The 144,179-nt window shown below is 45.0% G+C and overlaps 1 protein-coding gene across 1 annotated transcript; it reads right to left on the bottom strand.

Annotated features, from left to right (window-relative positions):
* Nucleotides 1-6,925: 6,925 nt before the first annotated feature.
* On the bottom strand, nucleotides 6,926-94,908 carry CLNK (cytokine dependent hematopoietic cell linker). The gene is made up of 12 exons (XM_038744933.1): nucleotides 94,773-94,908; nucleotides 94,699-94,724; nucleotides 94,486-94,505; nucleotides 86,771-86,881; nucleotides 81,198-81,225; nucleotides 76,877-76,895; nucleotides 63,123-63,189; nucleotides 61,907-61,947; nucleotides 51,001-51,122; nucleotides 31,461-31,538; nucleotides 21,704-21,859; nucleotides 6,926-7,081 (listed from the first exon to the last, which is right to left on the bottom strand). Exons 1-12 carry the CDS (start codon nucleotides 94,906-94,908, stop codon nucleotides 6,926-6,928), a joined length of 960 nt encoding a protein of 319 aa, XP_038600861.1.
* Nucleotides 94,909-144,179: the final 49,271 nt, after the last annotated feature.

The following is a 144,179-nucleotide window of genomic DNA, read 5'->3' on the forward strand; positions in this document are numbered from 1 at the left end:
AAGGGTAATCATCATCATCATCATCAATCGTATTTATTGAGCACTTTACTAAGCGCTTGGGAAGTACAAGTTGGCAACATATAGAGACAGTCCCTACCCAACAGTGGGCTCACAGTCTAAAAGGGGGAGACAGAGAACAAAACCAAACATACTAACAAAATAAAATAAATAGAATGGATATGTACAGTAAAATAAATAAATAAATAGAGTAATAAATATGTACAAACATATATGCATATATACAGGTGCTGTGGGGAAGGGAAGGAGGTAAGACGGGGGGGATGGAGAGGGGGACGAGGGGAAGAGGAAGGAAGGGGCTCAGTCTGGGAAGGCCTCCTGAACATTTATGAATCTGGGCAATGTACGACCTTTTTAGTATGTACACATTATGGAAACAGCTTTTAAAGTTTTATTGGAACATTCAAAAAGACGTCTTTACAGAGGAAAGAACTCAATGCTCTGCTTAGTTCATAAATGAAATCAGATTAAAGAAACAAAAATCATTTCTTCTCTCCACTGAAAATAACCTTTTCCTAATTTTGGCCTTTTTCCCTTTGGCAGACATTCTTTCTCTCCTCTCGAACCTCAAGCCCTCCTGATTGTGTTTCGTAATTTCCCTGTCTGTGTTTAGCCAGAAACAATGACCCTGACAACAGAGCATTGGAAACATTTGATCGCTCTCTTTGCTGGCTGTTTTGATTATTGCAGAAGTTGTATCAAGATGCCTTTGACATTTCCTAAATTTCTCTGCCCCAGGAGAGGCGATTGACGGCGAAATCTACAATCTAGAGAACTGGGACTACGAAAACGATGAGGTAAAGTTACACAATTTTCCTTTTCAGAGTTTCCAGGTTGAGAACCCGAACCTAGCTAGCAGATCTACATTTAACTGGGCAGAAACGGGAGAGAGTCTATAAGAACACCTTGTATCCTCCTCAGCGCTTAGAACAGTGCTTTGCACATAGTAAGTGCTTAACAAATACCATTATTATTATTATTATATAGGGCTCAGAATCTAAGGGTGGTAGGTACCTCCTTTCCCTCCCCACAGCACCTGTATATATGTTTGTATATATTTATTACTCTATTTACTTGTACATATTTATTTTAGAGAAGCAGCCTGGCTCATTGGAAAGAGCCCGGGCTTTGGAGTCAGAGGTCATGGGTTCAAATCTCGGCTCCGCCAATTGTCAGCTGTGTGACTTGGGGCAAGTCACTTCACTTCTCTGGGCCTCAGTTACCTCATCTGTAAAATGGGGATTAAGACTGTGAACCCCAGTGGGACAACCTTATCACCTTGTATCCTCCCCAGCACTTAGAACAGTGCTTTGCACATAGTAAGTGCTTAACAAATGCCATCATCATCATATTTACTATTCTATTTATTTTATTTTGTTAATATGTTTTGTTGTCTGTCTCCCCCTTCTAGACTGTGAGCCCGCTGTTGGGTAGGGACCGTCTCTATATGTTGCCAACTTGGACTTCCCAAGTGCTTAGTACAGTGCTCTGCACACAGTAAGCGCTCAATAAGTACGATTGAATGAATGAAGGAATGAACCCACATCTCACTCTCTTTTGGGTCTGACCGGAAAGTGGCTGTGGTGATAACTTGAGCTAATTAAAAACGTATTTTCAAAAAAGCTTTTGGCGGAACAGTTTCCTCATGGGGCCGGGGAGTTGTTTCAAGCAAGGGGCAGCCTTGGAAGTGGAATCTCGATGAGAATGTTTACTTGGATTGCTCTGTAATGTTGTGGGCCGCTGAGGAGTCGATCTGTTGTAATGAATGAGCTCAAAGGAGCACTGGAGGTGATCCTCTGGTGGAGCCACACTGGTTCACTTGGTTTCAACTTTTGGGTCCCTGTGGGGGAGCATTTTACAAGAGGGGTACCATTGTTGGCACTTGTAAATGATCGCTGTTGCCACTGGTGACTTATCTTTCCTTGAAAAGTTCCTAAACAATGAATAAGTGTGTATAAAGTAGCCGTCGTTGGAAGTTAAAAAGTTGAAACTTAACTGTAGAAATAAGTGACTGACATTGCCTGTTCATCAAGACAGAACAAAACCAAAACCAGACTGCGAGCCCACTGTTGGGTAGGGACTGTCTCTATACGTTGCCAACTTGTACTTCCCAAGCGCTTAGTACAGTGCTCTGCGCACAGTAAGCGCTCAATAAATACGATTGATGATGATGATGATCTAAACAGAGCTTTGGTAGAAACATAATGAAAAATAACGCTGAGCTTAAATTTGATACACAGTGTGCTCAGTATTTCGTATTGGCTCAGTATTTTTTTTATATAGCTGATAAAGCATTACAGAATGAAGCTGTACATTGCATAGTAATAATAATAACACTAATAATTATGATAGTGGTATTTATTAAGCACTTACAATATGCTAAGCCCTGGATAATCAGATCCAGCGCTTAGAACACTGCTTTGCACTTAACAAATGCCATCATTATTATTATCAGGCGCAGTTCTTTTACAGCATGTGGATCACAGTCTAAGTAGGAAGGAGCACAGGTGTTTTATCCCCATTTACAGAAGAGGAAACTGAGGCACAGAGAAATCGAGTGACTTACCCAGTTGTCATACAGCAAGCAGCCCTGTGCTATTTCCACTAGCCACTCTGAATAAGGGGATTTATTAAACTGAAGTACCCTCTGCTAACTGGATCATTTTCTTAAATGATGATGATGAGGACGGTATTTGTTAGTCCCTACTATGCATCAAGCAAGGTTCTAAGCGCTGGGGTAGCTACAAGATAATCAGGTTGGAGACAGTCCCCGTCCCACATGGGACTCACAGTCTTAATCCCCATTTTATAGATGAGGTAACTGAAGCACTGAAAAATGAAGTGATTTGTCCAAGGTCACACAGTATACAAACGGCAGAGCCAGGATTGGAACCCATGGAGGGAGAACAAGCGAATGAGCAAGGGTTGGAAGCAGAAAAGTCAAAAAAGTCTATTTTGATCCAAACAATTGTTTGTTCACTTAATTTTTTTCATCAATTTGTCCTTCCATTCTGTGTGGGATAGGGCTGTGTCTGATCTGTTTACATTATACTTTCTACCCTAGGGCTCAGTACAGTGTTTGACACATCGTAAGTGCTTAACAAATACAATTATTGTCCTTTCACACTCTTGCTATTACCTTTAGGTTCTTTAGTCTTTAGGTTCCTCCTTCTCCTCCCATTATTTGTAAACCCCGGCCCCGCCACTTGTCCGCTATGTGGCCTTGGGCAAGTCACTTTACTTCTCAGTGCCTCAGTTACCTCATCTGTAAAATGGGGATTAAGATTGTGAGCCCCATGCAGGACAGGGACTTGTCCAACCTGATTTGCTTGTAACCACCCCAGAACTTAGTGCAGTGCCTGGCACATAGTAAGTGCTTAACAAATACCACAATTATTATTATTATTATTATTAATAAATGCTATGTGTCTACTGGTCTCTCCCAATTAACTGTAAGCTCCTTGAGAGTAGGGGCTGTGTTACCTTAATATTTTTGTACTCTTTCATCAATCGTATTTATTGAGCACTTACTGTGTGCAGAGCACTGTACTAAGCGCTTAGTACAGTTTTCTGCACCCAGGAGGCATTCAATTCACAGGAGGAGTTCAAGAAACACTATTTATTTGTCAATCAAACACCCTCTGTGTTTACCTTAAAGAGATATTGTATAAGAGAGTCAGGCTTTCAACATATCTTGGGACAGAGGCCTGGGATACAGGACACCTGGGTTCTAGTCTAGGAAGAGAAGCAGCATGGCTCAATGGGAAGAGCACAGGCTTGGGTGTCAGAGGTCATGGGTTCAAATCCTGGCTCTGCCAATTGTCAGCTGTGTGACCTCGGGCAAGTCACTTAACTTCTCTGTGCCTCAGTTCCTTCATCTGTAAAATGGGGATTAAGATCGTGAGCCCCACGTGGGACAACCTGATCACTTTGTATCCTCCCCAGAGCTTAGAACAGTGCTTTGCACATAGTAAGTGCTTAACAAATGCCATTATTTTTATTATTATTATTAGTCTCAGCTTTGCCACTGCCTGCTGTGTGACTTGGGGTGGGCCACCTGACCTCTCCAGGCCTCAGTTTCCTTCTCTGGACATAAGACTCTATGTATTTATTTATTTATTTACTCTATTTTACTTGTACATATTTATTGTATTTATCTTATTTTGTTAATATGTTTTGTTTTGTTGTCTGTCTCCCCCTTCTAGACTGTGAGCCCGCTGTTGGGTAGGGACCGTCTCTATATGTTGCCAACTTGTACTTCCCAAGCGCTTAGTACAGTGCTCTGCACACAGTAAGCGCTCAATAAATATGATTGAATGAATGAATGAATGAATGGGAAATTACATTCGTTAGACTTTCACCTACTGTAAACAGTCTGAGTTGGAGTCACACCAACTAACATGTATTCTGAGCCAAGTAATTGGCATGGTATCATAAATAAAATAAGTCATTTTGCTAAAGCCTGATTTCATGCCTCATGGGATCAAGGTAATGATGATTCTGCAGTAAATGTTAATATGATCTGTAATTCTATTTATTTTGATGCTATTGACGCCTGTCTACTTGTTTTGTTTTGTTGTCTGTCTCCCCCTTCTAGACTGTGAGCCCGTTGTTGGGTAGGGATTGTCTCTATCTGTTGCCGAACTGGACTTTCCAAGCGCTTAGTACAGTGCTCTGCACACAGTAAGCGCTCAATAAATATGATTGAATGAATGAATGAAAAGACAGATTGTGAGCCTTGTAAGGGACAGGGACTCTGTCCAACTGATTACCTCATACTTACCCTAGCTCTTCGAATGTAATAAGGTTTTAATTAAAGCCATTATGATTATTTCTTTAATGCATCATCAAGTGATTAAATTTATATGCTTTTTTAGGAAAAATGTGAGAATATTTTTTACATGGTATGTGACAGAGTGGCAACTAAAAGTTGGGATTGTTCTCTAGCATGATTCTCAGGTGTGAAAAGATATCATCATGGGAGGGCTTCTTGTTTCCTTTAAACTTCAGTGAGGCCACGGAAAAAGCTTGAATTTCCATGGGCATCATAATAATTGTTACCTTTGTTAAGCGCTTACTAAGTGCCAGGCACTGCACTAAGCGTTGGGATGGATATAGACAGTCCCTGTCCCATGTGGGGCACACAGTCCCAATCCCCATTTTACCGATGAGGGAACTGAGGCCCAGAGAAGTGAGGTGGCTTGCCCAAGGTCACAAAGCAGACAAGTGGCAGAGCTAGGATTAGAACCCATGACCCGGCCTGGGCTCTATCCACTACTCCATGCTGCTTCTCCATGCCCTTGGCTGGTTGGCACACACTGGCCTCTCTTCACCAACAATGAGTAGTGGATGGGGAGGAATGGGGCACCTTTTCCTTCTTGCCCCTGCCTTCTTCCAGTGATTGTGGTATTTGTTACGTGCCTACTAGTTGCCAAGCACTGTACTAAGTGCTGGGGTGGATTCAAGATCATCAGGTCCCACATGGGGCTCACAGTCAAAGTAGGACGGAGAACAAGTCTTGAATCCCCATCCTGCAGATGAGGGAACTGAGGCACAGAGAAGTTAAGTGACGTGACGACGGTCACACTGCAGTAAGTGGCGGAGCCAAGATTAAAACTCAGGTCCTCTGGTTCCCAGGCTTGGGCTTTTTCCGCTAGTCCGTGTGTCTTCTTAGTCAATGAGGGAGGGAGGGGCAGGTGTTGACTGGTGCTGTATCTTGCCCCTCAGCTCACCAATAACTCTGCCCCAGAACCCCTTTGGCCACTGAGAACCGCAGGGATAATGGGGTTGATTATGTTCATTGATAATGATAATGATTGATAATTGATTATTATCAATAATTAATTCATTCATTGGTATTGAACGAAATGAACGAGGCCCTCCCTCTGCCCATCCGCCAAGCTAGCTCTCTTCCTCCCTTCAAGGCCCTGCTGAGAGCTCACCTCCTCCAGGAGGCCTTCCCAGACTGAGCCCCTTCCTTCCTCTCCCCCTCGTCCCCCTCTCCATCCCCCCCATCTTACCTCCTTCCCTTCCCCACAGCACCTGTATATATGTTTGTACATATTTATTACTCTATTTTACTTGCACATATCTATTCTATTTATTTTATTTTGTTAGTATGTTTGGTTTTGTTCTCTGTCTTCCCCTTTTAGACTGTGAGCCCACTTTTAGGTAGGGACTGTCTCTATATGTTGCCAACTTGTACTTCCCAAGCACTTAGTACAGTGCTCTGCACACAATAACTGCTCAATAAATACGACTGATTGATTGATTGATTGGGGTAAACGACTATGACAGGATTGGGTTGCTGCCATGATTGGAGTCTTACTCAGACACAAGTATAGCAACGCCACAGTCTCCCCGCCAAGAGGGCCGTGCCTTCCACTCTCAGGATCCCCCGCCTCACTTCCACTCTGGTCACTGTCTTTCGCCGAGCCTGATGGCTTCTCGATGACAGGCTGATTTTCTGGGCCTTCTTCCCTTCATCGGCGGATTTGGGCCGTGGTGATTTTAGTGAATCTGACGTTGAGGGTCTCAAATCCAACCCCACCAATTACTTCTTAGCCCTGTTCAAAACACAACTGAGGACTGACAATGTTGATTCTTCAGTTTCATTTCTTTTGTAGTCTTCAGAAGCCATATTTTCTAGGAGAAATTTGAGTGGTTTTTCTAGTTCTGAAACATGCCTTTCATTCCAAATGGTACTGTAGAAAGCAGTCTTTTGAAGAATATAAACAGTTTCCCTTTTAGACTGTGAGCCCACTGTTAGGTAGGGACTGTCTCTATATGTTGCCAACTTGTACTTCCCAAGCGCTTAGTACAGTGCCCTGCACACAGTAAGCGCTCAATAAATACGATTGATTGATTGATTGATTTAACAAAAACATCATTTTACATTTACCGCACTCTAATGAGAACTATGAAAGTGAGGATGTTTTCTGAAAGGCAGCAGATGTGTTAGGTAGCATTGTTCTCTGTTGTTTCCTGTTTTATCTTTTCCATCAATGAGTGTAATGGGAGAATATCTGTAGTGCTCAATGATATCTTCCACTGAATCAAATTTCTGAAAGACAGAAAAAATTCCATTGATTCTTAAAACACACATTTTGGGGGATTTCAGAGATGAAGTAAACAATTTAGGACACGAACATGATTTTAAATGAAGAATATATATTTCTCAATAGACTAACAAAAGTTTCAATCAAGAAAAGAATGTAAGGGAATGGAGTGGTTACTTGTTGGGGAAGAAATGGCGTCTCAGATTTGTTAGAGAACCTCTAACAGTGTGAACCTCAAAACATATTTCTCTTACTTGCACTGATCCAATGGACTGGAACTCCCTTCCTCCCAAAACCTGAACTCCAAAGCCCTCCCAAAATCCTTCCTCCTCTAACAAGCTACCTCGAACACTTAACATATTTATTTCTATCCATCCTCAGCATTTTCAAATATATGTTAGTCAATTTTTTTTAATGGTACTTGTTAAAATCTTACTATATGGCAGCGCTGTACTAAGCGCTGGGCTAGATGCAAGTGAATCAGGTTGGACACAGACCATGTCCCATATTGAGCTCATAATCTTAGTCCCTGGTCAACAGATGAGGTTACTGAGGCACAGAGAAGTGAAGTGACTTGCCCAAGGTCACACAGCAGAAAAGTGCCTGAACTGGGATTAGAACCCGGGTCTTTCTGACTCCTAGGCCTCTGGTCTAACCACTAGGCCACGCTGCTTCTCAACTGCAAGTTCAAATTGTTCTGATTACTTTATTTGAAAATATTTTCATGTCTGTCTTCCCAATTAGTCAGTGAGCCAGTCAATCATATTTATTGAGTGCTTACTCTGTACAGAGCAGTGTACTAAGTGCATGGGAGAGTACAGTATAATAATGTAGCAGACAAGTTCCCTGCCGAGGAGTTTACAGTCTAGAGGAGAAGACAGACATTAATATAAATAAAGTTTAAGCTCCTAGTAAGCAGGGAATATGTCACTTCTGTTCACATCCTACTAGACTGTAAACTCACTGTGGTCAGGGAATATGACTACTAATTCTGTTCATTCATTCATTCATTCATTCAATCGTATTTATTGAGCGCTTACTGTGTGCAGAGCACTGTACTAAGCGCTTAGGAAGAACAATATAGAGACGGTCCCTACCCAACAATGGCCTCACAATCTAGAAGGGGGAGACAGACAACAAAACAAAATATTTGGACAGGTGTCAAGTCATCAGAATAAATAGAAATAAAGCTAGATGCACATCATTAAGAAAATAAATAGAATAGTAAATATGTACAAGTAAAATAAATAGAGTAATAAAACTATACAAACATAATAATAAAGGCATTTATTATGCACTTACTATGTGCAAAGCACTGTTCTAAGCGCTGGAGAGGTTACAAGATGATCAGGTTGTCCCACGGCAGGCTCACAGTCTTAATTCCCATTTTACAGATGAGGTAACTGAGGCACAGAGAAGTTAAGTGACTTGCCCAAAGTCACACAGCTGACAATTGGCGGGGCCGGGACTTGAACTCATGACCTCTGACTCCAAAGCCCATGCTCTTTCCACTGAGCCATGCTGCTTCTCTTAAATACAGGTGCTGTGGGGAGGGGAAGGAGGTAGGGCGGGGGAGATGGGGAGGAGGAGAGGAAGGAGGGGGCTCAGTGTGGGAAGGCCTCCTGGAGGAGGTGAGCTCTCAGTAGGGCTTTGAAGGGAGGAAGAGAGCTAGCTTGGTGGATGTGCGGAGGGAGGGCATTCCAGGCCAGAGTGATGATGTGGGCTGGGGGTCGACGGCGGGACAGGTGAGAACGAGGCACGGTGAGGAGGTTAACGGCAGAGGAGCAGAGGGTGCGGGCTGGGCTGGAGAAGGAGAGAAGGGAGGTGAGGTAGGAGGGGGCGAGGGGATTGGCAGCCTTGAAGCCCAGGGTAAGCAGTTTTTTCCTGATGCGTAGGTTGACTGGTAGCCACTGGAGATTTTTGAGGAGGGGAGTAACATGCCCAGAGTGTTTCTGCACAAAGATGATCCGGGCAGCAGCGTGAAGTATAGACTGAAGTGGGGAGAGACAGGAGGATGGGAGATCAGAGAGGAGGCCGATGCAGTAATCCAGTTGGGATAGGATGAGAGATTGAACCAGCAGGGTAGCGGTTTGGATGGAGAGGAAAGGGCAGACCTTGGCGGTTTTGAGGAGGTGAGACCAGCAGGTTTTGGTGATGGATTGGATGTTAGGGGTGAATGAGAGAGCAGAGTCGAGGATGACACCAAGGTTGCGGGCTTGTGGGACAGGAAGAATGGTAGTGCCGTCTACAGTGATGAGAAAGTCAGGGAGAGGGCAGGGTTTGGGAGGGAAGATAAGGAGTTCAGTCTTGGACATACTGAGTTTTAGATGGCGAGCAGACATCCAGACGGAAGATGTCCTGAAGGCAGGAGGAGACACGAGCCTGAAGGGAGGGAGAGAGAGCAGGGGCAGAGATGTAGATTTTGGTGTCATCTGCGTAGAGATGATAGTTGAAGCTGTGGGAGCGAATGAGTTCACCAAGAGAGTAAGTGTAGATAGAGAAAAGGAGGGGACCAAGAACTGACCCTTGAGGAACCCCTACAGTAAGGGGATGGGAGGGGGAGGAGGAGCCCACAAAAGCGACTGAGAATGAACGGCCGGAGAGATAAGAGGAGAACCAGGAGAGGACGGAGTCTGTGAAGCCAAGGTTGGATAGCATTTTGAGGAGAAGGGGGTGCTCCACAGTGTCGAAGGCAGCTGAGAGGTCGAGGAGGATTAGGATAGAGTATGAGCTGTTGGATTTGGCAAGCAGGAGGTCATTGGTGACCTTTGAGAGGGCAGTTTCCGTGGAACGTAGGGGACGAAAGCCAGATTGGAGGGGGTCGAGGAGAGAGTTGGCTTTGAGGAGAGAGTTGGCATTGATTATTAAAAAGCATCAATTGATTCTACCTGTCTGCTAACAGAGTTTTGCAGCCAGGAGGGTGATACATTGCCGGTCTCCTGTGCAACTCGGACTGATTTATCAGATCACCTTGTATTTAACATGGAGCTTAACACAGTGCATTGGCATAGATTTAGTGCTTAATATTTCTTGCTGACTCCCTGCCTCCTGTCTCTCCCCACGCCAGTCCATACTTCACTTTGCTGCCTGGATCATTTGTCTGCAAAAACGTTCAGTCTATGTTTCCCCATTCCTCAAGAACTTTCAGCGGTTGCCCATCCACCTCCACCTGAAACAGAAACTCCTTTCTATAGGTTTTAAAGCACTCAATCACCTTATCCCCCCCCACCTCACCTTAATACTCTCCTACCAAAACCATTTCCGTATTTTTATGGAGAAAACTCTGGGGATCCACTACCGGAATGATTGCACATGGAGGTTTGGCGTTCTGGAAGAGATGTGTCCGTGGTGTCACCATGGGTTGGATGACTCCACAGCATAAGCCAAGGCAAGGTCTGAACAAATACCATAGTTATTATTCCTCATGCCTTGATTTCTGTCTCCAGACATTAGATCTTGCCTTATTCACACTTACATGTGCACTTGGAAAAACATTCCCTGATTTCCCAATAATGTTGTAGCATCATGGGAGAACAGATGAGACTTTAGATTCCTGTCCAAAAGGACTGTGTAGGATCTTGGCAGCCCTGATGATCAACACAAGTTCCCAGGAGTTTTTAGCTCTAACACCTTTCTTCTTGGCAATGACAATTGTGGTGGTATCTTAGGAGTCTTCAGTGTACCAGAGGTTGAGGAAAATTCTATACCTTTAGCTCTGAATTAAAGTCCCTTCTTGCTTGTAAATCTCAGCTATGTGCTCAGTAGGCCCTCAGACAATCAATCAATCAGTGGTATTCATTGAGCGCTTCCTGTGGGCAGAGCACTGTACTAAACACTTCATTACCACATCTACAGATCCAGGTCCTAACCATTTCTTCACAGCTTGGACTATGGTAGTGACTTCCTCAAAAACTCAAGCAAAGGCCATGCTGTTCCATTCTGGGAGGTTTTCTGTGGTGGAAAACAGGTTTAGAAATTCACTGAGGCATTACTCCCTTGACTTCCATCTTGTCTCTGATGAGGGTAGAGTCTTAACCATTCTCCAACTGTGCACTGCAAATAGGAAAGGGGTCTTGCAGATAGCTTCTTTGGAGGGGAGCCAAAGTCTCAATCCAGTGAAGAACAACAACAACATAATAATAATAATAATGGCATTTATTAAGCGCTTACTATGTGCAAAGCACTGTTCTAAGCGCTGGGGAGGTTACAAGGAGATCCGGTTGCCCCATGGGGGGTTCACAGTCTTAATCCCCATTTTACAGATTAGGGAACTGAGGCACAGTTAAGTGACTTGCCCAAAGTCACACAGCTGAAAATTGGCAGAGCTGGGATTCAAACCCATGACCCCTGACTCCAAAGCCCGTGCTCTTTCCACTGAGTCACGCTGTTTCTCTGCATAGCTCTGCTCTGCATAGCTCTGCATCTCTTTACCCCTTGATGTATCAACCCTGATTCTGTTGCTTATTCTGGTTTGCAACATTACAGCATATGTAGGATTCTTTATTCAACAAATCATGACCAACAGAAGGTGTTGACGGGGCATTCCTAAAACTCCGTGCTCTTTCCATCAAGCCATGCTGTTTCTAATCATATGAATAATAATATCTTGTCTTGTCTTATGCCATCGACTTGTCTTATGCCATCGACTCATCGTCGACCCATAGCAACGCCATGAACACATCTCTCCCAGAACGCCGAACTTCCATCTGCAATCATTGTGGTAGAGGATACATAGAGTTTTCTTGGTAAAAATACAGAAGTGGTTTACCACTGCCTCCTTCCGCACAGTAAATTTGAGTCTTTGCCGCTGCTGCCCAGCCCAGCTGAGTTTTGACTTGTAGCAGATGTCCCTCCACTCGCTAGCCACTGGCCAAGCTAGGAATGGAATGGATATAGTAACAATAATAATATTTGTTAAGCACTTACTCTGTGCCAAACACTGTTCTAAGTGCTGGGGTACATACAAGGTAGTCAGGTTGTCATTCATTCATTCATTTATTCATTCAATCGTATTTATTGAGCACTTACTGTGTGCAGAGCACTGTACTAAGCGCTTGGGAAGTACAAGTTGGCAACATATAGAGATGGTCCTTACCCAACAGCGGGCTTACATCTAGAAGGGAGAGACAGACAACGAAACAAAACATATTAACAAAATAAAATGAATAGAATAAATATGTACAAGTAAAATAAATAGAGTAATAAATACGTACAAACATATATACATATATACAGGTGCTGTGGGGAGGGGAAGGAGGTAAGGCAGGGGGATGGGAAGGGGGAGGAGGGGGAGAGGAAGGAGGGGGCTCAGTCCGGGAAGGCCTCCTGGAGGAGGTGAGCTCTCAGTAGGGCTTTGAAGGGAAGAAGAGAGCTAGCTTGGCAGATGTGCGGAGGGAGGGAATTCCGGGCCAGGGGAAGGACGTGGGCTGGGGGTCGATGGTGGGACAGGCGAGAACGAGGCACAGTGAGGAGGTTAGCAGCAGAAGAGCGGAGGGTGCGGGCTGGGCTGGAGAAGGAGAGAAGGGAGGTGAGGTAGGAGGGGGACGAGGGGATGGACAGCCTTGAAGCCGAGGGTGAGGAGTTTTTGCCTGATGTGTACGTTGATTGGTAGCCACTGGAGATTTTTGAGGAGAGGAGTAACACGCCCAGAGCGTTTCTGCACAAAGACGATCCTGGTAGTAGCATGAAGTATGGATTGAAGTGAGAAGGGAGAGAAGGATGGGAGATAGGAGAGGAGGCTGATGCAGTAATCCAGTCGGGATAGGATGAGAGAATGAACAAGCAGGGTAACAGTTTGGATGGAGAGGAAAGGGCAGATCTTGGCAATGTTGCGGAGGTGAGACTGGCAGGTTTTAGTGACGGCTTGGATGTGAGGGGTGAATGAGAGAGCGGAGTCAAGGATGACACCAAGGTTGCGGGCTTGTGAGACGGGAAGGATGGTAGTGCTGTCAACAGTGATGGGAAAGTCAGGGGGAGGGCAGGGTTTGGGAGGGAAGATAAGGTGTTCAGTCTTGGACATGTTGAGTTTTAGATGGTGGGCAGACATCTAGATGGAGATGTCCTGAAGGCAGGAGGAGACCCGAGCCTGGAGGGAGGGAGAAAGAGCAGGGGCAGAGATGTAGATCTGGGGGTCATCAGCGTAGAGATGATAGTTGAAGCCGTGGGAGTGAATGAGGTCACCAAGGGAGTAAGTGTAGATCGAGAACAGAAGGGGACCAAGCACTGAACCTTGGGGAACCCCGACAGTAAGGGGATGGGAGGGGGAGGAGGAGCCTGCAAAAGAGACTGAAAATGAACAACCGGAGAGATAAGAGGAGAACCAGGAGAGGACGGAGTCTGTGAAGCCAAGGTCAGATAGCGTGTTGAGGAGAAGGGGGTGGTCCACAGTGTCAAAGGCAGCTGAGAGGTCCAGGAGGATTAGGATAGAGTAGGAGCCGTTGGATTTGGCAAGCAGGAGGTCATTGGTGACCTTTGAGAGGGCAGTTTCCGTGGAATGTAGGGGACAGAAGCCAGATTGGAGGGGGTCGAGGAGACAGTTGGCATTGAGGAATTTGAGGCAGTGCGTGTAGATGACTCGTTCAAGGAGTTTGAAAGGAATGGTAGGAAGGAGATGGGGCGATAACTAGAAGGTGAGGTGGGATCAAGAGAGGGTTTTTTTAGGATGGGAGAGACATGGGCATGTTTGAAGGCAGAGGGGAAGGAACCAGTGGAGAGTGAGCAGTTGAAGATGAAAGTTAAGGAGGGGAGAAGGGACGGAGTGAGAGATTTCATAAGATGAGAGGGAATGGGGTCAGAAGCACAGGTGGAGGGAGTAGCACTTGAGAGGAAGCAGGAGAGCTCCTCTGAGGATACTGGTGGGAGAGTAGCAGAGAGGGTTGAGAGCCAGGGGGTTGGAGTAGTTGGGGGAGTGACTTTGGGGAGCTCAGACCTGATGGATTTAATTTTATTAATGAAGTAGGAGGCCAGATTGTTGGGGGTGAGAGAAGGAGGAGGGGGAGGAACAGGGGGACTGAGAAGGGATGATGGGCATGGATGTCAATTAGGGAGGAGAAATTGTTTTGTCTGGCAGAGGAGAGGGCAGAGGTAACGCAGGAAAGGATAAACTTGAAGTGAACGAGGTTGCCCCACGTGGGGCTCACAGGCTTAATCCCCATTTTACAGATGAGGAAACTGAGGCACAGAGAAGTGAAGTGGCCTGCCCAAGGTCACACAACAGACAAGTTTGAGAGCTGGGATTAGAACCAACGGCCTCAGACTCCCAAGCCCGTGCTCTTGTCACTAAGCCATGATCAATCAATCAATCAATCAATTGTATTTATTGAGCGCTTACTGTGTGCAGAGCACTGTACTAAGCACTTGGGAAGTACAAGTTGGCAACATATAGAGACAGTCCCTACCCAGCAGTGGGCTCACAGTCTAAAAGGGGGAGACAGAGAACAAAACCAAACATACTAACAAAATAAAATGAATAGAATAGATATGTACAAATAAAATAAATAAATAAATAAATAGAGCAATAAATATGTACAAACATATATACATATATACAGGTGCTGTGGGGAAGGGAAGGAGGTAAGATGGGGGGATGGAGAGGGGGACGAGGGGGAGAGGAAGGAAGAGGCTCAGTCTGGGAAGGCCTCCTGGAGGAGGTCAGCTCTCAGTAGAGCCTTGAAGGGAGAAAGACAGCTAGCTTGGCGGATGGGCAGAGGGAAGGCATCCCAGGCCCGGGGGATGACGTGGGCCGGGGGTCGATGGCGGGACAGGCGAGAACGAGGTACGGTGAGGAGATTAGCGGCAGGGGAGCGGAGGGTGCGGGCTGGGCTGGAGAAGGAGAGAAGGGAGGTGAGGTAGGAGGGGGCAAGGTGATGGACAGCCTTGAAGCCCAGGGTGAGTAGTTTCTGCCTGATGTGCAGATTGATTGGTAGCCACTGGAGATTTTTGAGGAGGGGAGTAACATGCCCAGAGCGTTTCTGGACAAAGATAATCCGGGCAGCAGCATGAAGTATGGATTGAAGTGGGGAGAGACACGAGGATGGGAGATCAGAGAGAAGGCTGATGCAGTAGTCCAGACGGGATAGGATGAGAGCTTGAACGAGCAGGGTAGCGGTTTGGATGGAGAGGAAAGGGCGGATCTTGGCAATGTTGAGGTCAGATAGCGTGTTGAGGAGAAGGGGGTGGTCCACAGTGTTGAAGGCAGTTGAGAGGTCGAGGAGGATTAGGATAGAGTAGGAGCCGTTGGATTTGGCAAGCAGGAGGTCATTGGTGACCTTTGAGAGGGCAGTTTCCGTGGAATGTAGGGGACGGAAGCCAGACTGGAGGGGGTCGAGGAGAGAGTTGGTGTTGAGGAATTCGAGGCAGTGTGTTTAGACAACTCGTTCAAGGAGTTTGGAAAGGAATGGTAGGAGGGAGATGGGGTGATAACTAGAAGGTGAGGTGGGGTCAAGAGAGGGTTTTCTTAGGATGGGAGAGACATGGGCATGTTTGAAGGCAAAGGGGAAGGAACCAGTGGAGAGTGAATGGTTGAAGATGGAAGTTAAGGAGGGGAGAAGTTAAGGAGGGGAAAAGGGATGGAGCGAGAGATTTCATGAGGCATTTCATGATATGCCTCTTCCTAAGTCTCCCTCCCATAGTCAAGACTGGTAGAGTACTGGGAACTCTCCTGGTGTGACCCTGAGAGGGGCAATAATAACATCATTATACCCAATATTAATAATGATAATGATGGCATTTATTAAGCGCTTTCTAAGAGAAGCAGTGTGGATCAGTGGAAAGATCACGGGCTTTGGAGTCAGAGATCAAGCGCTAGGGAGGTTACAAGGTGATCAGGTTGTCAATCAATCAATCATATTTATTGAGCGCTTACTGTGTGCAGAGCACTGTACTAAGCACTTGGGAAGTACAAGTTGGCAACATATAGAGACAGTCCCTACCCAGCAGTGGGCTCACAGTCTAAAAGGGAGAGACAGAACAAAACCAAACATACTAACAAAATAAAATAAAGTCTTAATTCTCATTTTACAGATGAGGGAACTGAGGCACAGAGAAGTGAAGTGACTTGCCCAAAGTCCCACAGCTGACAGTTGTCAGAGCTGGGATTTGAACCCATGACCTCTGACTCCAAAGCCCATGCTCTTTTCACTGAGCCATGCTGCTTGGTATGTATAAAGCATACTGTGAGCCCACTTCTAGACTGTGAGCCCACTGTTGGGTAAGGACCGTCTCTATGTGTTGCCAACTTGTACTTCCCAATCACTTAGTACAGTGCTCTGCACACAGTAAGCGCTCAATAAATACGATTGAATGAATGAATGAACATGGAGTGTGAAGCAGTTGTAATAAGTGCTAGTGAGAGTATAGCTGGAAGAAGGCACACCCTCGCTGTCCTTCAGAAACTTGATGATGATGATTGAGGTATTTGTTAAGCACTTAACTATGTGCCAGACTCTGTACTAAGCACTGGGGTGGATACAAGCAGATCGAGTTGAACACAGTCCCTGTCCTTTATGGAGCTCACAGTCTCAAGCCCCATTTTGCCAATGCGGTAACTGAGGCCCAAAAAGTGAAGTGACTTGCCCAAGGTCACACAATAGGAAAGTTACAATCTAATGGGATGGACAGTTGGATGAAAATATTTCCCAGAGTTGAAGCAGAAGCAAAAACAAGGAAATAGACAGAAGTGGCTCCAGTGGCTATCAGTCAACCTACGCATCAGGCAAAAACTCCTCACCCTGGGCTTCAAGGCTGTCCATCCCCTCGCCCCCTCCTACCTCACCTCCCTTCTGTCCTTCTCCAGCCCAGCCCACACCCTCCGCTCCTCTGCCACCGCTAACCTCCTCATTGTGCCCCTTTCTCGCCTGTCTAGCCGTCGACCCCCAGCCCACGTCGTCCCCCTGGCCTGGAATGCCCTCCCTCTGCACATCCGCCAAGCTAGCTCTCTTCCTCCCTTCAAAGCCCTACTGAGAGCTCACCTCCTCCAGGAGGCCTTCCCACACTGAGCCCCCTCCTTCCTCTTCCCCTCTTCCCCCTCCCCATCCCCCCGCCTTACCTCCTTCCCCTCCCCACAGCACCTGTATATATGTTTGTATGTATTTATTACTCTATTTATTAATTTTATTTGTACATATTTATTCTATTTATTTTATTCTGTTACTATGTTTTGTTTTGTTGTCTGTCTCCCCCTTCTAGACTGTGAGCCCACTGTTGGGTAGGGACCGTCTCTATATGTTGCCAACTTGTACTTCCCAATCAATCAATCAATCAATCAATAGTATTTATTGAGCACTTACTGTGTGCAGAGCACTGTACTAAGCACTTGGGAAGTACAAGTTGGCAACATATAGAGACGGTCCCTACCCAACAGCGGGCTCACAATCTAGAAGGGGGAGACAGAGAACAAAACAAAACATATTAACAAAATAAAATAAATAGAATAGATATGTACAAGTAAAATAAATAAATAAATAGAGTAATAAATACGTACAAACATACGTTTGTACATACAAAAATCCTGTTACTACTTCTTTAAAGTCAAGAAAAAAATTAGGGGAATAGCATGATTTTGCGTCTCTTCCTTTACTAGACGAAGCAGCATGGCATAGTGGATAGAGCACGGGTCTGAGTCAGGAGGTCATGGATTCTAATCCCGGCTCTGCTTGGCTGCTGTGTGACCTTGGGCAAGTCACCTCACTTCTGGGCCTCAGTTCCCTCATCTGTAAAATGGGGATTGAGATTGTGAGTCCCACGTGGGACAGGGACTCTGTGTAACGTGATTTGCTTGTGTCTACCCCAGTGCTTAGTAAAGTGCCTGGCACGGAGTAAGCGCATAACAGATACCGTTGTAATTATTACTTTGAAATAGCTTAGTACAGTGCTCTGCACACAGTAAGCGCTCAATAAATATGATTGAATGAATGAATGAAGTAGCAAGACTTTTAATGTTCACTGGAAAAGGAATTTAGAGATTTTTACAATGAACAGAAATGGAAAAAAAAAAAATGACTGGTAGTGAACCAAAGACCCCAGTTTTTTGTCATTATTCCTGGCTTTTTCAAGTGTGAAGGAAAGAGGAGCAAGAGATCATCTCTGTGAACAGTTCTGTGTTCACCTATATTTCAGAAAGCCAAATGTTCTCGCTTGATATTAATCTTCTATGAACAAAAGCCTGCTTTATATTCAAACTCCTCCTTTTTGTCTAGGATTATGCCGAAATAATGAATTAAATGTTAATTGTTTTTAACCATCTATTAAATGGATAGTGCTAGTAGAAAAGGGTAATTTTAACAGGTAGCAGCAGCCAGGAATGTTCAATTAGTCATCCTGTCATTTCTCATTATTTGACTCTAGTGTTTGGCCCTGTAGTAGAAATTTCACCCTAAGGAGTTTTGAATATAAAAAATAAGAATTTAATCATAATGTTTAAAGAAAATCTCTCCATCTTTCCAGTGGATAGCAAATGATGTCTTAAGACTCAGATGCTGGTTGGTATTTTTCTGTTTGGTTTATTAATTTAATAATAATAATAATAATAATGGCATTTATTAAGCACTTACTATGCACTGTTCTAAGCGCTGGGAAGGTTACAAGGTAATCAGGTTGTCCCACAGGGGGCTCACAGTCTTAATCCCTATTTTACAGATGAGGTAACTGAGGCACAGAGAAGTTAAGTGACTTGCCCAAAGTCACACAGCTGACAGTTGGCGGAGCCAGGGTTTGAACTCATGACCTCTGACTCCAAAGCCTGTTCCTTTAAATTTCCAAGAATATTTACCTACTCTATTCAAAAATTCTAAAGGCATTCAGTAACATTTGAGTTTTAAATATATGTTTCCTAGGAAAAGAACCATATAGTCCAGCAAAATAAGTACATTTTGCTTCTAATTAACTCTGACTTTTGAAGTCACAGTACTATCATCATCGATAGTATTTATTGAGCACTTATTGTATGCAGAGCACTGTACTAAAAAAAACGCTTGGGAGATTACATACAATAGAGTTGATAGATATGTTCCCTGCCTATAATGAGCTTATCATGAATGAGATTATCATGGAGAAAATGTAACAGTCTCCACTCAAGAAAAATCCTCTCTCAATTTCTCCCCACCAGGTTAATTCATTTACTGAATTTGTCTCATTCATTCATTCAATCGTATTTATTGAGCGCTTACTGTGTGCAAAGCACTGTACTGAGTGCTTGGGAGTGTACAGTATAACAATAAATAGACACATTCCCTGCCCATAACAGGCTTACATGGCTTTAAAGTGCCTGTCTTACCCTCCCTTTGTTCAGATAAGCACTTTCAGTTGACCCCAAGCACTTGTTTAGTGTTCTGCTATTTTAGACAACTCGGATGGCACCCTTTCTGCCACAGAACCAGTTCTCCTTTAAAAAAGGCTGCTTCTGTAGGTCACACTACAGACCTAGAAATTTTCGATTTGGAATGAAATGTGATGCTTCCTTATAGCCAATCTCTATCAAACTCCTAAGAGTCACAGTAGATTTCTTTAAACTCTACTTTCAATTTCTTTGTATCTGTGCATCGTTGAAATTCTGCCTATGTAGCAGAATTTGGATACCTGGATCAGTGTAGAAAATAGAAATCTCGTGTGTGTGTGTGTGTGTGTGTGTGTGTGTGTGTTTTGTGTGTGTATGTTTGTGTGTATGTATGGTTTCATAGAAGCAGCGTGGCTCAATGGAAAGAGCACGGGCTTGGGAGTCAGAGGTCATAGGTTCAAATCCCAGCTCCGCCGCTTGTCAGCTGTGTGACTTTGGGCTAGTCACTTCACTTCTCTGTGCCTCAGTTACCTCATCTGTAAAATGGGGATTAAGATTGTGAGCCCCACGTGGGACAACTGGATCACCTTGTATTCTCCCCAGTGCTAAGAACAGTGCTTTGCACATAGTAAGTGCTTAACAAATACAAAAATTATTATTATTATTATTATTATTGGGATAAGTAGTTCAAAACTTTGGTTTTTTTGAAATTCATCAGTTCATTAACGCCTTTGGTCCTGACTGCATTTGTAAATCACATTATTTTCTTAGTGAAGTAGCTAAAATTTCATATATTTCCTTCACGAGTGTCCCACTCTGCTAACCCCTACAAACCCATCAGTCATTTTTAGCACTTGGGAACCTATTTGTAGCTATACTCCGCACTTTTGTATATATATTGATCCAGTTTTACACTTAATTTTATCTTGAATATTTGTGAATCATTTTACATCTGTCTCCCCTGTAGGCTCCTTGTGGGCAGGGAATATGGGTCACTTCTTTACGTTGTGCTTTCCAAGAGCCTCGAATAAACTGTATATGAAATTTTAGTGAACAAGGCAAGGCATTGCACCTAGTGGGAAGTCAATACATGCTGTTACTATTAGAGATTTGTTCACTTTTCTTCATTTCCTAGACCTTTTAAAAGGCTAATCCCCTTCTGTGGGCTTCTCCAACTAATCCCTCATCTCCCCTACGCCCTCTCCTTTTCCCATCTATGCACTTGGATCTCTATTCTTTAAGCACTTGATATTCACTCTACCCTCTTCTCCCCCGGCACTTACGTACATATCTACAATTTATTTTAATGTCCGTCTCCTCATCCAGACTCTAAACTCTGTATGAATAAGGAGCATGTCTGTAGACTGTCTTGTATCATACTCTCCCAAGCACTTAGTACAGTGCTTTGCACACAATAAGTATTAATACATACCACTGAAGATCATGATTTTAGAGAAGCAGCGTCGCTCAGTGGAAAGAGCACAGGCTTTGGAGTCAGAGATCATGGGTTCAAATCGCAGCTCTGCCAATTGTCAGCTGTGTGACTTTGGGCAAATCTCTTAACTTCTCTGTGCCTCAGTTACCTCATCTGGAAAATGGGGATTAAGACTGTGAGCCCCATGTGGGACAACCTGATCACCTTTGTAACCTCCCCAGCGCTTAGAACAGTGCTCTACACATAGTAGGTGCTTAATAAATGCCATTATTATTATTATTATTTCCCAGGTAGAAATTGAGCCAATAGGTTAGTTCCCTTTGGATGTATCCATTTCAGTATCAGCCTAAGTAGAAGGTCCAGATCAAACCTATAAATGCTGTCTTCTTTAACTCTGAGTCAAGAGCGCACTTGTCCAGATCACTGTTTTCTATTTTGGGCCAGGGAAAAACTTTAAAATTTATGATGCCCAGGTTATTTGACTTTAAATTTCTGTCGATTGAAATCTATAAAGCTTTCTTACTCTGCCTATGAGCCCGGAAGCCCTAGATGGTTTCAGGACACTTTCTTAAACCCGCAAAAGTTGAAGGTTTAGCGAAATGCGAGAAACTGTCTTTCATTTTCATTTGTAACGAACAACCATACAGAGATCATTGACTAGGGTTCCATTTAAAACTAATTATAGCCCTGAAATTAAACCATGCTTGAGAGAAGTGGTTCTTTTTAAAACAAATGACTAATAACAAAGCTATTAGAATGACTTGGGTACAGCTTTGCAGAGCGCAATGTAATGATCCCAAGTGAAGCTGAGACAAATCATCCAACACATTATTTTTATGTTTGAGCATGCATAATGAATTACCGCTATATTCCGGGTAAGAGTAAGCAATAGAGTAAACTGAGCAATGGTATTTCACTTACCTCATCTCCTCTGAGCCCTGTGCCTAGGGCATACTGTTGGCTTCTCTCCAGAAAATGGATTTTGATATTGTAAACCTTGTTTTGATAAAGTAGGGCCAAAACGTAGGGCTCCGTCACTGACTTCTTTGAATAGTCTCTGACTAAAAATGTCCCATCCTGTGGTTTAATGAGTGACAACATTAATCAATCAATTAATCAATTGTATTTATTGAGCACTTACTGTGTGCAGAGCACTGTACTAAGTGCTGGGAAGTACATGTTGGCAACATATAGAGACGGTCCCTACCCAACAGTGGGCTCACAGTCGATTTAATAATTCCGTATTCTACACCGAGATGCAAATGACTCCCTCATAGACTGCAGATATAATGATAATCCATTTGAAAGTTCTAATCCTTTGGAAGACACAAATATTTTTACTCAGCCCCTTTTATTCCATGAAATAGATTCTGAACTGGGTTTGAGTGATACTCAGTTGTTTTATTTATTTTGGGGGGGTGGTGTAATCTTAAATAATAGTCATCGATGAGAAAAGTAAGAATATTTGAAAAGGGAAAAAGATGGTTCTCAAGATGAGCCATTGATCCCAACTAGAGTATTTCAGGAAAAATGCATTTATTCAAATGATTCCCAAATGTCTGCTGTCATGTAGAGTTAACCAGAGTCTTCACACACCCATGTTTAATTTTAACAACAACAACCTGGAACTTTTTCTACCATGGTAGAGAAAGTGATCTCCTCGAGAGAGACGTCAAGGTTCACACTAGTTTTCTTCATGTATTGTATTATATATTTATTTCCTGTGATGTCTTATCATGATTACTTTTCCAGGGAGTCCTCCTTGACTAATCTCTCATCTCCCCATCCTATTCTCCCTCTCTACTGTATCACCTCTGGACTTGAGTCCGTATCCCCTAAGCACCTAGATCCTCACCTTGCCCCCCACCTCCACAGCACTTACGTACATATATTTATACTTATTTGGCTCCCCTACCTATACTTTATTTTAATAACCAGCTCCCTGCCTAGATTGCAAGGTTTTTGAGGTCAGGGATTTTGTGTCCTTATTCTATAGTACACATTGATTCTTTTGAAATGTGGTGATGGAGAAGGCTTTTGCGAATACCATGGACTTCCTGAAAGACAAACAAATGGAATTTAGAGCAAATTAAACCGAAGTGGTCTTTGGAAGGCCAAATGACTCGACTTAGGTTAGCATATGTTGGACACATCACTGGGAGGACTAATTCTCTGGGGAAGACACTAATGCTAAGAAAAGTTCAGGGAAAACGTGGAAGAGGCAGACTGGCAGCTAGATGGATAGAGACCATAGCAACGATAATGGAAGAACCATTAGAAAGGTTGCAGATTATGGCAGAAGACAGGACGTTCTGGAGAAAATATATCTACGGATTTGCTATGAATCAGAAACTACTCCACGGCACTTAATAATAATAATAACAACTCTGTAGTACTCTCCCAAGCCTTAATACAGTGCTTTGATACAGTAAGTGTTCAACAGATACCATCAATTGATTGTTTGATTGTTTAGAAATCACCGCACTTACTGCCTGTGTTACTGATAGTCCCAGGCATTGCAGTATTCCACAGGGATTCTTTTCATCATCGTTATCATCAAAGGTATTTTTTTGTGTGCTTACTGTATGCAGAGCACTGTACTAAGTGCTTGGGAGAATTCATTACAATACAGTCGGTAAATATAATAATAATTGTGGTATTTATTAAGCACTTACTAAGTGCCAAGCATGTTCCTTGTCCACAAGGAGCTTAGAATCAAGGGAGGGAAACAGACATTAATATACAAAAATTATGTGTAATTGTTAGATTTGTACATGAGGTCAACAGTTTATTGCAGTTTTGACAAACCTGGCATTTGCCAGGTATGGCGGTCATTAAAAAGAATCAGTGCTATTCATTGAGCACTTACCGTGGGCAGAACATTGTACTAAACGCTCAGAAGAGCACAATATAACAGAATTAGTAGATATATTCTCTGCCCAGAATAAGAAGAAAATTGAAGGTCAAGAAATAAGAAGGAGATCCTTGTTGTCCGGTTATTGTTGTCCAGCTCCAATTATTCCAGGGAGCCTGTAATTTTACTCCTGTGATCACCACTTCACCGTTAGATTGTATTTTGAATAAGATACTTTGGGAATCATAAGGCATCAGCTTTATAGGAAACACAGAAGCTAAATTTAGTGTTTCTGAAGGGAAGGGTTTGCTAGAAACAGTGTAACCTCACTGCTTATCCAAAGACAATCTTTGAATGATTATTCTAACAGATATTATCCTTTGAAAATCTTCCTTCCATTCATTCATGTTTCCTTTTTAGCCCTTACCAGGTTCTGATTCTGAGAGAAGTAATTGTTCTGCCACATTAATATATTTCCAAATGGTTATGAAAAATAGTTCTTTCACACTCAGGTAACCCTGGGGGTAACCCAGTTCTCCTGAGAACTGTATTCTTATTTATATTGAGTTTTCCTGAGCCTTTCTCACCTACATACGAAGATGATTGATTTTACGAAGATGATTGATTTTATGGGATTATGATTCAGCAGACTGACGGCAAGAGATTATATTCTGTTTTGGGCAGGTGGCTAATATTCTCCAGATACTGATAAGACTGTAACGTTTACATGTCCCCTTGTTGTTTTCATTCTTTTCCACCAATTGGAAAAGACATTTCATGTTGTTCCTTGCAGTTTATTGTTTAGGTTTCCAATTTCCCTTCCCACCTTCCTTACAGTCCCAGTCCACCCCTCTCCCCACTTCCCGGTCTCCCTCAAGGTTTTGTTTTAACCTCCTGCCTTCTGGGATTAAAGGGGAAGGGAAGTTTAGCATTTCCCCAAATGCTATCTAATTGCCCCTTGGAGGGTACAACCTCAAAGGGGATTTTGTAGGAGGAATGCTTAGTGCCTGGACCACCTGTGACCAGAATTTTATGAAGCACAGGAATTGTTTAAAGGATTGGGGGATGCGGAAAGACACGACCCAGGCAAGGCAGCCACTAGAAATAAAGGCTTTTCCCCTCCCACACTCTTCAGAAATTGCTTCACAGCATGTGCCATTCCTTGTTTCCTGCTTCCAGTGACCATATTTTCCCCCCGCCTAAAGAGGGACCAGGTAGGAACCAGGGGTCAAGATTAGGTGGTTGTGGGGGAAGAAGGTAGGAAAGAGAGAAAGGTGGACAGAGGGAGAAAGAAGGAAAGGTAAGTGAGAGAAAGGGAGGCAGGTGGGGTAACTGACACTCACAGAAGAAATAAAGTCCTCTAGAATGTAAACTCGCTGTGGGCAGGGAACGTGCCTGTTTATTGTTATATCGGACTCTCCCAAGTGCTGAGTACAGTATTTTGCACCCCGTAAATGCTCAATAAATATTCATTCATTCATTCAATCGTATTTATTGAGCGCTTACAGTGTGCAGGGCACTGTACTCGGTGCTTGGGAAGTATAAGTTGGCAACATATAAAGACGGTCCCTACCCAACAATGGGCTCACAGTCTAGACGGGGAGACAGACAACAAAACAAAATGTGTAGACAGGTGTCAAAGTCATCAGAACAAATAGAATTAAATATGACTGACTGGCTGACAAAATAGAAATGCACACAGAGTTATGTATTCCCCAAGGAAGTCTTTGCTCCAGAAGAGGTCAGAAGGGATACAGGAAGTAATAATAATAATAATAATGGTATTTGTTAAGGGCGTACTGTCAATCAATCAATCAATCAATCGTATTCATTGAGCGCTTACTGTGTGCAGAGCACTGTACTAAGCGCTTGGGAAGTACAAGTTGGCAACATATAGAGACAGTCCCTACCCAACAGTGGGCTCACAGTCTAGAAGGGGGAGACAGAGAACAAGCGCTGGGGAGGTTACAAGGTGATCAGGTTGTCCCACAGGGAGCTCACAGTTTTAATCCCCATTTTACAGATGAGGTAACTAAAGCCCAGAGAAGCCAAGTGACTTGCCCAAAGTCACACAGCTGACAATTGGTGGAGCCGGGATTTGAACCCATGACCTCTGACTCCAAAGCCTGTGCTCTTTCCACTGAGCCACGCTGTGTGGCATTCCCCTGGGGCAGCTCTGCCTTTGACTGGTCACCTGTTCTGAGAGGAGCCCTTACTGCTGTGCTCACAGTCGTCTTGGGCATTTGGTCCCTGGGATTTCCTGGCCCCTGGTGGACCGCTCCGAAGGCACCGGGATGGCTTCAAGGCAGCGGCCCAGGGCGCGGCACCCGACAGGACAACTGTAGGTGACTGTCACACCTGCCCACAGTCAGACCCTCCCTGGTTCCCCTCTGGACTGTAAGCTCGTTGTGGGCAGGAAACGTGTCTACCACATTCTGTTATATTGCTCTCGCCCAAGCACTTAGTACGGTGCTCTGCACACAGGAAGCGCTCAGTAAATGTGACTGATTGATTCCTCTGGTCCTAATCCGGTTGGCAGATGGGGGTCAGGATTTGAGGGCTGTCCCACCCAATGTGGGACGTCTGGTCACCGTAGGTGTGTGCCGTCGGTAGAAATGGGAAACGGGGAAATAGAGGATGGGCCTGAGAGGCAGAAGGACCCGGGTTCTAATCCCGGCTCTGCCATTTGTCTGCTGTGTGACATTCATTCATTCAATTGTATTTATTGAGTGCTTACTGTGTGCGGAGCACTGTACTAAGCGCTTGGGAAGTACAAGTTGGAAACATATAGAGACGGTCCCTACCCAACAGTGGGCTCACAGTCTAGAAGTCTGTTCCAAGACTGTTCCAAGAAGTGACTTAGGCAAGTCACTTCACTTCTCTGGGTCTCAGTTACTTCATTTGGAAAATGGGGATTAAGACTGTGAGCCCAGTGGGACAGGGATTGTGTCCAACTTGATTACCTTATATCCATCCCAGTGCTTAGTACAGTTCCTGGCACATAGTAAAAGCTTAACAAATACCACAAATATCATTATTATTATTAGTAGTAGTAGTAGTAAATGAGAATAATAATACTAATGATGGTTTTTGTTCATTCATTCATTCATTCAATCGTATTTATTGAGCGCTTACTGTGTGCAGAGCACTGTACTAAGCACTTGGGAAGTACAAGTTGGCAACATATAGAGACGGTCCCTACCCAACAGCGGGCTCACAATCTAGAAGGGGGAGACAGACAACATAACAAAACATGTGGACAGGTGTCAAGTTGTCAGAACAAATAGAATTTGTTAAGCACTTACTATGTGCCAGGCTCTGTACTAAGTGCAAATTGGGTTGGACACAGTCTCTGTCCCATGTGGGACTCATGTTCTGAATCCCCATTTTACAGATGAGGGAACTGAGGCCCAGAGAAGTGAATTGACTTGCCCAAGGTCACACAGCGGACAAAAGGAGAAACTGGAATTAGAACCCTTAACCTGGAAAGAGCAAGAGCAGGGGAAAGTGCTCAGTGGAAAGAGCATGGGCTTGGGAGCCAGAGGTCATTTATTCTAATCCTGGCTTCGCCATTTGTCAGCCGTGTGACTTTGGGCAAGTCACTTAACTTCTCTGGGCCTCAGTTACCTCATGGGATTAAGACTGTGAGCCTCACGTGGGACAACCTGATCACCTTGTATCCCCCCCAACGCTTAGAACAGTGCTTTGCACATAGTAAGTGCTTAATAAATGCCATCATCATTATTATTATCATTATGACCTTCTGATTCCCAGGCCCGTGCTCTAATAATAATAATAATAATAATAATTGCATTTATTAAGCACTATGTGCAAAGCACTGTTCTAAGCGCTGGGGAGGTTACAAGGTAATCAGGCTCACAGTCTTAATCCCCATTTTCCAGATGAGGTACCTGAGGCACAGAGAAGTTAAGTGATTTGCCCAAAGTCACACAGCTGACAATTGGCGGAGCAGGGATTTGAACCCATGACCTCTGACTCCACAGCCTGTGCTCTTTCCCTGTATATATGTATATATGTTTGTACATATTTATTACTCTATTTATTTATTTATTTATTTTACTTGTACATATCTATTCTGTTTATTTTATTTTGTTAGTATGTTTGGTTTTGTTCTCTGTCTCCCCCTTTTAGACTGTGAGCCCACTGTTGGGTAGGGACTGTCTCTATATGTTGCCAACTTGTACTTCCCAAGCGCTTAGTACAGTGCTCTGCACACAGTAAGCGCTCAATAAATACGATTGATTGATTGATTGATTGATTTCCACTGAGCCACACTGCTTCTCTATCCACTACACCAGAAACGGCACTGTGGCCCTTTAAGGGGCACGGAGAAGCCTTGAAAGGAAGTAATGAAGGCAGTTAGGTTCCCAGATGTGTTTCATTAGATCCACTCTAATTTCATAGATTTGGGTTCTCCACTCTGTTTTTTCTTTGAACCTGGCCCTGCATCTTTAGTTTTCGCTCCCCAAAGATGTTTGTTGTTTTAAATATTGACTGAATTGGTACGTCATCATCCCTACCTAAGAGCTTTAGGATGGGCAATTTCTACCAACTCTCTTATACTGTACTCTCCCAAGTGCTTAGTACAGTGTTCTGCACACGGTAAGTGCTCAATAAATACAATCGATTGATTGATTGATGGGCTCTTGACAGGTCTCTACTAAGGAGTAAGAAGATAGAATAAGTAAGAATATCTATAATTCTATTTATTTACATTGATGCTATTGATGCCTGTCCATTTGCTTTGTTTTGTTTTGTTGTCTGTCTCCCCCCGTCTAGACTGTGAGCCCGTTGGGTAGGGATTGTCTCTATTGGTTGTGGAATTGTACTTTTCAAGTGCTTAGTACAGTACTCTGCACACAGTAAGCGCTCAATAAATATTGAATGAATGAATGAAAGACAGAAAGGATAATAAAGTGGGACTCTGGTATAGAGGGAGAAAATAAGCAGAGGAAGGGAGAGATAATGAAGGAAACTTTTCTTTGTTCACCTTTGTCTTTTATGTTGTTTTGTATTTATGTGATTTCACTTTCCTACTATGTCTGTCTTCAAGTCCTTCACCATCTAAAAGTTAGACTGTGAGTTCCTGGAAGGCCAAGAAGTGTGTCTAACTCTTGACTGGGTAAATTTTTCTCAGCATTGAACTTTGTGCATAGTAAGCACTTAATAAATGCCTTTATTTATTTGAAACAGACTAATCCCTTTATTTTCCCTATAGTAAGCGCTTAATAAATGCCATTATTAACTACTCCTTTGACTATGTGCCCTTTAAGTACTTTGATCCTTACTTCAGCTCCTCAGTAGTTATATTTTTATACTCTACTATCTCCCCTATCCTTAATCTACTTTAATCTCTGTCTCCCGTACTATTCATTCATTCATTCAGTCGTATTTATTGAGCGCTTACTGTGTGCAGAGCACTGTACTAAGCACTTGGGAAGTACAAGTTGGCAAAATATAGAGACGGTCCCTACCCAACAGCAGGCTCACAGTCTAGAAGGGGGGGGACAGACAACAAAACAAAACATAGTAACAAAATAAAATAAATAGAATAAATATGTACAAGTAAAATAAATAGAGTAATACATACGTACAAACATATATACATATATACAGGTGCTGTGGGGAGGGGAAGGAGGTAAGGCAGGGGGGATGGGGAGGGGGAGGAGGGGAAGAGGAAGGAGGGGGCTCAGTCTGGGAAGGCCTCCTGGAGGAGGTGAGCTCTCAGTAGGGCTTTGAAGGGAGGAAGAGAGCTAGCTTGGTGGATGTGCGGAGGGAGGGCATTCCAGGCCAGGGGGAGGACATGGGCCGGGGGTCGACGGTGGGACAGGCGAGAACAAGGCACAGTGAGGAGGTTAGCGGCAGAGGAGCGGAGGGTGCGGACTGGGCTGGAGAAGGAGAGAAGGGAGGTGAGGCAGGAGGGGGCAGGTGATGGACAGCCTTGAAGCCGAGAGTGAGGAGTTTCTACCTGATTCATAGGTTGATTGGTAGCCACTGGAGATTTTTGAGGAGGGGAGTAACATGCCCAGAACGTTTCTGCACAAAGACGATCCAGGCAGCAGCGTGAAGTACGGACTGAAGTGGGGAGAGACAGGAGGATGGGAGATCAGAGAGGAGGCTGATGCAGTAGTCCAGACGGGATAGGATGAGAGCTTGAACCAGCAGGGTAGCGGTTTGGATGGAGAGGAAAGGGTGGATCTTGGCAATGTTGCGGAGGTGAGACCAGCAGGTTTTGGTGACGGATTGGATGTGAGGGGTGAATGAGAGAGCGGAGTCAAAGATGACACCAAGGTTGCGGGCTTGTGAGACGGGAAGGATGGTAGTGCCGTTAACAGTGATGAGAAAGTCAGGGAGAGGGCAGGGTTTGGGAGGGAAGATAAGGAGTTCAGTCTTGGACATACTGAGTTTTAGATGGTGGGCAGACATCCAGATGGAGATGTCCTGAAGGCAGGAGGAGACCTGAGCCTGAATGGAGGGAGAGAGAGCAGGGGCAGAGATGTAGATTTGGGTGTCATCAGCGTAGAGATGATAGTTGAAGCCGTGGGAGTGAATGAGTTCACCGAGGGAGTGAGTGTAGATCGAGAACAGAAGGGGACCAAGAACTGAACCTTGAGGAACTCCTACAGTAAGGGGATGGGAGGGGGAGAGGAGCCCACAAAGGAGACTGAGAATGAACATCCGGAGAGATAAGAGGAGAACCAGGAGAGGACAGAGCCTGTGAAGCCAAGGTTGGATAGCGTGTTGAGGAGAAGGGGGTGGTCCACAGTGTCGAAGGCAGCTGAGAGGTCGAGGAGGATTAGGATAGAGTAGGAGCCGTTGGATTTGGCAAGCAGGAGGACATTGGTGACCTTTGAGAGGGCAGTTTTCATGGAATGTAGGGGACAGAAGCCAGATTGGAGGGGGTCAAGGAGAGAGTTGGCATTGAGGAATTCGAGGCAGCACGTGTAGATGACTCATTCAAGGAGTTTGGAAAGGAATGGTAGGAGGGAGATAGGGCAATAACTAGAAGGTGAGGTGGGGTCAAGAGAGGGTTTTTTTAGGATGGGAGAGACGTGGGCATGTTTGAAGGCAGAGGGGAAGGAACCAGCAGAGAGTGAGTGGTTGAACATGGAAGTTAAAGAGGGGAGAAGGGACGGAGTGAGAAATTTCATAAGATGAGAGGGAATGGGGTCAGAAACACAGGTGGCTGGAGTAGCACTTAGAGGAGGGAGGAGAGCTCATCTGAGGATACTGCTGGGAAGGATGGGAGATTAGTGGAGAGGGTTGAGAGCTGGGGGGTTGGAGAAGCTGGGGAGTGACTTTGGGGAGCTCAGACCTGATGGATTTAATTTTATTAATGAAGTAGGAGGCCAGATCATTGGGGGTGTTGCATTGTCCTTGTGGGCGGGGATCGTAATAATAATAATTGTGGTATTTAAGTGCTTACTATGTGCCAAGCACTGTACTAAGCACGGGGTTTAGATACAAGCACATTAGGTCGGACACAGTCCCTATCCCATGGGGCTCATAGTCTCAATCCCCATTTTACAGATGAGGTAACTGAGGCACAGAGAAGTGAAGAGACTTGCCCAAGGTCAAACAGCAGACATGTGGGGGAGCTGGGATTAGAACCCATGACCTTCTAAATCCCAGGCCAGTGCTCTATTATGGTACTCCCCCAAGGATTTAGTCCAGTTCTCTGCCCACGGTAAACACTCAATAAATACCACAGATTGATTGATTCATACTATTACTACTCGAGGAAAAACGGAGTCCAGATTTTCTGGAAGTTATGAACCAGAACCAAACAAGCTCAGTACTTACACTGTTCTCTGTGAGTAATGCTCGTTCTACTTCTTGACGGCTACATTCTCCGATATACCAATTTCTCTGGGCTGGAGCCTGCATTTCAAGATAAAATATTCAGATCAGAAGAGTCCACTGGAAACCATCCTTGCACTGTTGCACTCCACACTTAGAGGAGGTAGCCCAGAGATAAACAGATTACATATGGGCGGGACTGATGTTATCTAGAGTAAAACGGGCCGGCCTTCTTAGATATCTCTGCACAACATGTTTTAGAATGAGTTTGTCTGAGTCAGAAGAGGGTGTAGGGGAAAGCTGAACCAGATGGTATTTGCTCACTTTCTTTAAAGCAGCCATTCCAACCACTTGTCCCAGGGTGACCCTAGGGTACTGACCATCTCAAGGTCAAAAGCTATCTCGTGACCACCTGAGCCAGCAGGCAGAACTGGGAAGTGAGGGTGGGATACTGCCTCCACAACCAAATCTGCTCTGTTGACAGCCCAAGCTGGGAATACAGAAGGTGTCCCTTGTCCCCCGTGCCAATCAAATTAGGTATGGAGGAGGGGGGAGGGCAGAGATTGGATAAACTGAGGCAGGAAGCTGGAATGGCCTAGGAGCACAGGTGATAAATACCTGTTGCCTCTGACCTTCAGGGGCAGAACACTGAGACACGCAGTTCAGCAGCAGCAGCGGCCCACGTGTCTTTCTGTGCCCAGAAGGCCAGATGGCCGCTCTGCAACCAGAACCAACACACTGAGGCAAGGGCCGTGGGACGGGTGAGTGTCTCGTCGGTGGGACCCATGTGCCCTGCTGCTGATGGGGATCATAAGTGGATTCCTCCCATGTAGGGAGAGCACATGGTGAGAGCTAGCCACCCACCACTTGCGTGGGGAATGGAATTAATTCCTCCCATGTGGGAAAGTAAGTGGATTCATCCTGAGTGGGAAGTGCACATGGGTGAGGGTTAGCCGCCACACCCACACACAATTAACATGATTGTGTTCCTCCCGTTAGGGAAGCTCTAATACTGCTAATTAATTACATTCCTCCATAAAGGGAAGCTCAATCCATTGCACCTAAACAACTAAATAATTCAATTCGCCTCATGGAATAAATTTTATATAAAACTCAGGCTTTCCATCCCCAGCCCCCCTCTCTCTCTCTCTCTCTCTCTCTCTCTCTCTCTCTCTCTCTCTCTCTCTCTCTTTCTCCTTGCCAATTACTGAACGAACCCATCCCCAGAAGACGGGTGACATAAATGGCATCGGCGATAGGCAACAGAGAGTCAAGAGGGCTGTTTGAATTCCTCATGGATCAGGGATGGAAAACCCCGAGATGGGACAGCTGCTGGGTGGAAGAGCACTGGGAGGATCTGGCCGATCTGATGAGGGGAATTTTGTGATTGGCGGGAGGCTACCCAAATCAGGAAGAAGAAAAGACTGCCCTTCTCTGTCTCCTAGCCACCACCGGTGGTGGCGGCAGGAGAGGGCCACCCTAGAGGCAAAACTACAGGAACGTGACACAAAATGCCTCCTATGGCAGACAGTGGCGGAGGTAAAAATGCAGCAGGTGATCCTTTTAGAGCAGAAATTGGCACCTAGGGTGGCTAAGGAGTTAGAAGAACAGAGGAAATTTCTCGTAACTGAGCAGGAGATCAAGCGGGTCATGGACTCAGAGCTGGGTGGGAAGAATTCCTCTAGGGAGGAGAGTAAGCACTTAAACAAATCTACATCTCTGCACCTGCTCTCTCTCCCTCCCTTCAGGCTCATGTCTCCTCCTGCCTTCAAGACATCTCCATCTGGATGTCTGCCCGCCATCTAAAACTCAATATGTGCAAGACTGAACTCCTTATCTTCCCTCCCAAACCCTGCCCTCTCCTGGACTTTCCCATCACTGTTGACGGCACTACCATCCTTCCCATCTCACAAGCCCACAACCTTGGTGTCATCCCAAGTGCTTAGTACAGTGCTCTGCACATAGTAAGCGCTCAATAAATGCGATTGAATGAATGAATGAATGAATCCTTGACTCCACTCTCTCGTTCACCCCTCACATCCAATCCGTCACCCAAACCTGCCGGTCTCACCTCCGCAACATCGCCAAGATCCGCCCTTTCTTCGCCATCCAAACCGCTACCCTGCCGGTTCCCGGCCAATGCAGATGTTTTCCAGCACTTAGAACAGTGCTTTGCACACAGTAAGTGCTTAATAAATGCCATTATTATTATTATTATTATTCAATCTCTCATCCTATCCCTACTGGATTACAGCATCAGCCTCCTCTCTGATCTCCCATCCTCCTCTCTCTCCTCACTTCAATCAATACTTCACACTGCTGCCCGGATCATCTTTGTGCAGAAACGCTCTGGGCATGTTACTCCCCTCCTCAAAAATCTCCAGTGGCTACCAATCACCCTACGCATCAGGCAAAAACTCCTCATCCTCGGCTTCAAGGCTGTCCATCACTTCGCCCCCTCCTACCTCACCTCCCTTTTCTCCTCCTCCATCCCAGCCCGCACCCTCTGCTCCTCTGCCGCTGCTAACCTCCTCACCGGGCCTCGTTCTTGCCTGTCCCGCCGTCGACCCCCGGCCCACGTCCTCCCCCTGGCCTGGAATGCCTTCCCTCCGCACATCCGCCAAGCTAGCTGTCTTCCTCCCTTCAAAGCCCTACTGAGAGCTCACCTCCTCCAGGAGGCCTTCCCAGACTAAGCCCCCTCCTTCCTCTCTCCCTCCCCATCCTCCCCGCCCTACCTCCTTCCCCTCCCCACAGCCCCTGTATATATGTTTGTACAGATTTATTACTCTATTTATTTTACTTGTACATATTTACTATTCTATTTATTTTTGTTTTGTTGTCTGTCTCCCCCTTCTAGACTGTGAGCCCATTGTTTACAGGTAGGGACTGTCTGTATATGTTGCCAACTTGTACTTCCCAAGTGCTTAGTACAGTGCTCTGCACACAGTAAGCACTCAATAAATACGATTGAATGAATGAATGAATGAACAGCCACTGAGTTCAGGCAGCTCTCTAAGGAGTTTTCCCGGGACCCCGGGGAACTGGTGATAGGCTGGCTGGCCAGGGGATGGAAGGGAGAGGCCGTCCAGGTGGACCTCAGCCCAAAAAGCTGCCGCCTTGATTTGGGCCCGGGGTGGATGTGACCCACATTCACACTCAAGGTCGTACCCTCTGGACCCTCGAGGTACACTGGGCTCGGACAGTCCCCCGGAGTGAACAGGGAAGGGCAGGCACCCTGCGGTGGACCGACCCAGCTACATTAAACTAGCATCTCCTGGTGCTTGGAATTGAACAACTCCTGGATGAGAGGGAGAAAACTCAGGAACCTAGTCCCTGGTCCCTCCCCGCCCAAGAGGGCCTACTTTGTGCAATAGTAATGGGGGCACCCACAGGACCGGAGCGTGGGCTGGCCCACCGTTTGAGGAATAGGGCCAACTGGGGTACAAACCTGGAGCATTTTGGCCAGTGTGGTCAACAGTGACTGGTCCCTATTCCATTCTCCTGAGGTCCCGATTACTGGGCATGTAGCAGCCATGATTAGGAAAGGCCTGGGGTGCAGGAGGGCAAAGCCGGTTCCAAGGAATAGTAAAAGGGACCCCCACCGACCCCCACAGCAGGTCGGTTCAGGAAGCCTGAACACCCACCGGCCCCCACGGTGGGTCAGCTCAGCAAGATTGGGCCCAGGAGAACAGGCGGGCTTTGGAGTCAGAGGTCAGGGATTCAAATCCCAGCTCCACTAACTATCAGCTGTGTGACTTTGGGCAAGTCAATTCACCTCTCTGGGCCTCAGTTACCTCATCTGGAAAATGGGGATTAAGACTGTGAGCCCCCCGTGGGACAACCTGATCACCTTGTAGCCTCCCTAGCACTTAGAACAGTGCTTTGCACATAGTAAGCACTTAATAAATGCCATTATTATTATTATTATTATTATTATTATTATTATTATATGGCAGGAGTTAAGGGAGTGGTGCTTTCCTATGGACGAGCTGCATGGGCTGCCCACCCATATCCACTGTGGCTCAGTGGAAAGGGCACAGGCTTTGGAGTCAGAGGGCATGGGTTCAAATCCCGGCTCTCCCTCTTGTCAGCTGTGTGACTCTAGGCAAGTCACTTAACTTCTCTGGACCTCAGTTCCCTCATCTGGAAAATGGGGATTAAGACGGTGAGCCCCCCGTGGGACAACCTGATCACCTTGTAACCTCCCCAGTGCTTAGAACAGTGATTTGCACATAGTAAGTGCTTAATAAATGCCCTCATTATTATTATTATCCTGAAGCTGCTCACCCAGGAAGGTAGATCAATGGTCCCAACCACCACGGAGCAGGGAAACTAGAAGGGGGATCTGGGCCAGCGGCCTCGGCCCTCTCACAACCCGGGTGCTCCCTGCATATGACCATCCTAATAAATGATCGTCAGCAAGTCTCCTTACTGGTAGACACCAGGGCCCGGATATCTATGACGAGGAAGGATGCTTGGAAAGGAGGCCAACCATGAATTACAGGAAATGTTGCCATAATTGGGGTCCCTGGGAAACTTTGGGGGACCTTCCCAGTCACCCGAGCTCCCAGCTACTCACAAGAAATTTGCAAGCTAAGGCATGGGGGTGGGAAACAACCACTTTTCCTTCAGGGCAAGAGCTATCAGATTGGGGATCCCCCCCCCTCCCCCCCCCCCCCCCCGCCTTACCTCCTTCCTCACAGCACCTGTATGTATGTATATATGTTTTTACGTATTTATTACTCTATTTATTTTACTTGCACACATAATCTATTTTATTTTGTTAATATGTTTTGTTTTGTTCTCTGTCTCCCCCTTCTAGACTGTGAGCCCACTGTTGGGTAGGGACCATCTCTATATGTTGCCAACTTGTACTTCCCAAGCGCTTAGTACAGTGCTCTGCACACAGTAAGCGCTCAATAAATACGATTGAATGAATGATTGAATGAAAAGGGAATTCCTCTGAGAGAAGGCACCTCCTTCCAGCAAAGGGTTGCCCCCCTCTTAGTGAATGGCTGCCTTCCTCAATCTAAGGCATCTCCCCCTAGAAACTACAATGGCGGTAATTAGGAGTGAATTGGGAGTGATCTTGCCATTGTTCTTCCACCCTAGGAACAACTGGAGAGGTGGTGATTTAATCGTTATTTCTGAAACGCTACTACCTTAAATTTCATTAAATTAGTAAAAGGTAAAAGCAAATCAAACATAAAAGTCATCTTGATATATTTGGAATGATAAGTGAATCTGACTGGGCAAACCAGAAGCAGCGTGGCTCAGTGGAAAGAGCGTGGGCTTTGGAGTCAGAGGTCATGGGTTCAAATCTTCACTTCTCTGTGCCTCAGTTACCTCATCTGTAGAATGAGGATTTAAGACTGAGCCCCCCGTGGGACAACCTGATCACCTTGTAACCTCCCCAGCGCTTAGTACAGTGCTTTGCACATAGTGCTTAATAAATGCCATTATTATTATTATTATTAATACCAATGAGGCTGCCCACTAACTTTGGTAGAGGCTTGGAGATCCTCCAAAACGTAGACCCTTCTCTTTTGCAGACACCACGCCTGGGATATGGGGAATGACGACACATCGCGCTATGAAACTGCTTGGCCTGCTCATCACTTAACATGTTAAATATTATTAGGACATGCAATGTCCAGATTTAATTGCTGCCTATTATAAATTGAATATATTAGAACTGGGGTTTGTTCATCTTTGCTTGTTAAATTGGTTCAGATGGTCTTTAATATAAAATTTCCATTATGTTAAGGGTTGACAATGCAAGTTCTGCATGTTGTCCCTGCTATAGCCCAGCTAATGGGCAAAAAGCAGTTGTATGTTATTCGGTATCATACATATGTACAGATCTGGATGTCTACTTTGTCTTTGCGATTGTTTCCTTTTAAGGGACTGGAAAGGTTTAGTCATCATATCCCAAGGATTTGCAAAGCAACAGAAGAATAATTGGAAAGTTTGTTAAAATTGTTAGTAGTTTTTTTAAGAATGAGTTAAGAATGATTGTTTAATATTATTAGGAAAAAGCTATTATTTCAAACTTTATCAATCGTATCTGGCTATATGATGCTCCTGGGTACTTCTCTGCCTCACAATTCTATGGTCAGGGATTGCCTGACTTCCAGACAGGTCCAGCAATGGAATCATCACTGAACTGCCCCTCCCCATCCCCCTGCCTTACCTCCTTCCCCTCCTCACAGCACCTGTATATATGTATATATGTTTGTATGTATTTATTACTCTATTTATTTATTTATTTTATTTGTACATATTTGTTGTGTTTATTTTATTTTGTTAATATGTTTTGTTTTGTTCTCTGTCTCCCCCCTCTAGACTGTGAGCCCGTTGTTGGGTAGGGACCGTCTCTATATGTTGCCAACTTGTACTTCCCAAGCGCTTAGTACAGTACTCTGCACACAGTAAGCACTCAATAAATACGATTGAATGAATGAATGAATGAACTGCCTCCCAGAGAGCCTGTCTTTAGTCTTAGCCATGGTGTGACAGCATCAGGGAAGGGACTCTGTTTCTACCAGGCGACCTGTTTCAACATGACCAGGAAGCAGCGTGGCTCAGTGGAAAGAGTGCGGGCTTGGGAGTCAGAGGTCATGGGTTTGAATTCCGGCTCCGCCACTTGTCAGCTGTGTGAGCTTGGGCAAGCCACTTAACTTCTCTGTGCCTCAGTTACCTCAACTGTAAAATGGGGATGAAGACTGGGAGCCCCAAGTGGGACAACCTGATCATCTTGTATTCCCCCCAGCGCTTAGAACAGTGATTTGCACATAGTAAGCGCTTAACAAATACCACCATTATTATTATTATTAGTATGACCGGTGCTCCTCGCCCCCTTATTCCAGTGACTCTGGACAATCTCGGCTGATCTCGGAAGCTAAGCAGGGTCGGGCCTGGTTAGTACTTGGATGGGAGACCGCTTGGGAATACCGGGTGCTGTAGGCTCCCCTTCTAGACTGTGAGCCCACTGTTGGGTATGGATTGTCTCTATATGTTGCCAACTTGTACTTCCCAAGGGCTTAGTACAGTGCTCTGCACACAGTAAGCGCTCAATAAATACGATTGAATGAATGAATGAACTGGACACGATGATCTCTGGCAATGTACCATGCAGCTAACGAGGAGTCCACACCACCAGAGGAGCTTTGTACTGGTTCTATGGACTCTTTAGACTTGAGGGGGGAAGCTCACTATTCCATGGGTTGCTGCTACTTTTGCTCCTGGTAGTGGGCTTAGTAGGAGGATGGTGGTTACTAAGTTGCTGTTTCTCTGCCCTTTTCCCACAGGTGCAACAAACACTACAGTTGCCCCCAGCTCTTGCCTGTACGCTATCTTACAACCGCTAGTGAGGGAGGGGGTTCTTATAATAATAATAATGATAATAATAGCATTTATTAAGCGCTTACTATGAGCAAAGCACTGTTCTAAGCACTGGAGAGGTTACAAGGTGATCAGGTTGTCCCACATGGGGCTCACAGTCTTAATCCCCATTTTACAGATGAGGTAACTGAGGCACAGAGAAGTTAAGTGACTTGCCCAAAGTCACACAGCTGACAATTCGCGGAGCCGGGATTTGAACCCATGACCTCTGACTCCAAAGCCCATGCTCTTTCCACTGGGCCATGCTGCTTCTCTATAGTATGTGTAGGGTTCTTCTTCTATGAGAGAAGAAATTTTCTGCTAATAATAATAATAATAATGATGGCATTTGTTAAGTGCTTACTATGTGCAAAGCACTGTTCTTAGTGCTGGGGAGGATACAAGGTGATCAGGTTGTCCCACGTGAGGCTCGCAGTCTTAATCCCCATGATGAGGTAACTGAGGCCCAGAGAAGTTAAGTGACTTGCCCAAAGTCATGCAGCTGACAATTGGCAGAGCTGGGATTTGAACCTACTGAGCCACGCTGCTTCTCTACTGCTGCACCGATCTACCTGCGTGCAGCAGACACTTCAACCGTCTCTGGCCTCTTACCTCAGTGCAGTGCCTCGAAAACCATGATGGGCCACTGACCACCTTCCATACCTCCATACCTCCTCCTGGCATGCCTTAAGGGCAGGGTGCTGCCTTCTGTTGCCCCTAGCCATGGGACAGGAAATGTCTTCTGCCCCAACCCATGGATCTGCTTTTCTGGTTTCCATGGCAAGTCAAGGAAGGTATCAGCCCATGCGGTCAGGAGAGGGACAGTGCCGGAAGGCACGGCTTCCCGTGCAACACCACCACTATGTGACCCGGAGAGGACGCAGGAAGGGGTGGGATCAGGTGAGCATGGATGGCGAGGGCCAAGGGGTGGTATGTCCCAAGGTGACCCTGGGGTACTGACCATCTCAAGGTCAAAAGCTATCTCGTGACCACCTGAGCCAGCAGGCAGAACTCGGAAGTGAGGGTGGGATACCGTCCCCCACAACCAAATCTGCTAGATTGACAGCCCAAGCCCAGTCCCCTTTGCGGGCTCCTCTTCCCCCTCCCATCCCCTTACTGTAGGGGTCCCTCAAGGGTCAGTTCTTGGTCCCCTTCTGTTCTCTATACTCACTCCTTTGGTGAACTTATTCTCTCCCACGGCTTCAACTATCATCTCTACGCTGATGACACCCAAATCTACATCTCTGTCCCTGCTCTCTCTCCCTCCCTCCAGGCTCGCATCTCCTCCTGCCTTCAGGACATCTCCATCTTGATGTCTGCCCACCATCTAAACTCAATATGTCCAAGATTGAACTCCTTATCTTCCCTCCCAAACCCTGCCCTCTCCCTGACTTTCCCGTCACTGTAGACGGCACTACCATCCTTCCCGTCTCACAAGCCTGTAACCTTGGTGTCATCCTCGACTCCGCTCTCTCGTTCACCCCTCACATTCAATCCGTCACCAAAACCTGCTGGTCTCACCTCCGCAACATCGCCAAGATCCGCCCTTTCGTCTCCATCCAAATTGCTACCCTGCTGGTTCAATCACTCATCCTATCCCGACTGGATTACTGCATCAGCCTCCTCTCTGATCTCCCGTCCTCCTTTCTCTCCCCAGTTCAGTCTATACTTCACGCTGCTGCCCAGATCATCTCTGTGGAGAAACTTTCTGGGCATGTTACTCCACTCCTCAAAAATCTCCAGTGGCTACTAGTCAACCTATGCATCAGGCAAAAACTCCTCACTCTCAGCTTCAAGGCTGTCCATCACCTTGCCCCCTCCTACCTCACCTCCCTTCTCTCCTTCTCCAGTCCAGCCCGCACCCTCTGCTCCTCTGCTGCTAACCTCCTCACTGTACCTCATTCTCGCCTGTCCCGCCGTCGACCCCCCGCCCACGTCCTCCCCCGACCTGGAATGCCCTCCCTCCGCACATCCGCCAAGCTAGCTCTCTTCCTCCCTTCAAAGCCCTACTGAGAGCTCATCTCCTCCAGGAGGCCTTCCCACACTGAGCCCCCCCTTTCCTCTCCCTCTCCTCCCCCTCCCCACCCCCCTGCCCTACCTCCTTCTCCTCCCTACAGCACCTGTATATGTTTGTACAGTTTTATTACTGTATTTTACTTGTACATACTTACTCCCATCCCCCCGCCCTACCTCCTTCCCCTCCCCACAACGCCTATATATATATATATATAAACATATATATATGTTTGTACATATATATTACTCCATTTATTTTACTTGTACATATTTACTATTCTATTTTATTTTGTTAATATGTTTTGCTTTGTTGTCTGTCTCCCCCTTCTAGACTGCGAGCCCGTGTTGGGTAGGGACCGTCTCTATATGTTGCCAACTTGGACTTCCCAAGCACTTAGTACAGTGCTCTGCGCACAGTAAGTGCTCAATAAATACGATTGAATGAATGAATGAATATTTATTTTGTTAATGATGTGCATCTAGCTTTACTTCTATTTATTCTGATGACTTGATACCAGTCCACATGTTTGGTTTTGTTGTCTGTCTCCCCCTTCTAGACTGTGAGCCCACTGTTGGGTGGGGACCATCTCTATATGTTGCCACCTTGTACTTCCCAAGTGCCCAGTACAGTGCTCTGCACACAGTAAGTGCTCAATAAATACGATTGAATGAATGAATATTTATTTTGTTAATGATGTGCATCTAGCTTTACTTCTATTTATTCTGATGACTTGACACCAGTCCACATGTTTGGTTTTGTTGTCTGTCTCCCCCTTCTAGACTGTGAGCCTGCTGTTGGGTGGGGACCGTCTCTGTATGTTGCCACCTTGTACTTCCCAAGCGCTTTGTACAGTGCTCTGCACACAGTAAGCGCTCAATAAATACGATTGAATGAGTGAATGAATACAGAAGGTGGCCCTCGTCCCCCGTGCGAATCAGATTAGGTAAGGAGGAGGGGAGAGGGCAGAGATTGGATAGACTGAGGCGGGAGGCTGGGATGGCCTAGGGGCACCGGTGATAAATACCTGTCTCCTCTGACCTTATCAGAAAACCGAGACACACAGCAGCAGGAAGAGCTGCAGCAGCAGAGGCCCACATGTCTTTCTCTGCCCAGAAGGCCAGATGGCCGCTTTGCAACCAGAACCAGGACATTGAGGCAAGGGCCGCGGGACAGGTGAGTGTCTCGTCGGTGGGATCCAGGTGCCCTGCTGCCGATGGGAATTATTTGGACAGATTGATTCTATTTATTTTATTTCGTTAATATGTTTTGTTTTGTTCTCTGTCTCCCCCTTCTAGACTGTGAGCCCACTGCTGGGTAGGGACCGTCTCTATCTGTTGCCAACTTGGACTTCCCAAGTGCTTGGTACAGTGCTCTGCACACAATAAGCGCTCAATAAATACGACTGAATGAATGAATGGGAATCATGAGTGGATTCCTCCCATGTAGGGAGAGCACATGGTGAGAGCTAGCCACCCACTACGTGCGCGGGGAATGGAATGAATTCCTCCCATGTGGGAAAGTAAGTGGATTCATCACGAGTGGGAAGTGCACATGGGTGAGAGCTAGCCGCCTCACCCATGCACGATTAATGGATGATTGTGTTCCTGCCGTTAAGGAAGCTCGAATATTGCTAATTGATTACATTAGGCCTTCCCAGACTGAGCCCCTTTTTTCCTCTCCCCTTCCCCAACGTCCCCGCCCTACCTCCTTCCCCTCCCCACAGCACCTGTATATATGTTTGTACAGATTTATTACTCCATTTATTTTACTTGTACATATTCACTATTCTATTTATTTTATTTTGTTAATATGTTTTGTTTGTTGTCTGTCTCCCCCTTCTAGACTGTGAGCCCTACTGAGAGCTCACCTCCTCCAGGAGGCCTTCCCAGACTGAGCCCCCTCCTTCCCCCCTTCCCCCCTCTACCTCCTTCCCCTCTCCACAGCACCTGTATATATGTTTGTACAGATTTATTACTCTATTTATTTTACTTGTACATATTCACTATTCTATTTATTTCATTTTGTTCATATATTTTGTTTTGTTGTCTGTCTCCCCCTTCTAGACTGTGAGCCCTACTGAGAGCTCACTTCCTCCAGGAGGCCTTCCCAGACTGAGCCCCCTCCTTCCTCGCCCCCCTCCCCATCCCCCTTCTAGACTGTGAGCCCACTGTTGGGTAGGGACTGTCTCTATATGTTGCCAACTTGTACTTCCCAAGCGCTTAGTACAGTGCTGTGCACACAGTAAGCGCTCAATAAATACGATTGAATGAATGAATCCCCCCGCCCTACCTCCTTCCCCTCCCCACAGCACCTGTATATATGTTTGTACAGATTTATTACTCTATTTTACTTGTACATATTCACTATTCTATTTATTTCATCTTGTTAATATGTTTTGTTTTATTGTCTGTCTCCCCCTTCTAGACTGTGAGCCCGCTGTTGGGTAGGGACCGTCTCTATATGTTGCCAACTTGGACTTCCCAAGCGCTTAGTACAGGGCTCTGCACACAGAAGCTCACGCTTAGTAAAGGGCTCTGCACACAGTAAGCGCTCAATAAATGCGATTAATGAATGAATTAATTAATTACATTCCTCCCGAAAGGGAGCTCAATCCATTGCACCTAAACAACTAAATAATTCAATTCGCCTCGCCTCGTGGAATAAATTTTATATACAACTCAGGTTTTCCATCCCCGGCCTCTCTCTCTCTCTCTCACCTCGCCGATTACTGAACTAACCTGTCCCCGGACGACGGGTGACACCACTGCAAGAGGAAACAGCGTGGCCAGGCCTAGGGGCAAGAGCACGGACTTGAGAGTCAGAGGTAGTGGGTTCTAATCCCGCTTCCGCCACTTGTCTGCTGTGTGACCTTGGGCAAGTCACTTGATGTCTCTGTGCCTCAGTTACCTCATCTGTAAAATGGGGATTAAGACTGAGGCCCACGTGGGACAACCTGATCATATTGTATCTACCCCAGCACTTAGAAGCAGCGTGGCTCAATGGAACGAGCCCGGGCTTTGGAGCCAGAGGTCATGGGTTCAAATCTTGACTCCATCATCATCATCATTTTCATCATCATCATCAATCGTATTTATTGAGCGCTTACTGTGTACAGAGCACTGTACTAAGCACTTGGGAAGTACAAGTTGGCAACATATAGAGACAGTCCCTACCCAACAGTGGGCTCACAGTCTAGAAGGGATCAAGTGTCAGCTGTGTGACTTTGGGCAAGTCACTTCACTTCTCTGGGCCTCAGTTACCTCATCTGTAAAATGGGGATTAAGATTGTGAACCCCCCCGTGGGACAACCTGATCACCTTGTAACCTCCCTAGCGCTTAGAACAGTGCTTTGCACATAGTAAGCGCTTAATAAATGCCATCATTATTATTATTATTGAACAATGCTTGGCACATAGTAAGCGCTTAACAAAATACCATAATTATTATTAATTATAATGGATAGATCACCCGTCTGAGAGTCAGAAGGACCTGGGTTCTGATTCTAGCTCTGCTAATGTCACCTTGGGCAAGTCACGTAACTTTTCTGTGTCTTAGTTACCTCATTTGTAAGACCTTGAGCCCCGTTTGGGATGTAGGCTGTGTCCAACCCGATTAGCTTGTATCTTGGCGGAAGCAGCGTGGCTCAGTGGAAAGAGCCCGGGCTTTGGAGTCTGAGGTCATGGGTTCAAATTCCCGCTCTGCCAATTGTCAGCTGTGTGACTTTGGGCAAGTCACTTAACTTCTCTGTGCCTCAGTTACCTCAACTGTAAAATGGGGATTAATACTGTGAGCCCCTGTGGGACAACCTGATCACCTTGTAACCTCCCCAGCGCTTAGAACAGTGCTTTGCAAATAGAAAGTGCTTAATAAATGCCATTATTATTATTATTATTATCTACCTATCCCATCACTATGTGCCTGGCACATAGTAAGCACTTAACAAATACCATAAACAAAACAAAACTAAACTATCACCACCAACAAAAAGTCCTAGATTATTTCTCTTGCTCTTAAAGTTTGCCAGTATGTGCTTAGTTTTGCAATTCTAAATGCCGGACATTTTAGAAAGGTTCAGAATTTCAGCACAAGGAAATGTGGGACTGCAGGGAAAGAGGGAGGTCAGGGCGGAATATGTAGATTTGGGAATCGAATCAAGTTTGGGGAAATGAGAGATTAGTCCGGGAAGAGTTCTTGGAGGAGATGTAATTTTAGGAGTGTTTTGAACTTGGGGCGAGAAGTGGTCTGATGATATTTTTATTATTGTTGTTATTATTATCATCATTTGGATATGAAGGGGGAGAGAATTCCAGGCCAGAGGAAGGATCTGAACAAAAGAGAGATGAATCTGAGGTAGTGTAAGTAGGGTATCGTGAACAAGACCCAGTGTCACCAAATTCTGTGCAAAATTGCACCCTGAGTGGACTCAGATACTCAGGACTGTATCTGTGTTCCTGCTTCAGGCCCAATCTCATTAACCTCAGAGTTTGTGTACCCTGAACTGTTTAAATCTGTTGACCGAAGTCCCTGTGTTGGGGTATTTATGCTAATGAATTTAACCCAAACAGGGCTTGGGCAATCGCGATCCACAAAAGGCAATTTGTCCCCTTGCCTTATTCATTCAATCATATTTATTGAGCGCTTCCAGTGTGCAGAGCACTGTACTAAGCACTTGCTATCTCAGTCTAGGCCATGTCTACGATCACCACTGAATTGGGAAAGGTTCTCTTGAAGTGAAAGGCATAATGGACATTACTATGACCGATAGCTGTCAGAAAAAATGTTAAGGCTTAGGAATGAGTTGACCGTATTTGTTGAGTTAAATTTGCATCAGTTTTGACCTTCCCTTCTATTGAGAACCAAAAGGGAAGAAGTGAAAAGTCAGAGATGTCTATGCTACAATTCCCATAATGCTGGAGGGAAAGAAAATGAGTTTTTTGTAAGTATGCTTTTTGTAAGTTTGAGTTTTGTAAGTACGCCCTGGCGTGGTTGTCCAAGCATTTTAAGCATGAAAAAGTAGTTTAAATTAGTAGGCTCGGTGTGGCTCCGTGGAAAGAGCACGGACTTTGGAATCAGAGGTCGCTCCCCCTCCCCATCTCCCCCACCCTACCTCCTTCCCCTCCCCACAGCACCTGTATATATGTTTGTACAGAGTTATTACTCTATTTATTTTACTTGTACATATTTACTATTCTATTTATTTTGTTAATGGTGTGCATCTAGCTTTACTTCTATTTATTCTGATGACTTGACACCTGTCCACGTGTTTTGTTGTCTGTCTCCCCCTTCTAGACTGTGAGCCCGTTGTTTGGTAGGGACTGTCTCTATGTGTTTGCCAACTTGTACTTCCCAAGCGCTTAGTACAGTGCTCTGCACACAGTAAGCGCTCAATAAATACGATTGAATGAATGAATGAAAGTCCCAACCCTGCCAGTTGTCAGCTGTGTGACTTTGGGCAAGTCACTTAACTTTTCTGTGCCTCAGTTCCCTCATCTGTAAAATGGGGGATTAAGACTGTGAGCCCCCTGTGGGACAACTTGATCACCTTGTATCCTCCCCAGTGCTTAGAACAGTGCTTTGCACACAGTAAGCGCTCAACAAATGCCATCGTTACTATTAGGCTAATTTATCCTGGAATGTCCCAGCAGCCTCTCTAGGCTAAATAAATCCAGAATAATAGTAATGGCATTTAAGTGCTTGCATTGTGCAACGCACTGGGATAGAAACAGTGCTTATCCTACATAAGGATACAAGTAGAAGTGAAAACAGGTATGGTATCTCCATTTTACAGATGAGGAGCCTGAGGCCCAGAGAAGTGAAGCGACTTGCCAAAGTCATGTATCAGGCAAGTGGCAGAGCTGGGATTAGAACTCAGGTCCTCTGAATCCCAGGCCCAGGTTCTCTCCATTGGGTCTCACTTCTTCTCAGGCCATGAAGCATAATCAGAATTCACAGCATTTATTGTGTCGGTGTTTGGCAGAGGAGAAAGTAGAGAATGAAGAACTAAATGGAATGTGAGGACGGTCGACTTTAAAATATGCTCAAGCCAGGAAATACATTCCTTTAAAATTCTACTATTCCTTTCTTTCTTTCTTTCTTTCTTTCTTTCTTTCTTTCTTTCTTTCTTTCTTTCTTTCTTTCTTTCTCTCTTTCTTTCTTTCTTTCTTTCTTTCTTTCTTTCTTTCTTTCTTTCTTTCTTTCTTTTTCTTTCTTTCTTTCCTTCCTTCCTTCCTTCCTTCCTTCCTTCCTTCCTTCCTTCCTTCCTTCCTTCCTTCCTTCCTTTTTAGTGAACACAATGTGAACAGAGGACGGTACTAACCATTTGGAAAGTACAATGCAGCAATAGAGACGATCCCTGCCCACAACGGGCTTACAGTCTAGAGGATAATAATGATGGTATTTGCTAAGCGCTTACTTTGTGCTTGGCTCAAAGTTATCCCGTTCTAAGTGCTGGGGTAAATACAAGGTGAGCAGGTTGTCCCATGTGGGGCTCAGAGTCTTAATCCCCATTTTACAGATGAGGGAACTGAGGCCCAGAGAAGTTAAGCAATTTTCCCAAAGTCACACAGCTGATAAGTGGCGGAGCCAGGATCAGAACCCACAATCTCTGACTCCCAAACCCGAGCTCTTTCCATTAAGCCACGCTCTTGCTTGGCCCTTGCTTCTGGTTTTTCTGGCCTTTCACTAGTGCCAGGAGGACCTGGATTCTGGTCTCAGCTCTTCCACTGGTCTACTGTGGGACCTCGGGCAAGTCACTTAACCTCTCTGGGCTTCAATTTCCTCATCTGTCAAATGGGGTTAGACCATTTTGGAGTTTGTGTGGGAGCAAAGTCTGTGACTGACATGATGACCTTTCTGTCCCATCACTTCGTTCATTCTCAGTGATTAATAAATGACAACAAACTCAATTTTGTAAATTCATTCATTCATTCAATTGTACTTAGTGAGCGCTTACTGTGTGCAGAGCACTGCGCTTGGGACGTACAAGTCGATAACATATAGAGACGGTTCCTACCCAACAACGGGCTCACAGTCTAGAAGGGGGAGACAGACGACAAAACAAAATGTGTGGACAGGTGTCAAGTCGTCAGAACAGACAGAATTAAAGCTAAATGCATATTATTAACAAAATATGTAAATGACAAGAAGGGAATGTAGCATGGCCTAGTGAAAAGTGCATTGGATGGGGATGTCCCAAATTTATCACTGGCCTGCTGTGCAGCTGTAGTCAAGTCTCCTAACCTCTCTGTGCCCCAATGACCCCTTCTGTAAAACAGGGGAAAATTATCAATCCACCCTACCCCTTAATAATAATAATAATAATAATGATGGTATTAAGTGCTTACTATGTGCAAAGCACTGTTCTAAGCACTGGGGAGGTTATAAGGTGATCAGGTTGTCCCACGGGGGACTCACAGTTTTCATGCCCATTTTACAGATAACGTAACTGAGGTGCAGAGAAGTTAAGTGACTTGCCCAAAGTAGCACAGCTGACAGTTGGCAGAGCCGGGATTTGAACCCATGACCTCTGACTCCAAAGCCCGTACACTGAGCCACGCTGCTTCTTAGACCGCCAGCTCCCTTTGGGATAGCGACTGAGCTCGATCTGATTATCTTGTACCTCCCCCAGTGCTTAACACAAAGTTTAGTGCTCAGTGCTAACCTCCTCACTGTGCCTCGTACTTGCACTTGCCTGTCCCGCCGTCGACCCGCGGCCCACGTCATCCCCCTGGCCTGGAATGCCCTCCCTCCGCACATCTGCCAAGCTAGCTCTCTTCCTCCCTTCAAAGCCCTACTGAGAGCTCACCTCCTCCAGGAGGCCTTCCCACATTGAGCCCCCTCCTTCCTCTCCCCCTCATCCCCCTCCCCATCCCCCCGCCTTACCTCCTTCCCCTCCCCACAGCACCTGTATCTATCTATCTATCTATCTATCTATCTATCTATCTATCTATCTATCTATGTATGTACATATTATTACTCTTTATTTATTTTACTTGTACATATTTATTCTATTTATTTTATTTTGTTAATATGTTTTATTTTGCTATCTGTCTCCCCCTTCTAGACTGTGAACCTGCTGTTGGGTAGGGACCGTCTCTATATGTTGCCAACTTGTACTTCCCAAGCACTTAGTACAGTGCTCTGCACACAGTAAGTGCTCAATAAATACGATTGAATGTATGAATAGTAAATACCATTATAAACTTGTTATGAGCTGGGAACATTTCCAATAATTCTGTTGTATTGTCCTCTCCCAAGTGCTTAGTATAGGAGAAGCAGCGTGGCTCAGTGGAAAGAGCCTGGGCTTTGGAGTCAGGGGTCATGGCTTCAAATCCCGGCTCCCCCACTTGTCAGCTGTGTGACTTTGGGCAAGTCACTTAACTTCTCTGCGCCTCAGTTACCTCATCTGTAAAATGGGGATTAAGACCATGAGCCCCCCGTGGGACAACCTGATCACCTTGTAACCTCCCCAGCACTTAGAACAGTGCTTTGCACATAGTAAGCGCTTAATAAATGCTATCATTATAATACTAATAATATATAATAACACAATATAATAATTATATAATATATATTATATTACTAATAATATATAATACATATATTACTATGTGCTCTGCGCATAGTAAGCCCTCAACCAATACCCTTGCTTGATTCTACATAAATATTTGAGAAAGACTATAAGCTTCATTTTGACAGGGAACAGAGTCTACCACCTCTGGTAAAGTGTACTCTCTCAAGGACTTAGTGCAGTGCTCTGCACACTGTAAGCACTCAAAAAATACCACTGATTAATTGAAAGTATTTAAGTGATAATAATTATGCAACTTGTTTTCTTATGCTGTTGAGTCGTCTCCGACCTATAGTGACATGATGGACACCTCTCCCAGAACACCCCACCTCCATCTGCAATCGTTCTGGTAGTGGATTCATAGAGTTTTCTTGGTAAAAATCCGGAAGTGGTTTATTCATTCATTCAATCATATTTATTGAGTGCTTACTGTGTGCAGAGCACTGTACTAAGCGCTTGGGAAGTACAAATTGGCAACACATAGAGACAGTCCCTACCCAAAAGTGGGCTTACAGTCTAGAAAGGGGAGACAGAGAACAAAACAAAACATATTAACAAAATAAAATAAGTAGAATAAATATGCACAAATAAAATAGAGTAATAAATTCATACAAACATATACATATATACAGGCTTACCATTTCTGCCTCTGTGCAGTAAACTCAAGTCTCCGCTCTCGACTCTGTCCCGTGCTGCTGCTGCCCAGCATAGATGAGTTTTGACTTGTAGCAGGTTATCTTCCCCTCACAATCAATCAATCAATCAATCAATCGTATTTATTGAGCGCTTACTGTGTGCAGAGCACTGTACTAAGCGCTTAGGAAGAACAAGCTGGCAACATATAGAGACGGTCCCTACACAACAACGGGCTTACAGTCTAGAAGGGGGAGACAGACAACAAAACAAAACATGTGGACAGGTGTCAAGTCATCACAATAAATAGAAATAAAGCTAGATGCACATCATTAAGAAAATAAATAGAATAGTAAATATGTACAAGTAAAATAGAGTAATAAAACTGTACAAACATATAATAATAATAATAATCATGGCATTTATTAAGCACTTACTAAGTGCAAAGAACTGGAGAGGTTACAAGGTGATCAGGTTGTTCCACGGGGGGCTCACAGTCTTAATTCCCACTTTACAGATGAGGGAACTGAGGCCCAGAGAAGTTAAGTGACTTGTGACTCACAAGACACTGCTATGCTAGGAATGGAATGGACAGGCCTCAGCTTCACTCTCCCTCCTGTAGTCGAGACTGTAGAGGACTGGAAACTCTGTACTTTTAGAGTACCTGCTATGTACCTCATCCTCAGCCCCACAGCACTTGTGTATAGAGCCGTCACTTATTTATGCAACTGTAGACCCTAAACTTATGAACACAGTAAGCGTTCAGTAAACACCAATGATTGGTTTTTCTCATGGCTTAATTTTTAGGTCCAGTGCTGTACACATAATAAGCATTTAACAAATACCACAATTATCCTTAATTATTACAAAGTTCAGTGAACGGATATAAAGTGATGAAGAGGTTTGCCAGGATATTTAGTTTCCGGCACAAAAGTCTTTACCCTTTGATTTGGATTGCTGAACATTGTCCTTTTTTGATTTTCATAGGTCGATGATATCTTATGTTCCAGAGGTTTACACTTTGCTGGGGATGGTGATCGTGAATTTGCGTTTAATTTCTGCCCTGTAAAAATAAATTCACAGTCAACCGTTATCTTACGTTTTGAGCAGATTGTCTATAGTACTGACTTGAGGTAGTAGTGATAATACGTATACAGCTCTTATTGTGAGCAGACCACTCTACTAAGTGCTGCAAAAGAATGAGAAGCAGTGGCCTAATGGTTAAAGCAGTCCTCTAAACTGTTATAATTGTTTTGGTCATATTGTTACAGTGCACTGTTCCAAGCGCTCAGTACAGTGCTCTGCACACAGAAAGCACTCAAATACAATTGAATGAATTGAATGGACATAGTCCCTTGCCCTTGGAGGTCACGACGTAACAATATTAAGGGGAAGAGGGGACTTGTGATGGAGAGATATGCAGACACAGAATAAAGCACTTAGGCAGTGTAAAGCTATACACGAAAATCAGGAGAGTACTGTAGCTAGGAGAGCAGAATTTCAGGCTCCTCCAGGGTTATTATTTTTTTATGGTATTGATTAAAGCACTTACTATGAGTCAAGTAAGCACTGGGATAGATATGAGCTAAGCAGATTGGACACAATCCCTGTCCCACATATGGCTTACAATTTTAATGCCATTTTATAGATAAGGAAAATAAGGCACGGAGAAATTACGCCTCTTGTAAGTAGAAGCACTTAGAAGCCTCTTGGCTTAGTGGAAAAAACACAGGCTTGGGAGTCAGAGGTCATGGGTTCCAATCCCGGCTCCACCACTTGTCAGCTGTGTGACTTTGGGCAAGTCACTTCACTTCTCTGTGCCTCAGTTACTTCATCTGTAAAATGGGGATTGAGACTGTGAGCCCCACGTGGGACAACCTGATTACCTTATATCTACTCCAGTATGTAGAACAGTGCTTGGCACATAGTAAGTGCTTAACAAATGCCATTATTATTATTACTTGTCTGCTTAATAACCTTGCTGTGTGACCTCCTATTTTAGACTATGAGCTCCATATGGGACAGTGACCCCGATTATCTGATTAATAATAATAATAATTATGGTATTTGTTAAGCATTTACTATGTGCCAAGCACTGTTCTAAGTGCTGGGGTGGATACAAGGTAATCGGGGTGGACACAGTCCCTGTCCCACAGGGGGCTTACAGTCTCAATCCCCACTTTACAGATGAGGTAACTGAGGTACAGAGAAGTTAAGTGACTTGCCCAAGGTCACACAACAGATAAGTGGTGGAGCTGGGATTAGAACCCGTGACCTCCGATTCCCAAGCCTGTGCTCTGGTCACTAGGCCATGCTGCTCTCTCAGTTATCTTCTCGTTATCTATTTCTCATCCCATAGTACATGGCTTGAGTATCAAAATCAAATAAGGTATTTGAAATAGTTTGAATAGTTTTAAATTCATTTCTGCTTTTACTGTTATTGACTATTTTTTCTTAAGCTGCGTCCATTTTAGTGAGTTTTCACTAGATTGAAATAAATGCCGTAGAATTAGAAACCTTTAGAGTAATAGCATTTACTGAGCAGACATTTGTGGCAGTGCACTGTTCAGGTGTATGGGAAGTTCAGAAAAACAAGCTATGTTCCTTGCCCTCAAGGAGCATGCACTTTAATGGAGGAGTTGTGAATTTATTTCCATTAAAGACGACTCCCCTCCACCCCCGGAAAAGGGGCTGAGGAGAGAGAAGAGGAATGTGCTGAAGTTCCAGTTGTGGGCTTGGAGATGGGCTATGATTTGCTGGCTTCACTTAAAGAGATTTGGATGTGGTTATGACATTTATTAAATGCTTACTATGTGCTAAATACATTCATTCAATTGTATTTATTAAGCATTTACTGTGTGCAGAGCACTATATTAAGCGCTTGGGAAAATACAGCATAACAATGAACAGTGACATTCCCTGCCCATGACAAGCTCACAGCCTAGAGTTGGGGGCTAAGTGCTGGGGAGGAATACCAGTTAATTAGAACAGATGCAGTCACTGCCTCATAGGGTCCTCAGTCTAGGAGCTAGGCCTGGGAGACAAGGATCTGGGTTCTAATTCTGGCTCTGCCACATGTCTACTGTGTGACCTTGGGCAAGAAACTTCACTTCTCTGGTTTCAATCAATCAATCAATCAGTCGTATTTATTGAGCGCTTACTGTGTGCAGAGCACTGTACTGAGCACTTGGGAAGTACAAGTTGGCAACATATAGAGACAGTCCCTACCCAATAGTGGGCTCACAGTCTAGAAGGGGGAGACAGAGAACAAAACCAAACATATTAACAAAATAAAATAGAATAGATATGCATAAGGAAAATAAATAAATAAATAAATAGAGTAATAAATATGTACAAACATATATACATATATCCAGGTGCTGTGGGGAAGGGAAGAAGGTAAGACGGGGGGATGGAGAGAGGGACGAGGGGGAGAGAAAGGAGGGGGCTCAGTCTGGGAAGGCCTCCTGGAGGAGGTGAGCTCTCAGTAGGGCCTTGAAAGGAGGAAGAGAGCTAGCTTGGCGGATGTGCGGAGGGAGGGCATTCCAGGCCAGGGGGAGGACGTGGGCCGGGGGTCGACGGTGGGACAGGCGAGAACGAGGCACGGTGAGGAGGTTAGCGGTGGCAGAGGAGCAGAGGGTGCGGGCTGGGCTGGAGAAGGAGAGAAGGGAGGTGAGGTAGGAGGGGGCGAGGGGATGGACAGCCTTGAAGCCGAGGGTGAGGAGTTTCTGCCTGATGCGCAGATTGATTGGTAGCCACTGGAGATTTTTGAGGAGGGGAGTAACATGCCCAGAGCATTTCTGGGCAAAGACAATCCAGGCAGCGGCGTGAAGTGTGGATTGAAGTGGGGAGAGACACGAGGATGGGAGATCAGAGGGGAGGCTGATGTAGTAGTCCAGACGGGACAGGATGAGAGCTTGAACGAGCAGGGTAGCGGTTTGGATGGAGAGGAAAGGGCGGATCTTGGCAATGTTGTAGAGCTGAGACCCGCAGGTTTTGGTGACGGCTTGGATGTGAGGGGTGAATGAGAGAGCGGAATCGAGGATGACACCAAGGTTGCGGGCTTGTGAGATGGGAAGGATGGTAGTGCTGTCAACAGTGATGGGAAAGTCGGAGAGGGCAGGGTTTGGGAGGGAAGACAAGGAGTTCAGTCTTGGACATGTTGAGTTTTAGGTGGCGGGCAGACATCCAGATGGAGATGTCCTGAAGGCAGGAGGAGATGCGAGCCTGGAGGGAGGGGGAGAGAGCAGGGGCAGAGATGTAGATTTGGGTGTCATCAGCGTAGAGATGATAGTTGAAGCCGTGGGAGCGAATGAGGTCACCAAGGGAGTGCGTGTAAATCGAGAACAGAAAGGGACCGAGAACTGAACCTTGGGGAACCCCCACAGTAAGGGGATGGGAGGGGGAGGAGGAGCCTGCAAAAGAGACTGAGAATGATCGACCGGAGAGATAAGAGGAGAACCAGGAGAGGATGGAGTCTGTGAAGCCAAGGTCGGATAGCGTGTTGAGGAGAAGGGGGTGGTCCACAGTGTCGAAGGCAGCTGAGAGGTTGAGGAGGATTAGGATAGAGTAGGAGCCGTTGGATTTGGCAAGCAGGAGGTCATTGGTGACCTTTGAGAGGGCAGTTTCTGTGGAATGTAGGGGACGGAAGCCAGACTGTTTCAGTTACCTCATCTGTCAAATGGGGATAAAGAGTGTGAGCCCCTTGTGGGACTTATAATAATAGTAATGATAACAATTGTGGTATTTCATTCAATTGTATTTATTGAGTGCTACTGTGTGCAGAGGACTATACTAAGCACTTGGGAGAGTACAATTCAGCAACAAATAGAGACAGTCCCTGCCCACAATGGGCTCACAGTCTAGAATGTATTTAAGCGCTTACTATGTCAGACACTGTACTAAGCACTGGGGTGGATACAAGCTAACTGAGTTGAATACAGGTTTTACTTCACTGTAAAATGGGGACTGAGAGTGTGAGCCACACGTGGGACAGGGATTGTGTCCAACCCGATTACCTTGTATCCACCCCAGAACTTAGTACAGTGCCTGGCACATAGTTAACTGCTTAACAAATACAATAATAATAATAATGATGATAATAATAATAATAATACAGTCCCTGTCCCACATAGGGCTCACAGTCTTAATTCCCATTTGACAGATGAGGTAACTGAAGCCCAGGGAAGGGAAGTGACCTGCCCAAGGTCACACTGCAGACAAGTGGCAGTGGCAGACAAGTGGCAGAGCCCATGACCTTCTGATTGCCAGGCCTGTACTCTTTCCACTAGGCCATTCTCCTTCTTAACTCATGTCTACCCTAGTGTTCAGAACAGTGCTTGGCACTAAGTGCTAACAAGTACCATAATTATTGTTATCCCCATTTTACAGCTGAGGAAACCTAGGCCCACAGAAGTTAAATGACTTGCCCAAGGTCAAATCTCAGGCCAGTGGGGTTTCTGGGACTAGAGCTCAGGTCTCCTGACTTACAGACACCCCGAGCCCATCACCTCGCCCCCTCCTACCTCACCTCCCTACCCCCCGAGCCCATCACTTCGCCCCCCTCCTACCTCACCACCCTTCTCTCCTTCTCCAGCCCAGCCCGCACCCTCCGCTCCTCTGCCCCTAATAAATGTCCTCCCTCTGCCCATCCGCCAAGCTAGCTCTCATCCTCCCTTCAAGGCCCTACTGAGAGCTCACCTCCTCCAGGAGGCCTTCCCAGACTGAGCCCCTTCCTTCCTCTCCCCCTCGTCCCCCTCTCCATCCCCCCCATCTTACCTCCTTCCCTTTCCCACAGCACCTGTATATATGTATATATGTTTGTACATATTTATTACTCTATTTATTTTACTTGTACATATTTATTCTACTTATTTTCACACAGGTCACACAGCAGACAAGTGGCAGAGGCAGGATTAGAACCCAGGTCCTTCTGACTCCCATGCTCGTGCTCTATCTACTATCTGCTCGTGCCAATTGTCAGCTGTGTGACCTTGGGCAAGTCACTTAACTTCTCTGTGCCTCAGTTCCTTCATCTGTAAAATGGGGATTAAGATTGTGAGCCCCACGTGGGACAACCTGATCACTTTGTATCCTCCCCAGCGCTTAGAACAGTGCTTTGCACATAGTAAGAGCTTAACAAATGCCATTATTATTATTATTAGTCTCAGCTTTGCCACTGCCTGCTGTGTGACTTGGGGTGGGCCACCTGACCTCTCCAGGCCTCAGTTTCCTTCTCTGGACATAAGACTCTATTTATTTATTTATTTGTTTATTTATTTATTTACTCTATTTTACTTGTACATATTTATTGCATTTATCTTATTATGTTAATATGTTTTGTTTTGTTGTCTGTCTCCCCCTTCTAGACTGTGAGCCCACTGTTGGGTAGGGACCGTCTCTATATGTTACCAACTTGTACTTCCCAAGCACTTAGTACAGTGCTCTGCACACAGTAAGCGCTCAATAAATACGATTGAATGAATAAATGAAGGTTCACTCCCAATTCACTCCTAATTACCGTCATTGTAGTTTCTAAGGGGAGGTACCTTAGAGTGAGGAAGGCAGCCATTCACTAAGAGGGAGGCAACCCTTTGCTGGAGGGAGGTGCCTTAATTGACTTGCCCCAGGTCACACAGCAGACAAACGGCAGACGCAGGATTAGAACCCAGGTCCTTCTGACTCCCATGCTCGTGCTCTACCTACTAGTCCATGCCGTCTGACTGATAGAGTGCACTTCGGACTTGAGTTTCAGCCATTTAATGATGGTTAGGTGTGGGCTGAAACTAACCCGACCACTGAATTCCACCATAGCGGGTGTTTTCCCAGGGTATCTTGGTTAGGCTTCTAGTTGGGAGTCAGTAGTAGTAGTTACCCATATTTATTGAACACTCAATGTGTGCAAAGCCCTGTAGCAAGCCCTTTTCTAACGGCATTTATTAAGCGCTTACTATGTGCAAAGCACTGTTCTAAGCGCTGGGGAGGTTACAAGGTGATCAAGTTGTCCCACAGGGGGCTCACAGTCTTAATCCCCATTTTACAGATGAGGTAACTGAGGTGCAGAGAAGGTAAGTGACTTGCCCAAAGTCACACAGCTGACATCATCCCACGACATCCCACTGGCCTGTCCTCCCTCCGCACATCCACCAAGCTCGCTCTCTTCCTCCCTCACCTCCTCCAGGAGGCCTTCCCAGACTGAGCCCCCTCATTCCTCTCCCTCTCCTCCCCCTCCCCACCCCCCACCTTAACTCTTTCCCCTCCCCACAGCACCTGTATATGTATATATGTTTGTATGTATTTATTACTCTATTTATTTATTTGTACATATTTATTCTAATTATTTTATTTTGTTAATATGTTTGGTTTTGTTCTCTGTCTCCCCCTTCTAGACTGTGAGCCCACTGTTGGGTAGGGACTGTCTCTATATATTGCCAACTTGTACTTCCCAAGTGCTTAGTACAGTGCTCTGCACACAGTAAGCGCTCAATAAATACGATTGAATGAATGAATGAATGAAAAGTGGGGGATCTAGGATTTGAACCCATGACCTCTGACTGCAAAGCCCGTGCTCTTTCCACCGAGCCACCCTGCTTCTCTTGGGAAGGGCAAAGCAAGCAAGTGACATATTCCGTGCCCAAAGAGAGCTTACATACTCTAATAGCAGAGGCAGACAAAACTATATACCGAGAAATAAAAATGAATGATTGACTGTTCAGCGGAATGAACATGTAAACGTAAGTGCTGACAGAGTGGCCGAGGACACCCTCTCGTGAGCCCACTGTTGGGTAGGGACTGTCTCTATATGTACTTCCCAAGCGCATAGTACAGTGCTCTGCACACAGTAAGCGCTCAATAAATATGATTGATTGATTGATTATGACAGACAATGACTCTCCCCACTTTCAAAACCTTAGTGAAGGCACGTCTCCTTCGAGAGGCCTTCCCTGACTAAGCCCCCCTTTCCTCTTCTCCCACTCCCTTCTGCATTGTCCGCACCTGCTCTTAGTCATCCTCCCCTCCCAGCCCCACCGCACTTATATACCTAGTTATAATTTCTTCATTTATGTTCATGTCTGTCTCCCCCTTTAGACTGCAAGCTTATTGTGAAACAGCATGAAGAGAAGCAGTGTGGCTTAGTAGAAAGAGCACGGGCTTGGGAGTCAGAGGTCGTGGGTTCTAATTCGCCTCTACCACCCCTTCCAGATACTTGTAGCCGTCATCTACCGCCCTCCCGGCCCCACCTCGAACTTCTTTAACGACTTTGACCCCTTCCTCACCTTCCTTCCCTCCTTCTCTGTGCCCACTCTGATCCTCAGAGACTTCAACATCCACATGGATATCCCTGATGACTCCTCTGCCACCCACCTTCTATCTCTCCTCGACGCTGCCAACCTCTTGCCCCACCCCACCTCACCCACTCACCAACTTGGTCATACCCTCGACCTCATCATCTCCTACCGCTGCACTGTGTCCACCCTCACCAACTCTGAAATCCCTCTCTCTGATCATAATCTTCTCACCTGCCTCCTCACTCACACTCCTTTCCCCTGTAAATCCATATTACTCCCTCACATAGATCTCCACTCTCTTGACCCCATCCATCTTTCTGAGCGCCTCACACCCCACCTCGCCTCCCTCTCCTCTCTACCCAGTCTTGATGATCAGATTACTGCTCTCAACTCTACCCTTTCTACTCAGCTAGACTCACTCGCTCCCCTTTCTCTTCGCCGCTCTCGTACCACTAAATCACAGCCCTGGGTCACTGCCACTGTCCGCCTCCTTCGCTCTTATGCTCGAGCTGCCGAACGCTGCTGGCGAAAGTCTAAACACCATGCCAACCTCGTTCACTTCAAGTTTATCCTTTCCAGCCTTAACTCAGCCCTCTCCTCTGCCAGACAAAACTATTTCACCTCCCTTATTGACACCCATGACCATCACCCCCACCAGCTCTTCCGTACATTCAATTCCCTTCTCAGGCCCCCAGTTCCTCCCCCTCCTCCTTCCCTCACCCCCAACGATCTGGCCTCCTACTTCATTAACAAAATTAAATCCATCGGGTCCGACCTCCCCAAAGTCACTTCCCCCCCTTCTCCAACCCCCCGGCTCTCAACACTCTCTGCTACTCTCCCATCCTTCCCAGCAGTATCCTCAGAGGAGCTCTCCTCCCTCCTCTCAAGTGCTGCTCCAGCCACCTGTGCTTCTGACCCCATTCCCTCTCATCTCATGAAATCTCTCGCTCCATCCCTTCTCCCCTCCTTAACTTCCATCTTCAACCGCTCACTCTCCACTGGTTCCTTTCCCTCTGCCTTCAAACATGCCCATGTCTCTCCGATCCTAAAAAAAGTCTCTCCCAACCTAAAAAACACCGTCTCTTGACCCCATCTCACCTTCTAGTTATCGACCCATATCCCTCCTACCATTCCTTTCCAAACTCCTTGAACGAGTTGTCTACACGCGCTGCCTAGAATTCCTCAACACCAACTCTCTCCTCGACCCCCTCCAGTCTGGCTTCCATCCCCTACATTCCACAGAAACTGCCCTCTCAAAGGTCACCAATGACCTCCTGCTTGCCAAATCCAATGGCTCCTAATCTGTCCTAATCCTCCTCGACCTCTCAGCTGCCTTCGACACTGTGGACCACCCCCTTCTCCTCAACACACTATCTGACCTTGGCTTCACAGACTCTGTCCTCTCCTGGTTCTCCTCTTATCTCTCCAGTCGTTAATTCTCAGTCTCTTTTGCAGGCTCCTCCTCCCCCTCCCATCCCCTTACTGTGGGGGTTCCCCAAGGTTCAGTGCTTGGTCCCCTTCTGTTCTCGATCTACACTTACTCCCTTGGTGACCTCATTTGCTCCCACGGCTTCAACTATCATCTCTACGCTGATGACACCCAGATCTACATCTCTGCCCCTGCTCTCTCCCCCTCTCTCCAGGCTCGCATCCCTCCTGCCTTCAGGACATCTCCATCTGGATGTCTGCCCGCCACCTAAAAGTCAACATGTCCAAGACTGAACTCCTTATCTTCCCTCCCAAACCCTGCCCTCTCCCTGACTTTCCCATCTCTGTTGATGGCACTACCATCCTTCCCGCCTCACAAGCCCGCAAACTTGGTGTCATCCTCGACTCCGCTCTCTCATTCACCCCTCACATCCAAGCCGTCACCAAAACCTGCCGGTCTCAGCTCCGCAACATTGCCAAGATCTGCCCTTTCCTCTCCATCCATACCGCTATCCTGCTCGTTCAAGCTCTCATCCTATCCCGTCTGGACTACTGCATCGGCCTTCTCTCTGATCTCCCATCCTCGTGTCTCTCCCCACTTCAATCCATACTTCATGCTGCTGCCTGGATTGTCTTTGTCCAGAAACGCTCTGGGCATGTTACTCCCCTCCTCAAAAATCTCCAGTGGCTACCAATCAATCTGCGCATCAGGCAGAAACTCCTCACCCTGGGCTTCAAGGCTGTTCATCCCCTCGCCCCCTCCTACCTCACCTCCCTTCTCTCCTTCTCCAGCCCAGGCTGCACCCTCCGCTCCTCTGCCGCTAATCTCCTCACTGTACCTCGTTTTCGCCTGTCCCGCCGTCGACCCCCAGCCCCCATCATCCCCCGGGCCTGGAATGCCCTCCCTCTGCCCATCCGCCAAACTAGCTCTCTTCCTCCCTTCAAGGCCCTACTGAAGCTCACCTCCTCCAGGAGGCCTTCCCAGACTGAGCCCCTTCCTTCCTCTTCCCCTCGTCCCCCTCTCCATCCTCCCCATCTTACCTCCTTCCCTTCCCCACAGCACCTGTATATATGTATATATGTTTGTACATATTTATTACTCTATTTATTTTACTTGTGCATATCTATTCTATTTATTTTATTTTGTTAGTACGTTTGGTTTTGTTCTCTGTCTCCCCCTTTTAGACTGTGAGCCCACTGTTGGGTAGGGACTGTCTCTATATGTTGCCAACTTGTTCTTCCCAAGCGCTTAGTACAGTGCTCTGCACACAGTAAGCGCTCAATAAATGTGATTGATTGATTGATTGACTCTGCCATTTGTCAGCTATGTGACTTTGGATAAGTCACTTAACTTCTTTGTGCCTCAGATACCTCGTCAGTAAAATGAGGAGTAAGACTCTTAGCCCCACATGGGACAACCTGATTACCTTGTATCTACCCCAGCACTTAGAACAATACTTGGCACATAGTAAGCGCTTGACAAATACCATTATCATCATCATTTTTGAGGAGGGGGTGACATGTCCTGAACGTTTTTGTAGATAGATGATCTGGGCAGTGGAGTGAAATATGGACTGGAGTGGGGAGAGATGGGAGGTTGGGAGGTCTATTGTTCTGGTGTGCTCTCCCAAGTGCTTAGTACAGTGCTCTGCATGGAGTAAGTGCTCAATAAATATGGTTGAATGCATAAATGGGAATCATGTGGGCATACAATGGATTTATAAGAGTTGGGATCCTGGGAGTTAATAGGGGAAGACGTGTTGGCGTTCGTAAAGACTTTGTGAGCCTATTTGGATAAAGTGGCTTTGGTATTAGTATGGTTGCCATATCACAGTGGGCGAGAACATAGCCCCTATTTTTCTTCACATGGGTCTTGACAAAAATGCAATCCCTAAAGTATGGGAGAATTAGTTCCTGAGGAAAGCACAATTCTCTTTATGCTACGGCTGTGTAATAAATCCTGTTAACTTATTCACCGAGGGAATCTTCAGTCAGTATTGTGTAAAGTTTTCGGCAATTGCGCTAACAATTGAAAGAAAAGCAAAAGAACAATGTTGGGAGAGATTTCTGTGATTTTAAAAATACACCTGCTTGTCTTAAAGTTACTACATGAAGCCAAAGGTGGTCTTACCTGAGATTGGACAGCGTGTCTCATTCCCCATGAATGAAGAGCTAAGGGAAATATTCAAATGAAAGCAGCATCGTGAATGCCCATGGCATAGCAAATCCTGGATAAGAAAACATTCAGACTAAGAATGTATGGGGGGAGTGTTCTAGAAACTTCCACTTTTTATCTGCATCTTCCTCCCTGCTTTATATAGAGGGACATTAGGTAAGGAACTAACCAATTAGAACATATGTAAAAATTACAAACCTGGTTTAAATGGATGAATGCACTGTTAACATTTTCCTACACAAATATACTCTATTACTTAGTGGTGTTTTTAGATGCTGCTGAGGTGATTTTCTGTTTGGAAATCTAGGCCTTGGAGATTCCCCCCTGGCTAGAGAGCAGCAGTACTACCAACAGCAGTAGTAGAAGGAGTGGTAGTAGAACTAATCAATCAAACAAGCAATCATATTTATTGAGCGCTTACTGTGTGCTAAGCGCTTGGGAGAGTACCATAACAGAGTTGGTATATGTGTTCTCTGCCCTCAAGGAGCTTTCAGTTTAAAGGGGGAGACAAGCATTTATATGAATAAGCAAATATGGACATAAGTGTATATAAGTGAACATTCGTAGTAGTAGCAGTAGTAGTAGTATTAGAATACATAGTAGTAGTGGTAATAATAGTGTAGTAGTAATAATATTCATTCACTCAACCATTTCTCCCCCCTTCTAATAATAATAATAATGATGGCATTTATTAAGCACTTCCTCTGTGCAAAGCACTGCTCTAAGCACTGGGGAGGTTACAAGGTGATCAGGTTGTCCCACGGGGGGCTCACAGTCTTCACCCCCATTTTACATTTTTTAGAGAAGCAGCGTGGCTCAGTGGAAAGAGCTCGGGCTTTGGAGTCAGAGGTCGTGGGTTCAAATCCCGGCTCTGCCACTTAGCTGTGTGACTTTGGGCAAGTCACTTCACTTGTCTGGGCCTCAGTTATCTCATCTGTAATAATAATAATAATAATAATGATGGCATTTATTAAGCGCCCAATGTCACACAGCAGACATGTGGTAGAGTCGGGATTCAAACCCATGACCTCTGACTCCAAAGCCCGTGCCTTTTCCACTGAGCCATGCTGCATATATTCTTGGTAAGGCATCTGCCACATCACTATTCCAGACAATATTCTAGATACAGTCAGTTTAGTACAGTGCTGCTTGGCTACATCAATGCTCCTACCTGGGAACGGGGAGATATTTACAGTTCGATTGCTGTGTTGCGATAGACAATTCCGGTTTCTTTGGATCTGGAAAGTCATCAACATAGAGACTTAGTCTTTCTAAATTCAAAAGGTACATCATTCAAACAAAACCGCGATCCTGAAAAACGTTATAATTGGATTTGACTCTATGACATCGTACTCTTCCGCGAGCTAATTACAGTGTTTTGCACAAAATAAGAGGTCAATAAATAATAATGATGGCATTTATTAAGCGCTTACTAAATGCAAAGCACTGTTCTAAGCGCTGGGGAGGTTACAGGGTGATTAGGTTGTCCCATGGGGGGTTCACAGTCTTAATCCCCATTTTACAGATAAGGGTACCGAGGCACAGAGAATAATAATAATAATAGTATTTGTTAAGCGCTTACTATCAATCAATCAATCAATCAATCAAATACTAATGAATGATTGCCTGATTGATTCAAAAAAGTTAAGACCTTATTGAGAACATGCATGGATGAGAATCAGAGTTAATAATAAATATCATAGTGTTTGTGCAGCACTTACTATGTGCCAGGAACTGGACTGAGTGCTGGGGTTGATACAAAATAATCGGGTTGTAAGCAATCCCTGTCCCACATGGGGCTCACAGTCTAAGTAGGAGGGAGAGTAGGTAATGAGTGAATCCCCATTTTACAGATGAGGAAACTGAGGAATAGGGCAGTTAAAGTGATTTGCCTAAGGTCACAAGTCACGGAGAAGCAGGATGGCTTAGTTTATAGAGCAGGGGCCTGGGAGCCAGAAGGACCTGGGTTCTAATTCAGGCTCCACCACATGTTTTCTTTGTGACCTTGGGCAAGTCACTTCACTTTTTTCTGCCTCAGTTACCTCATCTGGAAAATGGGAATAACAGCGTGAGCCCCATGTGGGAGCAGGGACTATATCCAACCTGATTAACTTGTATCTTCCCCAGTGCTTAGAACAGTGCTTGGCACATAGTAAGTGCTTAACAAGTACCGTAATTATTAATATTAGTTAGTGGCAGAGTTGGGCGGGCTTCTGATTCCCAGGTCCATTCTCTTTTTGGTAGTTCCCGCTGCTACTTTTATTCTCACATTGTCTTTGCGAGGTGAGGATTGGCTGATAATGCTATCCCCATTGAAACAATTTAGGAAACTGAGGCCCAGAGAGGTTTAGCCACTTGTCCAAGTTGCACAGCAGGATGGGCAGAGCCGTGAGTAGGGGCTGGGTCTCTTAATTCCCAGCCACCTGCTCTCTGCTCTATACTGGATTTAGGACTGGATGGTGATTTGGTGTCCAGATTTGGTGGTGATTTGGGAATGTTTCAGAGCTGGGGCAGTCAACGCCTAAACCGTTCTCCAGTTCTACACTGTCATTCATTCAGTCATATTTATTGAGCGCTTACTGTGTGCAGAACACTGTACTAAGCACTTGGGAAGTACAAGTTGGCAAAATATACAGACAGTCCCTACCCAACGATGGGCTCACAGTCTAGAAGGGGGAGACAGACAACAAAACAACACATGTGGACAGGTGTCAAGTCATCAGAATAAATAGAAATAAAGCTAGATGCACATCATTAACAAAATAAATAGAATAGTAAATATGGACAAGTAAAATAAATAGAGTAATAGAGCTGTACAAACATATATAAAGGCGCTGTGGGGAGGGGAAGGAGGTAGGGCGGGGGGGATGGGGAGGAGGAAAGGAAAACGTCCACATCTGACCTGTTGGGAGCAGGAAGGATTGGTTTTTTTGGCAATACCCAGGGTAAGATAGCTGTGGTTTTTTCCATACATGTTCTCCTTCCTACTCACTACGCATGATCCTGGGTTCTAATCCCGGCCAGAACAGTTCCTGGCACATCGTGAGTGCTTAACAGATACCATCATTTATTTATTTGTTTTTATTTTCACCTAGACTCTGAGCCCCATGAGGGACAGGGACTGTGTACGACTGGCATATACTGTATCTACCCTGGGGCTTAGCACAACGCTTTGCACACAGTAAGGGCTTAAGAAATGCCACAAGCATTATTATTATTTTTATTATGGCGCCTTCCTCCCCAGACACCCTTTTTCCTCCCCAACCTCTGTCCCAAGAAGTAGGCGAGGAGATTGTCAGGTTGAGATTCCAACCCAGTTTGAACCCCCTATTCTCTTTTGTGGTATTTGTTAAGAGCTTACTGTGTGCTAGACTGTGAGCCCGCTGTTGGGTAGGGACCGTCTCTATATGTTGCCAACTTGTACTTCCCAAGGGCTTAGTACAGTGATCTGCACACAGTAAGCGCTCAATAAATACGATTGAATGAATGAATGAATGTGCCAGGCACTGTACTAAGTGCTGAGTGGATCCAGGAAATCCGGTTGGACAGAGTCCCTGCCCCACATGGGGCTCACCGTTTCCACCCCCATTTTACAGATGAAGGAACTGAGGCACCGGGCAGACTATGATCTTGTTATGGGCAGGGAGTGTGTCTGTTTGTTGTTATATTGTTCTCTCCCAAGTGCTTAGTACAGTGCTTTGCAAACAGTAAGGGCTCAATAGACACGTTTGAAAGAACGAATGAATGAAAGTGTTGTGACTTGCCCAAGATCACCAGCAGACAAGTGGCAGAGGCGGAATTAGAACCCAGTTCCTCCTGACCCCCACGCCCGTGCTCTATCCACTGGCCCACACTGCTTTTCACCGGCCACTCTGCTTCGCCCCTCATCCCCCCGAAGGATGACCACTGGGAAACTTGCTCTCATTCCTCATTCCTCTCCGCCTCCTCCCCCTCCCCATCCCCCCCCCCACCTTACCTCTTTCCCCTCCCCACAGCACCTGTATATATGTATATATGTTTGTACGGATTTATTACTCTATTTATTTTATTTGTACATATTTATTCTATATATTTTATTTTGTTAATATGTTTTGTTTTGTTGTCTGTCTCCCCCTTCCAGACTGTGAGCCCGCTGTTGGGTAGGGACCGTCTCTATATATTGCCAACTTGTACTTCCCAAGCGCTTAGTACAGTGCTCTGCACACAGTAAGCGCTCAATAAATACGATTGAATGAATGAATGAATGAATCTTTTGCAACACTGTATCTGTCGTCCTGACTATCGACGACTGCCCTGAAGTCCAACCACTCCTCGTGATGAAAGGTAAAAGGTGGAATAACTCATTGATGGCAGAATAGAGAAGCAGCGTGGCTCAGTGGAAAGAGCCCGGGCTTTGGAGTCAGAGGTCATGGGTTCAAATCCCAGCTCTGCTAATTGTCAGCTGTGTGACTTTGGGCAAGTCGCTTAACTTCTCTGGGCCTCAGTTACCTCATCTGTAAAATGGGGATTAAGACTGAGCACCCCCCCCCCCCCCGTGGGACAACCTGATCACTTTGTAGCCTCCTCAGTGCTTAGAACAGTGCTTTGCACATAGTAAGCACTTAATAAATGCCATTATTATTATTAATAATAATGATTGTGATGCTTGTTAAGAGTTTCATTTGGGGGAGGGAACATGCCTACCAACTCTGTTGTATTCTTCCAAGTGCTTAATACAGTGAGTGCCCAAATACCATCCGATTGATGGTTTGGTTACTCTCAAGCATTGGTATTTATTGAGTACTTACTGTGTGCAGAACAAGCGCGTTACTGATTGCAGATAATAATAATAATTATGGTATTGCTAAGCACTTATTATGTGCCAGACACTGTACTAAGTGCTGGGGTGGATACAAGCAAATCCAGGTGGATGCAATCTATGTCCCACACGGGGCTCCCATTTTTCATCCCCATTTTACAGATGAGGTAACTGAGGCACAGAGAAGTGAAGTGGCTTGCCCAAGGTCAAACAGCAGACAAGTGGCAGGGCCGGGATTAGAACCCATGACCTTCTGACTTCCAGATGAGATAAGACATAGTCATAGATACGATGAGACATAGTCACTACCTCAAAGAGAAGCAGCGTGGCTCAGTGGAAAGAGCACGGGCTTGGGAGTCAAAGGTCACGGGTTCTAATCCTGGCTCCGCCAATTGTCAGCTGTGTGACTTTGGGCAAGTCACTTATCTTCTCTGTGCCTCATTTCCCTCATCTGTAATCTGTAAAATGTGAGCCCCACGTGGGACAACCTAACCACCTTGTATCCTCCCCAGTGCTTAGAAAAGGGCTTTGCACATAGTAAGCACTTAACAAATACCATTATTATTATTATTATTACTTAGGGCTCAGAATCTAAGGGGTAGGGAGGAGGCACATAGTAAGAGAAGCAGCATAGTTCAGTGGAAAGAGCACGGGCTTGGGAGTCAGAGGTCATGGGTTCGAATTCCAGCTCAGCCACTTGTCAGCTGTGTGACTTTGGGCAAGTCACTTCACTTCTCTGGGCCTCAGTTCCCTCATCTGTATAATGGGGATTAAGGCTGTGAGCCCCACGTGGGACAACCTGATTACTTTGTATCCCCCAAGCACTTAGAACAGTGCTTTGCACATAGTAAGCGCCTAACAAATACCATTATTATTGTTATTATTATTATTAGGAGCTTAACAAATGCCCAAAACAAACTAAAGAAACCTCAGGTATTTTATTCCTACTTATACAGATGAGAAAATTGAGGCACAGAGAAATTAAAAGACTTGCCCAAGGTCACCTAGCAGGCAAGAGGTAGAGCCTGGATTAGAACCCAGGTCCTCTGACCTCCAGTCCCGTGCTCTTTCCCGTGCTCTCCCTCCCTCCCCTTCCCCCCGCCCCCACCCCATCCCAGTTCTCCTTTCCCATCGCCACCCACCTTCCCACTCTCCCCGCCCAGGCCCCCGCCAACTCATCCCAATCCAAACCCTCCCCACCCCTCGCACCCTTCCCCCTCCCTCCCCACCCTCGACAGCTGCTGCCAAGTGTGACCTCTGGAACCCCCACTCCGTTTTAAGTAAGATCCCTTTCATCCTGGACCTTTTCCTTTCCAGTTCTCTACTCCTCCTCGCCCTAACTGAAACATGGCTGTCGCCGGACGACACGGTCTCTTCTGCTGCTCTCTGCAGTGCAGGCCTCTTCTTCTCCCACTCCCCCAGACTCACCGGAAAAGGAGGAGGTGTCGGTTTCCTTCTCGCCCCCCAATGTCGCTTTCGCACTATCCCTCCTCCCCCTTCCCTTTCCTTCCCTTCCTTTGAAGCCCACATCATTCGCCTCTACCACCCCCTCCAGATTCTTGTAGCCGTCATCTACCGCCCTCCGGGCCCCACTTCCAACTTCTTTAACGACTTTGACCCCTTCCTCACCTTCCTTCTCTCCTTCTCCATGCCCACTCTGATCCTCGGAGACTTCAATATCCACATGGATATCCTTAACGACTCCTCTGCCGCCCGCCTTCTATCTCTCCTTGACGCTGCCAACCTCTTCCTCCACCCCACCTCGCCCACTCACCAACTTGGTCATACCCTCGACCTCATCATCTCCTACCGCTGCACTGTGTCCACCCTCACCAACTCTGTAATCCCTCTCTCTGATCATAATCTTCTCACCTGCCTCCTCACTCACACTCCTTTCCCCTGTAAATCCGTATTACTCCCTCACAGAGATCTCCGCTCTCTGGACCCCACCCATCTTTCGGAGCGCCTCACACCCCACCTCGCCGCCCTCTCCTCTCTACCCAGTCTTGATGATCAGATTACTGCTCTCAACTCTACCCTTTCTACTCAGCTAGACTCACTCGCTCCCCTTTCCCTTCGCCGCTCTCGCACCACTAACCCACAGCCCTGGATCACTGCCACTGTCCGCCTCCTTCGCTCTTATGCTCGAGCTGCCGAACGCTGCTGGTGAAAGTCTAAACACCATGCCAACCTCGTTCACTTCAAGTTTATCCTTTCCTGCCTTAACTCAGCCCTCTCTTCTGCCAGACAAAACTATTTCTCCTCCCTTATTGACACTCATGCCCATCACCCCCGCCAGCTCTTCCGTACATTCAACTCCCTTCTCAGGCCCCCGGTTCCTCCCCCTCCTCCTTCCCTCACCCCCAATGATCTGGCCTCCTACTTCATTAACAAAATCAAATCCATCAGGTCCGACCTCCCCAAAGTCTCTTCCCCCCTTTCTCCATCCCCCTGGCTCTCAACACCCTCTGCTACTCTCCCATCCTTCCCAGCAGTATCCTCAGAGGAACTCTCCTCCCTCCTCTCAAGTGCTACTCCGGCCACCTGTGCTTCTGACCCCATTCCCTCTCATCTTATGAAATCTCTCGCTCCATCCCTTCTCCCCTCCTTAACTACCATCTTCAACCGCTCACTCTCCACTGGTTCCTTCCCCTCTGCCTTCAAACATGCCCACGTCTCTCCCATCCTAAAAAAACCCTCTCTTGACCCCACCTCACCTTCTAGTTATCGTCCCATATCCCTCCTACCATTCCTTTCCAAACTCCTTGAACGAGTTGTCTACACGCGCTGCCTAGAATTCCTCAACAACAACTCTCTCCTCGACCCCCTCCAGTCTGGCTTCCGTCCCCTTCATTCCACGGAAACTGCCCTCTCAAAGGTCACCAATGACCTCCTGCTTGCCAAATCCAACGGCTCATATTCTGTCCTAATCCTCCTCGACCTCTCAGCTGCCTTTGACACTGTGGACCACCCCCTTCTCCTCAACACGCTATCTGACCTTGGCTTCACAGACTCCGTCCTCTCCTGGTTCTCCTCTTATCTCTCCGGTCGTTCTTTCTCAGTCTCTTTTGCAGGCTCCTCCTCCCCCTCCCATCCTCTTACTGTGGGGGTTCCCCAAGGTTCAGTGCTTGGTCCCCTTCTGTTCTCAATCTACACGCACTCCCTTGGTGACCTCATTCGCTCCCACGGCTTCAACTATCATCTCTACGCTGATGACACCCAGATCTCCATCTCTGCCCCTGCTCTCTCCCCCTCCCTCCAGGCTCGCATCTCCTCCTGCCTTCAGGACATCTCCATCTGGATGTCCGCCCGCCACCTAAAGCTCAACATGTCGAAGACTGAGCTCCTTGTCTTCCCTCCCAAACCTTGTCCTCTCCCTGACTTTCCCATCTCTGTTGACGGCACTACCATCCTTCCCGTCTCACAAGCCCGCAACCTTGGTGTCATCCTCGACTCCACTCTCTCATTCACCCCTCACATCCAAGCCGTCACCAAAACCTGCCGGTCTCAGCTCCGCAACATTGCCAAGATCCGCCCTTTCCTCTCCATCCAAACCGCTACCCTGCTCATTCAAGCTCTCATCCTATCCCGTCTGGACTACTGCACCAGCCTTCTCTCTGATCTCCCATCCTCGTGTCTCTCTCCACTTCAATACATACTTCATGCTGCTGCCCGGATTATCTTTGTCCAGAAACGCTCTGGACATATTACTCCCCTCCTCAAAAATCTCCAGTGGCTACCAATCAATCTGCGCATCAGGCAGAAACTCCTCACCCTGGGCTTCAAGGCTGTCCATCACCTCGCCCCCTCCTACCTCACCTCCCTTCTCTCCTTCTACTGCCCAGCCCGCAACCTCCGCTCCTCCACCGCTAATCTCCTCACTGTACCTCGTTCTCGCCTGTCCCGCCATCGACCCCCGGCCCACGTCATCCCCCGGGCCTGGAATGCCCTCCCTCTCCCCCTCCGCCAAGCTAGCTCTCTTCCTCCCTTCAAGGCCCTGCTGAGAGCTCACCTCCTCCAGGAGGCCTTCCCAGACTGAGCCCCTTCCTTCCTCTCCCCCTCGTCCCCCTCTCCATTCCCCCATCTTACCTCCCTCCCTTCCCCACAGCACCTGTATATATGTATATATGGTTGTACATATTTATTACTCTATTTATTTATTTATTTATTTATTTTACTTGTACATTTCTATCCTATTTATTTTATTTTGTTGGTATGTTTGGTTCTGTTCTCTGTCTCCCCCTTTTAGACTGTGAGCCCACTGTTGGGTAGGGACTGTCTCTATGTGTTGCCAATTTGTACTTCCCAAGCGCTTAGTACAGTGCTCTGCACATAGTAAGCGCTCAATAAATACGATTGATTGATTGATTGATTTCCACTAGGTCACGTTGCTGCTCGGGATTGAAGCCGAATGTTGCAGGATTCACCGGGTATCCAGGTGTTCTTCTTTCTGAGCCTTTCCCTGCCCCTTCCACATTTACAGAGATCCTTGCGGGAAGGGGGAGGAGGGGTTGGCAACAGTCACCAGGGTCAGACAGGCTGGTGGTGTTGAAAATGAGAAGCAGCATGGCTCAGTGGAAAGAGCCCAGGCTTTGGAGTCAGGGGTCATGAGTTCAAATCCTGGCTCTGCCCATTAATAATAATAATAATAATAATAATAATAATAATGGCATTTATTAAGCGCTTACTATGTGCAAAGCACTGTTCTAAGCGCTGGAGAGGTTACAAGTTGATCAGGTTGTCCCACGTGGGGCTCACAGTCTTAATCCCCATTTTACAGATGAGGTAACTGAGGCCCAGAGAAGTGAAGTGACTTGCCCAAAGTCACACAGCTGACAAGTGGTGGAGCCGGGATTTGAACCCATGACCTTTGGCTCCAAAGCCCATTCTCTTTCCACTGAGCCATGGGTCAGCTGTGTGACTTTGGGTAAGTCACTTCACTTCTCTGGGCCTCAGTTCCCTCATCTGGAAAATGGGGATTAAGACTGTGAGCCCTACAGGGGACAACCTGATCTCCTTGTAACTTCCCCAGCGCTTAGAACAGTGCTTTGCACATAGTAAGAGCTTAATAAAAAAAAAAAATGAAGCTCTATGGCCAAAGTGTCCCCACCTTCCTCCTCCCACACTACAGCTCACCCTCCTTCCTTGCTGAATAATGATGGAAAGGAGTAGTAGTAATTTACTCTCCTTAGTTGACTGATGCAGGATCAATAGTATTTACTGAGTGCTTATTGTGTGCAGAGCACTGTACTAAGCAATTGAGAGAGTACAGTAATAATAATAAATGTAGCATTTGTTAAGCGCTTACTATGTACCAAGCTCTGTAGTAGGAGAAGCAGTGTGGCTCAGTGAAAAGAGCATGGGCTTTGGAGTCAGAGGTCATGGGTTCAAATCTCGGCCCTGCCAATTGTTAGCTGTGTGACTTTGGGCAAGTCACTTAACTTCTCTGGGCCTCAGTTACCTCATCTGTAAAATGGGGATTAAGACTGTGAGCCCCCTGTGGGACAACCTGATCACCTTGTAACCTCCCCAGTGCTTAGAACAGTGCGGTGCACATAGGAAGCACTTAATTAATGCCATCATTATTATTATTATTAGATACAAGGAAATTGGGTTGTCCCACATGGGGCTCACAGTCTTCACCCCCATTTTACAGATAAATAATAAATAATGATGGCATTTGTTAAGCACTTACTATGTGCAAAACACTCTTCTCAGCGCTGGGGGGGGATACAAGGTGATCAGGTTGTCCCACGTGGGGCTCACAGTCCTCATCCCCATTTTACAGATGAGGGAACTGAGGCCCAGAGAAGTGAAGTGGCTTGCCCAAGGGCACACAGCAGACAAGTGGCGGAGCCGGGATTAGAACCCGTGTCCTCTGACTCCCAAGTGGGTGCTCTTTCCACTAAGCCATGGATGCTTAGCGTTGGTAAACATGATCCCTGCTCTCAAGCAGGCCTTCCCAGACTAAGCCCACTCCTTCCTCTCCCCATCCTCCCTGCCATACCTCCTTCCCCTCCCCACAGCACCTGTATATATGTTTGTACATATTTATTACTCTATTTAACTTGTACATATTTACTATTCTATTTTATTTTGTTAATATGTTTTTTTGTCTGTCTCCCCCTTCTAAACTGTGAGCCCGTTGTTGGTTGGGTAGGGACCGTCTCTATATGTTGCCAACTTGTACTTCCCAAGCGCTTAGTTCAGTGCTCTGCACACAGTAAGTGCTCAATAAATACGATTGAATGATTGAATGAATGAACGATTTTACAGCCTAGTAAGGAAGGCACGTGTTAAAAGAAATTACAGCTAGGGAAATGGGAAAGTATAAGGAGACATAAATACGCACTGTGGGGCTGGGGGAGGAGTATCAAGCGATCCTTAGCCCAGTCAGGGTTGGGAGGGGGGAATCTAGAGATTTTAAAAATCCTTAATCATTCTTTTCCTTTGGCATTGGCCACTGTGTGGCATGAGGGAGTTGCGTTAGACTTCAAAGTCTTTTTCTTCCGTTGAATTTCCTCGTTAAAAGTCAGCAAACCTGGCACCCTACTTAAAAGAAAAGCTTAATTAGTTCCTCCATAATTTATCTCGTAAATGTCCCATCATGATGTGAACGCTCCAAATTTTTCTCTTCTCATGAGACCCAAGGTCCAAAACTGTATTACAAAAGGGAACGTTCAAAACGTCTTCATTCTTAATAATAATAATGATGGCATTTGTTAAGCACTTACTATGTGCAAAGCACTGTTCTAAGCGCCCCCACCCTACCTCCTTCCCCTCTCCATAGCACTTGTATATGTATTTGTATAGATTTCTTACTCTTACTTGTACATATTTACTATTCTATTTATTTTGTTAAAGATGTGCATATAGCTTTAATTCTATTTGTTCTGACGACTTTGACACCTGTCTACATGTTTTTTGTTATCGTTCTCCCCCTTCCAGACTGTGAGCCCGTTTTTGGGTAGGGACCGTCTTTATATGTTGCCAACTTGTACTTCCCAAGAGCTTAGTACAGTGCTCTGCACACAGTAAGCACTCAATAAATACGATTGAATGAATGAATGAATGCAAAGCACCGTACTAAGCGCTCCCGGCTCTGCCAACTGTCAGCTGTGTGACTTTGGGCAAGTCACTTCACTTCTCTGTGCCTCAGTTACCTCATCTGTAAAATGGGGATTAAAACTGAGCTCCCATGGGACCACCTGATCACCATGTAGCCTCCCCAGCGCTTAGAACAGTGCTTTGCAGATAGTATGCACTTAAATACCATTATTATTATTATTATTATTATTATTATTATTGAGGTATAAAGGGTAGGCTGGCATTCGAGGAGCTCAGTGTGTAGGCTGGGTTGTGGTAGAAGAGCAGTGAGGTAAGAAAGGAGGGAGCAAAGTGATTGAATGCTTTAAAACCTGCGGAGAGGGGCTTCTGTTTGATAAGGAGGTAGATGACAACCACTGGTAGGTTCTTGAGGAGTGGGGAAACATAGACTGAATATTTTTATAGAAAAAGGATCCGGGCAGCAGAATGATGCATGGACCGGCCTGAGGAGAGAGAGATGAGACAGGGAGGCCACCAAGGAGGCTGACACAGAAATCAAGGCCAGATAGAATAAGTGATTGGATTAATGTGATAGCAGTTTGGATCAATCAATCAATCAATCAATCAATCGTATTTATTGAGCACTTACTATGTGCAGAGCACTGTACTAAGTGCTTGGGAAGTACAAATTGGCATCACATAGAGACAGTCCCTACCCAACAGTGGGCTCACAGTCTAAAAGGAGGAGACAGAGAACAGAACCAAACATACCAACAAAATAAAATAAGTAGGATAGAAATGTACAAGTAAAATAAATAAATAGAGTAATAAATATGTACAACCATATATACATATATACAGGTGCTGTGGGGAAGGGAAGGAGGTAAGACGGGGGGATGGAGAGGGGGACGAGGGGGAGAGGAAAGAAGGGGCTCAGTCTGGGAAGGCCTCCTGGAGGAGGTGAGCTCTCAGCAGGGCCTTGAAGGGAGGAAGAGAGCTAGCTTGGCGGATGGGCAGAGGGAGGGCATTCCAGGCCCGGGGGATGACGTGAGCCGGGGGTCGATGGCGGGACAGGCGAGAGCGAGGTACAGTGAGGAGATTAGTGGTGGAGGAGCGGAGGGTGCGGGCTGGGCAGTAGAAGGAGAGAAGGGAGGTGAGGTAGGAGGGGGCGAGGTGATGGACAGCCTTGAAGCCCAGGGTGAGGAGTTTCTGCTTGATGCGCAGATTGATCGGTAGCCATTGGAGGTTTTTGAGGAGGGGAGTAATATGTCCAGAGCGTTTCTGGACAAAGATAATCCGGGCAGCAGCATGAAGTATGGATTGAAGTGGAGAGAGACACGAGGATGGGAGATCAGAGAGAAGGCTAGTGCAGTAGTCCAGACAGGATAGGATGAGAGCTTGAATTAGCAGGGTAGCGGTTTGGATGGAGAGGAAAGGGCGGATCTTGGCAATGTTGCGGAGCTGAGACCGGCAGGTTTTGGTGACGGCTTGGATGTGAGGGGTGAATGAGAGAGCGGAGTCGAGGATGACACCAAGGTTGCGGGCTTGTGAGACGGGAAGGATGGTAGTGCCGTCAACAGAGATGGGAAAGTCAGGGAGAGGACAAGGTTTGGGAGGGAAGACAAGGAGCTCAGTCTTCGACATGTTGAGCTTTAGGTGGCGGGCGGACATCCAGATGGAGATGTCCTGAAGGCAGGAGGAGATGCGAGCCTGGAGGGAGGGGGAGAGAGCAGGGGCAGAGATGTAGATCTGGGTGTCATCAGCGTAGAGATGATAGTTGAAGCCGTGGGAGCGAATGAGGTTGGATGGAGAGGAAAGGGCGGATGTTCTTTCAGCCGTATTTATTGAGCGCTTACTGTGTGCAGAGCACTGTACTAACTACTATGTTGGTGATGTTGTGAAGGTGGAACCAACAGGATTTAGTGACAGATTGAATATATGGGTTGAAAGAGGAAGATGGGTTGAGGATAACGCCGAGGTTATGGGCTTGTGAGGCAGGAAATGATGACGGTGCTGGAATATGATTCATGTTCTCCCTCCTTTTTAGACCGTGGTATCTATGTGAGACTGGGGATTTGCCTGATAATAATAATAATCATCATCATCATCATCATCATCATCATCATCATCATAATCGCACTTATTAAGCGCTTACTATGTGCAAAGCACTGTTCTAAGCACTGGGGTAGATACAAGGTAATCAAATTGTCCCACGTGGGGCTCACAGACTTAATCCCCATTTTCCAGATGAGGGAACTGAGGCCCAGAGAAGTGAAGTGACTTGCCCAAAGTCACACAGCTGACAAGTGGTGGAGCCGGGATTCGAACCCATGACCTCTGACTCCAAAGCCCGGGCTCTTTCCACTGAGCCACGCTGCTTCTCAAAACACTGTTCTAAGCGCTGGGGAAGGCTACAAGGTCATAGGGTTGTCCCACAGGGGGCTTACAGGCTTAATCCCCATTTTACAGATGACAGAACTAAGGCACTGAGAAGTGAAGTGAAGTGACTTGCCCAAAGTCACACAGCTGACAAGTGATGGAGTGGGGATTCGAACCCATGACCTCTGGCTCCAAAGCCCGTGCTCCTTCCACTGAGCCATGCTGCTTCTCCAACTGGAAGATCCAACTGTACTTGCCTGATCCAACTGTACTGGATCTACCACACTGCTTAATACAGTGCTTGACAGAGAGTAAGCCTTAATAAATATCCAGTTATTATTATTATTGATAGTGCTTCAAGGAGGTGGGTTTTTCCTTATCAAAGGCAGCTGAGAGGTCAAGGAGGATCAGGACAGAAAATAGACCTTTGGACTTGACTGTAAGGAAGGTATCATTGACAGGGATTATGTCCAATCTCATAACCTTGTATAATCCCAGCGCTTAGACCACGGTAAGTGCCACACACACAAAAAAGGAATTGGCTGGATGGTATCTCCCTTACCTGAATGTATTATTCAACAGCAATTATGATAAAATTGGAGTTACAGGTCCTGAAGTATCAATAATTTAAAGTGTAAGGTAGTAAGAGCAAATGACATTCTTTTATGACTCCCTTCTGCAATTCAAATATTGATGCTTACCTTCTTCTCTTCCAAGTGCCTAAATGAAATGAAACAGGAACATTGAGCGTTTTTCAATAGCAAAAATAATCCAATATTCTCTTTGTATCTTCCTTCCGTTTGAAGAGTTGAAGAAAATTGTATAATTGGCTAGCATTCTATTCTTCCAGTTATTAATTTAGATATTTTGTAAAGCCATTATCATCTCTGGCAGCTTCTGAATTAGACAAAGATGATTTCAGCATCAGAATTATAAACCCAGTTGCCTTCCCAAATATTTCTTTTGTAACTTCCGGGACTAAATTCATTTGAGATATTATCTTGCCCATGCCTTTGAATTTCCAACCGCTGCAGGTCCAATTCCATTTCCCTGTTTCTTTGATGTGTTTGTTCGTCTAAATGTCAGTGCCCTAAACGTATTATGGGCTCATTATGCCCAGCGTTTTTATAGTTCATTTGGAATTTTAAATTCAGTTAGGACAAAACTCTTCATGGGGGAAAAGCATGTTTAATTTTAAGAGTGAAATTATTTTTGTCTGTTAAAAACTCATATTCATCTGGGTTTTAGAGATAAAGAGGATTAGACGAGATGCTTTATTTCATTGAATGAATGAAGTTTATGAAATCAAGAGAATGGAAGTTAATTATCAAATGTGTAGCCACACAATTATCATCATCATTATTATTAATACTAATGATAATTATGGCATTTATTAAGTGCTTGCTGTGCACTGTACAATGCACTGGGGTCGATACAAGCAAATTGGGTTGAACATAGTCCCTGTCCCACTTGGGGCTCAAATCCTCAATACCCATTTCACAGATGATGTAGTTGAGGCCCAGAGAAATGAAGTGGCTTGCCCAGGATCTCTAATGGTCAATAATAATAATGATGGTAATTGTTAAGTGCTTACTATGTGCCAAACACTGTTCTAAGCACTGTGGCAGATATAAGGTAATCAGGTTGTCCCATGTGGGGCTCACAGACTTAATCCCCATTTTACAGATGAGGTAACTGAGGCACAGAGAAGTGAAGTGACTTGTCCAAAGTCACACAGCTGATAAGTGGCGGAGCCGGGATTAGAACCCATAACTATTTATTTTACTTGTACATATTTACTATTCTATTTATTTTGTTAATGATGCGCATATAGCTATAGTTCTATTTATTCTGACGGTTTTGACACCTGTCTCCATGTTTTGTTTTGTTGTCTGTCTTCCCCTTCTAGACTGTGAGCCCATTGTTGGGTAGGGACCGTCTCTGTATGTTGCCGACTTGTACTTCCCAAGCACTTAGTACAGGCTCTGCACACAGTAAGCGCTCAATAAGCTCCTCCCTTCAAGGCCCTACTGAGAGCTCACCTTGTCCAGGAGGCCTTCCCAGACTGAGCCCCCTCCTTCCTCTCCCCCTCGTCCATCTTCCTCACCTTACCTCCTTCCCTTCTCCACAGCACCTGTATATATGTATATATGTTTGTACGTATTTATTACTCTTTATTTTACTGGTACATATTCTATTTATTTTATTTTGTTAATATGTTTTGTTTTGTTCTCTGTCTCCCCCTTCTAGACTGTGAGCCCACTGTTGGGTAGGGACTGTCTCTATATGTTGCCAACTTGTACTTCCCAAGTGCTTAGTACAGTGCTCTGCACACAGTAAGCGCTCAATAAATACGATAGAATGAATGAATAAATATGATGGAATGAGTGAATGAACGACCTTTGACTCCCAAGCCTGTGCTCTTTCCACTGAGCCACGCTGCTTCTCCAATCTTTTTGGCTAGTTTCTTTTGAGAGTATTTCTTTGAATTTGGGTGCTCAGTGTCCTTGCCATGGCTCTAATGACAGTCTTCAGCCTTGGGAAGCAGCCTGGCCTAATGGACAGAGCTTGGGTCTAAGACTCAGAAGGACCTGGGTTCTAAACCCGTCTCCACCACGTGACCCTGGGCCAGTCACTTGACTTCTCTACCCTTCAGTTACCTCATCTGTAAAATAGGGAGATTAAGACTGTGAGCTCCATGTAGGACGTGGACTGTGCCCAATCCAATTAGCTTGTGTCTACATTAGCACTTACTACAGTTCCTGGATACAAGTGCTTAGTACAGTGCTCTGCCCACAGTAAGCACTCAATAAATATGATTAAATGAATAGAAAGAGCTTAACAAAATTAAAAAAAAAGGCATGTTTTTGGCCCAGTGGAGAGGAGAATAATAATAATAGTAATGATAATAGTTGTGTTATTTGTTAAGCATTTACTATGTGTCAAGCACTGTTCTAAGCGCTGGAGTAGATAAAGTTAATCAGGTTGAACACGGTCCCTGTCCCACATTGTGCTCACACCCCCATACTTTACAGTTGAGGAAACCGAGGCACAGAGAAGTGGTGACTTGCCCAAAGTCACACAGTAGACATGTGGCAGAGCCAGGATTAGAACCCAGCTCCTTCTGACTCCCGGGCCAGGGCTCTATCTTTCTAGTCCCATTTCAGCAGTAGCCAACGTGGACGAAGGAGAGCCTTGCACATTGCAATGTGTCGCACCCCTGGCCCATCCACCTGCTCAGTGTGCTCGCTGCCCCCGTGGAAACACAAATGACAGGAGCAAGAGAAAGCGGGTGGATGACTTGACACCTGTCCACCTGTTTTGTTTTGTTGTCTGTCTCCCCCTTCTAGACTGTGAGCCCGCTGTTGGGTAGGGACCGTCTCTATATGTTGCCAACTTGTACTTCCCAAGCGCTTAGTACAGTGCCCTGCACACAGTAAGCGCTCAATAAATACGATTAAGTGAATGAATGAATGAAAGTGGAGATGGGCAAGCCACTAGCACTATAATCAACTCCTCTGGACAGGGGTGTGAGCCTTCAGGACCCAGGCACATCCACCATTCCTGACGGGAGACTCCATCGGTCTATCAAGCAATCGATCAAAGATATCAATTGTGCATTTACTATGTGGAGAGCACTGTACTAAGCACTTGGGAAAGCATAACGTAATAATAATAATAATAATATAATAATAATGGCATTTATTAAGCGCTTACAATGTGCAAAGCACTGTTCTAAGCGCTGGGGAGGTTACAAGGTGATCAGATTGTCCCAAAGGGGGCTCACAGTCTTCATCCTCATTTTTACAGATGAGGTAACTGAGGCCCAGAGAAGTTAAGTGACTTGCCCAAAGTCACACAGCTGACAATTGAGAGAGCTGGGATTTGAACCCATGACCTCTGACTCCAAAGCCCGGGCTCTTTCCACTGAGCCATGCTGCTTCTCTTATAGAGAATAGGTGATTGTGAGACCCTTGCCCATAAGAAGAGAAGAGAAGCAGCTTGGCTCAGTGGAAGGAGCACGGGCTTGGGAGTCAGAGGTCATGGGTTCAAATCCCGGCTCTGCCAATTGTCAGCTGTGTGACTTGGGGCAAGTCACTTCACTTCTCTGGGCCTCAGTGAACTCATCTGTAAAATGGGGATTAAGACTGTGAGCCCCCCTGTGGAACAACCTGATCACCTTGTATCCTCCCCAGCACTTAGAGCAGTGCTTTGCACATATTAAGCGCTTAAGAAATGCAATCATTATTATTATTATTATAAGAAACTTATAGTTTAGGGGGGAGACAGACATTAAAATTACAGATGGGGGATTGGTAGAGCACAAGGATATGTAGATCATTGTGGGCAGGGAATGTGTCTGTCTATTGTTATATTGTACTCTCCCCAGCGCTTAGTACAGTGCTCTGCGCAAAGTACGTGCTCAGTAAATGCAATTGAATGAATATACATAAGTGCTTTAGGGCTGGGATGAGTATTAGAGTGATGATGATGATGATGAAGGTATTTAAGCGCTTACTGTGTGCGAAGCACTGTTCTAAGCACTGGGGGGATACAAGGTGATCAGGTTGTCCCACGTGGGGCTCACAGTCTTAATTCCCATTTTCCAGATGAGGTAACTGCGGCCCAGAGAAGTTAAGTGACTTGCCCAAAGTCACACAGCTGACAATTGGCGGTGCAGGATTAGAACCCGTGATCTCTGACTCCCAAGCCCGTGCTCTTTCCACTGAGCCACACTGCTTAGGTACATCATCTAGAATCCTTTCCTCTTATGATGCCTGGTTCTCATCTCCTTTTCTAGATATTACTAATAAGCAGAAACACATACAATTTGGTTCATATCCTGTGTATCGTCTCCTGTGTTTCCTGAAAATCCACAGGCGGGATATTCAATTTTAATTGACAACAGTCTCTCCATTGAGAATAGCAACCCCTTTAAGACAACATTCCTACATAGGTTTCAGGGAAAATATGGACTTTTAAGAAGCAAGCTTTTATTTCAACAATCTAGAAAAATACTACTTTGCTTAAATCCTTCAAACAGATCGCTCTAGAACAGAGAGAAATATATGGTCATATAAAATATTTCATAAGCTGAAATAATTCTGAGTACTTAAAATTTTTGATTACATTTTCACTGCAGAATTAACAGCCCATGGTCTGGTAAGAAATTTATTATGGCTATATAATACCAAACCTAGGTTTTTCGCATAACTTTCTTGAATAAAAGAGTTACGATCCTCTATAAATGGTGGTGACATGAATTAAATTCTCCCCGAAATATATAAGTTGTCTAGGTTAATTCATTTAGGAGATTTTTAATACTTTCAGTGTTTCTCATTACATTATCCTCATCAGGCCCCCTTCCCTAGAAAAATCATACTTACCACTAATGCCGCAATTTAAAGATTCCTGGTCCCTACTTTAAGGAAGTAAAAGTATTCTTAACAATGAAACTTATAAACCGTGAATCAGAAGAGTGTAGGGGGATTAAGTCAGACAGAAGGGGAAAAACAATAGTAAAAAATTAAACACTTAAAATTCTAGCACCAATCTATAGTCTGAAAAAGAGGGCTCCATATTGGAATGTTTATTTAAAATCCAGGTTGTTGGAATAACTTCCATTCAAGGCACCCGAGTTTAATGGAAACTGCTCTGCCTCTTGTGTGTTAAAACTATATTACAGCACTTAAAACTGTATTACAGTACATCTATCACACAAAATCTTGAAAGAAATTCAAATATGTCAATTGTTCAACAATTTAGGGAGTCATTTAACTCACAATTTAAAGAACACACATATGGGGTTAGAGGGGGAAGTAAAAGTTGGAATGCAGAATTATTCATTCATACATTCATTCATTCAATCCTATTTATTGAGCGCTTACTGTGTGCAGAACACTGTACTAAGTGCTTGGAAAGTATAGTTCGGCAACAGAGAATTAGAAGAGTGTAGCCAGGGACTACTCCTGCAGATGTCTTGCTGGTGGTAATTTTTATTAATGGTATTTGGTAAATGCTTACTATTCATTCATTTGTACTTATTGAGCACTTGCAGTATGCAAAGCACTCTACTAGAGAAGCAGCATGGTTCAGTGGAAAGAGCCGGGCTTTGGAGTCAGAGGTCATGGGTTCAAATCCTGGCTTCACCAATTGTCAGCTGTGTGACTTTGGGCAAGTCACTTAACTTCTCTGAGCTTTAGTTACCTCATCTGTACAATGGGGATTAAGACTGTGAGCCCCCGTGGGACAACCTGATCACCTTGTAACTTCCCCAGCACTTAGAACGGTGCTTTGCATATAGTAAGTGCTTAATAAATGCCATTATTATTATTATTATTATTATTATTATTATTATTACTAAGCACTTGGGAGAGTACAGTATAACAACAAACAGATACATTCCTGCCCACAACGAGTTCACAATCTAGAGGACAATGTGTAAGACTCTCCTATGAATCAGTGTCTTATCATGGCAGGAGAGTTGCGTAGGATTAGAGCTCTGCCACCGAGAGATCATCATCATCATCAATCGTATTTATTGAGCGCTTACTGTATGCAGAGCACTGTACTAAGCGCTTGGGAAGTACAAGTCGGAGCGCTTGGGAAGTACAAGTTGGAGCGCTTGGGAAGTACAAGTTGGATATTCTCTCGTCAGGGTTACCCATGACGGAAAGGTCTAAGCCAAAGCGTCAGACAGAGTTTATTCATTCATTCATTCAGTCGAATTTATTGAGCGCTTACTGTGTGCAGAGCACTGTGCTAAGCGCTTGGGAAGTACAAGTTGGCAACATATAGAGACGGTCCTTACCCGACAACGGGCTCACAGTCTAGAAGAGGGAGACAGAGTTGATTCACCTGTGCTGAGCAGCAGCAGCACGGGAAAGAGTCAAAGGCAGGTGAACAAGTGATCAAAATGTTGATCAAAGACAATGGCAGAGACTTAAGTTTTTATAGTGGGGAGAAAGGCAATGGTAAACCACTTCAGTATTTTTTGTACCGAGAAAACTCTATGGACATGCGTTCCAGAACAACTACAGATAGGGCAGGAGATTGGAGGTTCTGGAGAAAACATATCTGTATATGTATAGATAACATATCTAGAGAAGAAGTGTGGCTCAGTGGAAAGAGCATGGGCTTTGGAGTCAGAGGTCATGGGTTTGAATCCTGACTCTTCCAATTGTCAGCTGTGTGACTTTGGGCAAGTCATATATGTTTGTACATATTTATAACTCTATTTATTTTTTTATTTTACTTGTACATATCTATTCTATTTATTTTATTTTGTTAGTATGTTTGGTTTTGTTCTCTGTCTCCCCCTTTTAGACTATGAGCCCACTGTTGGGTAGGGACTGTCTCTATATGTTGCCAATTAGTACTTCCCAAGCGCTTAGTACAGTGCTCTGCACATAGTAAGCGCTCAATAAATACGATTGATGATGATGATGATTTAACTTCTCTGGGCCTCAGTTCCCTCATCTGTACAATGGGGATGAAGACTGTGAGCCCCCTGTGGGACAACCTGATCGCCTTGTAACCTCCCCAGCGCTTAGAACAGTGCTTTGCACATAGTAAGCGCTTAATAAATGCCATTATTATTATTATCTGTAGAGTCTCTGTGGATTGGGAATGACTCGATGGCATTTGATGACATGTCGGGCGTTGTACTAAGCGCTGGGGTAGATACAAAATAATCCAGTTGGACGCAATCCATATCCCACATGGGGCTCACGATGTTAACCCCCATTTTACAGATGAGGTAACTGAGGCCCAGAGAAGTGGAGTGACTTGCCCAAGGTCATACAGCGTGGCTCAGTGGAAAGAGCCCGGCCTTTGGAGTCAGAGGTCATGGGTTCAAATCCCGGCTCCACCAACTGTCAGCTGTGTGACTTTGGGCAAGTCACTTCACTTCTCTGTGCCTTAGTTACCTCATCTGTAAAATGGGGATTAAGACTGTGAGCCCCACGTGGGACAACCTGATCACCTTGTAACCTCCCCAGCACTTAGAACAGTGCTTTGCACGTAGTAAGTGCTTAACAAATAGCATTATTATTATTATTAACCCAGGTCCTTCTGACTCCTAGGCCTATTCTCTATCCACTATACCGTGCGGCTTTTCTGAGCTGGTAATCAATCAATCAATCAATCAGTCGTATTTATTGAGTGCTTACTGTGTGCAGAGCACTGTACTAAGCGCTTGGGAAGTACAAGTTGGCAACATAATCGAGATGTTCATTTTTAAAACATAAATACAATTCTAAATAGATATAAACTGATAATGACATGGAAAGATTGTAGTCACAGGACTTTCTACCCTATTATATCTACGCTATTATTCACGGGCATACTCCCTTTCAGTCTTTCTTTTATCTGTAAATGATTTTAGTGTCTGCCATCCCTTCTAGACTGCAAGCTCCAATAGGTCAGGGATCGTGTCTACTCAATTAAATGCACTCACCCAAACAGTACAGTGCTATGCACACGGTAGATTTGTAAACTCCTTGAGAGGATGGATCATGTGGATCAACCCTGTTGCACTCTTTCAATGAAAGGCTCAGTGCATTGAATTCATTTGTAATCAATTGTCTGTAAAATGGGGATTAAGACCATGAGCCCCACGTGGGACAACCTGATTACCTTGTATCTACCCCAGAGCTTAGAACAGTGCTTGGCACATAGTGCATTTAACATTTTTTTCTTTGAGGCAGTCATTGGGCATTTCTCTGGGAGTTGAGTTCATCATCATCATCATCAATCGTATTTATTGAGTGCTTACTGTGTGCAGAGCACTGTACTAAGCGCTGCTCACAGTCTAAAAGACTTTTACAGCTTGAGAGTTACTTTTGAGTTACTTCAAGTTACAACTTGAGAGTTACTTTTACAGCTTGAGAATCTGTTCCTTTCTAAAAGGCCCAGCATTAGAAATGGAGGCATAAGAACGTACTTAAGTGCTATTGCTGGTCATCCATTTTTAAGTTGTGTCGCTAGTCGTTATTGCTTTCTCCGAATGTTGCAGGGATGCCGGATTGGGTCCCAAATATGTAAGCTGCTTCTGGAAAGGGAACCTGCCGTTTCTTTGTTTTGAACCTTGCAAGTGCTTACTGCTGGTCATCCATTTTTAAGTTGTGTCGCTAGTCGTTATTGCTTTCTCCAAATATTGCAGGGATGCCAGATTGCGTCCCAAACATATAAGCTGCTTCTGGAAAGAGAACCATTTCTCTCTGCCATTTCTTTGTTTTGAACTTTGCAAGTGCTTACCCTAATGCATTACACCTGGTGGGTACTCAATTATTGCTAATATTACAGTGCACAGGAAGAATCAAGGAAGAATCAAGGAAGGTAGTATTTACAGACCATTATACTATTTTTCATGGCAGGTGGAGAAGGAGGGATGTGTCTAGGAAAACTAAAGGGAAGGGGGAAAGGAGATGTAATGATCCTTTGGAGATGTGTGTGTGTGTGTGTGTGTGTGTTTTCTCCTGATGCAAGTATGTAAAGATCAAAGGAATGACTGTATTCTCTACCAGGCTATTCTCTTAAAATTAGCCAATCAGTGATAATTTTTGGCTGTCTAGTGAGTGCTAGACACTGTACTAAGCTCTTGGGAGAGTACAGCAGTGGCACCAACCGCAGTCCTTGCCCTACAGGAGCTTACAATTAGATGAGGGAGATAGACGAAACATATTTACAGAGAGTGAAAGCTGGAGGAAGTACAAGGTTAAAACAGGAAGCCCTTAAAAATACTTGCTTTAAATTCCCTAACAGCTGTTTCTTCCTCACCGGGCTGGTGTTGCTTGGAATTAAATATTACACATCGAAAGTGGAGAGTGCCTAATTGGGTGTGTTATCAACTGAAGACAATTCCCTCCCCTGTGATAACCTCTAAGGATATCACTGTAGAATCCTCCTTAGTGTGCATTCATGAGGATGACAAAAACACAATTCTGCAAATGTCTGGCCCAAGAGAAATGCTTATTCTCGGCATCCAGATTCTTGCATTGAAGAATGTAAGTCCCTTGAAGGCCAGGGACAGTCTAATTCCCACCTCTGTATAATTTCCCAGCGCTTAGTACAGTGCTCAGCTTGAAGTAAGCACCTAATAAATACTACTACTACAACTACCTCCTCTTTCTTCTAACTTGCAATTTGGGAAAGTCAAGTTTCAAAGCAGTGGGAAAGGTTCACTAATCTTTCACTGGAGACAGAAGAAGGGATTAAAAAAAAATCAAACCCTGCTGGAAAAATGTTTCTATTCTGGCTGTTGAATTTTATGATTACAGAACACCGACACACATTTTTCAAGTTTTGTAAGCAGCCATCTATCATGTACACTTGATATTAGGGGTCTGGATTTTCAATATTTATTTGTCAAAAAGGCGATAGCAATTTTTGACAAATGTGTTGTCGCTAAATGTTTTCTTCCTTCGGAGTTAGTGATCGGTAACTTAGGAGCTGTCAGATCCAGGAAAAAAAACATACAAGTATTTTCAGTTTTTAAATGTAATCTCTTTATAAATTCTAGGCACTTTTTTAGTGTTGAAATGAAGCTAACATTCCCCGGTGTCTTAACAAATGAGGCGAAGAGGTTGTGTTACCTTGTCCCCTTTCTGCTTTCTGGGTTGATGTGTCTTTGGTGGAGGGTCAGCTTGCTTTGCTCTGTGTCAGGAGGAAGGGGTTGGTATTTCTTTGGCTGTGGATTGGGTGACCTGTGGACATGGGGTCATTTGAAACTTAGTAGGTTGTAAATGACTCAAGGAAACAATACTCTGTCACACGCTAGACCATTAAACTATAAGCACCTTAAGATCAGGGGTTTGTTCTATCTTCTGGGTCATTTTTAACTCCCTTCTGGGTCTGGAAAAATGTTCTCAGCACAGAGGCTGTACAAAGTGGATTGTACTGCACAGTATATGTTTCGACACCCTGGTTTTAACGTTCTATACTTTTTGTTTATAGGTGCTTCAAACCAATTTTAGATGATTGTCTAAAAGAACTGCTGAGAAGCAGCGTGGCTTAGTCGAAAGAGCCCAGGCTTGGGAGTCAGAGGTTGTAGGTTCTAATACCAGCTCCACTTGTCAGCTGTGTGACTTTGGGCAAGTCACTTCACTTCTCTGTGCCTCAGTTACCTCTATCAAATGAGGATTAAGTCTGTGAACCCCATGTCCCAGACTGAGCTCCCTCCTTCCTCTCCCGCTCCTCTCCCTCTCCATCCCCCCTGCTTTACCTCCTTCCCCTTTCCACAGCACCTGTATATATGTTTGTACATATTTATTACTCTATTTATTTATTTATTTTATTTGTACATATTTATTCTATTTATTTTATTTTGTTAATATGTTCTGTTTTGTTATCTGTCTCCCCCTTCTATTCATTCATTCAATCGTATTTATTGAGCACTTACTGTGTGCAGAGCACTGTACTAAGTGCTTGGGAAGTACAAGTTGGCAACATATAGAGATGGTCCCTACCCAACAGTGGGCTCACAGTCATGACGGGGGAGACAGAGAACAAAACAAAACGTATTAACAAAATAAAATAAATAGACTTTGAGCCCGCTGTTGGGTAGGCCTGTCTCTATATGTTGCCAACTTGTACTTCCCAAGCACTTAGTACAGTGCTCTGCACACAGTAAGCACTCAATAAATACAATTGAATGAATGAATGAATGAACCTGATCACCTTATATCTACTCCAGTGTTTAGAACAGTGCTTGGCACATAGTAAGTGCTTAACAAATACCATTATTATTATTATTAATAATAATAACAGAGGTTGTGAGTTAGGAGACACTCTGTCACTGGCCTGCTGTGTGACTTTGGGTAAGTCACTTAAACTCTCTGGGCCTCAGTTTCCTCCTCTGTAAAATGGGGATGAAATCCCAACTCTCTGGCCCGCTTTCACTTGAAGCTCAGTGGAGGGAGGGAATGTGCCCAATCTGATTATGATAATAGTAATAATAATAATGGTATTTGTTAAGCACTCACTATGTACCAAGCACTGTTCTAAGCACTGGGGTAGATACAAGTTAATCAGATTGGTTGCATCGGCTTGCACCGGGCGGAGAACACAAGCCACACTGAAGCTGCTGTTAGCCTTCACTTGTACAGTCCACCCTTTGACACTTGCCATGCTTTTGATCAAAGAACTGGCCATAAAAACAAAGTCACAATGACATTCCGTGGCAAATATGGAAAGAGGACTCCGTTTGGTGCTTCAAGTTCACTGGAGAATAACTAAGGAGTCTCAGACCCACTAGGTTTATTTTAAGACGTGTTGAATGCTTCATCTAGGGTTGAAAACCCACTCTGCATCTGCTGTCCAATAGTTCCACTGAATAGCCAGTCCGTAAATCTACGGTAGAGCAGTTTCCTGGCAGCGTGGTAGTGATCTTGAATTTTAGACTGTGAGCCCACTGTTGGGTAGGGACTGTCTCTATATGTTGCCAACTTGTACTTCCCAAGCGCTTAGTACAGTGCTCTGCACACAGTAAGCGCTCAATAAATACGATTGAGGATGATGATCTTGAATGAATGCTAATTACAGGACGTAAGATAGTGTTGTGTCATTTTTAAAGTGTTTTCCACGCCAAGACCAAATAAGGATCTAGCTTCCAGTTCTCCTCTAGGTAGTATACTGAGAAAATCAGAGAAGGTGAGGGGATTTGTACTTCCCAAGCGCTTAGTACAGTGCTCTGCACACAGTAAGCGCTCAAGAAATATAATTGAATGAATGAATGGCTGCAGTCCCTGTCCCACACTGGACTCACAATCTTTATCCCCATTTTTTACAGATGAGGTAGCTGAGGCCCAGAGAAGTTCAGTGACTTTCCCAGAGTCCCATAGCAGACACTGGTGGAGTCAGAATTAGAATCCAGGTCCTTCAGACTCCCAGGACCATGCTCTATCGACTAAGCCATGCTGCTTCTTGTATCTACTGGCTGAAGCATATCTATTCTATTTATTTTATTTTGTTAATGTGTTTTGTTCTCTGTCTCCCCCTTCTAGACTGTGAGCCCACTATTGGGTAGGGACCATCTCTATATGTTGCCAACTTGTACTTTCCAAGCGCTTAGTACAGTGCTCTGCACACAGTAAGCGCTCAATAAATACGATTGATTGATTGATAAGTGCTTGATAGATGTAGTTGCTCAGGAGGCAGTGGGCGTTAATTATTTTATAGATAACGAACCTGAGAAAACCCGAGAGTACAAGTGACTTGTTTCAGGTCACCCAACGGGTCATTGAAGGAGCTTGTATTAATACATCATGATTTTTTGCAGCCCTCTCTTGATCCCTGCCATCTAGAATATGATGACCAGTGACTAAAATGCTATACTAGTAAGCACATAGTAAGCGCTTAATAAATGTCATCATTATTGTAGAGAAGCAGCATGGCTCACTGGAAAGAGCACAGGCTTGGGAGTCAGAGGTCAGGGGTTCAAATCCCAGCTCCGTCGCTTGTTAGCTGTGTGACCTTGGACAAGTCACTTAATCAGTCAATCGTATTTATTGAGCACTTACTGTGTGCAGAGACTGTACTAAGCACTTGGGAAGTACAAGTTGGCAACATATAGAGACAGTCCCTACCCAACAGTGGGCTCACTTAAACTTATCTGGGCCTCAGTTACCTCATCTGTAAAATGGGAATTAAGATTGTGAGCCCCACATGGGACAACCCGATCACCTTGTATCCTCCCCAGCGCTTAGAACAGTGCTTTGCACATAGTAAGCACTTAACAAATACCAAAATTATTATTATTATTATTATAAAATACTAGTCAGAATTTCCACGGGAATAAAAATGCAAGCGACATCTAGTAAAGCGGTCAGAGACTGGAATCGTAGTTCATTAAATGCATTTTTTTCAGTTTTGTATGAAGCTTCATCAGGGAATAATAATAATAACGATGGCATTTGTTAAGCGCTTACTATGTGGAAAGCACTGTTCTAAGCGTTGTGGGGGGTACAAGGTGATCAGGTTGTCCCACGTGGGTCTCACAGTCTTAATCCCTATTTTACAGATGAGGTAACTGAGGCTCAGAGAAGTTAAGTGACTTGCCCAAGGTCACACAGCAGACAATAATAATAATAATAATTATAATAATAATAGCATTTATTTAGTGCTTACTATGTGCAAAGCACTGTTCTAAGCATTGGGGAGGTTACAAGGTGATCAGGTTGTCCCACAGGGTGCTCAAAGTCTTAATCCCAATATTACAGATGAGGTCACTGAGGCACAGAGAAATTAAGTGACTTGCCCAAAGTCACACAGCTGACAAGTGGCAGAGCCAGGATTAGAACCCATGACTCTGACTCCCAAGCCTGTGCTCTTTCCACTGAGCCATGCTGCTTCTCTATATCGGGCTGAAACTGGAATATCAGGCCAATAATTCAGACAGTAACTGTGTCCCAGACTGAGCCCCCTCCTTCCTCTCCCCCTCCTCCCCATCCCCATCCACCCGCCTTACCTCCTTCCCCTCCCCACAGCACCTGTATATATGTATAGATGTTTGTGCATATATATTACTCTATTTATTTATTTTACTTGTACATATTTATTCTATTTATTTTGTTAATATGTTTTGTTTTGTTGTCTGTCTCCCCCTTCTAGACTGTGAGCCCGCTGTTGGATAGGGACCGTCTCTATATGTTGCCAACTTGGACTTCCCAAGCGTTTAGTACAGTGCTCTGCACACAGTTAGCGCTCAATAAATACGATTGAATGAATGAATGATTGAATGAATGAATGAATGAATGTCTACAGCAAATCCTGCAGTTTCTGGGTCTTCACCAGATGGGTGTTAATGTTCACTAGCAGCGTGGTTTAGTGGATCGAATAGGGGCCTGGGAGAAGGATTTGGGTTCCAATTCCGGCTCCACCACCTGTGTGCCGTGTGACCTTAGTCAAGTCATTTACCTTCCATGGGCCTTTACCTCATCTATAAAATGTAGTTTAAGACGAAGCCTCATGTGGTAAGCCTCAGTTGACAAGGAGGGCCAAGAGTTGGAAAATCTCTCATCCTTTCCAGCCCACCCTCAGCTCTCTGGTCTATTTGGTTGTGAAGACACTGCTACACTATATTCATTCATTCATTCAATCGTATTTATTGAGCGCTTACTGTGTGCAGAGCACTGTACTAAGCGCTTGGGAAGTACAAGTTGCCAACATATAGAGACAGTCCCTACCAAACAGTGGGCTCTATGCCCGTTGTGGGCAAGGATGGAGTCTGCCAACTCTATTACATTCTGCCAAGTGCTTAGTCCAGGTTAAGCGCTCAGAAGACACTGTTCATTGATTATCTCCACCTTTCCCACTTGGGAGGGTTCTTATAGTCATCGATCAAACAATCAGTGGTATTTCTTGAGTGGTTACTTTGTGTGGAGAGTACTGTACTAAGCACTTGGTAGCTTAGTATCTAGTGGGGGAGACGAACACTGAAAGAAAGGACACGTAGGGGAAGCAACCTGTAATAATAATAATAATAATGATGGCATTTATTAAGTGCTTACTATGTGCAAAGCACTGTTCTAAGCTCTGGGGAGGTTGCAAGGTGATCAGGTTGTCCCACGTGGGGCTCACAGTCTTCATCCCCATTTTACAGATGAGGTCACTGAGACCCAGAGAAGTTAAGTGACTTGCCCAAAGTCACACAGCTGACAATTGGCGGAGCCGGGATTTGAACCCATGACCTCTGACTCCCAAGCCCAGGCTCTTTCCACTGAGCCACGCTGCTTCTCTTCTGTACTTAGGTTTAAAGGTGCACTGGTGTTACTGTTGGAGAGTGCATCCAAGTGCTTAACTGGCAGGAATGGGGTAAATAGGGTGACAAGATGAGACTCATTAGGGAAGACCTCCTGGAGGAGGTGTGATTTTAGAAGGGCTTTGAAGATGGGGTGAGCATCTTTGCCCCTGGGAAGGAGGCCTTCCCAGACTGAGCCTCTTCCTTCCTCTCCCCCTCATCCCCCTCTCCATCCCCCCCCATCTTACCTCCTTCCCTTCCCCACAGCACCTGTATATATGTATGTATGTTTGTACATATTTATTACTCTATTTATTTTACTTGTACATATCTATTCTATTTATTTTATTTTGTTAGTATGTTTGGTTTTGTTCTCTGTCTCCCCCTTTTAGACTGTGAGCCCACTGTTGGGTAGGGACTGTCTCTATATGTTGCCAACTTGTACTTCCCAAGCGCTTAGCACAGTGATCTGCACACAGTAAGCGCTCAATAAATACGATTGATGATGATGATGAGCAGAGAGGAGAGACGTGTAAAACAGTGTTTTAGAGAAATGATCTGGGTAGCAGAATGAAGTGTGGGCTGGAAAGAGGAGAGACAGGAGGCAGAATCTAGAGCCAGGAGTCAGGAGACCGGCATATCCCTGGTCTGACCTAGGCCAAATCATTTAACTGCTGGATTGGATGCTTGTTTCCTCATCTGTAAAATGAGACTGATATACAACTTCTCCTTTTATTTTTGGTGTTTCTTAAGCATTTATTAAGTGCCAGGCATTATACTAAGAGCTGGGGTAGATAAAAGTTTAATAGGGTTAGACATAGTCCCTGTTGCACATGGGGCTCACAGACTAATCCGCGTTAGCGTGGCTCAGTGGAAAGAGCAGGGGCTTGGGAGCCAGAGGTCACGGGTTCTAATTCCGGCTCCGTCACTTGTCAGCTGTGTGACTTTGGACAACTCACTTAACTTCTCTGGGCCTCAGTTACCACATCTGGAAAATGGGGATGAAGACCGTGAGCCCCACGTGGGACAACCCGATCACCTTGTATTCCCCCCAATGCTTAGAACAGTGCTTGGCACATAGTAAGTGCTTAACAAATTCCATCATTATTGTCATTTACAGATGAGGTAACTGAGGCACAGAGAAGTGAAGTGGCTTGCCCAAGGTCACACAGCAGCCAAGTGGTGGAACTGGGATTAGAACCTAGGTCCTTTTCACTCCTAGGCTTGGGCTCTATCCACTGGGCCATGCTGTTTCTTTTCCCTTTAGAATTGTGGACCAATCTGATCTTCTTGTTTCTACTCGGCATGGCTCAGTGGAAACAGCACAGACTTTGGAGTCAGAGGTCATGGGTTCAAATCCCAGCTCCATCAATGGTCAGCTGTGTGACTTTGGGCAAGTCACATAACTTCTCTCTGCCTCAGTTCCCTCATCTGTAAAATGGGGATGAAGACTGTGAGCCCCCCAGGGGACAACCTGATCACCTTGTTACCTCCCCAGCGCTTAGAACAGTGCCTTGCACATAGTAAGTGCTTAACAAATACCATCATCATCATCATTATTATTATTATTACTCCAATACTTAGTGTGTTCTAAGCACTTAATACGATTGCAAGTTCCTTGAGGGCAGGGAACATATCTAACAACTCTCCAAGTGCTTAGTACAGTGCTCTGCGTAACATAAAAACTCAATAAATTCTATCGATCGGTAATTCTAAGTGCCATAATTAAGGATGCTTTCCTTTTTTTTTCCCTTCCTTTCCCTCCCTCCCTCCCTCCCCTTCCCTTCTCATGGCGGGTCATACCCTTTTGCAGCATGGCACAGTGGATAGAGCACAGGCCTTGGAGTCAAAAGGTCATGGGTTCTAATCTGGGTTCCACCACTTGTCTGCTGTGTGGCCTTGGGCAAGTCACTTCACTTCTCTGGGCCTCAGCTACCTCATTTGTAAAATGGGGATTACATCTGTGCGCCTCATGTGGGACAGGGACTGTGTCCAACCTGATTTGCTTCTATCTACCCCAGTGCTTAGTACAGTGCCTGGAGCACTGTAAGTGTTAAATACCACAATTATTTTTTAGTATTATTATCATTTTATCTGGCCCCAACCCTGTTTATTATTGTATTGTTCTCTCCCACCCTCTTAGTACAGTGCTCTGCACACAGCAGGCACTCAATATTCATTCAGTCGTATTTATTGAACACTTCCTGTGTGCAGAGCACTGTACTAAGAGCTTGGGAAGTACAAGTTGGCAACATATAGAGACGGTCTCTACCCAACAGCGGGCTCACAGTCTAGTCAATAAATGCGATTGATTGATTGACTGACTGGTTTTCCCACACTGCTCTCTCTCCACGACTGCACCTCGTCCCCCAGTCCCCCATTTCACTGTGTAGCCTGCACTGGTCTCCTTCCAGCTCGGAGTTCCCCAAACTGCATATCCCGGCCGGCCCTTTGCAGAGGGGAGACCTAAACCAGCTACTTCCTTCCTCCTTGGGAAATCCAGGAGCCCTCTGAACCTCTTTCTCAAGCATTTGGACACGTCGTTTAGCGAAAACATTAGCAAGGCCTTACCGAGGAGGTGGTAAAGGATTCTAAAAAAAAACCAGAAATCAGTCAGATTCTTTCTTGCTGTAAGAACAGAGGGAATGACAAATGCCCTCAGGTTTTAAAAAGGAAAACCTTGAAGCATTGCAATTTTGGGCACATATTTAACATATCTACAGTTAACATTTCAGGTATTCATAATTCTGTGTTTCAGAAGGAAACAGCCATGAGGTAGCTTACCGTTCTCTGTCTTATTTCTTTTTCTCCTAAAAAGAAGAAAGAATCTTAACACATGATAAGAGTTCACAGTTCACCTTTAGGAAGGCAAGATGTATTAGCTGTTTTCTTAGGCATCAGTGAATTCAGGGGAAAGGGTCTGAGTGGGTGTATCGTCGTATTGAGCTGAGACTTGACACATAACCTCTCCAGAATCCTCCCCTGACTCTCCATCCCAACTGTTGCGGTGGAAAGCGCATGGGCTCGGTAGTCAGAAAGTCATGGGTTCTAATCCCCGCTCTGCCATTTCTCAGCTGAGTGACCCTGAGCAAGTCACTTCCCTTCTCTGTGCCTTAATTACCTCATGGGTAAAACAGGGATTAAGACTGAGCCCCACGTGGGACAGGGACTCTGTCCAACTCAATTTGCTTGTATCCACCCCAATGCTTAATACAGTGCCTGGCACATAATAAGCACTTAACAAATACCATCATTTTTATTATTATTAGTTGAAGCGCTTGTCATATTCCCTCTCAACTACTGCATTGACCTGCTCTCTGGCCTTTAGCCTTATTCTTCTACAGTTCACACTTCATTCCCTGCCCAGATTATTTTTGTAAAAAAAATAATTCTGGGCATATCTCCCCAGTCCTCGAAAATCTCCAATGGTTACCCTTCTACCCCTGCATCAGGGAGACACTTACCATTGGCTTTAAGGAATAATAATAATAATCGTGGTATTTGTTAAGTGTTTACAGTGTGCCAAGCACCGCTCTTAAGTGCTGGGGTAGATACAAGGCAATCAGGTCAGTTCCTGCCCCATGTGGGGCTCACAGTCTCAATCTCCATTTTACTGATGAGGTAACTGATGCCCAGAGAAGTAAAATGACTTGCCCAAGATTGCACAGCAAACAAGTGGAAGCAGCGTAGCTCAGTGGAAAGCTCAGCTTTGGAGTCAGAGGTCATGGGTTCAAATCCCAGCTCCGCCACTTGTCAGCTGTATGACTTTGGGCAAGTCACTTCACTTCTCTGTGCCAGTTACCTCATCTGTAAAATGGGGATTAAGACTGTGAGCCCCACGGGAGAACCTGATCACCTTGTAATCTCCCCAGTGCTTAGAACAGTGCTTTGCACATAGTAAGCACTTAATAAATGCCATCATTATTATTAAGTGGCGGAGCTGGGATTAGAACCCATGAACTTCTAACTGCCAGGCCTGGGCTCTATCCACTATGCCATACTTCCACCACATGTCTGCTGTGTGACCTTGGGCAAGTCACTTCACTTTTCTGGGCTTCAGGTACCTCATCTGTAAAACAGGAATTAAGACTGTGGGACTATGTCCAACCCAAGCACTTAGTACGGTGCCTGGCACATAGTAAATGCTTAACAAATACCACAATTTTTATTATAATCATTACTAAGTGCTGTAATAAATACAATATAAGCAGATCAAACACAGTCCCTGTTCCACATGAGGCTCACACCTAAGGTTGAGGGAGAACAGGTATTCATTCATTCATTCAATTGTATTTTTTGAGCGCTTACTGTGTGCAGAGCACTGTACTAAGCACTTGGGAAGTACAAGTTGGCAGTAGATAGAGACGGTCCTTACCCAACAGTGGGCTCCCAGTCTAGAACGGGGAGACTGACAACAAAACAAAATGATTAGACAGGCATCAATACCATCAGAATAGATAAATAAAATTATAGATATATACACATCATTAATAAAGTAATAAATATGTACAAATATACACAAGTGATGTGGAGAGGGGAAGAGGGTAATAATAATAATAATAATAATAATGATGGCATTTATTAAGTGCTTACTATGTGCAAAGCACTGTTCTAAGCGCTGGGGCAGTTACAAGGTGATCAGGTTGTCCCCTGGGGGGGCTCACAGTCTTAATCCCCATTTTCCAGATGAGGGAATTGAGGCCCCGAGAAGTGAAGTGACTTGCCCAAAGTCATACAGCTGACAGTTGGCAGAGCCGGGATTTAAACCTGTGAACTCTGACTCCAAAGCCCGGGCTAGAGCAGAGGGAGGGAGTAGGGGCGATGGGGAGGAGAGGAGGAGCAGAGGAAAAGGCAGGGCTCGGTCTGGGAAGGTCTTCTGGAGGAGGTGAGCTCTCAGAAGGGCTTTGAAGAGGGGAAGAGAGCTAATTTGGTGGATGTGAGGAGGGAGGGTATTCCAGGCCAGAGGTAGGATGTGGGTCAGGTGAAGACGGCGGGAACGGCGGGACAGGCGAGAACGAGGCCCAGTGAGGAAGTTAGCGGCTGCAGAGGAGCGGAGGGTGAGGGCTGAGATGGAGAAGGAGAGAAGGGAGGTGAGGTAGGAGGGGGCGAGGGGATGGACAGCCTTGAAGCCATTAGTGAAGAGTTTTTGCTTAATGTGATGGTTGATAGGCAACCACTGGAGGTTTTTGAGGACTGGGGTGACATGCCCAGAGAGTTTCTGTAGAAAGATAATCCAGGCAGCAGAGTGAAGTATAGACTGAAATGGGGAGAGACAGGAGGATGGGAGATCAGAAAGGAGGCTGATGCAGTAATCCAGTCGGGATAGGATGAGAGATTGAACCAGCAGGGTAGCGGTTTGGATGGAGAGGAAAGGGCAGATCTTGGCGATGTTGTGAAGGTGAGACAAGCAGGTTTTGGTGATGGATTGGATGTATGGGGTGAATGAGAGAGTGGAGTCGAGGGTGACACCAAGGTTGCAGGTTTGTGTGACGGGAAGGTTGGTAGCACTGTCTACAGTGCTGGGAAAGTCAGGAAGAGGACAGGGTTTTGGGGGGAAGATAAGAAGCTCAGTCTTGGACATGTTGAGTTTTAGATGGCAGGCAGACACCCAGATGGAGATGTCCTGAAAGCAGGAGGAAATACGAGCCTGGAGGGAGGGAGAGAGAACAGGGGAGGAGGAGGTATTGAATCCCCAGATTACACCTGAGGAAACTGAAGCACAGAGAAATGAAGTGACTTGCCCAAGATCACCCAGCAGGAAAGTGGTGGAGCTGGGATTGGAACCCAGGTCCCCTGACTCCCAGGGTTATACTCTTTCCACTCGACCATGCTGCTTCACTTCATCAAAAGTGATCATCATTAGAGGGTCCGTATTCTGCTTTAAACATCGAAGTCCATTTTTTTACTCTTGTTAACTAAATTAACCTCAACACATTACATAGCGTTTACTCAGCAGGACGGCAGCATGAAAATGGAATTTTATCTCTTTGAAGATAGCTTTGAACAGATGGAGGCTGGAAACCCTTCTATATAATGGCAGAATTATTTCAGGGGAAGGCAAATGTGCTATCTTTCCTGACAGCTTTTCGTGGTGCCACTAACCTGTGAGACAAAACCCTCAAGGTCCATAAAACCAGTGTGATGCTGTCAGGTTCACTGCTGGTAGAGATTAGTCCGTGCATCTTTGATGCTGGCACAAACTTCTAAAGCAAATTATTTTACCTAACAAATTGTGTCTTTCTAAGGCGGACAGACGGGAGTTAGCTCACGATAACTCATCATCATCGTCATCTTTTTAAGGTGCCTGCTTCTCAGAAGTGTAAAGCAAATCCTCAAAAGTGCAGGCTCTGCCCATCAGAAGGTTCTAGGTTCTAATCCCAAATCCTCCACTTATCTGCTGTGTGGCCTTGGACAAGTCACTTCACTTCTCTGGGCTCGGTTACCTCATCTGTAAAATAGGGCTTAAGACTATGAGCTCTATGTGGGACAGGAAATGTGTCCAACATGATTACCTTATATCTACCCCAGTGCTTAGACCAGTGCCTGGCACGTAGTAAGCACTTAACAAATACCAATAAAAAGAAGACAAAGAACCTGATTCATTCATTCAATCGTATTTATTGAGTGCTTACTGTGTGCAGAGCATTGGGAGAATACAATGCAACAAAAAACAGACACATTCCCTGCCCACAGTGAGCTCTCAGTTTTAGAGGCATGGATCAGGTCAGACACAGTCCATTAGCCCCGGCTCCTCCACTTCTCTGCTGTGTGACCTTAGGCAAGTCACTTTACTTCTCTGTGTCTCAGTTACCTCATCTGTAAAATGGGGATTGAGACTGTGAGCCCCGTGTGAGATGGTGACTCTAGACTGTAAACCCGTTGTGGGCAGGGATTGTCTCTCTTTATTGCTGTATTGCACTTTCCAAGAGCTTAGTACAGTGCTCTGCACACAGTAAGTACTCAATAAATACGATTGAATGAATGAATCTGATTAGCTCGTATCTGCCCCAGGGCGTAGAACACATAATAAGCGCTTAACAAATGCTATCACTATTTTTATCATTATTATTCCACTCCTACCTTTCTTTCATTCCTCCATAATATAATGATAATAAGAATAATAATAACAGTGTGTATTAAGTGCTTACTCTATGCCAGGCATTCTACATTCTGGGGAAGCAGCATGGCTCAGTGGAAAGAGCACAGGTGTTGGAGTCAGAGGTCATGGGTTCAAATCCCGGCTCCACCAATTGTCAGCTGTGTGACTTTGGGCAAGTCACTTAACTTCTCTGGGCCTCAGTTACCTCATCTGGAAAATGGGGATTAAGACTGTGAACCCCCTGTGGAACAACCTGATCACCTTGTAACCTCCCCAGCGCTTAGGACAGTGCACATCATTAACAAAATAAATAGAATAGTAAATATGTGCAAGTAAAATAAATAGAGTAATATTAAGTGAAGTGATTTGCTCAATATCCCAGAGCTGGCGAGTTACTGAGCCGGGAATAGAAACCAGGCCTCCTGACACCCAGCTCTGCTCTTTCCACTAAGTGCACAGGTTGGTGGATGAAGGGGATGAAAATAAAATGGTCCACTGTGGTGCTAGATGGTTGGTCCATTTAATAATAATAATAATAATAATAATAATGGCATTTATTAAGCGCTTACTACGTGCAAAGCACTGTTCTAAGCGCTGGGGAGGTTACAAGGTGATCAGGTTGTCCCATGGGGGGTTCACAGTCTTAACCATGGATGCTACTTTAGTTGGCTACAATTCCCTGTTAAGATTGCTGCTAGCTCGTCAGGATAATAGCTCACCTCTCTGGTGGGTGGGTGGGTGGGGATCACATGTTAAGTTTCTGCAAGAACTAGATTTCAGTCGTGTGTTGATTTGAATCCCGAGTCAATTTAATGCTCACTCATTCATTCATTCAGTCGTATTTATTGAGCTCTTACTGTGTGCAGAGCACTGTATTAAGCGCTTGGGAAGTCCAAGTTGGCAACATATAGAGACGGTCCCTACCCAACAGTGGGCTCACAGTCTAGAAGGGGGAGCCAGACAACAAAACAAAACATATTAACAAAATAGGATAAATATGTACAAGTAAAATAAATAAATAGAGTAATAAATCCGTACAAACATATATACATATATGCAGGTGCTGTGGGGAGGGGAAGGAGGTAAGGCGAGGGGATGGGGAGGGGAATGAGGGGAAGAGGTAGGAGCGGGAGTGGAAAATAACAAAGAGAATGCCATGGGTGGGTTAGGCCAGTGGCCCTTTTAGCCCTGAATTCTCTTGCCAGCTGGGGCTCTTACAAGATGGTTGGAAGGAAAGCGAGAAAAACGAGAAGGCCGCTCTTCTTGACCTCCAGTATGGCCTAGTGGAAATCAATCAATCAATCAATCATATTTATTGAGTGCTTACTGTGTGCAGAGCACTGTACTAAGCGCTTGGGAAGTACAAGTTGGCAACATATAGAGACCGTCCCTACCCAACAGTGGGTTCACAGTCTAAAAGGGGGAGACAGAGAACAAAACCAAACATACTAATAAAATAAATAGAATAGGTATGTACAAGTAAAATAAATAAATAGAGTAATAAATATGTACAAACATATATACAGGTGCTGTGGGGAAGGGAAGGAGGTAAGATGGGGGGGATAGAGAGGGGGACGAGGGAGAGAGGAAGGAAGGGGCTCAGTCTGGGAAGGCCTCCTGGAGGAGGTGAGCTCTCAGTAGGGCCTTGAACCTGGGAGTTAAAGGATCTGGGTTCTAATCTTGACTGTCACCTGCTGGCCGGGTGACCTTGGCCTTAACTTTTCTGTGTGTCTAGTGTCAGTACCCTCATCTATAAAATGGGGATTCAATGCCTGTTCTCCCTCCTACTTCGATTAGAGAAGCAATGTGACTCAGTGGAAGGAGCATGGGCTTGGGAGTCAGAGGTTGTGGGTTCTAATCCTGACTCTGCCACTTATTCAATTGTATTTATTGAGCGCTTACTGTGTGCAGAGCACTGTACACTTACCAGCTGTGTGATTTTGGGCAAGTCACTTCACTGTGCCTCAGTTACCTCATCTGTAAAATGGGGATTAAGACTGTGAGCCCCATGTGGGACAACCTGATTACCTTATATCTACCCCAGCGCTTAGAACAGTGCTCAGCATGTAGTAAGCGCTTAACAAATGCCATCAAAAAAAAAAATTAGAGAAGCAGCATGGCATAGCAGAGAGAGCATGGGCCTGGGGGTCTGAAGGTTTTGGGGTCTAATCCCGGCTTCACCACTTTTCTGCTGTATGACCTTGGGCAAGTCACTTTATTTCTCTGTGCCTAAGTTACTGCATCTGTAAAATGGGGATTGACACTGTGAGCCCCACATGGGACAGGGACTGTGTCCAGTCTGATCTACTTGTATCCACCTCAATGTTTAGTACAGTGCCTGGCACATAGTAAGCGCTTAACAAATACCATGATAATTATTGTGAATCCCTTGTGGCCCAGGGTCGTCTGTGCCCGACCTCTTAGACGGTAAGCTCCTTATGGTCAGGGACTGTGTTTACTAATTCTGTTGTATTGTACTCTCCCGAGCATTTAGTACAGTGCTCTGCACATAGTAAGCATTCAATAAAGTACAAGTGATTGATTGATTATCTGGTATCACAGTGCATAGCACAGTGCTTGGCACATAAAAAGCACTTTTAACAAATGCTACCATTGTAATAATAATAATAATAATGGCATTTGTTAAGCGCTTACTATGTGTGAAGCACCGTTCTAAGCGCTGGCGGGGGGGGGGGGATACATGGTGATCTGGTTGTCCCACGTGGAGCTCACAGTCTTAATCCCCATTTTACAGATGAGGTAACTGAGGCCCAGAGAAGTTAAGTGACTTGCTCAAGTTCACACGGCTGACAAGTGGTGGAGCCGGGATTAGAACCTATGACCTCTGGCTCCCAAGCCTGGGCTCTTTCCAGTGAGCCACACTGCTTCTCTATGGTAATTACCCATCCTAATAATTAATACTGCAACATCTACATCCCTGTGGCTTCCTTCTTCATCCTTCACTTTTCACTCCAGTAACCCATCGTGGAGCTCTTTGGTTGTGAAATTCGTGGTATTTTGGGCCTGCAAAACTTCCTGTGGTAACAAGTGGATCCCACCAGCTGTTTGAAAGAAGGGTTTCCTCTCCGCATGATCCTACAACTTTCAAGCATCAGTGAATACCCCCCACCCCTCAACTCATATCTTCTTGCGGGTGTGGGATTTGAGGAACAGTCTTTTTAAATTCACTCCGACTCCATCCTTATTTCACTCATTCATTCAATTGCGTTTCTTGAGCGCTTACTGTGTGCAGAGCACTGTACTAAGCGCTTGGGAAGTACAAGTCGACAACATACAGAGACGGTCCCTACGCGACAACGGGCTCACAGTCTAGAAGGGGGGACAGACAACAACACAAAACATGGAGACAGGCGTCAAGATGGTCAGAACAAATAGAATTAAAGTTATTATTATCCATCCTCTTCCAGAGAAAGCAAGGAGACAGCAGGCTGGTCGAGGCTGAGTCCAGAAACGCCCCGGGGTGAGGGGTCGGGTGGCCACATTCAGGAATGTGTGGCCACACTGTCTTGAGGTTGTAGGGGCCACAAGCCCATGCGCATTCCCCCGGGCCTGGAATGCCCTCCCTCTGCCCATCCTCCAAGCTAGCTCTCTTCCTCCCTTCAAGGCCCTGCTGAGAGCTCACCTCCTCCAGGAGGCCTTCCCACACTGAGCCCCTTCCTTCCTCTCTCCCTCGTCCCCCTCTCCATCCCCGTCATCTTACCTCCTTCCCTTCCTCACAGCACCTGTATATATGTGTATATGTTTGTACATATTTATTACTCTATTTTACTCGTACATATCTATTCTATTTATTTTATTTTGTTAGTATGTTTGGTTTTGTTCTCTGTCTCCCCCTTTTAGACTGTGACCCCACTGTTGGGTAGGGACTGTCTCTATATGTTGCCAACTTGTACTTCCCAAGCGCTTAGTACAGTGCTCTGCACACAGTAAGCACTCAATAAATACAACTGATTGATTGATTGATTAATGAGCATGTGTCTCTTGAAGCCAGGGCAGACTCCTTTCAGGGTCCGACTGGGAAAGCCACTTCCTTCCCTCCCTCCCCGCCTCCCCCCATCTCCCTTCATCCCTGAGTTGGTCCAAACAGTAGGGGGAGAGGAAGAACGCGCTGTAACCACCCCCACTCCCCAGCCCCCCAACTGCCCCATACACTTCTCCTCTTCTCAGTCTTTTTCTTTTCCGACCAAAGATTCCTTATCTTTCTCCAGCATCCCAAATCCTATAAACCTGTCAGCCAGCCCTCCCTCTTATGTGCTGATTTATATCTACCCTCAGCACTGATGGTTTGTTGTTAGACGTTCAACTGTTTATTTTGATTACTCTCTTTGTAAATAATAGCTGTGATATTTACTATGTGCTTACTATGTGCCAAGCTCTGTTCTAAGCGCTGGGGTAAATACAAGGTAATCAGGTTGTCCCGCAGGGGGCTCACAGTCTTCATCCCCATTTTGCAGGTGTGGGAACTGAGGCCCAGAGAGGTCACCCAAGGTCACCCAGCAGACAAGTGACGGAGCCGGAATTAGAACCCACGTCCTCTGACTCCCAAGCCCGTGCTCTTCCCACTGAGCTACCGTGCTTCTTACTCTCATGACGGTCTCCCCTGTTAGAACATAAGCTCCAAAGAGACAATGAATTTGCCCTTTACTTGTTTTCTATTTCTCAAGTGCTTAGTACAGTGCATTTCACTCAGTGGTCATAAATAAATAATAATAAATAGTATTACCACTGGTGCTACTACTACTACTACTACTACTACTACTAATAGCATTTGTTAAGCACTTACTATGTGCAGAGTACTGTTCTAAGCGCTGAGCACTGTTCTACTACTACTCTTATTCCTACCACTATCACCACCACTAATTATATTATTACTACTACTTCTTCTCCAACCACTACCACCATTACTACTATTACTATTGCTACTGCTACTAGTACTACTATTAGTAGCTCAGTGGAAAGAGCCCGGGCTTTGGAGTCAGAGGTCATGGGTTCGAATTCCGCCTCCGCCACTTGTCAGCGGTGTAACTTTGGGCAACTCACTTCCCTTCTCTGGGCCTCAGTTCCCTCGTCTGTAAAATGGGGATTAAGACCATGAGCCCCCATGGGACAACGTGATTGCCTTGTAACCTCCCCAGCGATTAGAACAGTGCTTTGCACATAGTAAGCACTTAATAATTCTATTATTGTTATTATTATTATTATTATTATTATTATTATTATTGTTACTAATACTACTATTTCTACTAGAGCAGCAGTGTGGCTTAGTGGTCAGAGCACCAGCCTTGGAGTCAGAAGGTCCCGGCTCTGCCGTATGCCTCCTGTGTGACTTTGGGCAAATCACTTCCATCTCTGGGCCTCAGTTACCTCATCTATAAAATGGGGATTAAGACTGTGAGTCTCATGTGGGACAAGGACTGTGTGTCCAACCTGATTAGCTTGTATCTCCCCCAGGACTTAAAACAGTGCTTAGCACTTAGCAAGTGCTGTGGGGAGATGTGATTTTAATAATAATAATAATAATAACGATAATAATGATAATAATGATGGCATTTGTTAAGGGCTTACTGATCTAAGCACTGGGGGAGATACAAGATAATCAGGTTGTCCCATGTGGGGCTCACAGTCTTATTCCCCGTTTTTACAGATGAGGTCACTGAGGCACAGAGAAGTTAAGTGACTTGCCTAAAGTCACACAGCTGGCAAGACCCATGACCTCTGACTCCCAAACCCATGCTCTTTCCACTGAACCACGCTTCTTCTGGGCTTTGAAGATAGGGAGAGTGGTGGTCTTCTGGATATGAAAGAGGAGGGAGTTCTAGATCAGAGGGAGGATGGGAGCGAGGGATTATTAATAATAATGAAAATGGCATTTATTAAGCGCTTACTATGTGCAAAGCACTGTTCTAAGTGCTGGGTAGGTTACAAGGTGATCAGGTTGCCCCACAGGGGGCTCATAGTCTTAATCAATCAATCAATCGTATTTATTGAGCACTTACTGTGTGCAGAGCACTGTACTAAGCGCTTGGGAAGTACAAGTTGGCAACATATAGAGACAGTCCCTACCCAACAGTGGGCTCACAGTCTAAAAGTCTTAATCCCCATTTTCCAGATGAGGGAACTGAGGCCCAGAGAAGTGAAGTGACTTGCCCACAGTCACACAGCTGACAATTGGCAGAGCAGGGATTTGAACCCATGACCTCTGACTCCAAAGCCCGGGCTCTTTCCACTGAGCCACGCTCCTTCTACTACTACTATCCCTACTGCTAATAGCACTACTCTTTTACCACCACACTACTACTATTCCTACTGGTACTATTACTGCTACTACCAGCATTAGCACCATTACTACTAGTACTACTATTATTACCACCACTTTTCCTACGATTACTATTACTAGCTTCTACTAGTACTACTCCCACTAGTATTACTATTATGGCTATTACTACCACCACTCCTACTGTTACTCTTACTACTAAAAATAGCAAGGCTTAGTGGAAAGTGTACGGGCTTGGGAGTCAGAGGACATGGGTTCTAATCCCAGCTCTGCCACTTGTCTACTGGGTAACCTTGAGCAAGCCACTTTACTTCCCTGTGACTCAGTTACCTCATCTATAAAGTGGGGTTTAAGGTGGTGAGCTCCACGTGCGACAATCTGATTACCTTGTATCCACCCCAGTGCTTAGAATAGTGCTTGACACAAAGTAAGCACTTAACAAATACCATAATTATTATTATTACTGCTATTAGTACTACTACCACTACTACTACTATTACTGCTACTACCATGACTACTACCTTTACCGTTACCATTGAGACGTAGTGTGGCTTAGTGGACAGAGCCCTGGCTTGGGAGTCAGAGGTCATGGGTTCTAATTGCAGCTCCGCCACTTGTCAGCTGTGTGACTTTGAGTGAGTCACTTCACTTCTCTGGGCCTCAGTTACCTCGTCTGGAAAATGGGGATTAAGACTGTGAACCCCACTTGGGACAACCTGATTACCTTGTATCTACCTCAGCTCTTAGAACAGTGCTTGGCACATAGTAAGCGCTTAACAAATACCATTATGTTTACTTGTTTTGATGTCTGTCTCCCCTCTTCTAGACTTTGAGCCTGTTGTTGGGTAGGGATTATCTCCATTTGTTGCTGAATTGTGCTTTCCAAGTCTTTAGTACAGTGCTCTGCACACAGTAAGCGCTCAATAAATATGACTGAATGAATGAATACCACCACCAGTACTATTACTACTGCTGTTACTGCCACCACTAATACTATTACTAATACCACTACGACTACTACTACTATTCATTCATTCATTCAGTCATACTTATTGAGCAATTACTGTGTGCGGAGCACTGTACTAAGCGCTTGGAAAGTATAATTCAAGAGAAGCAGCATGGCTTAGTGGAAAGCGCATGGGCTTGGGAGTCAGAGGACGTGGGTTCTAACCCCGGCTCTGCCGTGTGTCTGCTGTGTGACCTTGGGCAAGTCACTTAGTGGCTCAATGGAAAGAGCCCGGGCTTTGGGGTCAGACGTCATGGGTTCAAATCCCGTCTCCGCCAATTGTCAGCTGTGTGACTTTGGGCAAGTCACTTCACTTCTCTGGGCCTCAGTGCCCTCATCTGGAAAATGGGGATTAAAACTGTGAGCCCCCCGTGGGACAACCTGATCACCTTGTAACCTCCCCAGCGCTTAGAACAGTGCTTTGCACATAGTAAGCGCTTAACAAATACCATCATTATTATTCTCTGTCCCTCTGTGCCTCATTTACCTCATTCGTAAAATGGGGATTAAAAGTGTGAACGCCACCTGGGACAACCTGATTACCTTGTATCTACCCCAGAGCTTAGAACAGTGCTTGGCACATAGTAAGAGCTTAACAAATACAATAATAATAATAATAATAATAATAATTCAGCAATAAAGAGAGACAACTACTCGCCATCTTTCCTCAGAAGGAAAAGCTCATCTCATCATTTTAGGATCTCTTCTCTGCATCATCCACAACTCCATGTATCCTTCCTCAAATGCGACAAACTGAGATGCCTGCAGAATTGCATCTACGGACAAACCAAGTCTCTTGTTTCATTTTTGCACGGCCTGCCGCTTGCGCCCAACTTTATCTGAATGTAATCACATTAGGAATTCACAGGGATGATTCTAAGAGATCTAGCTCTAATTTCCTCATGTGTGTTCATTTCCAGCCTTAGTACAGGGCTCCGCACACAGCCAGCACTTAATAAATGCTGCCATTGCTGCTGATTAAATTGGAACTTGGAAGAGATTGCAAATTTTCTTGATCTGCCATCTCGGTTTCATGGATAGGATAGCTGGAAGGCAGAGTTACAATCAATCAGTGAATGGTATTTGTTGAGAACTTACTGTGTGCAGAGCAGAGCACTGTTCTAAGCATACTAGATAGTATAATACAATATAGCTGGTGGTCATGAGGCCCTTAAGGATTTTATAATCTAGCAGGAGAGACAGACATTAAAACAAAGTACAAAATATAAGGACGGCAAGAAACAGCATGGTCAGGGTGGAAAGAGCACGGGCCTGGGAATCCAATCCAAGGACCTGGATTCCAATCCTAGCTCTGCCACTTGTCTGTTGGGTGACCTTGAGAAAATCACTTCACTTCTGTGCCTCAGTTACCTCATCTGGGAATTCAAATGGTAATTCAATTCTACTCCCTCCTACTTAGACTGTGAGCCCCATGTGGGACAAAGCTTGCGTCAGACCTGATTAACTTGTAATAACAATGATAATAATTATGGCATTTATTAAGCGCTTACTATGTGCAAAGCACTGTTCTAAGCGCTGGGGAGGTTACAAGGTGATCAGGTTGTCCCATGGTGGGCTCACAGTCTTAATCCCCATTTTACAGATGAGGTAACTGAGGCACAGAGAAGTTATGTGGCTTGCCCAAAGTCACACAGCTGACAATTGGCGGAGCTGGGGTTTGAACCCATGTCCACCGACTCCAAAGCCCGTTCTCTTTCCACTGAGCTACGCTGCTTCCCTGACAGTGCTTGGCACATAGCACGTGCTTAACAAGCTCCATCATTATTATTATATGTACGTAAGTGCTACGTTTTGATATCCGTCTCCCCCCTCCAGACTGTAAACCCGTGGTGGGTATGGATTGTCTCTCTATATTGCTGTATTATACTTTTCAAGCGCTTAGTACAGTGCTCTGCTCACAGTAAGCACTCAATAAATACGGTTGAATGAATGAATTAATGAATGAATGTTTGCTGGAGGTTGGATATCGAAGTGCTTAAGGGGAACAGACTCAAGTGTGTAGGCAGCCAAAAGGGAGAGGAGAATAGCCTGGTGAAACGAGAGGTTATAGTCAAGGAAGATTTCTGCAGGGAGATGTGATTTTAATAACAATAATAATAATGGCATTTGTTAAGCGCCTACTGTTCGAAGCACTGGGGGAGATGCAAGGTAATCAGGTTGTCCATTGTGGGGCTCACAGTCTTAATCCCCATTTTTACAGATGAGGTCACCGAGGCACAGAGAAGTTAAGTGACTTGCCCAAAGTCACTCAGCTGACAAGTGACAGAGCCGGGATTAGAACCCATGACCTCTGACTCCCAAACCTGTGCTCTTTCCACTGAGCCACGCTGCTTCTGGGCTTTGAAGATAGGGAGAGTGGTGTTCTTCTGGGTATGAAAGAGAAGGGAGTTCTAGGTCAGAGGGAGGATGGGAGCGAGGGATTATCAATCAATTAATTAATTAATATTATTATTAATAATAATAATGGCATTTATTAAGTGCTTACTATGTGCAAAGCACTGTTCTAAGTGCTGGGGTAGATACAAGGTAATCAGGTTGTCCCACGAGGGAATCACAGTCTTAATCCCCATTTTACAAATGAGATAACTGAGGCCCGGAGAAGTGAAGTGACTTGCCCAAAGTCACACAGCTGACAATTGGCGGAGCTGGGATTTGAACCCATGATTTTTGACACCAAAGCCCGGGCTCTTTTCACTGAGCCACGCTGCTTCTCTGGCGAGAGAGATGACACAAAAGTACCTCAAAAATGTTGGATTTAGGAGGGAGTGTGTGGACTGGGTAGAAGAAGTACGAAGTTAGATAGAAGGGGGAGAGCTGATTGAGTGTCCTAAAACTGGTTGTAAGGAGTTTCTTTTTAAAGGGCAATCACTGGAAGTTTTTGAGGATAGGGCAGATGGGGATTGAATGCTTCTTTTAGAAAAATGATCCAGGCAGCAGAGTGACTTTTGGATTAGTCTGGGGAGGGAGTTGGAGACAGGGAAGTCTGAAAAGAGGCTGATGCAGTTGTCCAGATTGGATAGGGTCAGTGCTTGGACAAGTGTGGTAGTAGTTTGGCTGGTGAGAAAAGGGTGGATTCTAGAGATGTGCAAGCGCTACTGACAGGATTTGATGATAGAGTGAATGTGTGGGTTGAATGAAAGAGGAAAATGCCAAGGTTATGGGCTTATGAGACAAGTGGTGGTGTTGTCTATGGTGATGGGGAACTCAGGAAGAGGAAAGAGTCTGGGCGGGAAATAAGGAGATCTGTTTTGGACCTATTATGTTTGAGGTCTCGGTGGGATATTCACCTAGAGATGTCTTGAAGGTAGGAGGACATGGGAGACAGCAGAGAAGGAAAGAGGTCAGGGCTGAAGAGGGAGATTTTGGAACCATTTGGACAGAAATGGTGGTCAAAGCCATGGGAGGAAATGAATTCTCTGGGGGAGTGGGTGTAGATGGGAAATAGAAGGGGACCCTGAACTGAGTTTTGAGAGACTCCCACAGTTAGAGGGTGGGAGGCAGAGGAGGAGCCTGTGAAAGAGATTGAGAAGGAGCAGCCAGAGAGATAGGAGGAGACTCAGGAGAGGACAGTGTCAGTGAAGCTGAGGTAGAAAGGGTTTCCAGGAGAAGCGAATGATACAGCATCAAAGGCAACTGAGGGCTCCCGGAGGATTAGGGTGGAGTAGAGGCCGTTGGATTTGGCAAGAAGGAAGTCACTGGTGACCTTAGAGAGGGTGGGCTCCATGGATTGGAGCTGTACGGAAGCCAGATTGGAAGGGTCAAGGAGAGAATCGGAAGAGAGGAAGTGGAGGCAGTCAGTGTAAACAACTTAGGAGTTTGGAAAAGAAGGTGGGCAGGAGCTGGGGGGATAAATGCAGGGAAGGTGATTTTAGGAAAGGGGATTCAAGACGATGTTTGAAAGCAGTGGGGAAAGAGACACGGAGAGTGAGCAGTTGAAGATGGCAGTCAGGGAGGGTAAGATGGAGAGGGCAAGCATTTCAATAATCACCATCATCCCCAAATTGACTACATGACTCTCACATATACATGCCTCATGTGTTTTGTTTTTTTTTTTAAATTTCAGAGACATGATGCCCTTTATTAAACAACACACCAGTGGCTATGGTTTTGTGTAGGTATCTTAGGAGAGAGACATGAATGGACTCCCTCTGGACTATGAGCTCACTGTGGACAGGGACTGTCTCTATTGCTGTACTGTACTTTCCCAAGGGCTTAGTACAGTGCTCTGCATGTGGAAAGTGCCCAATAAATATGATTGAATGAGTGATTCATTGAATTATTGAATCATTGAATGAATGGTCATAGTTGGGCAACTCCATTTTATGGGATTGGAGATTCTAGTGGGAATAATAATAATAATTGTGGTATTTGTTAAGCACTTACTCTCTGCCAGGCACTCTACTAAGCACTGGGGTGGATACATGCAATAATAATGATAATGATGGTATTTGTTAAGCACTTACTATGTGCCAAGCACTGTTCTAAGCTCTGGTGTAGATACAAGGTAATTAGGTTGTCCCACATGGGGCTCAAACTCTCAATCCCCATTCTCTACCGATGCGGTAACTGAGGCCTAGAGAAGTGAAGCGACTTGACTAAGGCCACACAGCAGATAACTGGCAGAACTGAGATTAGAATCCATGACTTTCTGATTCCCAGGCCCGAGCTCTATCCAATAGGCCATCCTGCTTCCCTGTCTCCTCATAAACACGTATAAAGAGCACCCTGAAAAGAACACTTAGAGCGATTCCCTTTTATCCATCCGAATGTTCAGGAAAACATGCGGCGGCAGACAGTTGTTCAGTATAACAGCTGAGGAAGTGTATACAGGAAGGCCGCTGTTTACCAAGTGATGGAGATGGCTAACCACTGCAACCGGTTCCTTGCATCTGTTTCTGATTTCAAACAAATCTGTCTGTGCCGCCAAACAGCCGAACCCTGGCGGATTTCTAATCCTGTAAGGAGAGTGAGCAAGGGAAGGAAGGAAGGAAGGAGTGGGGAGATGTGTTCAAGCGAGGCATAACTTGACAAGAGATGAAGAAAAACCCAGAGAAAGGAAGATTTGTAAAGAAGGAATAAATACGAAATCGTGAACACTCAGTTGTAATCCTGGCTCCGCCGCTTTTATTCATTCAATCATATTTATTGAGCGCTTACTGTGTGCAAAGCACTTAGAGAAGCAGCGTGGCTCAGTGGGAAGAGCATGGGCTTTGGGCTTTGGAGTCAGAGGTCATGGGTTCAAATCTTGGCTATGCCAATTGCCAGCTGTGTGACTTTGGGCAAGTCACTTAACTTCTCTGTGCCTCAGTCACCTCATCTGTAAAATGGGGATTAAGACTGTGAGCCCCGTGGGACAACCTGATCACCTTGTAACCTCCCCAGTGCTTAGAACAGTGCTTTGCACATAGTCAGCGCTTAATAAATGCCATTATTATTATTATTGGGAGCGTATAATATAACAACAGACACATTCCTGCCCACAACGAGCCCACAGTCTGCTGTGGGATCGTGGGCAAGTCACTTAACTTCTCTGGGCCTCACTTCCCTCATCTGAAAAATGTGGATTCAATACTTCTTCTCCCTTGTACTTATTCATTTAATCATATTTATTGAGCGCTTACTGTGTGCAGAGCACTGTACTAAGCACCTGGAAAGTGCAATTCGGCAGCAGATAGAGACAGTCCCTACCCAACAACGGGCTCACAGTCTAGAAGCAAGTGGGACCTGATTAGTTGGCGTCTACCTCTGCGCTTGGCATATAGTAAGCGCTTAACAAATACTACAGTTATTATAAATCAGATTTTTCCTGGGTCTTGTCTCCTAAGCCTCAGTGTCTGTGTGAATCAGATGCCCTTCTCAATATCTCCATGTCCTTTAACTGCAAACCCTCATCTTGTCCCTTTGGCCGCAAATCAATCAATTAACAGCATTATATAGGATTCCAAAGTTCCTAATCCACTGCTTGGTCATTTGTGTCAAGGGTCCTGTTTGTTTGTTTTTTCCATGATGGTATTTGTCAACCACTTATTGTGATCCAGGCACTGTACTAAGCGTTGGAATAGATACGAGCTAATCAGGTTGGGTACAATCCCTATCCCACAGTGGGCTCACAGTCTTCATCTCCATTTTACAGATGAGGTAATTGAGGCCTAGAGAAGTGACTTGTCCAGGGTCACACAGCAGACAAATGACAGAACCAAAATTAGAACCCAGGTCCTTCTGATTTCCAGGTCCATGCTTTGTCCACTAAACCACACTATTTGCAATGAATTTGACAACTGATCCATTATCCTTGTAGCCATCTTCTTACTGACAAGAAGTGGGGGTAAAGACTGTTCTCAGCATTTCCTTGAGAAACATTGTGGCCTACTGGAAAGAGCACGGGCTTGGGAGTCAAGGGCCCTGGGTTCTAATCCTAGCTCTGCCACTTGTCTGCTGTGTGACATTGGACAAGTCTCTTAACTTCTCTGGGCCTCAGTTTCTTCATCTGGAATTAAATGGTAATGGTAATTAAATCTGTAATGGTAATTAAATTCCTACACTGATTCCCCTTAGATTGTAAGCCCTATATGGGGCAGGGACTGTGTCTGATGTGATGATCTTGTGCCTTTCACAAATTCCAAGTACCACATCATCTAATAAATACCATTATCATTACTATTATTATTATTAGGTAGCTAGAACATGAAGAGGGAATCAATCAATCAGTCAATTGTATTTATTGAGCACTCACTGTGTGCAGAGCACTGTACTAAGCGCTTGGGAAGTACAAGTTGGCAATATATAGAGACAGCCCCTACATAATAACCATCTATCAGTGTTTGTAAGATTAATAAAAATTAAAAGCAGTTTTTCTTGGCATTGATACTCAGGGGAGAATGAGCTCTGAAAAGCAAATTGAAGCTGAATGTTTGGAAAGTCATCTACAGGCACACATGCAGTGAAATGCAGAATTTTCTTCTAAGACTGGTGAAACACTTGCACAAGAATTGGAAAGGTTGCCAAAAAGAAATAGTATTCCATCAGAGTGATCATAATTGAGCATTTGTAGTGTTATTATTTTGAAGTTCTCAAGGATAATAATGAAAACTCATTTCCAAATGACTAGACTATTTCACAATTTTATCCATTGTTCTTTTGTTGTTGAACCATTTTTTTCTTTCAGTTAACAATACTTTTCCAGTTAAGGTGACAATTGTAACTTTTCCATGTTGAATCCCTAGGTAGTATTTACATAACTGGATTTGCTTGAAAATGTCACAGGCATTTTTACTTTATAAAGCAATTTTTGTCGACTTTATACTTACTTGTCATTTCACAGGATATTGGTTTCGGTTTTGTGCCCAAAAGACCCATTCCTACAAAAGAAACAGTACACGTTCCTCTTTTATAGTGTAGGGATCTCGGAATAGTTGAACAAGAATGATATCATTATATGCACGTTTTAAAATTCTCATTCCAGGGTTAGCGTTAATGGAATGACATAAATCCACTGGACAAAAATCAATTTCATGCAAATTTTGAAAGAGCTTTAGGGTTGATACAGTCCTTAAAGTGGATACAAGCCGAATAATGTCTTAAAGGGATAAAGAAAAAAAAGTTAGGGACATTAACATAAAACTACCGTAGTGTATTAAAGTGACACAGCTTAATGAGAAATGTCATTAGAAATTCCTGCATTTAGTCAAAGCAAGCAATATGTTTTCCAATACTCTGAAATTTTATGGGGTGGAATAAATGATCTAAGGATAAATTTGCCTTCGCCCACTAAACCCGCTTCTCCCCTGTTCCCTCTCCCTTCTGAGTCATCCATGCACTTGGATTTATGAACTTTATTCATCTTCCTCACGCAGATGTCTGCAATTTTTGGGTTGTCTGCCTCCCCTCTAGTCTCTAAGCTCCATGGGGGCAGGAACGCTCTACCAACTCTGTTGTAGTTTACTCTCCCAAGTGCTCTGCACACAGTCAGTGCTCAGTAATAATAATAATAATAATAATAATGATTGTATTTGCTAAGTGCTTACTATGTGCCAAGAGCTGTTCTAAGCGCTGGGGTAGATACAAGGTTATCAGGTTGTCCCATTGGGGCTCACAGTCTTAATCCCCATTTTACAGATGAAGTAACTGAGGCCTAGAGAAGTTAAGTGATTTGCCTAAAGTCACACAGCTGACAAGTGGCAGAGCTGGGATTAGAACCCATGACCTCTGAATCCCAAGACCCAGGCTCTTTTCACTAAGCTGTGCTGCTTCTCTGTCCAGTAAATTGGACCAGGGTTCCACTCAGTAAATATCATTGAAAATGGTAAATATCATTTATCAGTAAATATCAGAAATATCAGTAAATATCATATCCCCTCCTTCCCCTCTCCATCCTCTCCCGCCTTGCCTCCTTCCCTTCCCCACAGCACCTGTATATATGTATATATGTTTGTACGCATTTATTACTCCATTTATTTATTTTACTTGTACATATTTATTCTATTTATTTTATGTTGTTAATATGTTTTGTTGTCCATCTCCCCCTTCTAGACTGTGAGCCCGCTGTTGGGCAGGGACCGTCTCTATATGTTGCCAACTTGGACTTCCCAAGCTCTCAGTACAGTGCTCTGCACACAGTAAGCGCTCAATAAATATGATTGATTGATTGACTGATTGACTGATTAATCAAAAGCATAGCATTCTGCAGTCACTATCAAGAATGCCTGCGTTCTTTGGACACTGCCTCTGATCCTCAGGTTGAAAAGTACATCTGCACACAGTGCTTGTACAGTGTTTTGTACACAGTAAGCACTCAATAAATACTATTGAATGATTGCATGATTAAGCACTCAATAAATACCACGGATTGATTCCTCTGCAGATAGTAAGTACTTGTCTTGTCTTAGGCTGTGGAGTTGTCTCCTTTACCCCTAGTGACTCCACGGACACAGTGGAGAAGTCCCTGGCCGAATATATGTATATTTGTATATATTTGTATATACATATATATGTGGGTTTTTTAAAATGGCATTAAGCGCTTACTATGTGCAAAGCACTGCTCTAAGCGTGTTTGTGTGTGTGTATCATTCTATTTATAATAATAATAATGGCTCTCCCCCTTTTAGACTGTGAGCCCACTGTTGGGTAGGGACTGTCTATGTTGCCAATTTGTACTTCCCAAGCGCTTAGTACGGTGCTCTGCACATAGTAAGCGCTCAATAAATACGATTGATGATGATGATGATGATGGTAGTGCATCCGTAGAGTTTTCTTGGTAAAAATACAGAAATCGCCTCCTTCCACACAGTAAATTTGAGTTTCCTCTCTTGACTCTCTCCCATGCCGCTGTTGCCCAGCACGGGGGAGTTTTGACTTTTCTTGGTAAAAATACAGAAATCGCCTCCTTCCACGCCGTAAATTTGAGTCTCCTCTCTTGACTCTCTCCCATGCCGCTGTTGCCCAGTAAGGGGGAGTTTTGACTTATAGTAGATTGCCTGCTACTTGCTAGCCACTGGCCAAGCTAGGAATGGAATGGGTATGACTCTTCTTGACTCACCCTGTAGACGTGACTGGTAGAGTACTGGAAACTCTCCAGGTGCGACCCTGAGAAGGGAGTAAATGCTTAATAAATACTATTAATACATTTCCTTAAAATGGGATTTGTTAAGGACTTAGTATGTGCCAGGCACTTTAATGACTGTGGTATTTGTTAAGCATTTACTATCGGGATGGACACAGTCCCTGTCCCATACAGGGCTCAGTCTTAATCCTCATTTTACAGATGACAAACCTGAGGCCCAGAGAAGGGAAGTGACTTGCCCCAGGTCACACAGCAGACATGTAGCATTCATTAATTCATTCAGTCGTTTTTATTGAGCGCTTACTGTGTGCAGAGCACTGTGTAGCAGAGTGGGGATTTGAACCCGGGTCCTTTTGACTCTCAGGTTCAGGATCTATCCAGAAGTGTAGGCTGATTTTTTTTTAGGCATTTATTAAGTGCTTACTATGTGCAAAGCACTGTTCTAAGTGCTGGGGAGGTTCCAAGGTGATCAGGTTGTCCCACGTGGGTTTCACAGTCTTCATCATCCCCATTTTACAGATGAGGTAACTGAGGCCCAGAGAAGTGAAGTGAATTGCCCAAAGTCACACAGCTGACAATTGGTGGAGCCGGGATTTGAACCCATGACCTCTGACTTCAAAGCCCGTGCTCTTTCCACTGAGCCACGCTGCTTCTCAATTCTCTAAGTACTAAGCACCGGGGGAGGTACAAGCTAGTCAGGTTGGACACAGTCAGTTTTCCATGTGAGGCTCACAGCCTTAATCCCTATTTTACAGATGAGGTAATTGAGGCACAGAGAAGTTAAGTGTCTTTCCCGAGGTCACACAGCAAGCACGTGGTAGAGCTAGGATTAGAACCCAGGACATTCTCATACTCAGGCCTATGCCTTATCCACTAGGCCATGCTTCTTGAGCCCCATTAGGAACAAGGATTGGTTGAACATTACTATCTTGTATCTACCCCAGCACTTAGTACACTATTTGGCACATAAAGCAGCGCGGCTCAGTGGAAAGAGCACAGGCTTGGGAGTCAGAGATCATAGGTTCTAATCCAGGCTCTGCCAATTGTCAGTTGTGTGACCTTGGGCAAGTCACTTTGCTTCTCTGAGCCTCAGTTACCTCATCTGGAAAATGGGGATTAAGACTGTGAGCCCCACGTGGGACAATGTATCCTCCCCAGTACTTAGAACAGTGCTTTGTACATAGTAAGTGCTTAACAAATGCCATCGTTATTATTATTATTATTATTATTCCTTCTTCTAAGGCCCTTGGTTCTTGGAGTCCCTTTGTTTCACAAGGCCTCACCCGGGTAGCCGAGAAGCATCAGCTTTTATGTGGAAGCTGAAAAATAGGTTGATTAACATGAAAAAAAGGATCTAGTTTTCAACCTCACTTGTATGCCAGCACTTAGAACAGTGCCCAGCGCTTATAACAGTGCTTTGCACATAGTAAGCACTTAACAAATGCCATTATTAGTATTACTGGCTGCTTATTTTTAAGGGATTTGCCAGATCGATTGATGGCATTTACTGAGCACTTACTATGTGCACAGCACTATAGTAAGCACTTGGGAGAGTACAATACAACAGAGTTAGCGGACACCTTCCCTGCTCTCAACAAGCTTACAATCTAAAGGGGGAGTCAGACATTAACCAATTAATCGGTGGAATTTATGAAGCACTTACTGTGTTCAGAGCACTCTACTAAGCGCTTGGGAGAGCGATAATAATTGTGGTATTTGTTATGTGCTTACTATGTGCTAGGCACTGTTCTAAGCGTTGGGGTAGATGCAAGATAACTTATATCTTGGGGGACAATCCCTGTCCCACAGAGGGCTTACAGAATTAATCCTTATTTTGCAGGTGAGGGCACTGAGGCACAGAGAAATTAAGTGACTTTCTGAAGGTCACACAGCAGAAAAGTGGCGGAGCCAGGATTAGAAGTCAGGTCCTCTGACTCCTAAGCCTGTGCTCTAATTCAATCAATCAATCGTATTTATTGAGTGCTTACTGTGTGCAGAGCACTGTACTAAGTGCTTGGGAAGTACAAGTTGGCAACATATAGAGACTCCCTACCCAACAGTGGGCTCACAGTCTAAAAGGGGGAGACAGAGAACAAAACCAAACATACTAACAAAATAAAATAAATAGAATAGATATGTACAAGTAAAATAAATAAATAAATAAATAGAGTAATAAATATGTACAAACATATATACATATATACAGGTGATTCAACAGAGTTGGCAGACCCATTCCCTGCTCACAACGAGCTTACAGTCTAGAGGATAGTAGCACGGCCGTCCTTAAAGGTATAGATCATTCGTGGAACCTCTGAATCAGTATAGACTTCGCACAATGTAGACGGTCTACAGATATCATTGATTGGTTGACAAAATCACACACCACCGTGTGTGGCTCTAACACCTTGGTAGGTCTTGAAGAAATACTGAAAAAATAGAAGCAGCATTACTTAGTGGATAGAGCACAGGACTGGGAGTTAGAAAGACCTGGGTTCTAACCTCTGTTCTGCCACTTGTCTGCTGGGTGACCTCGGGCAAGTCACTTTACTTCTCTGGGCCTCAGTTCCCTCATTTGTAAAATGGGGATTAAGACTGTGAGCTCCACAGGGGACAGGGACTGTGTCCAACCTGATTGATTTTTATCTACCTCAGCACCTCGAATAGTTCTTGGCACATAGTAAGTGCTTAGCAAATATCATTATTATTATTATTATTATTGTTATTGTTTGAAACCAAGGCCGGATTTGCCCAAGAGAAACCTAATAATGTGTTGGAAATAATTCAGCAGTTCCCACGGTACCTTTAAAGATACTTTTTTGACTCAGCCAAGTAGAAGTAGGGAGATTTGCCTCTAAGCATTTGCCTTATGCTGTCGAATCATCTCCAACCAATAGCAACATCATCATCATCATCAATCGTATTTATTGAGCACTTACTGTGTGCAGAGCATCATAGACACAACTGTCCCAGAAACCCCCAACTCCATATGCAGTCCCTCTGGTAGTGTACCCATAGAGTTTTACTTGTTTGCAATTTGACAAGTAAAGCTGAAACACATCTTTTGTGGTGCTTGTAAAGCACTTCCTATGTGCCAGTCACTGTACTAAGCCCTGGGATAGGTACAAGATAATCAGGTTGGATACAGTCCTGGTTCCACATGGGGCTCACAGTCAAAGTTGGAGGAGGGGGTGGGGGATTTAATCCCCATATTACAGAAGAGGTAACGGAATAATAATAATAAGAATAATGGTATTTGTTAAGTGCTTACTATGTGCCAAGCACTGTTCTAAGCACTGGGGTAGATACAAAGTAATCAGGTTGTCCAACAAAGGGCTCATGGTTTTAATCCCCATTTTACAGATGGGGTAACTGAGACACAGAGAAGAGAAGTGACTTGTCCAAAGTCACACAGCTGATATGTGGCGGAGCTGGGATTAGAACCCACGATCTCTGACTCCCAAGCCTGTGCTCTTTCCACTGAAGCATGGAGCAGTTCAATGACTTGCCCAAGGTCACATAGCAGACAAGTGAATTTGAACCCAGGTCCTCTGACTCTACATCTGATAAATTTTGGGGCAAATGGAATGCTTGTCTTTTGCTGTGAAAATCAATCCTGCCATGTGGCTGCAGATTGGACCAGGGTTCTGCACTTTCTTTCTTTCATTGGTATTTGTTAAGGCACTGTTTTAAGCACTGGGTTACGTACAAACCAGTCAGGTTGGATACAGTCCATGTCCCATGTGGGGCTCCCTCCTCAAAAATCTCCAGTGGCTGCCAGTCAACCTACGCATCAAGCAAAAACTCCTCACTCTCGGCTTCAAGGCTGTCCATCACCTCGCCTCTTCCTACTTCACCTCCCTTCTTTCCTTCTCCAGCCCAGCCCGCACCCTCCGCTCCTCTGCCGCCACTAACCTCCTCACTGTGCCTCGTTCTCACCTGTCCCACCGTTGACCCCCAGCCCGCGTCCTCCCCCTGGCCCGGAATGCCCTCCCTCCGCACATCCGCCAAGCTAGCTCTCTTCCTCCCTTCAAAGCCTTACTGAGAGCTCACCTCCTCCAGGAGGCCTTCCCAGACTGAGCCCCCTTTTTCCTCTCCCCCTCCCCATCTCCCCCAGCCCTACTTCCTTCCCCTCCCCACAGCACCTGTATATATGTTTGTACAGATTTATTACTCTATTTTACTTGTACATATTTACTATTCTATTTATTTTGTTAATAGTGTGCATCTAGCTTTATCTCTATTCTGATGACTTGACACCTGTTCACATGTTTCGTTGTCTGTCTCCTCCTTCTAGACTGTGAGCCCATTGTTGGGTAGGGACTGTCTCTATATGTTGCCAATTTGTACTTCCCAAGCACTTAGTACAGGGCTCTGCACACAGTAAGCGCTCAATAAATATGATTGGCTGACTGAATGAATGAATCCCCATTTGACAGATGAAGGAACTGAAGCCCAGAGAAGTGAAATGACTTGCCCAAGGTCACACAGCAGATAAGTGGCAGAGCCGGGACTGGAACCCAGGTCCAGTTGAATCCCCAGCCCCTGCTGTACCCACAAGGCCATGCTGCTTCTCAGAATTGATCCATTCTCCTTCTCACCTCCTTGATGGCTTCTCAGGCTGGCAGTGGATGTAGTGAACAGATGGTACTACAGTGCTTAGTACAGCGCTTAGTACAGTGCTCTGCATACAGTAAGCGCTCAATAGATAACGATTGATGATGATGACCTTGGGCAAACTTCTCTGGGCCTCAGTTCCCTCATCTGTAAAATGGGGGTTGACTGTGTGCCCCCCGTGGGACAACCTGATCACCTTGTAACCCCCCAGCGCTTAGAACAGTGCTTTGCACGTAGTAAGCGCTTAATAAATGCCATTATTATTATTATTATTATGATGATGATACTACAACTAGTACCATCATATGAACCAGCATGGCTCAGTGAAAAGAGCCCGTGCTTTGGAGTCAGAGGTCATGGGTTCAAATCCCAGCTCCGCCAATTGTCAGCTGTGTGACTTTGGGGGAGTCACTTCACTCCCCCACGATAGAAGCATAGAAACAAAGCAGATAGGAGCATAGAAGCAAAGCAGTTCCCTCCCTATCCCGGCTCCTGGTTTCCAGAGACATGGGGATTTGGACGTGTGAGAGGTGCGTGGGGTTTGAGTTGCTGAGATGGCTGTTGTCTTGGAAAGCCTACATCCGCAATCAGTTGGACTGTCTGGGAATGGGACAATTCATTCATTCATTCAGTTGCATTTATTGAGACTTTACTGTGTGCAGAACACTGTACCAAGTGCTTGGGAAGTACAGTTCAGCACAAATAGAGACAATCCTTGCCAAGCACTTAGAACAGTGCTTTGCACACAGTAAGCGCTTAAAAATGCCATATTATTATTATTATTATGTGTTCATTCCCAGAGATTGGTTCTGCACCCTCTGATACTTAAAGAAGGACTCCATTTCACAAACTGCATCGCTGATTCTCAGTTTTAGAGGAAAGAAAATTCCAGAGAGGAAACAAATCACAGGATATCTGATATTTGGCATTCTCTGGGCCAAATAATTGAATTGGTTACAAATTGAACAATATCCATAATATTTCAAGGCATTTCATTTCCTGTGGAACAATTAATTAATCAGTGCTTTTTATTGAGTAGTTACTGTGTGCAGAGTAGTGTATTAAGTAAGCTCATTATGGACAGAGAACGTGTCTGCCAATTCTACTGTATTGTACTCTCCCAAGTAAATGCTCTGTACGTAATAAGCACTCAATTACATGACATGTGCTGATATAACAATTGCCAGAAAAATAGAAATTGTCAACTCTATGGTGTTTCCAGTGACAATGTATGGATCCAAATGCTGGGCAGTGAAAAAACAGGATAGAAAGAACATCGATTCTTTTGAAATGTGGTGTTGGAGAAGGCTTTTGTGAATACCATGGACTGCCTGAAAAACAGACAAAAACAGACAAATGGATTTTGGAGCAAATTAAACCAAAGTGGCCTTTGGAAGGCTAAATGACTGGACTTAGATTAGCATATATTTGACACATAATAAGGAGGACTAATTCTCTGGAGAAGACCCTTATGCTAGGAAAAGTCCAGGGAAAATGTGGAAGAGGCAGACCAGCAGCTAGATAGATAGAGACATAACAATGATAACGGAAGAAGTATTAGAAAGGTTGCAGATTATGACAGAGGACTGGATGTTCTGGAGAAAGTATATCCATGGAGTCTCTATGAATCGGAAATGACTCTATGGCACTTAATAATAAGTATCATTGACTGATTGATTAAGCATTTAGGAACGTAGCCAGAGTCTACCCCTGGTGTCCATCCCATCCTCAGCCCCACAACACATATGTACATAGCCATCATTTATTAATTTATATTAATGTCTGTCTCCCACCTTAACTGTAAAGTCCTTGCGGGCAGGGAACATATCCACCAACTCCGCTTTGTTGTACTCTGCACAAAGTAAGCACTCAGTATATACAACTGATTGACAGAGGTGGATAGACAAAATCCCTGCCCACTAGGAACTTACAGTCTAGAGGATCATGTCTTCTTTAATAACTTAGGAAGACATGTTGTGGAATTATGTCATTGCTAAGCGATACAAAATAGAAAGGAAGTGGACTTTCCCATATTTCCAAATGGTCATTGGCAGCAAAATAAATATAAGTAAAGCCCCATTCCTTAATTTTCTATTTTTTTTTTCTTTACCTTTAGCATGCCGGCTTCTGATCTCTTCTGAAATCTCTTTAAAATTCTGCAAAAGAGACAAAACAGAACGATTGGCTCTGCTCCCATTGACCAGATGATTCTCCATCAATCAATCAATCAATCAATCAATCGTGTTTATTGAGTGCTTACTGTGTGCAGAGCACTGTACTAAGCACTTGGGAAGTACAAGTTGGCAACATATAGAGACAGTCCCTACCCAACAGTGGGCTCACAGTCTAAAAGAGGGAGACAGAGAACAAAACCACACATACTAACAAAATAAAATAAATAGAATAGATTTGCACAAATAAAATAAATAAACAAATAGAGTAATAAATATGATTCTCCTGCCCCTCAGTCCCCAGTTCTCCCCAGGACAGTATTTATCGTGTTTTTTTGAGGGGCAGAAGTAAGACCATTTTCATCCCAACCCACTACAGAAACTCTACATTCTTCTGTGAGGCCTATACAGTAACAACCGAAGGGTCTCCTTCCTTCTCCACCACCCTCCCTCTCTCTTTCCCTTCATCTTTCCTTCCCTTCACCCATCTTTTCTCCCTCCTTAGTTCGTGGACTAATCCCTCCCTCCATCCCTCTATCCTTCTCTCCCCCTCCTCTTTTTTCTCCCTCACTCTCCTCCTCCCACAGTGTGACCAAGATGTGATGTGGAGCAGGAGTTTAGGAAGCTCTGTTGAACATACTCCAGAAAATACTAGGCCAGTTTGTTCACTGGCTCCTTCAACCTGGACATTTCGAGTGATGCATTAGACACTTGGCAGAGCTGCCATAGGCTTTCTAGTATTTCAGTGAAAAGGTTGAATTGTATTGTTGTAGTGTACTCTCCCAAGCACTTAGTACAGTGCTCTGCACAGTAAGAGCTCAATAAATCGACTGAAGGAATGAATTATGGTTTTGTGTGGTTAAAGTCAGCTCACCACTCCCAATCCTCATTTCCTCAAAGACCTGAAAGATCACAAATATGGCAAATATGCTAGAAGAAGGATTTTTTTCCTTACAAATACTTTGTACAGCATTTGAATCATCAATCAACAGAGATGTAGCAATAAATCAGAAAGGTTTTACTAAGAAATCTGAAATAGTGAGGGCCCTCATCATTCAAGTCAGAGGCTGAACATTTCCATATAGTCTAATTTAGCATGTTAAATTGAAGAACCTAATCAAACAACTGAAACCTTGGCAACTAGCCTGGTATAGTGGCTAGAGTGTGGGCTTGGGAGTCAGAAGGACCTGGGTTCTAATTACGGCTCCGCCATTTATTTGCTGTGACAAATCATTTCGCTTCTCTATACCTTAGATTTATCTTCTGTAAAATGGGGATTCAGAGCATGAGCCCCATTTGGGAGAGGGGCTGTGTCCAACTTGATTGCCCCAGGGCTTAGAACAGTACTTGGCACATAGTAGGCATTTAACAAGTACCATAATAATTATTATTATTGTTATATTCCATTAACCATTTCATGATGCTCCTTTCTATGTAGTAACTCTCCTCAGGGATATTTTGCCACATCATTGAACAACTATAGAGGTGTCAATAAATTGTGTTTTCATTTCATTAATGGTACATGTCAAATGCTTATATACCAAGCACTGTACTAAGCCCTGGGATAGATAAAGATAATCAGGTTGGTCATATTTCCTGTCCCACATAGGGCTCAGATACTTAATCCCCATTTTACAGATGAAGTAACTGAGGCACAGCGAAGTTAACTATTTGCAATCAATCAATCAATCAATCGTATTTATTGAGCGCTTACTATGTGCAGAGCACTGTACTAAGCGCTTGGGAAGTACAAATTGGCATCACATAGAGACAGTCCCTACCCAACAGTGGGCTCACAGTCTAAAAGGGGGAGACAGAGAACAGAACCAAACATACCAACAAAATAAAATAAGTAGGATAGAAATGTACAAGTAAAATAAATAAATAAATAAATAAATAGAGTAATAAATATGTACAACCATATATACATATATACAGGTGCTGTGGGGAAGGGAAGGAGGTAAGACGGGGGGATGGAGAGGGGGACGAGGGGAGAGGAAAGAAGGGGCTCAGTCTGGGAAGGCCTCCTGGAGGAGGTGAGCTCTCAGCAGGGCCTTGAAGGGAGGAAGAGAGCTAGCTTGGCGGATGGGCAGAGGGAGGGCATTCCAGGCCCGGGGGATGACGTGGGCCGGGGGGTCGATGGCGGGACAGGCGAGAGCGAGGTACAGTGAGGAGATTAGTGGTGGAGGAGCGGAGGGTGCGGGCTGGGCAGTAGAAGGAGAGAAGGGAGGTGAGGTAGGAGGGGGGCGAGGTGATGGACAGCCTTGAAGCCCAGGGTGAGGAGTTTCTGCTTGATGCGCAGATTGATCGGTAGCCATTGGAGGTTTTTGAGGAGGGGAGTAATATGTCCAGAGCGTTTCTGGACAAAGATAATCCGGGCAGCAGCATGAAGTATGGATTGAAGTGGAGAGAGACACGAGGATGGGAGATCAGAGAGAAGGCTGGTGCAGTAGTCCAGACGGGATAGGATGAGATTTGCACCCAATGTTGCTTACATCTGCTGTCTCCACTTCCTAACCTCCAATTCTCTCCTAGTTATCCTCCAATCTGGCTTCCATCCCCTTCACTCTACAGAAACAGCCCTCTCTAAGGTCACCAATGATCTTTTTCTCATCAAATCCGACGGCCTCTACTCCAGCCTCATCCTCTCAGCCACCTTTGACACTGTAGACCACCCCCTGCTCCTTGTAACTCTATCCAACCTTGGTTTCTCCAACACTGTCCTCTCCTGGTTCTCCTACTATTTCTCCGATTGCTCCTTCTCAGTCTCTTTTTCAGGTTTCTCCTCTGCTTCCCACCTTCTGACAGTAAGGGTCACAGAATATTATTGTTTCTACCCTCGCAACATTGCTAAAATCTATCCTTTCCTCTCTAACCAAACCGCTTCCATGCGGATGCAAGTACATATCCTATAGAGAAGCAGCGTGGCTCAGTGGAAAGAGCCCGGGCTTTGGAGTCAGAGGTCATGGGTCCAAATCCCAGCTCCGCCAATTGTCAGCTGTGTGACTTTGGGCAAGTAACTTAACTTTTCTGTGCCTCAGTTACCTCATCTGTAAAATGAGAATTAAGACTGTGAGCCCCCTGTGGGACAACCTGATCACCTTGTAACCTCCCCAGCACTTAGAACAGTGCTTTGCACATAGTAAGTGCTAAATAAGTGCCATTATTATTATTACCCCTTTTTGACTACTGCATCTGCCTCCTTGCTGACCTCCTGGCCTCCTGTCTCACCCCACTCCAATCCTCTCTCTCTCCCTTCTAGACTGTGAGCCCACTGTTGGGTAGGGACCGTCTCTATATGTTGCCAACTTGTACTTCCTAAGTGCTTAGTACAGTGCTCTGCACTGTGCATCCCCATTTTCCAGATGAGAGAACTGAGGCCCAGAGAAGTGAAGTTACTTGCCCAAGGTCACACAATAGACAAGTGACGGAGCCGGCGTTAGAACCCACAACCCTCTGAGTCCCAGGTTTGTGCTACATTCACTCTGCCATGCTCTTTTCCAGTCTTGGGTCTGTCGGACCTTGGAACGCAGTGAGTTAGTTGGTATGCAGGGGTTCAAGCCTTGGGGAAATGCATGTGTGGTCTTTACACCCATTAGCTAACAGGAAAGAAAAACCCAAAACAAAGGAGCTAGGAATGGGAATGGAACTACTAGTGAAAAGCAGATTTACCCTCTGACCTTAATTATCCAAACCTTGATTATCAAAACGAAGTTCTTATCTGAAATGGGACCATGTTCCTGTCACACCTCATTTGTGGGAAAACTCCCCCATTTGCCTAAATTGGGCCCGTGCGTTTTCAATGTAAGTGGTTCCACTTCCAAGAGAAGCGGCGCAATGTCGGAAATTGTGTTCCAGCCCTGATGTGACTCCTTTTCTAAGCACCCTGTTGGCCCTGCCGATCTGAGATGCCGAGAATGTGACTTTAATGTCTGGAACACTCCCGGGGCTGGGCTCCTCAGCCTGTGGTGGATATTCTGAGGGGAAGAAGGGATTTTTATTTTGAAGAGGGTCACCGCTTCATTTCAGGGGGAGCTAACCACCCCCAACTCCAAGCCTATGGAACAGTGTTCGGGTGCTTGAGTTGAAGAATTAATCTCATTTACCTCAATTGTGGGAACGAAAAAATCCACCATTTCCCCTCCATCTTCCTTCCTTCAGCTTTCAGCTCTGTTTGGTTAATATGGGCAGGCAATGCGTCTGTCACGTTATTCTCTCCCCAGCCATGAGTACAGTGCTCTGCACACGGTAAGCACTCAAAAATATCACTGATTGATTGAGTGTGGGCATGATTTTTTTGTGGTATTAAGTAGTTATGATGTGCCAAGCACTCTACTATGTGCTGACATAGATACAAGCTTATCAGGTTGGACACAGCCCCTGACTCACATGGGGATCACAGTCTTAAGATGAGGTAACTGAGCCACAGAGAAGAAGTGACTTTCCGAAGGTCACACAACAGACACATGGCAGAGCCTGGATTAGAACCCAAGTCCTTCTGACTCCCAGGGCTGTGCTTTATCCACTAGGCCTCATTGCTTTTCATAGGCCATGCTGTTTCTCACAGCAATAATAATAATAATGATATTTATTACGTGCTACTACATGTCAGGCACTGTACTAAGCGCTGGGGTGAATGCAAGCAAATTGGGTTGGACACGGTCTCTGTCCAACATGATGATGATGATGATGGTATTTGTTAAGTGCTTACTATGTGCCAAGCACTCTTCTAAGCACCAAGTCTCAATTCCCATTTTACAGATGAGGGAACTGAGGCACAGTTAAGTGAATTGACCGTGGCCCAGTGGAAAGAGCCCGGGCTTTGGAGTCAGAGGTCATGGGTTCAAATCCTGATTCCTCCAGCTGTCAGCTATGTGACTTTGGGCAAGTCACTTAACTTTTCTGTGCCTCATCTGTAAAAGGGGGATGAAGACTGTGAGCCCCACATGGACAACCTGATCACCTTGTAACCACCCCAGCACTTAGAACAGTGCTTTGCACATAGTAAGCGCTTAACAAATACCATCATTATTATAATTATTACTTGCCCAAGCCACACAGTAGACAATAACAATAATTATGGTATTTGTTAAGCGCTTACTATGTACCAAGCACTGTTCTAAGCAATGGGGTAGATACAAGGTAATCAGATTGTCCCACGCGGGGCTCACAGTCTTCATCCCAATTTTACAGATGAAGTAACTGAGGTTTAGGGAAGTTGAGTGGCTTGCCCAAGGTCACACAGCAGACAAGTGGCAAAGCCATGATTAGAATCCATGTCCTCTGACTCCCAAGCCCTTGCTCTTTCCACTAAGCCATGCTGCTTAGTCAGGATTAGAACCATGATGTGAGGAATGACATGTCTTGATATTTTGGGCACCGGGAAAGGGGTATTGAGGGCAGAGAGATTAGAGTGGAGGAAGGGGGAATTCAGGCCTGATGATGTACAACCTTTATTTCCCCATATCTCCCTATTCCTTTCCTCTCCTTTCTTCCCTCTGCTCTTCTTCAACTTCCTGCTGTTTTCCTGTTACACTGTGGATGTGAGTGTGTTGGTTTCCACTATCCCTGTTCCCTGGGATTCTGCTCCTGGACTGGTCAGTGTTATGGAGGGAGAGAGAGGCAAAGAGAGAGAGAGAGGTACAGAGATGCATATAGCTTTAATCCTATTTGTTCTGATGATTTTGACACCTGTCTACATGTTTTGTTTTGTTGTCTGTCTCCCCCTTCTAGACTGTGAGCCCGTTGTTGGGTAGGGACCATCTATACGGTCTCCTCACCGTACCTCACTCTCGCCTGTCCCGCCATCGACCCCCGGCCCACGTCATCCCCCGGGCCTGGAATGCCCTCCCTCTGCCCATCCGCCAAGCTAGCTCTCTTCCTCCCTTCAAGGCCCTGCTGAGAGCTCACCTCCTCCAGGAGGCCTTCCCAGACTGAGCCCCTTCCTTCCTCTCCCCCTCGTCCCCCTCTCCATCCCCCCCATCTTACCTCCTTCCCTTCCCCACAGCACCTGTATATATGTATATATGTTTGTACATATTTTTTACTCTATTTATTTATTTATTTATTTTATTTGTACATATCTATTCTATTTATTTTATTTTGTTAGTATGTTTGGTTTTGTTCTCTGTCTCCCCCTTTTAGACTGTGAGCCCACTGTTGGGTAGGGACTGTCTCTATATGTTGCCAATTTGTACTTCCCAAGCGCTTAGTACAGTGCTTTGCACATAGTAAGCGCTCAATAAATACGATTGATGATGATGATGATGATATGTTACCGACTTGTACTTCCCAAGTGCGTAGTATAGTGCACTGCACACAATAAGCGCTCAATAAATACGACTGAGTGAATGAATGAAAGAGAGAGAAAGATAGAGACAGAGAGAGAAAGTAAACAGTGTTGCCTAATGGAAAGAGCTCATACTTGAGTCAGGGGACCTACATTCTAATCCCAGCTCTGGCACTTATTGGCTGTATGCATTCATTCATTTGATTGTATTTTATTGAGCTCTTACTATGTGCAGATCACTGTACTAAGAACTTGGGAGAATACAGTATTCATTCATTCAATCTTATTTATTGAGCACTTACTGTGTGCAGAGCACTAAGCGCTTGGGAAGTACAAGTTGGCAACACAGAGAGACGGTCCCTACCCAACAGGCTTACAATATAACAATAAATAGACGTATTCCCTGTCCACAATGAACTTACAGCCTTGAGGGGAGGACAGACATTAATAGAAATCACTAAATGACAGGTATGTGCTGGGAGAGGGGGGATGAATGAAGGGAGCAAGTCAGGGTGACCCAGAAGGGAGAGAGAGAAGAGGAAAGGAGGGTTTAGTCAGGGAAGGCCTCTTGGAGGAGATGGGCCTTCGACAAGGCTTTGAAGGGGGAGAGAGTCATTTTCTATCAGATATGAAAAGCGAGGACATTCCGGGCCAGAGGCAGGATGTGGGAGAGAGATCGGTGGCGAGATAGACTGAGGAGGTTGGCATTAGAGGAGCAAAATGTGCAGGCTGGGTTGTGGGAGTTGTATGGCCTTGGGCAAGGCTGCTTTTTCTTTAATTTCTTTTTATGATATTTGTTAATAATAATAATTATTATGGTATTTGTTAAGCATTTACTATGTGCCAAGCACTGTTCTAAGCACTGGGGAGGTTAGAAGGTGATCAGTTTGTCCCACGGGGGGCTCTTAGTCTTAATCCCATTTTACAGATGAGCTAACTGAGGCATAGAGAAGTTAAATGGCTTGCCCAAGGTCACACAACAGGCAAGTGGCAGAGCCAGAATTAGAACCCACGTCCTCTGACCCCCAAGCCCGGGCTCTTTCCACTAAGCCACGCTGCTTCTTCTCTTTGTTAAGTGCTTACTATGGGTCAAGCACTGATCTAAGCGCTGAGGTAGATACAAGTTAATTCTATTGGCTTTGTCCCACAGACTAAGTAGGAGGGAGAACAGGAGAAATGAGGCCCACAGAAGCGAAATGACCTGCCCAAGGTCACACAACAAGCAATTAGCAGAGCCAGGGTTAGAAGCTGGATCTCCTGATTCCCAGGCCCGTGCTCTTTATACTATCAATCAATCAATCAATCGTATTTATTGAGCGCTTACTGTGTGCAGAGCACTGGACTAAGCGCTTGGGAAGTACAAGTCGGCAACATATAGAGACAGTCCCTACCCAACAGCGGGCTCACAGTCTAGAAGAAAATCTAGAGTAACAAAGCACAAGCACTTATACTAGGCCATGCTGCTTCTCTGTGCCTCAGTTCTTCATTCATAAAGTGGGGGTTAAATATCTGTTTTTCATCAATGGTACCTGTTCTCCTTCCTGCTTTGACTCTGAGCCTCAGATAATAATAATAATAATGATGGCATTTGTAAAGCACTTACTATGTGCAAAGCACTGTTCTAAGCTCCAGGGAGGATACAAGGTGATCAGGTTGTCCCACGGGGGGCTCGCAGTCTTCACCCCCATTTTGCAAATGGGGGAACTGAGGCACAGAGAAGTGAAGTGACTTACCCAAAGTCACACAGCTGACAAGTGGCGGAGCCGGGATTAAAACCCATGACCTCTGGCTCCCAAGCCCGTGCTCTTTCCACTGAGCCACGCTGCTTCTCTAATGCAGAAGGGAGTAAGAGAAGAGGAGATGACATGAGGGCTCAGTCAGGGAAGGCCTCTTGGCGGAAATGTGCCTTCAGTAAGGCTTTGGAGTGGCAGAGAGTAATTATCTGTCAGATATGAAGAGGGAGGGTGTTCCAGGCCAGAGACAGGACGTGGGTGAGAGGTCGGCGGCGAGATAGACCCGATTGAGGTAGAGCGAGGAGGTTGACGTTAGAGGCATTACTACTACTGCAACTACTAGTACTATTTAGAGAAGCAGCGTGGCTCAGTGGAAAGAACATGGGCTTTGGAGTCAGAGGTCATGGGTTCAAATCCCGGCTCCTCCAACTGTCAGCTGTGTGACTCTGGGCGAGTAACTTCTTTGTGCCTCGGTTCCCTCATCTGTAAAATGGGGATTAAAACTGAGCCCCACGTGGGACAACCTGATCACCTTGTACCCCCCCCAGCGCTTAGAACAGTGCTTTGCACATAGTAAGTGCTTAACAAATACCATCATTGTTATTATTATTATTAAGCTGCTTGACACCTTTTGGCTTGGCCAAGCCTTCTAGGCAAAGCAGACCTCCTCAAACATCTTCAAGAGTTGCAGTAACTAATCAGGTTGATGGCAAAGCACTTTGCAATGCAAGATAAGTACTCAACGATTAAGCCAGACGCCTGGCTATTGAAGGAGATTGTGTGTTCTTTACTTACTTGCAGATTTATCTGGGAGGCACAGGCCTGCTGCTTTATGGTGATACAGGTCTATTGAAATGTGAGTGTTGAGAGTGTTTGCTCTGAAACAACGTGTATGTATGAGTAAACAGATACACAGTTTAATCTCTGCCCTGATGTGCTCTGATGATTCGTGCTTTCCATGATTCATAGAAATAATCTGGCACACGTGTTTCCTTAATAATAATAATTGTTAAGCACTTATTATATGCCAGACACTGTACCAAGCACTGGGGTGGATACAAGCAAATTGGGTTGGACACTGTCCCTGTCCCGCATAGGGCTCACAGTCATAATCCCCATTTAATAGATGAGGGAACTGAGGCCCAGAGAAGTGAGGTGACTTGCCCAGGGCCACACAGCAGACATGTGGCAGAGCCGGGATTAGAATCCATGACCTTCTGACTCCCAAACCCGTGCTCTATCCAGTATGCCATGCTGCTTTCCTGTTCCTTCAGACAGCTCTGTCTCTGTATCCACCCAGCGAAGACTGCACACTCCTACAGATACCCAATAACTAACTGTCATTCATTCATATTCATTCAATCATATTTATTAAGCATTTATTGTGTGCAGAGCACTGTACTACATGTTTGGGAGAGTATAATACAATAATAAACAGACACAGTCCCTGCCCACAATGAGCTTATAGTATAATCATATACTATAGCTATAGTATATTATATATACTATATTATAGTATATTGGTAATAATAATAATAATGGCATTTATTGAGTGCTTACTATGTGCAAGGCACTGTTCTAAGCACTGGGGAGTTTACAAGGTGATCAGGTGGTCCCACGGGGGGCTCACAGTCTTTGTCCCCATTTTACAGATGAGGTAACTGAGGCACAGAGAAGTGAAGTGACCTGCCCAAAGTCACACAGCTGACAATGGGCAGAGCCAGGATTTGAACCCATGACCTCTGACTCCCAAGCCTAGGCTCTTTCCACTGAGCCACACTGCTTCTCTGCTTCTCTGGTATATATATATATATATATGTACATATGTAGTATAGCTATAGTATATTATATATACTATATTACAATATATACTATATTATATACTATATCATTATATACTACTATATACTATTATAGTATAATCCTGAACTGAGAATATCAATAATACTGATAATAGTAACTTTGGTATTTGTTAAGCACTTAGTATGTTCCAAGCACTTTAGGAAGGAGTGAGGCAGATATGATAATCAGGTCAGGTGCAGACCCTGATTGGGGCAATTGTCTAAATAGGAGGGAGAAGAAACATCTAGGTCTGTTTTTGGCTTGTGAACTGACAAAATGTCTAAACTTGGGTGAATCACTTAATCACTCTCTGCTTCAGCTTCCTTAAAGGCAAAAAATGAATGCCTTAAGTTAATAATAATAATAATGATGGTATTTGTTAAGCACTTACTATGTGCAAAGCACTGTTCTAAGCGCTGGGGAGGTTACAAGGTGATCAGGTTGTCCCACGGGGGGCTCACAGTTTTAATCCCCATTTTACAGATGAGGGAACTGGGGCACAGAGAAGTTAAGTGACTTGCCCAAGGTCACACAGCAGACAAGTGGCAGAGCCGGGTTTAGAACCCACATCCTCTGACTCCCAAGCCCGGGCTCTTTCCATGGAGCCACACTGCTTCTCTAAAATTCAAGTTCAAGTTCAAGGGTGACCCAAGAGGGATAGGGAGTAGGGGAAGGGAGGGCTTCGTCCAGGAAGGCCTCTTGGAGATGTGTTTTTAATAAGGCTTTGAAGGTGGGGAGAGTGATTGTCGTATTGGGAAATTAGTCCAAAATTATAGCTGAAACAATTGGCTTGTTTTCATTAAGTAATTTACAACAAACAAAGACTTTGTTTTGTCCCATAGGAAATCAGGGTACATACAATGTCCAAAATGTATCTTAATGCAGATTAAATGCTTTGGTGGTAAATATATATACTGACTCCGACAATTTTTTTTTGTAGCCTTAATTGGAAGACCCTGGTTTGTTACAATGAATGAAACAAGATGAATGATTCCAAAAGATGCAAACTGTTGATGGCTCCTAAATGCAATGAGTGAGAAATGTAGGCTTACAGTGCCTCTTTCCCTAGGGAAGACTGAAAACTAAGCTCAGGCCTTAATCCTTTCTCTACCCAACACATAATGGTTATGCATTTTCACATTACAATGTCAGGACAGAAGTTATCTACATATTCTGATTCCTGAATAGGTTGAGGGAGGAGAATTCTCAGCGACTTAAAGGTTTTCACAGTGTCATAGTCATTTGGGTCTTTGTAGTCACCACTGCTGCTTTCTGCTCCAACAAGCCCTTTGATAAACTTCCTGGCCTAAGTACTCCATCCTCTCCTGGTTCTCCTCTTATCTCTCCGGTCATTCTTTCTCAGTCTCTTTTGCAGGCTCCTCCTCCCCCTCCCATCCTCTTACTGTGGGGATTCCCCAAGGTTCAGTGCTTGGTCCCCTTCTGTTCTCAATCTACACTCACTCCCTTGGTGACCTCATTCGCTCCCACGGCTTCAACTATCATCTCTACGCTGATGACACCCAGATCTACATCTCTGCCCCTGCTCTCTCCCCCTCCCTCCAGGCTCGCATCTCCTCCTGCCTTCAGGACATCTCCATCTGGAAGTCCGCCCGCCACCTAAAGCTCAACATGTCGAAGACTGAGCTCCTTGTCTTCCCTCCCAAACCTTGTCCTCTCCCTGACTTTCCCATCTCTGTTGATGGCACTACCATCCTTCCCATCTCACAAGCCCGCAACCTTGGTGTCATCCTCGACTCCACTCTCTCATTCACCCCTCACATCCAAGCCGTCACCAAAACCTGCCGGTCTCAGCTCCGCAACATTGCCAAGATCCGCCCTTTCCTCTCCATCCAAACTGCTACCCTGCTCATTCAAGCTCTCATCCTATCCCGTCTGGACTACTGCACCAGCCTTCTCTCTGATCTCCCATCCTCATGTCTCTCTCCACTTCAATCCATACTTCATGCTGCTGCCCGGATTATCTTTGTCCAGAAACGCTCTGGGCATATCACTCCCCTCCTCAAAAATCTCCAGTGGCTACCAATCAATCTGCGCATCAGGCAGAAACTCCTCACCCTGGGCTTCAAGGCTGTCCATCACCTCGCCCCCTCCTACCTCACCTCCCTTCTCTCCTTCTACTGCCCAGCCCGCAACCTCCGCTCCTCCACCGCTAATCTTCTCACTGTACCTCGTTCTCTCCTGTCCCACCGTCGACCCCCGGCCCACGTCATCCCCCGGGCCTGGAATGCCCTCCCTCTGCCCCTCCGCCAAGCTAGCTCTCTTCCTCCCTTCAAGGCCCTGCTGAGAGCTCACCTCCTCCAGGAGGCCCTCCCAGACTGAGCCCCTTCCCTCCTCTCCCTCTCGTCCCCCTCTCCATCCCCCCATCTTACCTCCTTCCCTTCCCCACAGCACCTGTATATATGTATATATGGTTGTACATATTTATTACTCTATTTATTTATTTATTTATTTATTTTACTTGTACATTTCTATCCTATTTATTTTATTTTGTTGGTATGTTTGGTTCTGTTCTCTGTCTCCCCCTTTTAGACTGTGAGCCCACTGTTGGGTAGGGACTGTCTCTATGTGTTGCCAATTTGTACTTCCCAAGTGCTTAGTACAGTGCTCTGCACATAGTAAGCGCTCAATAAATGCGATTGATTGATTGATTGGTAAGTAGAAGAGAGCATTAGGTAAGGTAAAAGAAGACAAAATAGAGATGCAGATCAGAGAGGAAGACATGGCATCAGTTGTCAAAAGATCTGCTCAGTATGCATCTAGACTGTAAGCTCGTTATGGGCTGTTTATTGTTATATTTTAATCTCCCAAGTGCTTAGTGCCATGTTCTGCACACAGTAAGTGCTCAATAAATATGACTGACTGCCTGATCGAAGATTTTAAAGTGTTCCAAGACAGTGAATGAACGAATCAATCAAAAGTATTTACTGGGCACTTGGGAGAGTACAGTATAACAGAGTTGGTAGACATTTCCCTACCAGAAATTCCCTCCCTACCAGAGCTTATAGTCTAGAGAGGGGGACAGGCATTAATATCAATAAATTGCATATATGTACGTGAGTGTTGTCAATTTATTTTTCAAGCACTTTATGTGTGCAGAGCACTTTATGCAGTACAATAAGAGTAAGGAGGTACAATTCTTGCCCCCCGTGACCTTAGAATCTAATGGGGAAGACGGGTTGGGGAAGCAACTGAGTATAAGAATACTCTAGACTGTCAGCTCGCTGTGGGCAGGGGATGTGTCTGTTTATTGTTATATTGTAATGTCCCAAGAGCTTAGTGTAATTCTCTGCACGCAGTAAGTGTTCAATAAATGCAATTGAACAAATGAATGAATAAGGAAATTTACCTAAGTGTTGTGGGGAGAGATGGTGACACAATAATGTAGGAAAATGAAATTGGGAGATGAGAGGTTAGTCAGGGAAGACTTTCTGGAGGAGTGTGATATCGGTAGGGCTCTGAAGGGAAAGACAGGAGCCAAGAGCAATTCAGTGATCTGCGATTGAAAAGTTCAAATGCTTTACCCCGAAAAAGAAAAAAATGAATACTAATAGATTGTTAAGTTCTTTGAGGGCAGGGCTCATGTCTACTAGCTGTACTGTACTCAACACAGAACTCTGCAGACAGTAGACTGGATGTTTTTTGAGGGCAAGGATCATGTCTATCAAATCTATTGTATTATACCCTCCCAAGCATTTAATACAGTGCTCTGTACAAAATAAGTGCTCAATATATATCACTTGATTTATTAAACAAATATATTTTGAGCTGAGTTCTTCACTGTCCCTTCTCTTTATTCCCACGTTCTGGCTCTTCTATTCAAACAACTGACATAGAGAGGCAGTGTGGCTTAGTGGATAGAGCAAGTCACTAAACCTCTCTCTGTCTCAGTTTCCTCTTTTGTAAAATGTAAAATGATATTGTATCTTCCCCAACACTTAAAACAGCGCCTGGCTGAAAGTAAGTGCTTAACAAGTACCAAAAATAAAAAAAAAATGGGCATAAAAGCATTGTATTTATAAGTTTTGTCTTGGGCTATGGATAATCCCATTCAATACTGAGAGCTTGTCCTTGATTCTCATCAGGTGTGTCTCTGCAGCTGAAATTTGCGCAGCTCCATTTTAGAAACAGCCCCTGCCCCAGGGAAAGTAACGAACTACAAGATGACAGTCTCATTCTGTGGACCCCCAAGTAGAGACTAACGGTGTTTTCACCAAACCGTCTTTTTCGGCCTCCCCCTTTCAGGTTGGTGGCCCCTGTCACCCAGACAGCACTTAGTGACCCTAGCTACCCACCAGCTAGATGAACAGGCTGAAACTGATGTAAACAGTTTGCCCAATTCAATCAATTAATCAATCAATGGTATTTATTGAGCACTTAATGTGTGCAGCATTCTGTAATCCATCAGTGCTCGGAAGGGTACAGTATAACAGAGTCGGTAGCCACATTCCCTGTTCACAAAGACCTTCTTTGGTACTGAACCGAGTTTACCAGGCAATAGAATGGGTAGACAGGATCTCTGCCCACTAGTCTGTAAACTCTCTGAAGGCGGGGAACCTCTCTACCAACTCTGTTACATTGTACTCCCCTAACAGAGGGGGAAGTGGCATGGCTTAGTGGGAGTCAGAAGGACCTGGGTTCTAGTCCTGTCTCGCCACGTGTTTTCTGTGTGGCGTTCGGCAAGTCACTTCACTTCTTTGGGCCTCAGTTACTTTATCTGTAAATTGGGGATTAAGAGTGTGAGCCCCATGTGGGACAGGAACTGTGTCCAACTTGATTACCTTGTATCTACTCCAGTGTTTAGAACAGTGCTTGGCACATATTCATTCATTCAATCATATTTATTGAGCACTTACTGTGTGCAGAGCACCGTACTAAGCGCTTGGGAAGTACAAGTTGGCAACATATAGAGACGGTCCCTACCCAACAGCGGGCTCACAGTCTAGAAGGGGGAGACAGACAACAAAACAAAACATATTAACAAAATAAAATAAATAGAATAGTAAATATGTACAAGTAAAATGGAGTAATAAATCTGTACAAACATATATCCAGGTGCTGTGGGGAGGGGAAGGAGGTAGGGTGGGGGGATGAGGGGGGAGAGGAAGGAGAGGGCTCAGTGTGGGAAGGCCTCCTGGAGGAGGTGAGCTCTCAGTAGGGCTTCGAAGGGAGGAAGAGAGCTAGCTTGGCGGATGTGCGGAGGGAGGGCATTCCAGGCCAGGGGGAGGACATAGTAAGCAATTAACAAGTACCATTGTTATTTTTAACCTTTGAGTACAATGCTCCGCACAAAGTGCTCAGTCGACAGGATTGATTGATTGACAAGTCTTTTTTAATTTGTTTTTCTCACCAACACTGAATTGGCATCATCTCTAAAACTCCGTCCATACTTGACCGAGGACCAGAAAGAGAGGTACTCTTTCCGGACCTCCTTGGAAAAGCAACCTTGCCTAAAAGTTCTCTCTGCACGTCCCTTCCCACCACGTGCTAAGTAGTGAGCCATAATAGAGAGTAGAGGAGTTATCCTCTTACTGCTGCCTATTTAGGGGCTCCCTTGCCTTGGTTAAAGGAGCTAAATAAATATCTATCATCTATTTTTCTTGGTATTTGTTAAGTACTTACTATTTGCCAGGCACTGAAATAACCACTGTGGTAGATACCAGCTAATCAGGTTGAACACAGTCTATGTCCCACATGGGGCTCACAGTCTTCATTCATTCAATAATTCATTCCGTTGTATTTATTGAACACTTACTGTGTGCAGAGCGCTGTACTAAGCGCTTGGAAGGTACAATTCAGGAACAGAAACAATCCCTGCCATTTTACGTAGGAGGGAGCAGAAGCCCAAAGAAGTTAAGTGACTTGCCCAAGGTCACACAGCAGGAATGTTGTGGAGCTGGAATTAGAACCTAGGCCTGTGCTCTTTCCACTAGGGCGAGCTGCTTCTCTATTTATTTTGGCATAAGAGATTGTTTTGTTTCATTAATTGCTTATTATGTAACTAAGTGCAGGGATGGATGCAAAATAATCAGAGTGGACACATCTTTAGCCTACAAAAGGCTCAGTGTCTAAGATCTTGAAAGAGAAAAGAGGTATCTTTCTCCCATTTTACAGATGAGGAAATTTGGGCATGGAAAGTTAGGTGAATTTTTTAGTGGCAGAGGTTGGACTAGAATCCATGTCTTGACTCCCAGACACGTTCTTTCCATTATGGTGTGGCCTAGTATAAAGGTCACTGTGACCTTGAGACTCAGGAGTCCTGGGTTTTAATCTGGGCTCTGCCACTGTGTGATCTCGGGCAAGTTACTTAATTGCTCAACTCCCTCTCCCCTAAACTGTGGGGCCCAGGTGGGACAGAGACTGTGTCCAACTTGATAATCACATATCTATCACAATGTTTAGTATAATGATCAGCACATAGTAAGCACTTAACAAAATATTATTATTTTATTGTCTACCCACTCTGCTATATGGTACTCTCCCAAGTGCTTAGCATAGTCCTCTGCACACAGTAAGCGCTCAATAAATACAATGGATTGGTTATTTTCATTCTTTGTGCTTGTTCTCTCGGGTGTAAAATGGGGATTAGGTTAGACTTAGAGCTCCATGTGAGACAGGGACTGTGTCCAATTTGATTATACATAAATATATATATGTATATATACATATATATGTATACATATATGTATATATACATATATACACACACACACACACATATATATTATATAGAATACTAATGATAATGATGGTATTTGTTAAGCGCTTACTGTGTGCCAGGCACTGTTTTAAGCACTGGGGTAGATACAAGGTAATCAGGTTGTCCCATGTGGGGATCACAGTCTGCATCTCCACTTTACAGATATGATTAACTGAAGAGGCACAGAGAAGACTGAGCCCCCTTTTTCCTCTCCTCCTCCCCATCCCCCCGCCCTACCTCCTTCCCCTCCCCTCAGCACCTGTATATATATTTGTACAGATTTATTACTCTATTTTAATTGTACATATTTACTATTTATTTTGTGAATGATGTGCATATAGTTTTAATTCTATTTGTTCTGACAATTTTGACACCTGTCTACATGTTTTGTTTTGTTGTCTGCCTCCCCCTTCTAGACTGTGAGCCCGTTGTTGGGTAGGGACCGTCTCTATATGTTGCTGACTTGCACTTCCCAAGCGCTTAGTACAGTGCTGTGCACACAGTAAGCACTTAATAAATATGATTGAATGAATGAATGAATGATCTTGTATCTGCTCTGGCACTTAGCACAATGCTTGGTAAGACATTCAATCGTATTTATTGAGCACTTACTGTGTGCCTAGCACTTAACAGATACCACAAGTATTATTGGTAGGCCACACTGCCTCAGAAAGAGTACAACATTTTAAAAGATAATGGAATAAAATACACCTCATAGATAAACTATCAGATGAAATAAAATGGAAACAATATAGCCAATTCCTCTGTATAATGCCTAGCAGAAGTTTTCACAGGGTTTATTGAGAGCACCCTGCAGAGTTCTGTCATCCGTGGGTCGAAAACATCTTTTGATTCCTACATCGAGGGTTGAGTTCACTCTGGTCTCGTTATGAAACTCATCCCAGTTTTTCGAGTAAGTAAATGGCTCATGTGGAGTAGGGGCTTCCAGTATTGTATAATCGGAAGTTCTCAACCTATCACACCTTCGCTCAGAAAGAACTCCACTGCTTCTAAATTGGAGCCCGGGATGAATGACACACTGTAATTTCAAAATTTGATTGGCCTGGGGATTTTACGGAGGATAACGTGAAACAGTGGAGATGAAATCGTGTTTCCCTACAGGGCTTCAGCAGAGGTAGAATTGGCCACATGGACCGGATTCAGCTGCGACGAGCAGCCCCTGGTTTCCCAACCAGATTCCCCACTGATTTTCATCAACTGCCATTGCCCCGTGTCCTCGGCCCACCTGCTGTGTGACCTTGGGTAAGTCACTTCTCTCTGCCTCAGTGCCCTCAACCATAAAATGTGGATTGGATTCCATCTCAGCTTTCTGTCCCACTAAAACTGTGACCCCCATGTAGGACAGGGGCTGTGATAGACCTAGGATAAAGAACATAGGATTGGGACTCACGAGTCCTGTGTTCTAATTTGGACTCTGCTGCTTGCCTGCTGTGTGATCTTGGGCAAGTCCCTTCCACTTAGTCTGTGAGCCTCAGGGAGGACAGGGACTGTGTCCTTTGGTAATCTCCATGCCCTGTATCTACCTCAGTGCTTGGCAAATAGTAAGCACATGAGAAGCAGCATGGCTCAACGGAAAGAGCACGGGCTTGGGACTCAGAGGTCATGGGCTCAAATCCCGGCTCTGCCAATTGTCAGCTGTGTGACCTTGGGCAAGTCACTTAACTTCTCTGTGCCTCAGTTACCTCATCTGTAAAATGGGGATTAAGACTGTGAGCCCCATGTGGGACAACCTGATCACCTTGTATCCTCCCCAGCGCTTAGAACAGTGCTTTGCACATAGTAAGTGCTTAACAAATGCCATCATTATTATCATTATTATTAAATACAATAAAAAGGTATCTCTGATGCAGCATTATCTCTTTGTCCATGTCAGTATCACTTACTCTAATATACTGCCTGTGTTGGGGGCGGGGTGGGGTGGGATTTGGGCATACGATATGAATCTATCAATCAGTGGTGTTATTGAGCACTCACTGAGTGCAGAGCTCTGTACTAAGCGCTTGGGAGAGTACAGTATAACGCATTTGGTAATACTGGTTGGATCTCCCCCTTTTAGACTGTGAGCCCACTGTTGGGTAGGGACTGTCTCTACATGTTGCCAACTTGTACTTCCCAAGAGCTTAGTACAGTGCTCTGCACACAGTAAGCGCTCAATAAATACGATTGATGATAATGATGATGATGATCTTGTGGAACTGCTTTTACCTCTGTTCTGTCCAGCTTTCCCTGAACAGTTTCAAGATGGCACCGTGCCTGGCACTTCAAGGAAAACAGTAGCACACACCAAAATTGAACTTTATATAGGAATAACCATCTGGGATCAACTACATAACTATAAGCATTTACAAATACGTGTGGTTGTGCATTACTCGAATGCACACATATTCGTTTCTATTATTATTTTATCTGTTAAGTGCTTATTATGCGTCAAGCACTGTTTTAAGCGCAGGGGTAGGTACAAAATTAATTATGTCTGGGCACAGTCCCTGCTCCACACGGGGTTCCTAGTCTAAGTAGGAGGTAGAGCAGGCATTGAATCCCCATTGTACAGGTGAGAAAACTGAGGCTCAGGGAAGTGCCGCAGAAAAGCAGCGTGGCTCAGTGGAAAGAGCACAGGCTTTGGAATCAGAGGTCAGGGGTTCAAATCCCTGCTTTGCCAATTGTCAGCTGTGTGACTTTGGGCAAGTCACTTCACTTCTCTGTGCCTCAGTTCCCTCATCTGTAAAATGGGGATTAAGACTGAGCCCCACGTGGGACAACCTCCCCAGTGCTTAGAACAGTGCTTTTCACATAGTAAGCGCTTAATAAATGCCATTATTATTATTATTAAGTGACTTGCCCAAGGTCAGCCAGCAAGGAACTGGCAGAGCTAGGATTAGATCCCAGGTCCTCTGATTCCCAGGTTTGTGCTCTTTCCTCATACTGGTAGTGAACTTTGTCAATTTTGGCAGAAGCTTAGAAGGTAGTAATTTAGCTACCTAAAATTGAGAAGCTTCTGAGGTGTTAAAAACGTATGTCCAGGGAAGGGTTTCTCTCAGTTTCAAAGTAAATGGCCACTTTCAAGAAAGGTGAATAGGAAAATGAACAGACTTACCTCACGGGACAGATTTACTTCAGTATTTCTGGTCTTGCCTTCTAAAAAAACACAAACCAAAATGTGAATGTCTCCATATAGTAATAATTGTGGCATTTGTTAAGTACTCACTCTTTGGACTTGGATTCCAATCCCTGCTCTGCCAATTTCCTGCTGGTTGACCTTGGGCAAGTCACTTCATTTTTCTGTGCTTCAGTTTCCTCAGATGTAAATTGGGGAATCAATGCCTGTTCTCTCTCAGCCTTAGACTGTAAGGCTTATGTGGGACAGGGACTGTATTTGATCTGCTTGAACTGTATCTACTCCAGCAATCTATCAATCAATCATATTTATTGAGCACTTACTGTGTGCAGAGCACTGTACTAAGCACTTGGGAAGTACAAGTTGGCAACATATAGAGACGGTCCCTACCCAACAGTGGGCTCACAGTCTAGAAGGAGGAGACAGAGAACAAAACCAAACATACTAACAAAATAAAATAAATAGAATAGATTTGTACAAGCAAAATAAATAAATAAATAAATAGAGTAATAAATATGTACAAACATATATACATATATACAGGTGCTGTGGGGAAGGGTAGCTGTGGCTACCAATCAATCTGTGCATCAGGCAGAAACTCCTCACCCTAGGCTTCAAGGCTGTCCATCACCTCGCCCTCTCCTACCTCACCTCCCTTCTCTCCTTCTACAGCCCAGTCCGCACCCTCCGCTCCTCCACCGCTGATCTCCTCACCGTACCTCGCTCTCGCCTGTCCCGCCATTGACCCCCGGCCCGCGTCATCCCCCGGGCCTGGAATGCCCTCCCTCTGCCCATCCGCCAAGCTAGCTCTCTTCCTCCCTTCAAGGCCCTACTGAGAGCTCACCTCCTCCAGGAGGCCTTCCCAGACTGAGCCCCTTCCTTCCTCTCCCCCTCATTCCCCTCTCCATCCCCCCATCTTACCTCCTTACCTTCCCCACAGCACCTGTATATATGCATATATGTTTGTACATATTTTTTTTACTCTATTTATTTATTTATTTAATTTATTTGTACATATCTACTCTATTTATTTTATTTTGTTAGTATGTTTGGTTTTGTTCTCTGTCTCCCCCTTTTAGACTGTGAGCCCACTGTTGGGTAGGGACTGTCTCTATATGTTGCCAATTTGTACTTCTCAAGCGCTTAGTACAGTGCTCTGCACATAGTAAGCGCTCAATAAATACGATTGATGATGATGATGATGAAGGGAAGGAGGTAAGATGGGGGGGATGGAGAGGGGGATGAGGGGGAGAGGAAGGAAGGGGGCCAGTCTGGGAAGGCCTAGTAATGATAATAATAATTGCTGTAGCATTTGTTAAATGTTTACTATGCGCCAAGCACTGTAGTAAGAGTTGGGGTGAGTACAAGTAAATTGGGTTGGACACAGTCCCTGTCCCACATGGGGCTCACAGTTTTAATCCCCATTTTACAGATGAGGTAACTGAGATACAGAAAAATGAAGTGACTCACCCGAGGTCATGCGGCAGACAAGTGGCAAAGCTGGAATTAGAACCCACATGCTTTGACTCCAAGGCTGGGGCTCTGTCCACTAGGCCACACTGCTTCCCTACCTAACCACATCCTACCTTCTTCTCTTGTCACACGAATCTACACCTTTATCACTGCCCTCTGCACCGAACTTAACTGTCTCACTCTTCTGTCCCTCTCTCAATCTTGTGTCACTAACCTGCAAGCCTGGACCACCTCCATAGTTTGCTCCCTCCGCCCCTGTGCTCAAGCTGTGGAGTGCTGCTGGCGGAAACCCAGACACCAAGCGGACCT

This window comes from Tachyglossus aculeatus, chromosome 4, assembly GCF_015852505.1.
Source record: "Tachyglossus aculeatus isolate mTacAcu1 chromosome 4, mTacAcu1.pri, whole genome shotgun sequence".
NCBI lineage: Eukaryota > Metazoa > Chordata > Mammalia > Monotremata > Tachyglossidae > Tachyglossus > Tachyglossus aculeatus.

What these genes read in the sequence shown, in the direction of transcription:
- CLNK (XM_038744933.1), bottom strand. Translation starts at nt 94,908, where the DNA reads ATGGAGAGTCAGGGGAGGATTCTGGAGAGGTTATGTGTCAAGTCTCAG. An exon ending in GACACGCTGTCCAATCTCAG is followed by an intron (nt 51,123 to 61,906) that starts GTAAGACCACCT and finishes TTATTTTTACAG; the next exon opens with GGCAGAAATTAAACGCAAAT. An exon ending in TCAGCAATCCAAATCAAAGG is followed by an intron (nt 31,539 to 51,000) that starts GTAAAGACTTTT and finishes CTTGAAATGCAG; the next exon opens with GCTCCAGCCCAGAGAAATTG.